This window comes from Pelobates fuscus, chromosome 12 (assembly GCF_036172605.1).
Source record: "Pelobates fuscus isolate aPelFus1 chromosome 12, aPelFus1.pri, whole genome shotgun sequence".
NCBI classification, from domain to species: domain Eukaryota; kingdom Metazoa; phylum Chordata; class Amphibia; order Anura; family Pelobatidae; genus Pelobates; species Pelobates fuscus.
In genome coordinates this window covers 13,180,392-13,324,570 of record NC_086328.1, presented here as the reverse complement: position 1 = coordinate 13,324,570, position 144,179 = coordinate 13,180,392, and the positions used below count along the sequence as shown (strand labels likewise).

At 42.0% G+C, this 144,179-nt stretch overlaps 1 protein-coding gene across 1 annotated transcript; it reads right to left on the bottom strand.

Annotated features, from left to right (window-relative positions):
* Nucleotides 1–32,113: 32,113 nt before the first annotated feature.
* Nucleotides 32,114–129,021, bottom strand: ZFPM1 (zinc finger protein, FOG family member 1). The gene is made up of 11 exons (XM_063438455.1): nucleotides 128,374–129,021; nucleotides 75,660–75,800; nucleotides 73,689–73,793; nucleotides 71,230–71,325; nucleotides 49,631–49,770; nucleotides 43,069–43,168; nucleotides 42,680–42,889; nucleotides 41,765–41,989; nucleotides 40,239–40,334; nucleotides 37,476–37,625; nucleotides 32,114–36,182 (listed from the first exon to the last, which is right to left on the bottom strand). The coding sequence occupies exons 1-11, from the start codon at nucleotides 128,411–128,413 to the stop codon at nucleotides 33,910–33,912; spliced, it is 3,576 nt and encodes a 1,191-aa protein (XP_063294525.1). The 5' UTR covers nucleotides 128,414–129,021; the 3' UTR covers nucleotides 32,114–33,909.
* Nucleotides 129,022–144,179: the final 15,158 nt, after the last annotated feature.

Below are 144,179 nucleotides of genomic sequence, written 5' to 3'. Positions count from 1 at the left end.
ATAAACTGGTTAGAATGCAGCCTTATCAATCAGAACACGTGTGAACGTAGCCATGGAAAGGCTAAGATGGTCCTTTGTTCTTATCTAAAGATACATTTATAAGTAGTTTGATGACGGATCCCTGTGGGCTCAGAAATGTGTTGCCATTTTATTAGAAAATGGAAAAACATCCTAAATCAAGGACAATGAATGAACTCCTTCACTTGGGGAGGAGATGGAATAGTGCACTGATTCTGATTTCCAGACTGTCATCCTCCGGTATTGTTATTTTCCTTGTAAACTTCGAAGATCTGCAAAAGTGTTAACAGAGGTAATGATGTGTGGAGCCCACCTAGAGGTCCAGGTGTCCAGATCTCTATCGTTTCCAGTTACCCTTGATAATGCTTGCTATGTCCTCAGTGATTCACAAAGCAGATTGCCTAATTACATATTAATCAATACATTAATCCAATGTTTGTGGTTTTTCAAAGCGGATATGGTCTATTAGGTACTCAGAACTATAGTCAATTCAGAGATACAGCGTTTAATAAAACAATGTTCCTGGCTATGGGAACCCTTACTGGCATGCTGCTCTCCCCCTCCTCCCAGAAGTTAACTTTTTTTTTTGCTTTGCAGTGTTTCAAATGTAAACATCTTCTCACATACAGACTGCAAACACGATGACTACTTCCAATCACTGGAGTGGTCATGGTGCTTGGAGTAACCATTTCAATTCCAATTTTATTCTTTCTCATGAAGCTACCATTAATGGTGGGTGGGCTGAATTGCTAACGACTAGTTTGTGCTGAGCGCCCCATTTGTCCGTACAGATATTCTGAAGTCATAGTGGGGTATGTGGAAGCCTTGGGTGCACAGGGAATCCTTACCACCCCTCCCTCATAACAAAAAACGGTGGCACTGCACCCATAGAGTCATTCCCCCATTACCCCTGCAGTAAGCTGGATCAGTTTATAAACTTTTTCTCTTTGGTGAATAATGATTCCCGTCCTCAATTTACATATCCCAGCGCTCCGTACGTTATCAGTAATATCAGTGACTTTTCTCCTTATCAAGGAACCCACATTGCAGATGGATATAGTATCCTGAGATACTTCATAGCTGGGATTTCTTTCTGACTGAGAGGAAAACACATTAAGAGGTTTATTCAAATAGAGGGCAAAGCTTAGTTTAGCTGGGTTTATCTTCATATTCTTGGAAGAGGAACTGCCATGTTTAAGATTAAGGTATGTTTGAATCCAGCCCAAAAGACTCTTGGTCATGCAAAGTGTAAAGTATGTGACAATACATATAATAAATGTATATGTTTGGAGAGGTAGATGGGTCCATAGGTGGATGGAGATGGTGGGGGTGGGGGGATGTACTTAAATGGAATGTGCAGGGCTCAACATTTTAAGTCTACTTGCAAGACCTAAAAGTTACACCCAACTGAGGGTCCATGGCACACTAACTTTCTCTACAACAGCCAAATCGTTCACTCACTAATGGCTGACAAAAGAGTGGAAGTGTTGGACCCTGTTAATGTGTGTAAGACTGATACAATAGGGAGTACAAAGAATTCCGAGTTAACAGCTGAAGGAGGTCATGAAGGGACATTATAGCAAATATTGATTTAATATTGAATACCAAGGAGTTGGATGTAGATAATAATTAAAGACAAGGGAGGCTAAGAATCATGTGACAACCTAAAACATTATACAGGTATATACAGGGCTGATACAAAAACCTCTATTGTAACCTGTTCATTCATTGGACTGTACAAAGGACAAAAGCTCCCCCATTCAGACTTGAGGTAAGGAGACTTCACAGATTTTGGCAGAGGATCTTCACAGTAAGAACAATAAAGATGTCAAATTCTCTGCCTAACGGGGTTGTCTTATCATATTCTCTACCGATTTATTTATTTATTTTCTTCAAAGCTTGTTTGGAACCTTTCTTGGAAAAACAGAATATTCACGGATTAAATAGTTAATATTGTTGTTCATATATTGTAGAGTCAAGAAGGATTCCCCCCCCTATTTTGTGGAAAATATTGGAATTAATTTCCTATTATTGTGTTTGTGTTTTTTGTTTGTTTGTTTGTTTGTTTTTCTTTCTGGATCAACAGTTTAAACATGAATGAAAGGCTGAGCCAGGTGGGTACCAGGCTATCTTATTACGTGACTACGTTCTATAATGTAAAACGGAAGGTGCAGTTTCTGTGCGAGGTAGCTGGAAGCACGGTTTAACATCTGGAAGAGAGAGCCGACGTAATAAAGACGTAGCCTTTCAGTGTGGTCCGTCGTGCAGCAGATGGGATGAGAAATGCTATCATATATTCAACATATTTGTCTGATTGCTCCCATCCTACCGTTAATTACTATTTAATGTAATAAGCTGAGTGTACGCGGCCGAGTAGCTCTGCCATTTCTTCCTTTACCTGCAATTCCTGATTTCCATCTAAATTTAAATTCTGCGCCAACTTCTCTGTAAAATGTGGCCAGTTTTAATTCTGTACTCTGTCCAATAAATGTGCCATTAGTAGCCCCTTACCCGCTAAACCCTTTCAGTTTATTGAAGAGACCAATACCTTGAGATAATTGTACTGTATTCCATTTACCTGGTGCCTATACAGGAGAAATACGATTTTTTTTTAGGGGGAAAACGAGTTAAATATAAAGTGTATTATTTTGCGATTGTGTATTTTCAGTTTGGATTGTAAAATCTGTACCATGAGAATCCGGCCAGCTGGAGTTCATATCCAGAGAGAGTTGGGATTTTTAGTAGTCCTGGTTCCAGACCCCTGGGCAAAGGGACCGTTTGTTTAATGGAAGAACAGCCTTTTTGTGTACGGCGGCATCTGAGGTTTTTTTTTTCCCCTTAATAAATTCCCATCCGCAGGTGTTTTCATTGAATTAATTCACTGCCAAGTTATTTGGTAAAAATTAAATGGTTTCATTATTGGTTCACAAAATGAATGTGTTGACATTTTCCAAATGCTTTTTGTCTGATCGCACGGTAAATCATGGCAAATCCTCACAGTCCCACGTGTATTGTTTGTGTCTGCAGTTTGATATAATCTTACAGAATACCGTAGAATGATAGAGGGGAAAAGATTGAATAAAACCGGCTCTCGTCACTCTGATAATAGACCCATTCCTGTGTAGATTTTTTTTTCTGCAATTTCACAGCTGAGATTGTTGGATATTTTATTCATTGCTTAACACCGAAGATTGTTTCCAGAATCCTGAGAACTTGCTTCTACAATCAAACATGATCTAGAACAAGGACAGGCGACCAGGCAACTGCATATTGCTCTTAATGCTTGCAACGCATTATTATTTTATTACTTAAATAGCGCCAGCAGATTCCGTAGTGCTGTACAATGGAAGATGTACTTCACAAGCTCTGTCTACCCCTGATCTAGAAAGTCTTAACGACTGCTTCCTGTAGACAGAAACAAACTAGAATTGTTTTATATTTTCTTCATGTATGATATCTATTCACATAATAGGAGGTAAATCTCTCTCTATGCAGAACCTCCAAGCAAGCTGGTTGTGCTTGCTTATAGCACATACCACGTGGTCAGGACACGTGCCCTACGACGGCCTTTATATCCCCCAAAAATAAACATGTCTGTCTCGGGATCTTATAGCTGTCTGTTAGAACTTATAGCTGTCTGGATCATCTGTCTGTTTTAGGATCTTATAGCTGTCTGGATCATCTGTCTGTCTCGGGATCTTATAGCTGTCTGGATCATCTGTCTGTCTCGGGATCTTATAGCTGTCTGGATCATCTGTCTGTCTCAGGATCTTATAGTTGTCTGTTGGAACTTATAGCTGTCTGGATCATCTGTCTAGATCATCTGTCTATCTCAGGATCTTATAGTTAGTAAGGGCTGAGTGGTAGAATTAGATGATATTTAAAGAAATGTGGATTGAGCAAACAAACTGGCACCGTTGGGTGATGTGATGCTGCAGCTTCAGTATCCAAAAAGCTTTATCCTTTTATTAGTAACAACAAGACTGAAACATCCATGGCAGTTAACATCTCTAATGTTTTACTAATCGTTTTTTTTAATGTGTCAACCTGCCCTTACATAAAACTTAGTTTACTTAAAGGACCACTATAGGCACCCAGACCACTTCAGCTTAATGAAGTGGTCTGGGTGCCTGGTCCATCTAGGATTAACCCTGCAGCTGAAAACATAGCAGTTTCAGAGAAACTGCTATGTGTACTTTAGGGTTAATCCAGCCTCTAGTGGCTGTCTCATTGACAGCCGCTACAGGCGCTTCCGCGCTTCTCACTGTGATTATGTATAAAAAGTGTCACGTTCTGAAAAGTGGTCTGAATTTCTAAATGTGGGGTAGTTGCCATTGAAACCAGAGGAAATGGCAGGCATGTTGCATTAGTGACTCGGCCCATTTTTCATATTTGCGCCACTTCTCAGAACAGACGCTGTTTGCACAGAACCCCCTAAGGTGTTAGATCTTCCAGTTTGTTTGTGACTGTCTGGTTTGTTTATCCATCTCATGTCAGTGTGGAAAATTCTGCGCAGCCAGAGTTAACCAACACTGGCCCAGGGGCACGCTACTCAGCATCTGGCTGCATTTATGCCTCAACCGCTCAGCTTAGTTATACTTCACAGCATTTACACTGAATCTAACAAGAATGCCTGCGATTACCCATAATGATAGAAACCGTTTCTAGCTGCTTCTAAAATTGCATTCATGTGAGTCACACGCGAACACAAAAGATGCTAAGTATGTCTGTTAAAATATGGCCGTCAGGTGTGTTAGGCTAAAACGTTTTATGTAAATATATTGGAATTTACCTTAATAGCTTCTTTTGACATTTTGCAATTTGTTGTTGCACTTGTTGCAGTTTACTGTTAAATATCTGTAAAATGAATCTCAACCAGAGCAAAATGCAGGCAACTTCGAACCAGCAAAACAGATAATCGATCAATTTCTGAGCAGATAAAACATAGATGACGTGTTGGTTGCTTTTATTGTACTATTATGATTTACTACTAACGCACTCTTCTGGCGTTTTCAGTGTATTTTAAAAAAATGTTTTACTAAAAGTAATGATGTGCAATTGCTATATTATTATTATTATTATTTTATTTTTTTCATTATAATTGTTTTGTTTCCCTTCTCCATGCAAAGCCTGCACTAATATTTTTACACAGCGGTGATAGAACCACAAATAAGCAGACAATGTTAGGGAGATTTATTTACCATTAGTAATTCTGGGCTGTATTCCAAAATGTGGAGCAGTAGGGATATTTCATTGGTTTCCATGGTAATTGCTCCATTTCTAGAATTCTAGCTCTGAATATTTCTTAATACAAAACATCTTTCGTGTTTCTATGTTGCTGTCACTGTGTTGCCTGCACTTCGGAAACATCAAATATCCAGCAGCCCGTGTGTGATTTTTTTATTTATTTTTTTCCAATGGGTTAATAACGTCTCCTATGTGCTGTGTTTGAAAACAGAGAGAGGCAGAACTAGCCACACTAATAGACTCCTTGGCAGAGGTGAAGAGTCCAGTCGCTGCCACCAGAGATATTTCCAGAGCCAATGACCCTCCACTAATTCTCAATTATCCACTCGCTGTGCTGCAGCTGAGCCACAGTGAACGGTGGAAGACAGGAGTCAGACTCTAATCGCTTACTGCTGGAGTCACGAGTCCGACTAAACTGGTGTCTCACTCCCCACTAGTAAAATAGCCGCCTTTAGTACTCCTGAGTAATACATTGTCAGGATTATATACTAAAGGGAGAATCATAGAGAAGTTCACATTTGAACCACTATAGGCACCCAGACCACTTCAGCTCAATGAAGTGGTCTGGGTGCCAGGTCCATCTGGGGTTAACCCTGCAGCTGTAAACATATCAGAGAAACTTCTATGATTACATATGGGTTAATCCAGCCTCTAGTGGCTGTCTCATTGACAGCCGCTAGAAGCGCTTCTGCGCTTCTCACTGTGAAAATCACAGTGAGAAGACGTTGACGTCCATAGGAAAGCATTGTCTTCTCTAATGCTTTCCTATGAACGGATTGGATGTGCGCGTGGCTCTTGCCACGCATGTGTATTCAGAAGAGGGAGGAGATTTCCCCAGCGCCGAGGGAGCCCGGTGCTGGAGAAAGGTAAGTGATTAACCCCTTCATCCCCCCCTCAGCCCGGCGGGAGTGGGACCTTGAGGGTGGGGGTGACCTAAAGACCCTATAGTGCCAGGAAAACGAGTTTGTTTTCCTGGCACTATAGTGGTCCTTTAAGGCCAGAGTAGCCAAAAGAAAACGTAGCTGACTTGGACAACATGTCCAGTTCAGCTATTTTAAACTTAAATTTGAAAATAACTCTGTCTAACTCAAATGTCTGTGTGATCATCTGTGGATCCTCATATGTTCTTTAAAGGGAAACAGCACGCAGGGTTGACTCACACTTTGAATAAATTTTATATATGCAAAATAAACTAGAAAATAAAATATCGGGGGCGGAGCCTGACCGGGGAGCTGAACAGACACGTTTACGGAGAGCTCCTGCGCCTGATCCCGGTTTTAGGCAAAAATCAGTGGGTAAACTGCAATTTCTGCAACCCAGTTCACCTTGCCTTGTCACACAGGAGCAGGGGTACCGGGGGACACCTTGAACGCCTACATGCCCGCTGTGATGCTGAACCGGAGGGCCGAGGCCTACATCTCGCAGAGCTGGAGAGAGGCGGCCGCTCTCCCAGCTCACCGATCCTCGCAGCACCCGCAGTATTGGACCTCCCTCCCCCCCCCAAGACCGGCGGGGGTTATCCCGGTCCCCATCAACATGTACCATCAGCCCACAAATGATGCAAAAACCGACGACACTCCACAACAGGTTCTGCACCAGCAGGCTGTAAACCGCAAAATGGCGACCACAACCCTTAACACGGAGCCTGCAGCCACTCAACCCCTCCATGAACGCCTGGAAGCTCTGTTTAACAGTTTTTGGGAGAAACTGGATCAGCGGCAACTGCAACGAACCCCCAACCAACCTGCAGTAGTGGGGAAGCGGGAGGCCGCGAGCCGGAGAGGGCAGATCCCGGACATGGCCGCCAATTCCTCAATGGCAGAGTGCCCTTCTAGGCAAAGGCCCAACAGGAGAATCTCTCCAAAACACCGACCACACCGCAGGGGGGTCGACCGCCGCCGGCGGCGGAGAACCATCAGACCCCTCCACAGCGCCCACAAAGGGAAAGACCCGGCCCAGAGAGGTACCCGAGTCTGTGGACACGAGGTGTGGGCCCAATGTAAAGCCTGGAGCTGGGGAGAAGCTTCTCACCGCACTCAATCCCTCTTCACGTTTACCCCACTGACTGACGTTTACCTCTCTACATTGCTGAACAACCGACCATCCCTCCGTCCAACACCAACCTTGATCCTGACCGGCATCGGCTGAATGACCCCAAGAACTCTGTGAGGATAGGCCAGACCACAAGCTGACGGACACTTTCAACATGGCGCAATATTACCCCAGCAACCTACTTAAGGGACATGATAGTCCTCAGGTTTTGCGTTCCCAAATGCTACACTTATGTTTTTACTAGTTATTTAAGTTGTGTAATTAAATCATGCAGCCACCAGGTGGCATTTTCTAGTGTCTTTCCACTGTAATAGTATGTGACGCACCCCTGACTTACTCAAATAGGCATATTGCTGGGGGTAAATACTTTGGACTGCTACTGCATCCTGACTAAAACTAAGTTAACTCAAAACTCAGCAGCCTAGGCCGCCTTATGACCATTTTTCTATGCTTGCGTCCATTCTATTAAACTCTGCGACCAGGATCGCACCTAGCCATAGTTCCGAGCATCCACCAGCCCAGCCCGCAGACTAGCATGCAATTAATTTGCTGACTAAACCTGGATGTTACTCAGGTTTCAAGATTAACCGTTTGGTTTTTGCAAAGCTACCCTCTTAACTGCTTCACTATACGTTATTTCAACCTGCCACTTAAATCGCCTACAGCATATCTATGGTGTTATATTGCTTACTTATTTTGATAACTCACCTAGACAGGCACTGTTTATGGTTACATTTGCTATGCTGTTATATACTTGTTTCTAAAAAAAAAAAAAAAATGAGGCTGTCGAATCTCGAAGATAATATGTTTTGTGATGTGACATTCCCGACTTGTACAACTTTTTATTGTCTTCCCCTCTTTATTCTGTACCCGAAACCTAACATGCCTCAATAAAACAAAGATTGACAAAAAAAAAAAAAGAAAAGAAAATATCTCCGAGTTCCCTCGGCGCTGGGTTGCGGTCAGCCTCCTCCGACCTCATCTAATGGGGGTGGCGATATAATGTGCATGCGTGGCGAATGCATGATTACTTCCCTTGAAGAGCAACAAGAGGCTGCCTTAGTGCTGAAATATAGTTATTGTAGTTTCTCTAAAACAATGTTTTACATTGCAGGACTAACTGGGACAGAGACATTTCAACTAATGCTCCGGGTGCCTAAAGTATCCTTTTCAGCATATTTTGCCGAATGAGTCTCTGAGTCAAGAGACCTTTTATAAACGAGCTATGCTTGCCAAATTAGCATGACCTATCTGATTATCTCTTTTATTTACCAACTGTACTATGCTGTGAAAAATAGAGGTGTTTTGTAATAAATGTAATCATGACGAGTTAAGATGTTCGCTTTGCTGAACATTGGATGCAGCTGCCCGACCTTTATATTGGCATTGCAACCGGACATTGGGGAGACCCAGCAATGTGGACACTGCGGGGTTATTTGCTGTATGGACAAAGGAGTTTGACATTTTCGGACAAAATACATAAACTGGGAGGGGGGGATAAAAATCTCCAACTTTTTTCTATTCTTTTTTTTCTTTGTATTTAAAATAAATTACAATTCTCCTGTTGGTTCTCCACAAATCCAAGTTTAGTGAAGTCTGTCTGTTTTTTAATCTGTAGCTCTGTAAGTTTTTTTGTGACGGTCTGGTTTGTGTGTCCATGTCAGTTTGGTAAATTCTGCGGAGCCCAGGGGCACACTCCTCAGCAACATATGGGTTACATGGAGTGCCAGGAGCCAGCTGCACCCGTTAGTACCCTGCAGGTCACATGACTTAGCTGTGGTTGCCATGGGACCTATCGATCTTAATGAGGAATCTATTTGCAGTACGTCACTACTCGTTCCGATTCAGATGACCGTTCTAAAGGAACAAAGATGGAGGAGGCAGTCACTCTCAATACAAGAGGAGGCTGGCTGGTCTTTATCAATATGGGTCACATTAACCCTTTCAGAACCAGGGTATCCCTAACCCTGAAAAATTGAATTATTTCAAAACACTCCCCTGTGCAGAGCCCAGCCAAACATTCCTTGTGCTACTGAAACTATGTATTTCTTGAGATCTCTTAGGGATTTATTCACTAAATTCCAAATTAAAAAATAAATAAATAAATAAGAAAACAGAGGCTCATATATCGTAGCTGTGACTGTAGCTGATTTGGATAAACTGCTGTTCTTTGAATCTGCTATTTTTGTCCCAATGTGTTGTGTGGTCCCTTTAATATATTATGGAAGTTTTTGGTACAAGCCAAAAGTGAGGGTTCAGATTAGGGATAGGCAACCTTCGGCACAACAGCTGTTGTTGACTACATCCCCCATAATGCTCTTACATCCATAATGCTGGCAAAGCATCATGGGAGGTGTAGTCCAAAACATCTGGAGTGCCGAAGGTTGCCTATGGCTGGAGATCCTTTACGAATTCTGCACAGCTCCCTTCCATAGCCTGTCCTTCTATCAGTTGGAGTTTAGCAGTGTTTGGAGGGACGGCTGTGCTATTGCAAACCTATCCCCAGGGCATGTAATGATCTGTGCACTTTAGAATCCTCATCACTATCCTACCAGGAGGAAGCATTGTCTCGTAAACACCCTCTCTGCTAAATTCAGCATGGGAGCACTGCCCTGGAGCAGGAGAAGGGGGGCAGACAGTGCAGGGGCGATGACAGTCAGTCAGGCTGAGCCTTGACATCACTTGTTAATACACACTGCCAGCTGTCACTACAGAGGTTGTTACTTTTAAACGATGGCACCGTGCTGGTGCAAGTAGCTGGCACAACGCTAAACTGGAATAATGGCTAATGTTAAAACTGGCAGACTGTCGCCGAACGGCAATGGTGTAGACTTAGAAGCAATTGACAGGCACAGTGTGATTGGAACATAATAGACTGGCACTGGCAATGCAGTAGGTGGGCATTACATTGTTTCACTAAGCTGGTACAGTGTTAAAAGGTAAACTTCCGGGGGGCGGAGCTAAGCAACGAAGCGGCCCAGACGTGTCCGGCGAGAACTCCCACGTCTGGGGACATAAAACGGGGACTACAACCTGTAAATCGTGGCTGACAGCCTGCAATGATGACTGCATCTAGGAGAGGCTGCTGAATCGATCGGTGCCTCTCCCAAGCCCCGGCACAGCCAAACGGACACACTGAGCCTTGCGGCCTACCAGGAACTGAGCCACGGGGAGACAGCCGCTCTCCGGGCACAGGCACGGCGACTGCATCCTGATACACACACCTCCCCCCCCCCCCCCCCCCTCGGTCCAGTGGGGGTTATCCTGGACCATACAGAACCGCAGTAGTGAACCTTTAATACCAGCATACAGCAAGGCACTAAACACGCTCGCCACGTGGCACGTCCAAGATGGCGGCTGTAGACTCATCACACACATGCAGCCGGCCTCAACACTGCTTGCCCAGCCAAAGTACTCCCACAGACATCCTGCAACGCCTCGAGGAAATCTTTCTCCGGTTCTGGGAGAGACTGGATCAGCGCATGCAGACAGCCCAGATCATCTCACAAACCAAGTCACACGCCGGTGAGTCGGGGCACACGTGTCAGGGAGCGAGGAGGGTGTCCTCGGGCACAGCGGTCACACAGCCAAACACCCCTACTCCACGTAGCCCACCTGGGCTGAAGGCCACCAGGGCTAAAGCCCAAACGCATCTTCCACAGCGGCGGAGGTCCCAGCGCCGTAAGCGGCAGCAAAACACCAGACCCCCCGGCCCTCCCACAAGAGGAGTAAACTCGGACTCTGGCAGTCACCGGGTTTGTGGCACAGTGATGCAGGCCTGCTCACCAGCCTGGGGCTGGAGGATCACCTCTTCCCGCACCCGCACAGCAGTGGCCCTATGCAGCCCGCCAGCGTACGCCAGCGTCCCCCCGGAGACGAAAGCCAACAGCAAGAGGCAAACTCCCGCACTGGGCATAGGCTGAGGCCGACTGCTGTACTAAGGACATGCCGTATCTGTACTCAGAGGGCACATTTACCGCTGCCGCGGCATAGACTCTTGATCCAACAACCACACGGAGAAACCTCTTTTGCGAGCAAGCAAAGGTCTTGGAGTGTTTATCTTCCTAAGCACACTCGGACTGGTATACAGCTAATGTTGAGTAATGTGCCTTACCAGTGTTAAATATGTTTTCCTCTCTGATAACTACAGTTTAAGTGTTGTACCTAGCATAGTTTGCAACCATGATATACCTAAGCCAGTGCATTACTAAGATTATGAAACCTGGGTAACTGCAGTTGAACGTTGCATAGTCAAGCTTGTTACATTTACAGTTTATTCTTGGAATTAGCGACGAGCCTCACGTCATTGTTTGTAGTGTACTCTTACCAATATCGGCCAGTGACAGCTGAACATGCGCATGTATGCTTAATGTCGAACAAACGTCGGACCCTAACACCCCTATAGACATATAGCACAATACACGGTGACAAGACGTCAGACTACTCTGTTAAGGATTAGCCATACCTTAACGATTATGACGGCACATACTATGGGAACAACAGACAGGGCAGTACTTAAGACGAACATCACGTGACGTAACAAGACAGCAAACCAATGGTCACACTAAATATGCCACACTAGACTCCCTGCAAATAACCCCAGTCTGACTGTCATATACTGCCGATGATAGACATACAACGACTTAACAACCTGAGGCACTACATTGTGTAGTGTAAAATGTACTGACCTACCTGTTACATACTAGAATTACCAAACTGTATAGCTTGCTATGCCCAGTGAGACCAACCAGAAGACTTATTTTGCATACCTGGCAACCACTACCAACATGATGCTTAATACTGACGGGCTAGTTTAAATCGACGCTATTTTAGTCTTCACAGAACAGCCTTAGCTCATATTGCTCAATCTGACGGTTCTTCATATACTGATTTTTACTGGAAAGTTTACACTTGTTATATGACATCTTAATTTAGCTTGTTTAAAACATGTTTCCATCAAGCGACTTACAAAATATAAAAACAAGGCATTATTATCCTGGAAATGTAACTAACAATGTATTCGATGTATTATCCCTAATCTGTGAATTACATATGCATTTCCCTTTCTCTATTCTGTATCCCTCATATGTGCCTTAATAAAAGAAAGATTTACAAAAAAAAAGGTAAACTTCCACTATACCAGCATTTTATTTTAACTTTTATATTTACTTATCCCCTATATTTAATAAATGAAAAATAAAATGAATAATGTAGAAATCCACACAACTGTATTTATCCCAATCCAGGGACTGAGCAGGTTTGTCTTGACTGCTTGTCTATTATTTTAAACTGTGCCTTTTTTTTCACTAAAAATATTGCTAATGTTGGTCCATTGCCAGACAGAATTTACAATATGTAGTTAAGTGCAGCCCACTTTCTCTTAATGGGTTCTAAAACACCATAGACGTTTATCAATTAAAGGGTTACTCCAAGTGCCATGACAACTGATTTGAAGTGGCCGTGGTGCCTGGAGTGAGCATCTGCAGCGTTTCGCTATGCAATGTATATAAGGAGATTAACACCTAATGTGAATTCTATGCAAATTTGGCATGGGTCGTCGGCGCACACACCATTCTGGCGACAGACAGCCAATGGTGACACGCCTCCACTCAGCCCTCCATCTCATCCATCTCCTCCCTCCGGCACGAAGGAGTGACATCAGCAGAATAGGACCAGGGTTCAGGGAGATCTTGGCCTCGGGGCTGGGTTGAGGTGAGCTTGATCTTTTTCACAGCAAGGGTTACTCTAACCAGCAACCAGTGTTTTAGTAAACTGATGTTTTTGGTTGGAATAAACTGTTTAATGGAACATTCCTAGTCTGATTCTTAGTGTTCAGGGTTGCCCTAGGCCAGGGATAGGCAACCTTCGGCACTGCAGATGTTTTGGACTACACCTCCCATGATGCTTTCCAACATTATGGCTGTAAGAGTATTGTGGGAGATGTAGTCCACAACATCTGGAGTGCCGAAGGTTGCCTATCCCTGCCCTAGGCCATATAATATGAATCTGTAGATAATAGGCTCACAGCTGCTGTCCATATTTATTTATTAAGAATTTGGTTTTGATTTTTTTATCAGAATACATTTGGGATTTTCTTGTTTCAAAGGCGAAGAGTATCTGTGAAGAGTATTCACTCAATAGCTTCACTAGTATATTGTGTTAATTGTATTTTGTAATAAACTTGTTTCTGGAAGTATAACACTAGATTAAGGTCATCTGATATGAAGGGGGTTAATTCACTCAGCAGCAAAATGAATCATGAATTACAAAATTTAGGGCAAAAAGTGCTGATTTAGAAAAATACTCCCACTTCACTATAGTGCTAGATTGACTGTTTTAGCCACAGTTGTGCAGTTCCGTTAGTGAATAACCCCAGCTGTGTATTAGAGGACATGGGACTGGTGAATTCCTTACTGCTTACACGCGGGGACACCGCCTTGAATCATGGATTTCATAACGCCCACCAATCACGTTCCCTGATCTTTAGTTATCATTCTATAGTCACTATATTAATGAAAATGTGACGGTTTGCGAAGGCTGTAATGTACGCGGCAAGTTACTAAACGTAGTGCAGTCACCATGGAAACTGGATCAATATAAGCATTAAAATATTGCGGGGTGCAGTGATGGATTCATAGTGGAAGATTAATGAGGTCACTATGGTCTACCCTTAGCTTAGTGTCTGCATGACCCTAAAAAAATGTCACGTACTATAGCAGTCCCCCCACCCCTCGGCCTGGCTATGTCCTGAGGACAGTGATTTCTAACTTTCATAATGTTTCAAGCTCTAAATTGCTGTAAATCACCCCGCTCTAAGCTTTTCAGCTCCGTGAAACGTGACACACACAATGTCCCTGTATCCCAGAACAATGATCCCTTTGTAAATTAAAATAATAAAAAAGTTAAGTTCTTGTAATGTTCTGCAATCAAAATGCCTCTTGTGTGCTGTGAGGTTTTTTTTATTTTTATATGAATTCTGGGTTTAAAGTGGAAGCCAGCTGGAGGGATATTCTTATAGAAAACCGCAAAGGGCCCCCACTTCTCTTAATACTTAATCCGACTGCTGTTCCACACTTTATACTCGTCAGATTGGCAGTACAGATTTCCAGTTGATTTTTGAAAAGACATTATTAAGAGGACGCTAACAATGCACTTGTTACATGTGATTCTCATATTAAATCACAGTCCCAAAGTCAGGAAAATCACTGGGGATGAGTGCCTCCTGGTGGCTTAGATGAGCGATGATCAGGTTTGTTTTCGAAAAGGCAACACAAGCATTTATTAAACGGGCTCAGCCATCAAATCATTCACCAGTTCTGTTTGGACTCTTACAAATCATCCTCAGGCAAATGTTAGTGTTTGAGCAATGCTGTGATGGTGCTGCATTATCATATCACATGGCATTGCTGGCTGGGCTCGGATTTTGGTAAGGATTAGGGGTTGCTTAGGGTTACGATTACACTTTAACTACATACAGTTCAGTTTAGGGGGCACCTGCATTCAATATGGCAACATCATTCCCATCTTTCGCCAGCCTGAGAGTACTTAGAATTACAGTCCACTAGATTTCCAGTGTCGTCTGCTGTACTCCCGCACCCTAAAGAGTCAATGTAACAGCACAGCATACACAACTGTACTCCAAGATGAACTGACACTTCTTATACGAGGGCTGCACTCACTTTAACAATACCATTACAGTCGTTTTATCTCTGGGTTTGTCTATTCATTTTTATAATTGTTGTAATTATTTTTGTCTTTGACTGCACTATACCTGCTGTTTACATCATTCGTTAATTCCACTGGGGGTTAACTCCCTGCAGGCCTCAGGTCTCCACTGTTAAATACACGAAAGCCTGTGACATTTGTGCAAGTCTAACATATTCCGGCTCGTATTAGCAATCCTTTGACGTACCATTTTTGACACTTTAGAAATGCAAGCATTTTCCTCGAAATAAAAAAATAAATAAATAAAATGATTCTAGTAAATCAGCAGAGTTCAGCCTCCGTTGACAATGATCCAATTTCTGACCCTAAGTCTCTAAGTTTACCCTTTCCAATATCTATTGAAAATGCCTCCCTCCTATAACTCTCTTCTCTCGTTTAATGTTTTCATTTTAATACAAAGGAGAACTCAAAGTGACTTTCTGCCGCTGAGTTCAGTGGTTATGACCCTATGAATGCTCCGATGCTGTACCCAGATTTAATTTTAATCCGTATAAGAACAGATTGACATTAACCGGGGTTTTTCCCTGTGCCCAAAGACTGCCCCCTTCCTCGGCCGCATTGATAGTGTCGGATTACCGTATAATCCATGTAAACTTTGTTCATCCTGGACAGAGGTCATTGGCTCTCTCTCCTGGTCCCATTCCCCCGCCCCCCACCCTGCTCCCCCATATTCCCTTTCCTTCTTCTGTCCCCTGGTCTCTTTCCGATACACAAACCAACTGCTCTCTGCCTGGCCGCCTATATTTTCTATTCACGCGTCCCTTGATCCCATCACATTTTCCGTCCTGTCTCCTTGCTGTTTTTCCTTTTCTTTCTGTTTCATATTTGTCCCGTCTCCTCTGTCCCACCGTCTTCTAAACATCCACTGCCCTCCCAGTGCTGTTTCCCCAGTCCTTCACTCTCTGCAGAATCGCACACAATGCTCTTCTCCTCTCCAGATCTTTTCCCACGTTCCTTCTTACTCTGAGCTTCTGCACCTGCTGGCCTCATACTCAGCCCCTTCTCCACTCTCTGCTCTATATCCCTTCATCTCATAGTTTTCGTCCTCTCTTTTTATTACAGATACGTTTTCAGACCCCCATTCTGGGCCTTAGTGAATCCTATTTCTGAATACTGATAGTATATGCCTGGGCTCAGATTCATCTTCCAGTAGGGCATCAAGGCCGCAGTTGGCGCTGGCAGACGAGGGATCGACCTCCTCACAGTAACTACAAAGCCTTGGTCAGCGGGAGGCTCTCCCCAAACTGCCTCTTTCATGTTACCTCGCCTTTTGCATTTTTCTGGGTTAAAAAAACAGGAAGAACAAGTTTCTACACAATAGAAATAACTAAAGATGTCACGGTATCCCCAGGGCCAGACCAAAATATCTATATACTCTCCTCGAAACATCTCAATACTATTGGTTAACACCCTGAATTTCTTGATGTGTAAGATTGTTTGGCTTGTTTTAATTCACGTCTTATTGTTCTGTTGCATACTTTCTAACATTTCATTCCTTTCTTTGTATCTGTATTTTATGGAGTCGTGATGAACCGGTTGTCTTTTGGCTTTATATAAAGAACTGCTCTCTATTTCTTCTCCATCAAAGTGATCTATTCACTAAACTGAGAATTGTGGACACTGGTCGGTGAAATTGTAAAACTCTATCCCCCCGCTTTCCCAGATATGTTGGGGTAAAATTTACAATCCCTTCATTGGGTATCTACAAATACTTGTTTAACCCCTTCAGGACACATGACATGTGTGACATGTCATGATTCCCTTTTATTCCACAAGTTTGGTCCTTAAGGGGTTAAAGAGACACTCCAGACCCGTACAGCAGTTTAGCTCGCTGTGTGAAGAGCGTATTCTCGTTCATCTTACAAAAAAATGGAGATTTCATCCCCTCGGAAAGCAATTATAAAAGAGTATCAGGACACGTCTCCTTCCCATTTGCAGAGGCTTTTACATCACACATCAGACAGGTGTTGCATGTGTTCACCTGCTAAGGGCAACTCGACATCTGGTCTTTCTGTCCCATAATTAAAAGTTTTGGCTGCATTTTAGCCTATATTACACATTTATAAATCTTTTTTACTCCCTAAGCAGAGTTATTATTTTTGCTTCCATTCTCCCTCTGTAAATTAAAATTCTCTTTAAATTCTCTTTAGTGAAACCTTTATTAATAGCTGCTAATTAATTAAGGGGACACGTTTGTCACCAAAACAACTTTATCTGTTTGATCAATGTTAGTGTATAGATCATGCACCTGCAGCCTCACTGCTCAATTCTCTGCCATTTAGGAGTTAAATCAATTTTGTTTCTGTTTATGCAGCCCTAGCCACACCTCCCCAGTCTGTGACTGACACAGCCTGCACAAAATTTTGTATTTTTAATCAGGTATTAACTGACTTTAAACGTTTTTATCTCTAGCTTTGTAAATTGAACTTTAGTTACATACAGGTGGCTCCTGCAGGGTCCAGCAGAGCTATTAACAGAGCAGGAGATACAAATTCTAAATTAAACATATTTTGCAATAAAGGAAGTGTAAACATTGGATGACTCTATACAGGAAGTGTTTGGGAAGGCGGTGTAAGTCACATGCAGGAAAGTTTTATTAGGACTGCATAAAGAAAAGTGATTTTCTATATACTAAAACTGCTTAATTAAGCTAAGTTAAGTTGTTTTTGCCACCATAGTGTCCCTTTAACACCTTTTTAGAAATGAGCTACTGCACCTTCTGTGAGGGGATGAATTAGTAGAGCTAGTGCACACTGATAGCCACTAGAGGCGCTTCTGCAGAACTAGCTGAGTGAAATTCTACTATTTCAATCAGATGGTCCCATAGAGACTGATTGATTGCAGCTCTGTTTTGCCGCGCATGCGCACTAGCCTCCTGATGCATTCCTTTGAGGAAGGATTGGATTGACTGAGATCATCAAGATTGATTATCTCTACCAAGGAGGTCTGATGACTGCAGAGAGAGCAATGTGGGAAAAAGGGAAAGTAAACTACTTTATCCCCCTCAGGGAGTGCGACCAAAGCATTAGGAATACACATTTCTATTCCTTTGAATGGAAACTCTCCTGCCCAAAAATCACTGTTTTAGTGGGTTATGTCTAAAAACAGCTTAAGCTGCAGATCTCCTATCTGCAGCTTTTGCAAGCCTCCCCCTTCTGATCCTGTGGCAAACGTGTTTGCATGGCAGGTGTTCTAAAGAATTAGAAATATAAAAGTTGTTGGAGTTATTTGCATATCGCAGATTGGAATGATTGCGGGGGCTATAATGGATTCGGAGTCCATAGCTAGGAATGCATAAACCTTCACCCTAAAAGTTTAAATGCCAATTTTATTGGGACCAGTGACAGAACTGGTGTAGCTCCATCGGGGTGCACGTGCTTAGGGGGCCATTGTGTGACCTATGCCCTTAGGGCCACCGGATGGCAATATGTCTTCAGGGGACCGGTTTAGCGTTGCGGCCCTTTAAGAGCGCAACTGGACAACATTCCAACCTGGGCAAGGTTAGAATGGAAGGTCTTGCAAAGGCTGCTGACCAGAGAACTGCAGCTTCTGCAAGCTGTTTTTAGATATAACTGCAATAAAAACATGTATAAATTTAACATTAAATGCACATGTGGGGGGGTTATATATATATATATATATATATATATATATATATATATATATATATATATATATAATCATAGTATATTTGGCCGTCGGGTGTCCCTTTCAGTGAGCAAACCCCAAAAGTGGCATGATGCAATGACGTATTTGCTTTTTAGTTGGTTTGGTGTGGGGCAGGGATAGGCAAACTTTGGCACTCCAGATGTTGTGGACTACATCCCCCATAATGCTCTTACACCCATAGTGCTGGCAAAGCATCACGGGAGGTGTAGTCCAAAACATCTGCAGTGCCGAAGGTTGCCTATGCCTGGTGTAGGGGTTTATTTGAGATGGTCTCGTGCCAATTGGTGGAAGCCATACCCAGGTTTGTGACTATCTTGCCAGCTGTTTGAAATCTGGGACCAGAAATGTTCTTAAGTTTAAAGAATAATAAAATGTATTTATTTATTTTGGGAAATATGGTATAAAATAATGTATGCTCAGTGTTGCCAAACCCTGCTCTTACAATCCCCAAAGGATAGTTTGTGATCTCTCCGCACTATGTTCTTGGTTTGCTGTTGGAGGAAGCTGTAGTGCACCATGCAGCAGATGACAAAGAATTGTGTTTTTTGCTTTAGAAGGAACGCAGACTATGATTTGTCCAGTGAAGTTTTTACCCCTTGGAATCCGAGCCTTTCATTTCTGTTTCTCACTCCACCCCCTCCGACACCCACACCTCTCAACGGAATTGTATCTCAGATGGATGGAAGAAAAGCTGAATAATTTGGAATCATTCTTCATAATGTTCTCCCCTGCTGTCCTTGGAACTTACAACAAGCGTAAATATATGCACTGAGAAAGGGTCTAATGGTGCTGATTGAGGATTTCACTGGCGTGTCTCTCATCTCCCCGCTGGTTCTCCCGCTCAGCCATCCTCTGATCTTTGTAACAAGTAGCTGATACGAGAAAAAAAACTCCACCGGGAAGCCGCAGTAGGAAAAGAAGAGAAAAAATATCTCTGGGGGCTATTTTAAAGAACAAATAGTCTATTTCTAAACATAATAAATATTGTGATATCTGCTTTGTGGCTGTCCTCGTGTTTGTTTATATCGTCTTATAAACTCAGTTGAGCTTTTTTTCTATTATTTTCCTATTATTTTTATATGTGTGTGTCCTTTTTTAAAAAATAATTCTATTCATAAAACACTGACATATTCCACAGCTCTGTACAAGAGGTAAGAAAAACAAAACAAAACATAAAACAATGGAAAAACAAAACAAAAAAACATACGAGTAACAGACAGAATATGTTAACATTTTCAGAATCAAAGGGACTTTATAGGCACCGAACCATTACAGTTTAATGTGTTGGTTCTGGTACAGACAGCCAGTTTCTAAAGCAGCAGTGTAAACAATGCCTTTCCTGAGAAACGATGGTGTTTACACAGCCAACAAATGCCACCTCTAGTTGCTGTCACTCAGAAGGACGTCCTGGGATTAGTCCTATAAAGATGCATGTCGGATGTTCTGTGTCTCCACACTCTACATGAAGATGTTGAATGCTCCCCATTATTAAAGGGACCCTATAGTGCCAGGAAAACAAAGCCATTTTCCTGGCACTATAGGTCCCTACAGTGTCCCTCTCCGGCGTGGCTGAAGGGGTTAAAAGCCTTTCAGCCTCTTACCTGAATCCAGCGCCGATGTCCCTCTGCGCTGGGTCAGGCTCCACCCAAGCTCCTCCCCCGCTGGCGCATTAGACCTCGCAATAGGAAAGCATTATGCTTTCCTCTGGGGAAAATCTAATGCTGGAGGTCCGTGAGGACGTTCAGCATCCGATAACGGACCAAAAGTCCATTTGGATTCCGGACGCCCTCTAGCAGCTGTCGACCTTAAACACAGGCGGAAGAGCTGAGGAGAACTATTGTAAACTTTTTTGTGGACAATATCTATACTGATGTAGATATACCCACAACCTGGCTTGCCCATAAGGCAGTTGTCTGGGGGCTACTGATTAAAATGGGGGCTAAACTTAAACGGAGAGTGTCTGCTAAAAGTGATATGCTCCTTAAGGAGTTGGGGAAGGCAGAAGAACAGCATAAGGTGTCCCCTACGGATACCAACCAAACGATCTTACGCAAACTTAGGACTGAGAGACTCACCAGCTACAGCAGGTAGAAAGGGCACTCAGTAAAACGAGATGTGAATATTAGAGGCAGGGTAATAGGGCAGGGAAACTCCTAGCTACGCAACTTAAAAGTAAGGCCACCCAAGCAAGAATACCGAGCCTGCTAACTGAGGCTGGAGTCAAACTACCCAATCCTAAAATGATTGTAGATGAATTTGCTGCTTTCTACTAGTGGCTTTACAATCTCTCCTCAGTTCCATTGCAATACCAACTGACACACTCAGATATCACTGTCTTCCTGGAAGGGCTGGATCTTACTCAGCTCTCCAGTGGCCAGGCTAGTGACTTAGGCCAATCACGACGGACAAAGTCTCTAGAGCTATACAAGTGATGCCTAAACAAAAAGCCACAGGTCCTGACGGACCTTAACAGTGGACGTATACCCCCTGAAATGTTAGAGGTGACGATTGTCATAATACCGAAACCATGGAAGACAACTAAATCTTGTGCGAACTATCGCCCGAAATCTCTGCTGAACGCGGACACAAAGCTGTTCGCCAAGGTGATCGCCCGTAGGTTGGGACCCCTACTTCCTGAGATTATTTCACCTGAACAGGTGGGGCTTGTCCCGGGTACCCGACGAGCACTGGACTTACTTGAACTTATGACGACTAACAAACTGTTAGGCCTTTCTGTGGCGCTGGACGCAGAGAAGGCCTTTGACCGCCTTCACTGGGGGTACATGTCGGAGGTACTACACAAATTTAACTTCCCAAGGAAATTTTCGAAGGGCATTCTCACCCTATACTCTGCACCCTCGGCTAAAGTGATGAGTTCGGTTTTCTTATCCCGACGTATAGCAATTACTAATGGCACTCGTCAGGGCTGTCCGCTATCTCCACTTATATTCATACTGGCGCTAGAACTCCTTATCCATAAGATTGAACAACACCAGGCTATCGAGGGAATTCCCACGCCAATAGGCACCCAAAAATTAGCTCTCTTTGCAGACAATGTCCTCATATTTCTCACAAAACCACAAGAGTCCCACCCCCTACTAAACCTTTTAGGCGCATACGGACGGGCATCTTATTATAAGAACAATGCAGCAAAGACACAGGCGCTCCCTGTAAATATCCAACAACCCCAATGGCAGTTTTGTAGTCACTATTTTCTTTTGAATGGAGGAGGGACTCCTTAGCTTATCTTGGGATGCTACTGTCCACCTCAAAACACAATATACTGACACATAACCACTGTAAGCTATTGGAGAGTGTGTCAGGGCTGCTGGAGAGCTGGGGGGATAAGAATTCCTCATGGTTGGGTCGCATAAATGCCACAAAAATGATGTTTTAGCCATTATCTCTGTTATAAATGCCTATTGGTAACGGGCAGACCATCTAAGCTAAGATATATCGAACAATGGGAAAAGGAACTTAACTGGAGTATGAAGCTGAGCAGTTGGCGTACCGCAATGGCTGGAGTGAAGAGAGCCACCCACTGTTTGGACCATATAGAGGCAGCTTACAAGTTATGTATGCAGTAGTACCTCACCCCCCAACACCTAGCACACATTTACTCAGGCGCCCAGCCAACCTTTTGGTGCTGCTGTCGGGATACAGGTACACTGACTCATATTTTCTGGCACTGTCCAGCTCCTACCAACTACTGGCAACAGATACAAAATCTAGTTGAGATCAGCACTGGCAGGTCTCTACCCCTCACACCGGAGTCTTACCTATTACACGTTACCCAACACGTTTCCCAAACATGCCGTGACTTTGGCTATACACATAACGCCGGCAGCAAAAACCTTGCTGGCTGGGCTGTAGAAATCCACAAAATGACCAGAATTGACGATGGTCATTGACAAAAGAAATCGCACTTGGTCATACGAAGAAATGTCACACAGGTTAGTGGGCACCATGAAGACTTACGATGTTATATGGTACAAATGGCACAGTTTGATATGAACTAATATCTCTCCCTTTCTCCTATTGAACCCCCCCTCTCCCAAAATAAATGGAAAAAATAAATATAATTAAAAAATAAATGTAAAAGAATGGTGATTGACCAAGATGGATGTCAGCTGCTCGGCGCCTTAGTTAAAGTCGGAGCTATATCTAGAGTTGGTCTGGTAAGCTCTGCATTCTGCATCACTTATCTAGGACGAGAGCATGTCCCATATTAGGTGATGATAAGCGTGACATCTTTTTCTGTTTAGTTTATTCCTTTTCTGTTTAGCTTACTCATTTATGTAATTTTGATCTCATTTAACTTATCTTTGTATGTGCAAATTAAACCAAGGTCGCTTAAAATCCAGAGGCTCTGCATTCGGGTGTTATCTAACTGACACTAGGAAATGCACTGACAACGGAAAGAGTCCTATCTCGAAACACGTGTAGCGAGGGCCCGATATTGTTGCAATTAACAATCAAGACATGTTTATGTTATTTGACTTTGTAACTTTTCTCTTTTGTATTAGTCTGATGTCATGTTTTTGAACTTCTGTACTTTTGTGACCTTGCAATAACAATACATATGAAATAAAAATAAAAAAGAGGGCTATATAAACAACCAATTTGGTTGATAATTGAAGCTTTCTGCAGTCTGCCATTGGCTCAGTGTATCCCCAAGTCTCCAAGAACGGGGAATCTTGTGTCTAGTTATGTGTTGTGTGGTCATCAGGTGCGCTCGGACCAGATGATATCACTATGGAGGTTCGTTTATTCCTCCCACCTATTTTTGAGATTGAGCAGTCTGAGCCGCCTTGAGGGTTGAGGAAGCCAACATGCTAATTGGGAAACTGTTACTTTTATAAAAGTGCCTTTTTAACGGGCATTCCTCACCCATAAAGCACTACAGCAAGGTGAAGTGTTTCATGAGTGTAGAGCGGTCCTTTACATGTGCATAGGGATTTGGGATAGTGCACAGGTTTTTGTGGGTTTAGAAAGGAATGTAAACTGCAACGGCCAAGACTCTCCATAAGGGGCGTCACCATTTCATCTGTCTTTCCAACACAAAATGATTTAGACCATTTAGACTGCACTATTGTATATTTTTGTCTTTTCCTGACTCGGGAATGTAATATCAGTTGGTGCTAGCTATGAATATATTGTTACAAACATTGTGCCAGTATTGGATCTGCCCTAGATGCACACACAGTCTTTGGGAGTAAATTCCATTAACAAAATATCATTCCATTTAAATCCCAGATGCCACAGCTGTGCTGGAGATTCCAGTGAAAGAACATTTGAGAGACTGGAACGAAGTAGGGCGTTCTCGATCACTGCTTGACACAATGGAAATGATCAGGGTATCCTCTTGTTGTTCAGGTAAGGCCTCTGAGGCAACAATTTTATTTTATTATTCTCTTGAAATTCTTTTTTAATTCTGTTTGAAGTTCTGTCAAATCATACTAGAGAATAACCCGGTTATACTGAAATTTGCTTAGATGAAAAATATGCTGACCCCACAATCCCAATGTCTTATGCACCCCATTGCATTATGGGACAGATCCACAAGCCTCTTGGGAATAAGTACAGGTTTGCACACACCCGTCATACAGCTTAAGGACATAGAGGAGCATTAGGGACCCGAGGCTCATGTGCGGTGAAAACTATAATGTTTTACATTGCAGGGCTGAACATACAGAACCACCGTATCCAGACTATTTCATTGAGAACGTACAGTCTAGAGGGGAATTGTACATTGAGACAAAAGGTTGTGAAGTAACGGAATTGTGTTGGCAATTGTGCACATTTTAACACTCCTGGATGCTGGGCAGTTTTCAGACAAACACTTCTTAATTAGAATGTTCTTAATTAGAATGTTGAGGCCAATATCTTGTTATCCCTGGCACAGTGATTCTGATTTGCTGACATTACGTCATTCCTCGTCTTTAATTCTCCCTTCAATACCCACAGTGATATCAATTTTTTTTGTCTGGATGTAATTTTTTTGTAATTGATGCTGAAAGATTAACTGTCGAAGACCAAGCCTGTCATAGGGTAATGTGACCTTTCCCCTGAGAGGTTTCTAAAAGCCTGTGGTAATGACGATTTCATGAGGTTTATTGAGGATGTTTTGGGAAAGGGAGGTATCGCTATGGGGTTATGCTGCAAAACATTGCTTTTGGGACATGGAGAAAATATGTCATGATTTAATCTACTTAAAGGATCCCTATAGTGTCAGGAAAACAAACCCGTTTTTCTGACACTTTAGTGCCCTGAGGGGGCCCCCCTCCCTTGGCGCTGAAGGGGTTAAAATACCTTTATCCAGCGCCGGGCTCCCTCGGCACTGGTGATCTCTCCTCCCCCACCGACGTCAGCTCCCGAGTGGAGCGGAATGTGCATGAAACTATTATGTTTACATCTGAAGGGTAAAAACCTGAGGGACCTGGCACCCAGACCACTTCATTGAGCTGAAGTAGTCTGGGTGAGTATAGTGTCCGTTTAAGGTATTATTTGTGCCTAGAGAGTTCCTTTATTTAATGCGGTCATAACAGGCAGCCCCCTCTGACTGTCCACATTTCAGGGTCCTGTCCTGATTTTGTTACAAGTTATCCCCAGTTGCAGGACGCAGCACAGACTTGTTTGGTCTGTGAAGGGCACTGGGACCCTGCAGAGAGCTCTTTAGCAGTGGCCTCTGCGTGGGCCAGTTGGATAGGCTGGCCACCTCAGGGCCGGTCCACCTGTCCCAATCTCATACATCCCAAGGTTGGGAACATACCTACATGGGAAAACATTGGCAATTGTAGACCGTGATGGCACCTTTAAATGACTAAAAATCCAATCTGAAAACTAGATATTAAAAAGGCTGATTTGTTATATCATCATTCAATGTTAAGGGGTGAATCTATCTCCAGCCCCTTAGCCTGTCATTGTATATTAATGACCTCTGGATTACCATCCCCATAGATGAACTGTTCCATTACCTTTTATATGTCTGTATCGGTTGCATTCTGACTGCAAATGTCATCAGTAAGTCCTTTCTAGACCCCTGTATTATGTGCAGAAACCTAGAAAGGTCTGTATCAGTTTTGGATTTTAGCATATTATCTCAGAGCTGCCATTTTATCTTTGTGTCGTATGCATTCAATAATGATGCCCTTTCTGAACAGATGCCAAAGTCTGTACCGTGTATTGCCTGTGAGGTCTTTGGCATCGTGCCTTATTCCACCGGATACGTGAGTTTAGAATATTCTGATACGGGGTCAGTTGAGGGTTCATTGTACTTTTTCTTTAACCCACCATGTATCCACCACCATCACCACTTCTCTCTTCTGTTGAATCTGTCTGCCAGGGGCCTCTCTGATGATGGCCCGAGCCACATGCTCACATTGTAACGTTGAGTAGACAGTGAAGTGCCCTGAGCACCGGTGGGATTAACAGCTTAACGAGAAGACTGATTAATTTTAGCCACTCTGTTACTGCTTGGCAAGTTTTTTTTAACCCCTTTTATGTGTTGAATATGTCAAGTTATCTTGCTCACACCAAAAATGCAATCGCTTCATATTCTATATTGTCAAGGAATAGCAGTAGCTACATTGTCTCCCGCCGCTTACAGAGTTATTTACTAAAGAGATAATTCCAAGTGGATTTCAAATTCAAGGCCAGAGTAGCAGAACTGAAAGCTTAGCTGGCTTAGAGCATGTTTCCAGTTCGGCTATTTTGACCTTAAAGTTGAAATTTACTTTGAATTCTCACTTTACTTTGAATAATCCTGTAAATTAAAATATGCCCCCCTCCCCCACAATTAGTATGAGAGTGGCTGGTTGCATGGATTGCAGCTTTTAATATTGAACATCAATAGAGATTAAATTTGTATAATAGCAGGGCTTGAAATTTCCACTAGCCATTGGCAAGTTAGCCCGGATGATCCATGCTTGGAGTGACAAGTAACCTTTAAAGTAACACTACTAACAAATTCCTAATGCCATGATTGTCCTCTTAGCAGGCTCCTCCCCCTCCCCGCCGATGTCGGCAATCCGGGGTTACTTAATGCGCGTGCAGAGTGCACATTAGGTCTTCCCCATGGGAAAACATTGATTCAGTGCTTTCCTATGGGGATTTCAACACACTGGACGTTCTCATGGAAAGCGACAGGAAGTCATGCTCTGTGACACTTCAGGAAGCGCCTTTAGTGGACAGGGACACTTCAATGAGAGGAAGTGGTGTGGCTAGCAGCATAAGAGTTTTCATTTTAAGCTTTAGCATTCTAAAAAAAATAACATGTAGAACTTTGCTGACACCTTCTGGACAAGCAGAGCAAAGCAGCTATGCCTAATTTTACAATTCATGTTTTCATTGCTGTAAAAATGGATCCAGCAAATTTCCCACTGATTAATATGGTACTTAGACACGGAGGAGAGTTCTAAAAGTGTCACTCACAGATAATGAAAATGCAGCAATTGCCACGCAAACTGATGGAATTAAGAGGAAATGTGTTTGGTTTCCATGGCCACTTTTAGAACCTGGCCCGATATTTCTGTTCGTGAAACTTTCCTAAATCTCATTGACAGACAAAGCACAACGTGCTGAACAAGATTACAAAATCAGTTGCACAAGGTGGATTTAAGGCCAAATAACTGATCGGAAAACATAGATGATGTGAAGAATTTTTAAAATGTGGTTTACTAAGGACTAAAACGTGAAAATCATTTTTAATTTCTGATAATTCACACCCTAGTTAGTGGTGATTGTAGGCTTTGCAAAAATAGTTGGCCATTAAAGGGACACTGTAGTCACCAGAACAAGTACAGCTCAATGTAGTGGTTCTGTTGGCTATAGCCTGTCCCTGCAGCCTTTTCTATGTAAACATTGCCTGTTTAGATAAAAGCAATGTTTACATTACTACCTAGTAACACCTCTCGTGACAGTTACTCAGTTGACCAGCAGAGGTGCTTCCTAGTCCAGTGCTGCGCAGTGTGCAGAACCTATATTCAGCCTCTCCATGCTGCCTATAGAGATGAGTAGATGCTAATTGAAGCAGGGTGGCATTTTACTGCGCATGCACAATAACCTCCCAATGCTTTCCTATCGGAAATCATTGGATTGGTTGAGGTCATCAAGATTGATGACTTCAGCCATGGAGGCAGAGCCAGCCGCCACGAGACAGAAAAGGTCAATTAAACAACCTTTAACTCCACAGAGGGAGGGGGGGGGGCTGAAACCTAAACAGCTAGTTTAGCAACTATAGAAATAAATGTTTGTGTTACTTTAATGGAGTGTTTGGGTTTATCTTTTTAAGAGCGAGAAGCTGACGCTCTCTGCCAATGAGCTATGCCCATTGGTGCACGGCTGAGCTAATTGGCTGAGAGGGATCAGCTAACTCTCTGTTGGACGCTGACAGAAGACAGAGAGTGGCACCAAAACAGTTTATTTACATGTGGGGGCCAGGGCACTCATAGTACCATAACCATTACAGCGCAATTTAGTGGTTATGGTGCTTGGCTTGTTGCTTTAAGTACAAGTCAGATTTGTTGCAATAATTGTTCTCTTCATGGAAGGTTGCTGACCGGCTGATCTTTAGCCACTCAAGTCTGAGTGTTTTTCATTGAAGAGAATTTCTAATTTTAGGCCATGATATCGGACATTGAGAATTTTTTTCAATACAGCCATTGTAGCCTAATATTTTAAATTTACTTAGAATAATCCTAACCGTGTTTTATCTGGAGGAATAGGTTTAAATGGACATAATAGGACCCCAGGCCCAGATTAGGAAAGTCCTTTTTCCAATGTATTTTATTTTTCAATTTTCATAGGTGAGGAATACATGAAAAACCACATTGGTGAAGGGGGTACCAAAAAAAAGAGAAAGGGAGGGGAGGACAGCGGTATATAGCACAATGATTTTATACAAAGGCGATTTCAAACAGTTTGCACATAGTGTAATTATTGGTACATTTGGCGGGTTGACAAGTTTAATTTTAATTTGAAGCATATGACATATTACATATTTATACAATTATTCCCTTATAGCGTTGTGTGCGTTAACCTTGATACGTCTAGTCCTAACTGGGAATTGAGGGGGAAGAGGGAAAGGGGGTAGCAGCGTACGTTATCCTGTAATCTCTAAGTCACCTGTGATGCGTTAGATAGCCTTTGACCCTATTATTAGTGTTAATTGTTGTTTGTCTGTTGTTTTTTTTTTTTTTTCATTTTCGTGTTTCTCCGTGCCTATATTCCACCCATCTATGCCAACGTGTCGTATGTTTGGCTTGATTATCGGTTAATCGACTTGCCATGCATTCATATGTGTAGGTTGAATCTAGTCTACTTAAGATCTCTGGCAGAGAGTAGGCGCCTGTGTGGACTTCCATCTATGGGCTATTGCAGTTTTGGTTGCCATCAAGCAATGAATCATTAAATAGAGTTAATCTTCACGGAGGATGATCGGGAAGATGTGTAGCATAAAGCATTCAGGACTCATTGGCACCCCGATCCCTAAGTTATTGCGTAGAAGTGACGCTATGTCGCGCCACATTGTAGTGATTTTGGGCACGTCCAGAATATATGGTAGAGGGTACCCTCCTGGTTCCGACATCTCCAACACACTTTATTTGTCCCTGGGTAGATGTGGGCTAGTTTGGTAGGAACCAAGTACCAGCGCATAGTTAATTTGCAAAATGATTCCCAATGGGTGAGGCTATGGGAGGCCTGTTTTTTTTTCTTTTGGGCACGGTTCCATATTTCTATCGAAAAAGATTTATCTATATCTATTTCCCATTTTGTCATATATGATGGTTTTACTTGCATATTTTGGAATAGCAGTGCATTATAACACATTGACAATGCTTTAACCTTCGGTAGTTTCCCCATGCATTTTTGGATAAACGGCGGCAGGAGCGCGGGCTCTTTAAGCCGGAGCCCACATTCCTGCGTTATATTTCTAATTCGTAGATAAGGGAACAGTTCTCGAGGTGGTAGTTGATATTCCCTAGCTATTTCCGGGAATGGTTTAATACCTTGGGAAGTCAATAGGGAGCGTACATATTGAACCCCCTGTCTCAGCCACGGGTCTACCAGGAGGTTCGTCGTTCGGGCCGACAGAGCCTGTAGCGGCGCTGCCAGGAGTAGGTCGTCTTTTTGTAGAAACAGTGGGGTAGTCGGCTTCCATGCGTGGAGCAGCGTTTTTGTGATCGGTAGCAAGGACTTTGATCTGGGGAGCCTAGCTCCCGCCCAAAGGGTAAGCGGGATCGTGCTCGTAGGCATACACTCTTTTTCCAGCGCTAGCCATACCGGAGGAGATGCTCGCTCAAGGAACGTGATACCCTGTGCCAATATAGATGCTTTGTAATATAATTTTATGTTGGGTATGCCCAATCCGCCTTTTGTGTATGAGCGCCACAGCGAGTTTTGTGCTATCCTTGGTGGTTTTCGTTTCAAAATGTGTGCGTTAATTGTGGCCTGAAATTTCTGTAAAATAGGATTAGGGATTGTGATAGGGAGGGTGCGAAAGAGATATAATATGTGTGGTAGTATCATAATTTTTATAGTGTGAATTTGCCCCAACCATGAGATCTCCTTGCAGATTAGGAAAGTCCTAACGTACTCACATCACATGTGCATTAGGTTTCCAGATCGCCGTGACATCAATGGACTCAGGTATGTGAGAACTAAGGGACACTATGTATTCCTAATACAATAGGAGAGCAAAAAACGGGGCGCAAGAGAATACTGAGAACGGGCAGCAGCTGAAATCGCCTGCCCTTTCGGTGGGACCCCGCTCAGTTCTCAAGCTGGTTTTAGCTCATCTTGTGCCATTACAGAGAGAATATCTCTGAAACATATCAGACTGGTCCCACCCATACGGGCAGTCCAGATCCAAAATGCCAGCAAGTTCCCTCTGCACGAGAGACACAGCAACCCCAGACGATCGTTTCAGCCTTGTTAGGCATCTTCAGTAAGGCATAGCTGATATCTCGCTAGGCACCGTGAGCAAGGGGTCCACGTCTGGATTACCCTTTAAATTTATGGAGAGCAAACAAATGGGGCGCAAGAGAATACTGAGAACACTGAGGTTTCTCACCTCTCTTGCTACCTTTTTTTTCTCTCCTTAAGTGTAAAGGGTAATCCAGAAGTGGACCCCTTGCTCATGGTGCCTAGAGAGATATTGGCTATAACTCACTGATGATACCTTACAAGGCAGTGGCCAGTCACTTCACTCCGTGCACCAAAAGTTTAACAAGTGCTGCTGCAGGAGGTGTAGCCTCTGATGGGAGGGAATCCCTTTACACTTGCTGGCCACGGTCACGCTCTTTCTTGTCTGCAAAGTGAAGACTGGTTGCTCCTATAACATAACCCACCAGGGGCAGAGCTAAACAGTCTGCCCGCTTAAGTGTCCTAAAAGAAAACTGGTCCTCATGTAAACGGGATGGCCACCTCATCAGAGCATACAGAAATAATACTGTGTCTTGGGTGCGAGGTGGTTGTAGTGTCCCTTTAATGAGCTTGCGTTTGCGCACCTGCATATGTTAATTGTCATGGCTGCAGCATGGTTGTGGTGTAAATAGAGTTAAGCTCAGATATTATAATTAGAGACAGATTATTATATCCTTGAATTTGCCGTTGTATTAAACAAAACAAAAAAAAAAACCCATCCAGATGATATTTGAACAGGTTTTAACACTAATGCAGAAATCTGAGAGGAACGTGCTTTGCATGCGTTTCTCGAAATTCCCCCGGTACAAAGCATTTCTTATTAGGAAAGAGAAAATTACAAATGAAACTCAATTACAAACAAAGTTTACAATGGATTTATTCACTGTAAAAATGTTGCTGTTCATGTTCCTGTGATAGTTCAAACACTTAATATAATTGTATATTTTAGGACTATCCAGAAGCCATCGTGTTCTTTCAAGTGAACTTGTCAATGAGATTTTTTTTCTCAACCAGCTAGCTCTAAAAGGTTAGCTATGGGTTGTGCTTTTATTTTACTACAAATCTCTGTAGCTGTATTTTTACGAAACACGCTTGGCAATGTAACACTGTAATTGTAGTCATTATATTACCTGGAGTGCTCTGGCACCGTCCCTTATTCGATATTGAAAAGTTTAGGACAGATTATGGCCTGCCCCCATCTGGGCAGTGTTGATATTGCAGAATTAACACATTATTCAAGTCAATTTTGTCCAATCTGTCGCTTAGACTCTAGTGTTTGCATGAACCCGTGCATCATGGCCATCAGTATCTCCCCCGGACACAAAATGCACCAGAGGCAAGTGGTTTTGACTCTGCAGCATTATTTGCTCTCGTAACAACTTCAATAGCACTTACTGGGGCGACTGATGATTCCGCTTGTAAATCAAATAAAAATATAAATATATACACAGAGATTGTTTAATATACACAGGCTTTATTTATGTACAGAATTATACACACAGTTATTTGCCAGAAATGTGTGTTTTAATTTGTGAATCAGTGCTCTTGGTATCTATATTAATATATAAATATACTTTATGGACTATTTTAACACAACCTTTTGCGCCCCCCCCCCCCAAGTTTCGGTTATATTTAATATCATGTAAAAATACAACCTTAAAAAAAAGAAAGTCCTTCAAGGGATCAGTAGGTAAAAATATGCTTGCGAATGGTTGATCTGAATAGTGCTTTAAGGACGCTCTCAGTCCCTCCCTATCTCCAATACCCAGTTCTTGCTTTCGAGGAGCCCAAGTGATCTGTTATGGCTGGGGAAGGGGCCTGCCAATATCTAAGGCCGATGGCCCCTTCTCAGCTAAATGGATGGAATGTTACAAAATCTCGAACTGCTATTGGTTGCGGAATACACCCCCATACTATACGCCCAATCCACTGACCGCACCTGACCAACCATGAATCACAGTCCATAGGGATGAGCTCAGGTATTCATTTTAGATAAACTGTTACTCTTCCTAATTAAATTAGGAATTTTTTTTTATTTTTTTTTGCTCTAGTGCAAATTAGCCTAAGTGTATGTCTCCTGCAAAGTCTCATATGCAAATTATGCATGGGTGTATTAGAAAACTGCCTCAATTGCAGTTTTGTAAAATGTAGTGGGTGAGAGCTGGCATTGCTAGAATCTGCTCACACCCCACAACATGGAACGGAAAAATGCTTGTACCCTTCAATGTAACTGGCAACCGACAACACTAAGAAAATAGCAAGCAAATGTATAAAAGGATCACTGCCTGCTGCAGTGAATAGGGGACCAGTCAATACAGCTGCTTCAGTTTGGAAAGGGTAACTGTTCATTATTATTGAGTCCCACTCCAGTAAAAGATTATTTTATATGAGAATCTGCCTTGTGTTTGCCAAGGGAACTTAACCCTTCATTTGTAAACTAGGTTATATGATCTTTTAGCCCTTGGATGTATGGATGTCAGTGATCGAAGGGCGTGCAGGTTAGCATGTCGGTCTAATTTTTTTTAGCACTGTATAAAGGAATCAAGAATGGGTAAATGGATTTGGAAGCAACTTTAGTCTCTCCGCTTCAGAAGGTGTGTGTTTTATTTAACTCTTCATATCTGTGAAGATCTTACCCTATAAAAACATTAGAATTTTTTTTCTTCAAATTTTGTTTTTAAATACATCTGAAAAATAACTTATTAGAAAAAATGTAATTCCCTTCCCACGCCCTGTAACACAGACAAAACGCCTTCATATGCCTTCCGTTGTAACAGTTTTTTTTTTTCTTGTGCTTAATTGGGAGGCAATGAGAAAATGACAAATTAAGAGTTTGTGTTAAATTTCCTGTGTTATTCTTCTTTTTTTTTTTGCAATAACCAGCGCAAAGTTTGAAACATCTGGAACGTAACATTTCCTTGTTGTAGATTAGAAAGGGAGTTCAGTGAGTTGGGATTTACTATCGCCCACCAGTTCATAGAACAGTTTTAACTCCATGCAGATCTGAGACTTGATGCACCACCAAATAGCAATTTAGTCCAGTTGCCTTTTGTCTAATGTGGTCGTGGGTCACGGTAGCACCACTAGTTCTCCAACCAAGCCATTCTGTTTGAAGAATTGGACAGTGAATGCATCTTGCATGGGGGGCTATTCTCACTTATAGAGGTTGCATTTGAAGGTATATAAGATACCTTTTTATGGAATTTATCCACCATGTCCTCAGTCAACTTGGTCTCCAACAGTTATGGTCGCTTACTTGGCAGTTGCTGTGTGTTATTTTACATGCTCAGCAGCATGAGACGAACAGTAATATTTTTTGTGGGCAATAAATGTCGACAGGCTGCTAAACTTTATATTGCAGAGGCGGCAGTACCTATGGTTCCCGTTAGGGAGTGTTGAGGTCAGACCTGCTTTCGGGGGCTGCATAGCTTTGTCCTCAGGAAGCAAGGCATGGGTGGTAACTTTGAGCCCATCTTCCCTCCTGGGTTCAGCCAAAGGCAAGGGATTCAGAGGAAGGGCTGGTGAGCTTGGCATGCGAGGTCTGGGTGTGCTAATTAACACTGGACTGCCATTGGCTGATGATGATGAAGATGATGAGGTCGGATCTTTACAGTTGAGACTGTCCCTTCTAAGGCCGGGTAGTTGCAATGGTGAGGCAGACACCGGGGGGCTTGGTAAGCTGCTCTCTGAAGCACTGCTGGGTTGCACCCGTGCTGGCATCAAAACCTCCATGTATGCGGCTTGAAGTCGATGACCTGGTGTAGGTTTGGCCAAGAGTAGACCATGGACACTCCTAAAATGCTCAAGCAGGTCTCCTCTGATAACAACATTGATAGGACAATAGGGACAAGAAGAGGTGGCAGAAGGGGGCACTTCTGCCACTGAGGTGTACTGTTGAATTGGCTTTGACTCTTGAGTAGCAGAAAATGGTAGAGCTTGAGGCTGGATGGTATCAGTCATCGACACTGGGCTTAGACTTGTTCTTCGCTCAACTTTTACTCTCACACTGTCTTCTCCAAGTTTCCCAACATTAGTTAAAGGAGACTTTATCTTCTGAAGTTGCTGCAGTGCTTTCTGCTGTAGGGGGGCAGCTGGACAGGAATATTGCTTATGAGCCAGATATGTTTCCAAGTTGTTGAAGCTAATTCGACAAGCAGTACATTCATGGTAGTCTGCCAAGGGCACAACTGCAGCTGCTTGAGGTGGTATTGTTGTTTCAACTGCTAGACGTGGTTTCTTACTTAGATCGATGGGACCATCAGCAGCATCAGGACTAGAGCTGGGTGATGGCACACCTGGGGCTGGTATCAAGCCTGGCATGAGAGGAAGAGCTTCAATCCTGGCCAAAGGGTGTAGAGCTGGTGGGGTTACCTCTGCCGGTGTTACGCCGTGAATCTCGTACAACTTTCGCCGTTTGCGAGTTCTTGGTGTTGGCTGAGGAGTGTATGGTGGGCCAGGTTTGCTGATTCCACTACGGCGTAAGGGAGGGTCATGCCTAGAAGCACAGTAGTATCGTTTGTGCACCACATAGGTATCATGGCGGCTAAAACGTATGTTACAAGCTTCACATACTGTGCGGGTTGGGTCTTCCTCTGGATCTTCCAAAGAACTTGGGCTTTGACTGCCCTCACTCACATGTCCACTGCCCACACCTTCACCTTCAACAGAAGCACCCTCTTCCATCTTGACTGCTATTGTGGGTGTACTACTCTCTGCTTCTGCATCATCTTGGGGTGGGGATATCTGCTGATCCTCAACTGGAGGTGGAACAGAAACTCCAGAGGTACTAGCTACTCTTGCTGGCACTAGTTTAAGTTTGCGTCCACTTGTTGGACTTTCTTCATTCACATGTCTCCCCGAGCAGTAGAGTCGTTTGTGTACATAATAGTTATTGATATTATTAAAGGTAATTTCACACTCAAAGCACGTAGCACCTTTTGGTGAAGGTGTTCCTGGAAATCCAGCCGGAGTAACAGCTTGACCCTGCTTTAGACGATTATGTACCAACTCAGACATCTTTGCAAGGATCTCAGAAGCCTGAGGGACTATTGCTGTAGTAGCCTCATGCCCAAAGGCATATGGTGGGATGACCACTGTTCCTCCACCTGGTGCTGCACCTGCTTCAGATGGGACAGGACTGGAACCTGGTGTAGGACTTGATGTTTCAGTTTTCACCTTAACTGTTGGAGATGGTACTAGTGCAGCTCCATCTCCTGCCTCGCAACTAGAAATTCTTGACTCACAGATACTTTGTTGCCGTTCTGGCTCCTCTTTAATTTTAAGTTTTAGAGGTGGCTCTTCGCTACCAGATAAAGGAGAAGATGATGATGATGATGATGGTATCTGAGTCTTGGCATCACCGTTTTCCAAACGCTCAGTCTTTTGTTCATTATGAGAGTCAGAGGGGGACTTTGCAGGTACAGGGGTCAATGCTGCTGAAGGTGATGCATGTAGAAGTGCATGCTGCTGAAGACTGGGAAGGCTCTCCGCCAAGAACCCACACAAGCCACACTTCAGAATGTTGGCAGCTGTAATCTGGCTCAGACCTAAAATTAAGGCGAGAGAGAGAGAAAAAGCTTATTAGTCATGATGTCAATGTATCCATTTATCACAATAAAGAACTTGGGCTAACCTGAATGCAAGGATGTTCTAACTCAAGGATGGCCACAAGGCAGAGCACTAGTAGGTATTAGATAAACAACTGAGGCATAGCATTTGGTCACCTGTTTTAAAACCTTAGATCTGAATCTACATTATTTGTCATTAAAACACTTCTTACAAATTTTTGATTCTACTTAGAAATAACACTTGCATTTTTTCGTTGACTCATTAAATTCAAAATGTCCCCGTTGGGTGTGAGTTGGAAATCTTTGTAATCACTGATCAACACTCCTTGCCATAACATCACAGAGCTTGGCTGAGACTTAATCAACCACAACGGTGGTGACTTTTTCTCAAGTTTAAAATCCATTCAAACCATCATCATGGCGGGGCCAATGGCGAGTGAAAATTCTCCCTTGCTGAGTGTGCTATATGGACCTTATGGGCTTGCAGTGGCAACTAACGTTTAAGGCCTGGCTAGTAGTGTAGAACTTGAAATTTTAAGCTGTGTAAATTCAGGAATGTGATTTATCAAATGCAATGTAAAAACTTTGATTAATTACTGCACAGGAATCTGTGAAAATCTTAAAGGCGGATCTTTTTATTAGTTTTGTATTACATCTGTATACAATATAAAGTGCAGGGAATGTCTACAATTAAATTCACATTTACCAGAGAGTTATCACCTAGCTCTGTGTTTGAAAAATGAAGTTTGAGAGAGATGCTTCCCACAACAGGATCGATATTCTCAACTCTCAGGTGTGTTTAGCCAGACAGGTTGCATTATACAAGTAGGAGAGAAGCAGAGAGGCCTACTTATATAAAAGAACCTGCTTGTCTGAACACACCTGATAGTTGAGAATATCTATCCTATTGTGGGAAGTATCTCTCTCAAACTTCATTTTTCAAACCCAGAGCCAGGGGTAGTTAGGCACTGGGATAAAACGCACATTTACCAGACACTCTCCGCACTTTATATTGTGTGTATATATAAGCTTACACATAGTGCAGACCATCTGGTTATTTATTTTATAATTTACAGAACAGCATTTGAAGATTCTATCTAAGTGCGCTATTTATTGGTATACTGTCTCTGTGTGTCATTTGTTTGTGGCTTTAGTGAGTGCTGCTGTAATTGTGTGGATTTAGGCACTATTTATAGTTTTGGTATTCTTATTACATCCATGTCAGCATAGGCTTAATAAGGACTATGTTGTTATGATATCATTAAATCACACCTGGATTTGCGGGTTTGGCTGCAGGGAGTGGCTTTATAGCAGGATACATGTCGACCTTGGATCCTGGTTGGCACACCATGTGATTGGTGACCAGATGGCTGTACAAGATGTCTCTGGTGGTAGAAATGAATCCACAGCCATGGCAAACACCTGCAGCAAAGATGATAAATATCCTTAATGTTTCTCATTCAATTACATAGTCAGGAGTGGAACTAAACAAAACCTTCTCTACCCCCTCCCCGCAATAAATGAAAAAATCTGGAGTGGATCTGTTTCTGCTCTTACAATTCACAATGCCACTGTGGATAGCTGTATCATGCTTTAAGACTTCATTAGAATGTGCTCATAGCTTTCTATGAAGGAGCCTGTGAATCCACTGGGGACACATTAGTAGCTGTGATATCCTTTTTCATGTTAAAATCATGAATGAAACCACATGCAAGACAAGTAACGCAGTACCCTGGCTTCTAGCACCCTGTATGGGTTTATAGGGTGGGCACAAAGCTGACAGAGACATATAGAATGTGACGGCAGACAAGAATAATTCGGCCCATCTAATCTGCCCAACTTTCTAAATACTTTCATTATTCCCTGGCCTTATCTTATAGTTTGGATTGCCTTATGCCTATCCCATGCATGCTTAAACTCCTTTACTGTGTTAACCTCTACCACTTCAGCTGGAAGGCTATTCCATGCATCCACTACCCTCTCAGTAAAGTAATACTTCCTGATATTATTTTCAAACCTTTGCCCCTCTAATTTAAGATTATGTCCTCTTGTTGTGGTAGTTTTTCTTCTTTTAAATATAGTCTCCTCATTTACTGTGTTGATTCCCTTTATGTATTTAAATGTTTCTATTATATCCCCCCTGTCTCGTCTTTCCTCCAAGCTATACATGTTAAGATCCTTTAACCTTTCCTGGTAAGTTTTATCCTGCAATCCATGAACCAGTTTAGTAGCCCTTCTCTAAACTCTCTCTAAAGTATCAATATCCTTCTGACGATACGGTCTCCAATACTGTGTACAATACTCCAAGTGAGGTCTCACCAGTGTTCTGTACAAAAGGTATGGGAGTACTAGCATTGGCTGACACAGGATGGTATGGGAGTACTAGGATTGGCTGACACAGGATGGTATGGGAGTACTAGGATTGGCTGACACAGGATGGTATGGGAGTACTAGGATTGGCTGACACAGGATGGTATGGGAGTACTAGGATTGGCTGACAGAATGGTATGGGAGTACTAGGATTGGCTGACAGGATGGTATGGGAGTACTAGGATTGGCTGACAGAATGATATTGGGAGTACTAGGATTGGCTGACACAGGATGGTATGGGAGTACTAGGATTGGCTGACACAGGATGGTATTGGGAGTACTAGGATTGGCTGACAGAATGGTATTGGGAGTACTAGGATTGGCTGACACAGGATGGTATGGGAGTACTAGGATTGGCTGACACAGGATGGTATTGGGAGTACTAGGATTGGCTGACAGAATGGTATTGGGAGTACTAGGATTGGCTGACACAGGATGGTATGGGAGTACTAGGATTGGCTGACACAGGATGGTATGGGAGTACTAGGATTGGCTGACACAGGATGGTATTGGGAGTACTAGGATTGGCTGACAGAATGGTATTGGGAGTACTAGGATTGGCTGACACAGGATGGTATGGGAGTACTAGGATTGGCTGACACAGGATGGTATTGGGAGTACTAGGATTGGCTGACAGAATGGTATTGGGAGTACTAGGATTGGCTGACACAGGATGGTATGGGAGTACTAGGATTGGCTGACACAGGATGGTATGGGAGTACTAGGATTGGCTGACAGAATGGTATGGGAGTACTAGGATTGGCTGACAGGATGGTATGGGAGTACTAGGATTGGCTGACAGAATGGTATGGGAGTACTAGGATTGGCTGACACAGGATGGTATGGGAGTACTAGGATTGGCTGACACAGGATGGTATGGGAGTACTAGGATTGGCTGACACAGGATGGTATGGGAGTACTAGGATTGGCTGACATAAGTACAAATCCTGTTTACTTGTGTGAAATTAAAATGAATATACAGTAGTTTTATTTTCCATTAAATTTGAATTCAATTATTTTAAATGTATTAAGAGAAGGAGGGCCAAACAGCCTGGCACAAGAAGGCATTACTTTAAGCAGAATATGTAATTGTGTTTTTTAGAGTTAGTAGAAAAATAAACGACTTTGTGCATGCGTGGGTATTGGGTGCTGTCATCACGTGTGATTAGTAATTTGTTTAAATTGCAGGTTGCATTATAATAACAGGTGTTTCACCCCACTAAAACCGATTAGAAAGTGCTAGTAAGGTGGCTGCTCTTATTTAAGATGGTGTCTAACAGGGTAGCTTTTAGAAGGACTCCATTATACATGATATGACAGTGCAGTTTAACTTATTCAATTGATTACCAAGTGTATCAGAGAACAGGTGGATATATTATCTGAGTCTAATGTCCCACTTGGTATCCTCTGCAATCTGCCCCAGGAATAATTCTTTTTAAAGTAATTATTTATATCTATTGTCAATTTATTAATACTTTCCCAGCTGCTGGTTCTTATTAGATGTCTGTATAAAGAAAATTACATACCCAGAATTTGAAGAAAAAAAATAAATCCTATGACATAGTAGAGCCCAAGACACATTATTCACATAGAACAGAGAAGGGTCTTGCAATAACCACACTAGAGAGGGAGGGGGCACTCTACAAATAGGAATAATAGTCTCACCATTCAGAGTATCTGTGTGGACTTTAAGATGACGTTCACAGTTGGCTTTAGTTGTAAAGGCAGACAGACAGATCAGGCACACAAACGGTCTCTCGCCTGGAAAAGAAAAAGGCTCTATGTTATTTTGTTCCTCCCAGACGATCTCAGCAGTAACACCCAGGGCACCCCTCTTATCACCAAAGCAATACTAGCCACATCTTACTAATGGAGAGGAGTGTAGCACATTGTGATTAAGATTGGAAGATAATGCTATGTAATGCTATTAATTTGAAGGGGACACTTTGAAGGAATGGATTGCAGTATTCAGTAAAAAAAAAGACTTTTAGATTAAAAACCCATCTTATAAACGGCACACACTGAGTGTTCTGAAGAGTTTGATAAAATAATTCCATTTAACACACTTGGCGCTGAGTATTAGTGCAGCCTCTGTAGTTTCACTAGATTAACCACACGTCACAGGCAGTGACTGGACTGACTGACCACAGGTCACGTTATTGTACCTACAAAAGGGATAACTTAGGCACAGCAGCTGAGATCACAAAGCAGGTGTAACCTGGATCTTGGATGTTTGGGTTAGAGGTTATGGATTAGGAAAGGTTAGCTTAGTTTACAATTCACATTTTGGCTGGTGATATTAACATGCACGTGGATAGTGTAAACGGCCATCAAGTGGACGTTTAAAAGCCATTACAGTAAAGGACGTGCATAAGGCTATCCTAAAAATATGTCTGTAACTTAACTTGGTAATTATGGAAGCCCAGAGAGACCGACCATTTATTTTTAATATTTAATGATTTAACTTGTTTTCTCAAGAAAGCAAGATGTTTACTTGAGATAACAAGTCAGATTTAATATTAAAAATACGTGGCCTCTCTTGGTTTATGTAGGTTATGCATTAAACTCTGAATTGTCAGGAATTCACCAGGGAATTGCCAATTGTAGGCCACTGTTTAGCAAATAACCCTGTGTTTGAGGATTCATGAAGGGTAGACTAGGTGAGGCGACTGGTTCTTATGCTACAGATTATTTAATAATGACCAGTTTTCATGGTTTAGGTTCAGTAAAATCTGAAAAGCTATATGTAGGTCAGTCCAGCTGATGGAAAGCATATTTTCACAAAGTGGATAACTACATTTCATTCCAAGACCTGCTCCTAAAAATACCGTCTATACTTTATTGAAAAAACATTAATTTAATTATTACACATTGTTTTGGATGATGAGTAAATTGTATTCCCCAGTTATTTGTTTTTCTCCCCCTGTTGTACATAAAAAGTTTTAAAAAAATATATTTACATATATATTCATATAATACCATTATTCTCACTGTTATGGAAACAAATGTATCTATAATAAACAACATTTGAAAAGAATCTGACTTTGCATTTTCCTGGCTAATATCTCACAAAGCACGGATATAAATGTTACATACATAGTTACATAGTTAGATAGCTGAAAAGAGACTTGCGTCCATCAAGTTCAGCCTTCCTCACACCTGTTGTGAGGACATAATGTTCCCGCACTCACCGCTATGACTCCTCATGTGGATCTCTAGGGAGCTGGCGCTGGGGCAACTCTTCTTGCATTGTGGAAAAGGGCAAATTCGCTCATTGGGGTAGGTATCCTTGGGTTTCTCCTCCATGGAAGGGGAGGTGGAGCTTTGTCGACTGGCGCAGTAATACATAAGATGGGCCTGAAGGTTGCGTTCACTTCGATACCAGATACCACAGTCCTTGCATGGAAAAACATCTTCTGTATTGAGAGAACAAATGATTCATTAGGAAACACTACAGACCCCAAAAGTAGTTTAGCTTGCTGGAAAACTTTGTGTGATGAGTGTGTCCTCTTTTTTATTTTGCAACTAATGCAGATTTTCAAAAGAAATGTACACTTTTATAAATTATACTGGTTACACCCCCTGGCCTTTCAATCAGAAAACAGGTCCTGTTACTTCCTGGTTTGGTTAGCTTATTTGCAATTAACTCAAGAGGCAACAATTGCTTAGAGCACCTGCCTTGCAAAGAATTCTCATCAGGCTGCATTGGGAAGTCTGTGATTGGACAGCCACAGAAAGTCTGGGCGGGGTTAGAAGGGGAGGGCTTGGAAAGGCAGCAGACGAGATCTGAATGTTTTACAAGCTGTTTTTAGAAATAACTCCAAAAGAAAAAATGCATAGTTAAATGCATGCAACTTTTCATTTGGGAGTGTCCCTTTAATACAGAGATCAGAAAAGAGAAGTCAGCCCATTATGGCTAAAAATGATTCCTTGATAATTCCTCCTCATTTCCTTGGTTATTGACTGAACCCTTGCGCCTTTATTATGTGTTTGCAGTTAATATATTGCTTGGGGCTATAGTTAGAGGTGTAACATCCAATAAACGAATGCAGTGAGTAATCCCTTCGGTCCCTCTAACTTTGCTATATGGTGGAATTTCTACTTACTGTTGACAACTGCTGTGGCTAATATGGCTGCCATGCCGGCCTGCTGGGGGAGCAGCTGGAACTCTGGAAGGCTGGATGAGCTCTGAGAGGTTTCTCCTGGTTCTTCTTTCACTGGGTAATTGGGGATGGCTTGTGGTTCAGCCATTAGGAAGGCCAGGATCACCTCACCTGGCTCTATATCCTGTGATGTACGGCACCAAATCTGGTCACCTGAGGGGAAAGAATGGACTTTCCTTTAAACAAACAACAACTCTCCAAAAAAAGTAATTTCGTTCTGATCAGCAGTTAGGGATTTATCCCAGACCATAAAGGAAGAGAGGAAAGGTTTAAAAATTGGCAAGACACTTAAAGAGTTAATGTTAACTTACTTCACAGGGTCAGTGACTCACCTTTCCTGTATAAAACAGAGTTGGCTTCCGCTTCACATGAAACCAGCTTTACGTGCTTTAGCCAGCAATCATCTTCCACATCCAACGATGGAGAGATGCTCTGCAGAAACAGAAGATTGCGTGTTTTACATTATGTAGAGAAAGAAACCAGTGTATGTTAATTAGGAGCTGTAACGGTCACCTGCACATTATGTAAATATGTAAAATATTAATTATGTTAAAGCACAACATTCAGCTGTAACAGGTAAAAGAGACAAGTATGCGGTGGGGACAGAGGTGAAGGACATTATAGGGTAACAGCTTTATCTCTCAATACAATCTGCATTTTATTATACTCCGTATTTAACATTAAAGGAACAATACAAATGTGTATTGCTAACCATGCCACTGCCTCTCTCTATATAGATGGGTGCCGCACTTATAGATCTACAAATTTGTCCTTCCACTTGGTTGATGATGGATGGTCAATCTCCATGTAAACAATTCAGCTATTCACCAGCAGCAACTGATTTGCCATCATTAACTTGCTACAATTCCACTGATACAAACCTGGTGAACTGCACCCAACACTCTACCTCTATCAAACCCTAAATTCCTGCAACCTACAGTTACAATTTGGATGAACTATTTTGAAATGAATCCCACGGCAACAGTGAGATCGGTTTGAAAATAGAAGGCATCCAATTTTGCTCAATCCGGTTTGCATTTTATTTGAATGTGAACAACTGAACGCAGGAGAAATGAGCTGAATGAAATCTACTGAAATGGCATTTAGTGACTAGACCCTGGTGTATTTTGTGAGACTGTAATGGGGGAAATTTATCCAACTGGCCACAGGGTGGCAGGATTGGTCCACCAGCTCCGTACTGCATGGCTTGGGAAGTGTCATTCCACACTGTAACTTATCGCAGAGATCGGGTGTTATTCTGTAAAATGTCACTGCTTGCTACTTTTGTTTCTAAACACTGCCCTAGCAATCTGGGAGAAGATTTCAAGGCAACAGAGAGATGACGCTATGCATGTGCTGGGTATAGTACTTTGTGCTGTACATTAGCTCCTATTCTGACAATTCACTGTAGAGGAGACCCTAGGAAGTATCGCACCTAACAGAATAAAGGGATATCATCATTCTGGGAAACACAATATAGGGTACATATAAACCGTGACAGTGCCTGGTTCTAAGGGTTGTAGGTTGCTCTGGATGTCGATTAGAGCCCACCCTGAGCAGCCAGACTGGATCATTAACCAATGTCTGGCTGTTCTGGTGCCGTCTATAGAGAAACACAGAGCGGCCCCGGAGCTCTCACCCGGTGTAATTACACAATGTGTAAACTATCTACACCAAGAGTCTGGTTGTTAAAATGTGTCATTCTATGGGACAACTTCCTTTGTGTCTTCGTGGATTTACCATGAATGAGACACACATACCGGTACTTTGTGAGCTTGAGATGGATGGGCCAATGGCCTCCTAATAAACTCTAGAAATCACAGGCATCGAGATCCATGATATAATAACAACCGCTAATCATGGAGAGTATATAATTGGTGTCCATAGCTAGCCTCAGAATCACTACAAACTACAAACGTTACTCCTTATACAAAGCAGGACATGATTGGTACCCAACGGTTCACTGGGTGAAGACTAAATTTATGGCTATAACCATTCCGTGTGCCTCAGTCATGTGATATGTAACCCAACCAACAGCCCTCAAAATGTAGCAGGCACCACTGTACCCATAACTACATGTAGCAATCACTGCCCCTTTCAGTAAAGGAAGATACTATATTCTAGCATAGTCTCTCCGTGAGCCCCTATTCCATGTTTAATAACATACTAAAAAATGCACATGTGTAGAAATTGGAAAATGCAAGGCACTGCAGATAGTAATTCCCTCTCAGCCGAGATTCCACATGTGTCTGTGAATTGCAAGTTCCTGCAATATAAAGGCAGCCCTGGAACCAGGACGCTTTCTGTCTCTCCCTGTCTCTAATGAATATTAATGAGTGCAGAGAAAAGAGAAATTAATCTGCTTGATCCTCTGATGGCTGCATTGGTGACGATATGAAATCTAATTATTCCTTCCAATATTTCTAAGACCCTCGAAGTGAGGGTGATGGCGCTAGTCAGCTCTGGCTTATCACTGCGATAGGCCGTATGTTCGCTGTACGATAAAGAGACAGTATTTGCTGATGATGCAGAAACGCTTCTCATTGTCAGACAAGCTGGCAAGCTTTCTCACTCTCCACCTCCGTATGAGAGAGACCACCATTTATTTACAACAGCAGGGGCACTGTCTGACCACGCCAGGAATCACAGAAAAACAAACCGGGTTATTGACCAATTTTAATCGGCTTTAATTTGGGGTTCACTGAATGCACCCCAAACAAGTTATGTATGAAATAGTGGTTTTCAGGAATTTCATTCTCTGTGATGCAGATTGTTTGACGCTCAATTGGATTTTACGTCTGTAGTGAAAGACAAAGTGAGCACAGTGCCCATTAACAATTGAGTATCCTAAGCCAGGCCCTTTTTACCGTGTCACTATTGTGAATTTTTTAGACTGCGTTATAAAAGCAGAGTAGTAAAAATGAATGCAATAAAACATGGTGTTAATTTCTAAACAGAAGAAAATAGCAAATTTTAGGCCACAAAGTCTGAGATGGAGAATGTTCTTTGTTGGTCCTTGGTTCAGTGAATAATGTTATTAGTACTTTTACTGCTAGAGGCAGCACTTTCAGTTCACCTATAACTGATTGCAGACAGGCAACATTTTGAGTCCCACCACCAGCGGCGGCATGAAGAAGTGTTATAGTGAACCAGGTTGTGTTTGAGCATGATGGAGTGGACATCTGAATGTGCCACAGCAGAGCTTCCACAACTTAAGACTCTTGCGCAGCAATACATAGTTTGAATGAAGATTTATTCACTAACCTGGGGGCTGTGCTGGTGGATAAACGGCATTAAAATATTAGGGCAAAAAATATTTTGGAATTAATCAGATTCAAGCTGAGATGACTATTATTATTTTTTCCATATAAATTTGATACAGCGGTAGCCACACCTGGGATGCGCAGTAACATAGATCGCACATCCCAGCGGCAATGCAGGAGTTACACAGTCCTCTTTGTGTCTATGAGAAGATTTGTTGTTTTCTCCTTCAACAAAGGGGTCAGTGTCTCTGTTCTGAACCTTGCCTGATAACCATCAGAAACTCTATCTAGGCTGCATCCGCTGCTGCCTTATCCTGGGAGGGATTTCTCCAAACGCTGGCTGATCAGCAGAGGGCAAAATGGAAAACTGCACTCAAACACTTGGCTACTGTATAAAAAATGTGATTTTTAGAATCAAAAAAACACGCAGCCAATTCTCTAACCTCATACTATTGCCCATGTACACAATGCTATAATGTACAGAGAGAAGAGATTTTGCCTCTGCTGCTCTGTGATGTTAGAATCCTGCCGCACAGAATGAGCAGACAATGGCAGGCCAGAGATATGATGGATTAGCAAAGTTTAAAGATTACAGTATGTGCCTTGTCATTTATGAGTCCTGAGGCTCTATGGCAAATATTAAAACCGAGAGAGGCCAATGCCCTGAAAGGTGTAGGTCTATCCTGACTTAAACTCTTCCCTGCTCCCAATAGCCATAAATAATTTATAAACGCAGTTAGTTATTATGAGTGTTTTAGATGAAGTATAGCACTAACATATAATGTGGCATTGTACAACGGGGCTTAAAATTATTATAATAGTAGTCTGTCGGACAAAATGATTGTTTTAGAGAGATGACAACAATGTGTTAAAGGTGGATTATTGAGAGCAGAAGGAAAGGCTTCAGCTGCCAGTGTGTACACGGGGACCCAAACAAATATACATTATATGGCTTTACATATGGCTTTAGAATTTACATATAATGAATATTTATATATCAGGGGTAGGCAACCTTCAGCACTCAGGATGTTGTGGACTGCATCCCCCATAATACTCTTACACCCATAATGCTGGCAAAGCATCATGGGAGGTGTAGTCCAAAACATCTGGATTGCCGAAGGTTGCCAATGCCTTTTATATACGGTTGCCCCAAGACCCCGCTATTTCATAAACTCCCCTGCATTGGTGTATTGCAATAAATATGCATCTGATAAAATCAGAGGTTAATTGAGAATGCATCATCCTTTAAAAAACTGTTGACTTTCTTTTACTAAACTAAACTATTTGAAGGGGGAGGATGTGCGACACTTAGGGAAAGGGGGGCAAAGGGAGGGCGGAAAAGGAGCAGGAGATATTTCGGCTAAGAGCCAGATAGAGGGGAGAGGAATTAAAAGGATGTTTAAAGTGTTAAAGGATGAGCCCGCTGCATCCTGCCCCTCCTAGGGCTTCACTGATAGCAAGGGGGAGAGGGAGGCAGAGCTGAGGCGGCTGCAAAGCATCAAGACACCCGATAAGGACCAGGGCGAGAGAGCTGTAATGTAGCGAAAATATTTAGACAATAAATGAAGTATTGGGAAGGCAGGCTGCTATCTTGTGTGGAATCAATCATTGAGCTGTCCTACGTCTGGCCTATTGGCGCCACAATATCATAACACCCCAAACGGGGAAGATAAGGGGTTAATCAAGGATTTCATTCTACAGAGATAACAGGCTCTATCAGTATCACAAACCCAGCTTGCTCTCTTCTAATATTTTGAGCTTTAACCTTAAAGCAGACAAGATAACGACCCCAGCTCCCCCCCCCCCCCCTCCTGTGTGCAAGATTCAGAAGCTCAGATTTTGTGCCATAATTCCCCCCCCCAACCTGAGAATTAACCATTTATTTTCTCCAGGGAACACTGCTGAAATGTTTGTTTACTAGCTGATATCATTCTGGAATAAACTAACACTAATGGCCGGCTTTTAATATTGGTAATCCGATCTAGACGCTGTCCTGCCACTTTCAAGGTCTGTGCTAGATGCAGGTATGAGAACGTTTACACCACGTTTTGCATCGTGGGTTGCCTGGGCTCTGGATTTCCATCTATACGTTTGGGAATATGACCAGAAACCCATTTGTTGAACTACACAACTCCATCATCTAGCCTGTAACTTGAAGGTATGGGGTAGTTCAGACATATTCTGTGCGGCATGCTGAGCGCACTGTCTGGTTCTGCTACCCATATCATTCAGACTGAATAGACTAACCTGAATGGGCTTATTATGCCTGGACGCTTGTGCACTGTTAAATACCAATGGCTGCAAATAAAGTGTTACTCCAAGCATCATGTAGTGGGGTACCCTCGCCCCATTTCCTGGTTTTGGGCAAATTACATAGCAAGGGTTTGTCCTCTCACATGTGTCCCCATTGGGCATTGATTTCCACTGTGACATCTGGCTTCTGCAGAGCATGACCGCTCTCAGCCAATGAATACCATTCTGTGTACAGAAACATGCACAGAACTGACATTAGCCAGTCTGGAATATAAGTTCTGGGCTAGCTAATGTTGGCCCAATGACTCTGTCGTAGGTTAAACTGCATAGCTGCAGTGTCATAGCAAAACACTGGACATACAGGGACCATGACCACGTCCAATCAATGAAGTGGTCATGGTGCTTGAAAGACCCCCTTAATAAGAGGTTTTCCCTGAGTACAGCCTCAGTGCATTGCCAGTTCCTGGCACTTAAAGCCATGAAATAACTGAAATCGAGATCAGCTTGGCACGGCTCAACCAAATCCTTGTCGAGTTCTGCCTTGAGTTAAGCCATGTGATTCATCCTACCGTGGGGACAAGATGCGGCAGAAGCATACCGTATTATTTGCCTGCTGCCAACCTACTAATCAGTTCTGTAGCTGCTAGACGGGCCGCCACCACACGCAGTTGCCCAATTGAAGTGGAAGACGATGCCACAATCCCCAGACGCAGGGCTTCTTAGCGGGTCTTTTACTACCCATGATCGTTATCACGGGCTAAGACCTGGAGGGGACGAACCACAATGCACAACTCACACCTCTAGAGGAGGAATACACTCATTATGTGGGACTTTGATCACGGTACCGAAAGTGTCCGGGTCAGTGGGCACTGCACATGGGCTCTCACTGGGGGCTGGGGCCAAGAATCGGCATACTTCTGGGCCTCTCATAGTTAACCCCGGGAATTTGGTGAATTATTTATTTGTCTTGAGGGCGGTGGGAACTAGGCTGTGTAATTAGCCGATCAGTGTAGTGAGGTTTCGTTCACAGCACTCCAGCCAACAATATGCCTTTTCAGAACACCATGGTTTGTTACTCAATACATTATTACCTGCTGTCATATATTTACTTTAGATCATTTACTATAATGGATTAGCACTGTTATTTCCCTCGAACAGGGCATAGGTGGGCACTCTCACCAAGCCGACCAGTTTACTTTTAGGACTGTTTTTGTTTTTTTTAATTTAAAATGAGGCTTTATTTTTACACATGTGACTAAAAATCATTGCCACCGATATCACACTAATGTTTTAAAAAAATATACCTCAATAAAAACAGATTGTCAAAAACCCTGAAATCCATACCACCCCATGCATTAGGATTCTGTAAGCCACTTACTGGTTCTGTATGGTTAGGAGATGATGACGTGCCATTGAAGCTTCCTTTATAAGGACCCCAAGAAAAGCCTTCAGGCAGGTGACTCTGTGCACGGACCTGTACAATACCATCTGGGGAGGGTATCTCCAAAACCAGTTCATCTACAAGAGAAGAGAATATATTAAAAGTAGTGCAATCCACTATATGCTCCTGGAAACATCACTGCTGGCACACATGGGGATAATAGGCCACGCATTCAGCAAGTACGGAGAGCCATGTATTATTATTATTATTACACCCCAAAATAATGAAATTGCAGGATAAAGAGGTGAGGATGTAAATGATTGTTCTTCTAATTTAATTCCCATTGCTATTCAAAAGGCTATAGCCAAACTAGAAATGAACACACTCCTTGTAAAGTGCAGGTGCCCTGGCTATTAAAAATAAAAAGGTTACTCTGTCATTTAACTTTTAAATTACCCTGCTATCAGTTAGATTCATGTGGATGACATTGTGATGAGGGCACCAACTGGTTACTCATGACCCACTTGAACAGAAAATCTTTAAGAACGTAAAATGTCTCTTTCTGTGATAGGAATAGGCTGCTAATTAAACTCAGCTGTCCCTCCGTGATTAAGGGTGACACCACTGTTTAGTACATTGTAAGCCTTTCAAAGAATAACTCAAGTGTCTTTCTGGAGAAAGGGCTGACATCCAAGGTCAGGGCACCAATGCCTAACTGATAAAGGCTCTTTGGGGCTGACACGTTTCATGTCAAAACATCCATCTATCTTCACTGTATCAAACCCCACCAGTGAGAATACACAGAGCCACTGATAAACAACCGTAGCAGGCTGGAAGGAAATGCTAACAAACAGAGCACAGTAGCAATAACTCCAGCAGTTATATTTCCCAGGACAGCCTGTTTCAAAGAGCAGGCCATGTGGATCCCGGGTGCAAAGATGACAACGGAAATGTCTTTAGTTATCTGCAGATCAATGACTCAAGGGTGATCAGTTTCTGCGCAAACGAGTCTGCCGTGCCAGATCTACTACTGATGATATTAACGTACGGACAAGATCCAAAACCGTAACTAGTGATGTAATAATTCCCGGCCAGGACATCTACAATGAGAAGAAAATAAATCTTCCAATACTACTCTGTATTGGTCCCAGGATCTGGCATAGTACCGACTACACTCATTAATTTCTGTAAACCCCAGTAATTCCTCATGGTGGGGAAACATTTGTAAAATAAACAGGGAGGCTCACACTCACTCCTTCCCCATCACTAGCGTGCTGAGATGGTGTTCTCGGCCGCTCCCTGCACCCCCATGCCAGCCTGTTATTCTCACACCTGATCATGAGCAAACAATGATAAGGGCTGACCTTGCCATCATTAATATTAAGCGCACTCAGTGAGCTAATAGTTAAAACTAATCTTTTCCCCCCTGATTTATCACAGGAGGCAAAGTCCACTCTGAGTCCTATCTCTGTATCAATAGTGTTTGGTTCTCCGTGTCACCACACTGAAGCTAATAGAGTTTCCCCGTTATCTAATCTCCCATCGCAGGCCAGCATCTGATTGGCTGACGCCAGCCAGCTGGTCTGCGAATTATCAGAATAATTCCTATCACTGGAATCATTAGGTAAACGTTGCAGGTAACTGGGGCTGTTTGCTCCTGATAAAAAGCACTCAGAAATAGAATAATAAATAACAGCTTTAAACTATTAGAGGGATCTGACGGGAGGGGCGGAGGTACATGATTTCTAAACCACGAGGGCACAGGTAGCCTTATGAGAAGACACTGACTGCATATTATTAATAGTCGAAGCTCGCCTGCATGTCCTGCCATTAGGGAAGGTACTGTTGTGTAAATGAATGGGGTATTTAATCCCTTCTCACCTATGCCTGGTTACAATTAATGGGCTCAACCTGCATGACTGACAGTGGACATTAGCCAATAGCCAATCTGCACGTAGTGAGTGTAGAAAGTAAAAAGGAGGAGGGGCTTAAACACTGAAACTGATTAACATTGACAATGAGCCTGATGATGTCCCTGCATTTACACAGCAATACATTTAAAACTTAGAAAATCAAATAGAATTTTTTTTAATTTTTATTTAAATGAAAGAAATCTGCCAAAATGCTGAAACACTGTATTGAATATAATAGAGGCAGTAGAAAAGCATAAAGCATGTTCCAGTATGGGGCAGCCAGTAAAGAGCGGTCATGTCATTGATCGGGTCAGTTCTGTGTTCACAATGCTTGTACTGAATCTAGGCATTCAAACCTGGCTGCATAATCTATATTACTCCAGAATACAACGTATTCAGTAAGCTGCGACTTATAGGAACTTGGATACAATCGGCAAACATTTCAGAACGAAGGGGAAAAAAATCCCAGTTCTAGTGTATGAGCCAAGATGGCTGTTAGCATGTCACAGTACACGGTTTAGAGAATAATTCCACTTATATAACCGCCATGCGAGGTGTGTTGGCTAACGTTTGCTTGGAACTCCTCATCTGACTCACTTGCACTATAGTCTCAATATTTCAGCTTATTTTCTGGGCATTATTATATTGTTAGAAACAAGGACATGGATCCTCTCCTCATGCATGCAACAGGGAGGGAGGGTTTAACACGCAAAAGATTCCCAGGCGTCTTGTTTTCGGAAGCTGCCTGTCTGCTGCTGGCATTCTGGGAGCAGTTGTGTGCTCTTCTTTTTAAAAGGACCAGGTATTCCCTATCATATAATTAACCAGTGAAAGGAAGGGGAACAATGGAGGCTGCCAGAGGCCTCATAGACCAATTACACATCGTCAGCAACAGATGGAGTATGAATAAAGTCAATGTCGCACTGGCACCCAGCTAGGAATAGGCCACGGTGATAAGGCAGCCACAGCCGCCAGAGGCGCCCAAACACACTTTGCAATGCTCTCCTGGCCTCTGTGGGTTAACATGTTATAATACATACAAAGGATAATAATAGGTAACCAGGAATGTTACCTCAGCCCAACATCCAGGGGTTGTTACTATTAGATAAAATGAGGACCATTAAATTGGGTACCTCGGAAAGATGAAGGGCTGAGTCAAACCTGCAATGTATTTAAATATATTTCATATTTGGCTTAAATGAAAAGTTTTTTTTGTTTTAAAGAAACTGTGAGGCTAATGATTCATGCATCTACTACTCCTGTGGATAATTTCCGGGAACTGAATGCCAGCTTTGGAATGCTCTGCCCCTCTATAAAAGGCCAGTATTAATGTGCTATCTACAGCCTTGTTTGATAGCACTATGTATATCAACACATTATGGGATCCTCTGGCACACAAGGAGTTAATCCTCGAAGCCAGAGGGCGGCATTTTTTTATTCTTAAAAAGGAGACGTGACTGAGGTGGTGTGCACCGATAAGAGACGGCCTAATGGGGCCTGCGGGTTGGATGAGTATACCCCGACTGATCATAATGCGGCACAATCTCGCTTCACATTTATTGATTTTTTTTGACACAGCACAAACTCAAACCTTTATCAACAATGAACTGTGACCCACACTAATAGCTTGCTGATCATACCTCCCAAGGAATCAAACGCACAGATATTAACACTGGATTATGCAGGAGACGCAGCGAGGAGAGGAGAGACGGGCTGCCTGGGATACAAGGGTTAATCAGACGTACAGGGATATACCCCATTCATCCCATTGTTTAACCAAAAAACAACACAAATGCCTGGAGCTCTGATCATTCTTTTGGTGTCTGAGAATTGGGTCGATTCTTAAGAAGGGTTATCTAATAAAATACATTTTTAGGCCACAACAGTCACACTGAAAAATATTCTCCAAGTCTGCTATGATTTCAACGAATGTGGCTTAAAATTCACATTGAATTCCCCCAAAACCCCACTTTAGTGAATAAGTCTGTCACAAAGTGACTCTCTATTTTACATCGGTAGTTGATCCTCGAGCCTAGTTGTCGGTACTTTCAATCCAGGAACAGCCAGACTGCTTCATAAATTTTACAAATTGCAAACAATAAGTAAATAAAGGAGACATAACATAGTGTGTATAACGCTGCATTAAGCCGATCCACAGAATGCTCACATACAACAAATAAAAAAAATAGTAAATGAAAATCCAACCCAGGGAATATATGGTTCATTTCTTATAACAAGATCATGTGTCCGCTCTGTATTCTAAAGGATGTGAGGGAGAAGCCCGTGGACTCATAATATGTAATCATATAACTTCCAGGATCTCTCTGCTTGAACACTGGTGTAAATAAAGCTAGAAGAGGTGCAAGTTTTAACCTGGGTTAGAGCATGGGCAATTTGTATTATTTATTGTGCATGTTTTCAGCCAGACAGTGTAAACATAACAAATATCCACATGTTTATACCCCGGTGATGGATGCTTCCTTTTAACCTGTTCATTGCCAGTGGCAAGGAAACAGACCTTTCTCTTCAAAGCTGTGGCTGTGCTAAGGGTCAGAGGGGAGGAAACACGCAGAGACCATGGCCAGGTGCTGGCCTGATCCATCATTCTGTGGCTCTCTGCAGCCCTACAAAGCATTAGTAAGGAGGAGAAAGCGTTTGGTCTGCTCAGGAAGCAGAGGACTCGGCCGTGGGTTGGCCGTCCAAGGATAGCAAAGCTTCTATTCCCAGGAAGCCAGGGGCAGGAGAAGGAAGCAGAGTGCAGGGCGATTAGCTCCCTGCAAGATACGATGAGCTGTCCTGATATCCTGTGCCGGAAAAAGGGGGAACCACATCTCTGATGTCACCCCAGTTACTGATAGCCAGAGGACGGCTGTGAAAAATGGAGCCTCAGATTGTCAGCAGCTACCCGGAGGAGATGGGAGGCGGTGGGGGGAGGAGAGAGTGTAGGATCTCTGCCTCTGAAACATGGCAATGAGAAGCAAAAGGTGCCCAATTTAAATAACCTTGATCAAGTTACTCTTAGGAAAATAGCAGGCTGGTTTGTGATGTCTACATATTTCATTGGACTCGAGTAAATCAATCCTAAATCTGTCATTTTCAAAGCATGCATACACTTTATCACAATAAGGGGAACATATTAACTATCAGTGTGTAGTGATGAGCTGGCTGCTCAGAGATGCTGTAAAAGAACGTGGCAGGTGCTTGGGTGTATTCTATGACAAACTTTACTACACTTTTGTGATTTTTCTTAAGTGGAGAAACGAGATACAATTTGTGAACAGATTGCACGTTCAGCATGGTGTGATCATTCACTATGGATGAAATAATCCACTCAGTAGAACAAGTTAGATCTTGTCCTCCAAACTTTTTTTTAAAGATACTAAAATTCTCCCTCTTATTTTGGAGATGGGAGTGTTAATCTAAAACAAATAGTTCTATCAGCCGTCAAGTTCTGTTTGATAAAAGGAAAAATAGCTTAAATTATTTTACCCACCCACACATACCAAAAAAAGGGCTCTTTATCAAGGCAATCTCTCCCTCCCCTGTCCATCGGAACATGCTGTGCTGTGGTACACACTACTGCTCCCCTGATAATGAAGCCTTGAGGTTTTCACCAAAACTCCAGGCATTTGGAGATTAAGGAGGCAGGAGTCGAGAGGGAGATAAAAATAACTGAAGCGGGTTTTCATCATGTTTAATGAGATCTGTTTAAATTAAACTAAAAACGGGACAGTTCAACTGCAAAAGGACCTTGTCGGACCAGACACTAGACAAATTGGAGACAGATCTAAGTGGGTTCGGCTAATAGTGATGCCAGGTATCTAAGAGAATGGGGGAGATTTCTCAAAGGGACAGACTGTTTTGCTCTTTTTTTCTGTGTGCAATATATTATAGTTTTTTTAATTATGTCCTTATTATTCTGAATTTACACAATTGTTTCGGTGACGCAATGGAATGCTATCTTTCCATCACTTTTTATGCCAGAAAACAGTTCTGTTTTACATCTCTCTTTTCCGCTACTCAGAATTAGGCAGTCTTATCTAAAATATACATTTCTTCAATAAATTGGTGGAATTTAAGCAGAGAGACATTTTTTGGACCATTTTTTATAAATAAATTTGAAACCAAAAATAAAACCCTTTTCACAACATTTTGACGAATCTTCCCCATTGTCTCCAAAAAGAGTCTGCTTTGAGAGATGGAAGCATGTACACAGGGGGACAAGTTAGCCTAATACATTTTGAACACCTGTTCTTGTGTGCAAGGTCCAAGATGCTGTCAAGGACATAGCACAATGCTCAACTGGGACACAGTCCGTGCATGCCATTGTCTGATCCTAGCCGGCACATGTTCACCTGCCCACACATGATGGGTGTGACATTCCATAACTTTAGCATCAATGCTATACCATCTTATCTTTAAAGGGACACTGTAGGCATAACAATTTCATCTCATTGAATTGGTTATAGTACCTGGAGTCCCCTGACACTGTTCCTACATTCAGTGTTAAACTAAATGTAAGCATTGTAACACTGAATGAGTGCACCTGGCTTCCCATAGCTCCACCCCCACTGGAGGTTTAGCTAAGGCAGAGATTACACACCTCCTTCTAGCTATACCGATTTGTACCTGAATGGACACTATGATAGGCTAAAAGAAGTCAGCTGCTTCTCTCAGCCAATCACAGCCCCCCATCGTTCCTCAGGCTAATACATCCTCATTAGCCAGAGCAGCAGATGATGAGTGGGAGTGGTGGTGGGGTTGAGCTGCTGGGGATTTTCGTATGACATTAAAAACAGTCTAAGACTTATTGGATGGATGGCTCTAGAGGACTCCAGACACTATAACCACTTCAATGAGTTGGATCAATTACAGTGCTTACAGTGTTCTTTTATGTGACCTTCAGATAAGAATAATGCCTAATGTTTAAACCTGCTGGCGATATTGCATGCAGCAAGAATATATTAAAACGTTTGCCTACCCAGAGCCATGTTTGGTGGAATAGACCGCAGTATTTTAAAACATGAAATGCATGTTATTAACCAACTGTCCCTTGTCTTAAGTACTGCGCAATAGCTGGAAGGCCATGGGAGGAAAATGTGCATGTCTTGCTAAAAACAAATCTTCAGTATTTACTACATGCACCGCGCTGTGAATACACGTAAAGGAGGCTTGCTGCATCTCTGCATTTTCAATTACCTTGCAGAATTCACTATTACACTAATTAATACTATATTTTTTATGTCGTACAATTTTTTTTTTTTTTATAGCATTATATTTTATCCAAAATTAGCGGTTCAGATCTGCCCAAGTGTTTCATTCTGGCTCCCGGGAGTGCGATGTCGTTGCCAAATGGAGAGGGTAGATCTGCATTGCAACCTCTCTGCACAGCAAGCTTTTATCGAACACATTCCATCTAACAAACTTCCAGTGTGTTAAGTATAGAGATACTTTATACACATCCTGTGAATTGCATACAATTTGCAGCAGGACCCCAGCCAATGGACTGCCGTTATCTTCATAACATCAGCATCAGATTTCAGATTAAAACCAGGCAATATAGTAGGTATTACAGGTCACGTTAGGCGAACGGGCTGTAAAAGCCAAATTAGTATCAACATGCAGGACGGCTTCCAACACAGAAAGCGCTCTCTACATTGCGAACTGCTCCGCAAGCTGCCAGGGAAGGGGTTAAAAACCCAATACGGTAGCACTGGCGGTTTGAAAGCTGCTCTAGCAGAGCGGAAGCCTTGACACACGGAATGCATTATGTATAAAGGCTGTGAATAATGGGCATGCTGTCCAATAAATTTCACGGAAATGTCGGTAAACCTGTAAACCTGGCAGTGTAACGTACATAGAGAGGGCAGAGGGCGGCTAGCTTATCTGTAGCCATTCATCCCCTGGCTGCCGATGGAAGCCCATTCAGACAGCATCTCTGCCCCGCTCGCAAATAATGACCGTCTCAATTTTTATTCTCCCAAAATAACAAAACGGACAAGGCACAGCATTAAAGCCATGTAACAGGCGGGGAAGGGGTTTGTTTACTAAATTGGGAATCCTACAATAACCATATTGGGAAAAATTCCACGAGATCATTTTCCCGATTGGTTATTTTAGGGTAAACTTTGCAATTGCCCACAACTGCCAGCTAAGTTAATATACCCCTGTGACTTTTCCCAGGCATTCAAACATCCTGAGCTGACACCCTGCACTTCGTGGAACTCATGTCTCTGGACTGTAAAGCCTTAAATCAAACTTAGAACGACGCTCCGAGAGTCACCTGCTACATATGGTCATGTAGTACAAGGAGCCCCTCGTGGCCTGCACCCAGTTGCCGATAACAGCAATGAGAGATGCAGAATGGTTGTGGGGAAGATTTAACAAATTTGTCCTGAATGTTGATCAATCACCATAGAAACCAGCTTGCACATTCAACCGGTGACACCACCCTTTTTATTCGCCCCAGCACTTTTCAGAAGAGAGAACTTTAATTAATCTTCCCCAATGCTTCTCTCTGTTAGTAGAAGATCTTGCATGGCATATATCCACATGTCCTACAAGTCTCCCTCATGTTTTTACAAGGGAACTGGTACATGCTCACGACCAGGCCTAGTTCCACTCATGAAAGAATGAAGCCACAAATCTCATATTATAGGATACGCTCAGCACTTCAACTGCTGGGACAGAATTATCTGGGAACTTTCTACCTACATGTCTGAGGAGGTTTACTATGGAAGCTGCAAGTCACAGGGATTCTGGTGGATCTTTGCATTTTTAATTCTGAATTTATATAAAGACTGGTATAGCAGTAGTTTACATATCTCCGGCACCAATAACGAGATATAGTTTTATTTAAATATTACTTTACAGTTAAGCTAGAACAGGGCGTCAAACTTTGTCCCAATTTGGAAATCTGACCATTCTCCCAGAATTATATGTAGTCTAACATTCTATAATGCCACAACCTGGATACAAATGTAATTTTACTGTCTAGAAAGTGCCGTACAACGATATCCATTTTATTTTACAGGCTGCGACTATATTGGATTTGTGTTTTTTTTGCTACGAGGATTTCCTGTCAGTCCATTTAAAGGCTGGAAAGTGAATACAAGCAGTTGATATTTCATGCAGGACTGAGTGGAGCAATGTAGACAGATGGGTATGGTCAGGGGGAGATTTGGGGAACAGTTTGATAATCAATTCATAGAGCAAATTAAAAGTGCTCCATCTGTACGCGCTCCCAAGTTGGGGATTATAGATTACAGTTATCAGTTATTTGCATATCAGAATATTAAGCAGTCAACCCCCTCCCTCCTCCCTCCCTCCCCCTTGAGCGAACAAGGTCATTTGAAAAGATAAAAATTTATAGTTTCATTCTTGCTTTCACTCGCAGACTCAACTTGTCTCTCTGAATATAACATTAACAAAGACATGATAGAATGTGACCTCATATGCCATCCCTCCCCCACACTTATGTTAAATGGGGGCTCTCAGGTCAGTTTATAACCCGGTAACCCTGGTATCTTGCATTATGGAGACCTGGTGGGATCTAATAGGTAAGACTACCCATCATCAATGCTCCATTCAGTTATTGGGGTGACGGACTACCCCGAGATATAAAATTGCATACATGCCAACTACTGAGATTTGTGCGCGGAGAAAAGGTAGAAATGTGTAGAAAAATGTAGTGGAAATTTTCATCTGAATCAAGTAGACTCTGCAATACGATCACTTAACCCCTTAGAGATTAATAGTATCTGATGCTGCCCTTCATCATAACCTAGGTCAGGGTGGGGAACCTTCGGCTCTCCAGATGTTTTGGACTACACCTCCCATGATGCTTTGCCAGCATTATGTGTGTAAGAGCATTATGGGGGATGTAGTCCACAACATCTGGAGAGCCGAAGGTTGCCTATCCATAACCTAGGTCTATGCAATGCAGTTCCATACAGCCACACAGTCATGCATGTCAACGGGTTTTTCGTGGAATAGACTCTTTGAAGACCACTATTGTTAAGACCGTAGAGGCAGTCATTGGTCCTTTGCAGGTTAAGTGAATGTTAAGGAGCAAAGAAAGCAAAGATTATAAATTGTTCTATGCACTTTAAGGCCCCATTAATGGAAAGCCATCCAACTGGATGAAAGGTCCCTCAACTTGTTGGAAGATTTACATAGCCACTTATGGGACAAGTTTGTGCAGTAAAGGATTATTGGAGTTGGGAGGTTCTTGGCTTTCTAAGGAGATCACTAAATACTCATGCGTACATCATGACAGACACAGCCAGTCCTGATATGACCTATACGCCATGAATGCCATTGAGACTTTTATTGTGCCGTTTACACTTATTATCTTTCAAAAAGCAACTAACCAAAAGACCCTGATCATCCCGCGGCCAGTTCTGCCAGTGAAACGAACACTATGCACAAACTTGTATGAGTAACGCTGGGCTGTCTCTTATTCTGCTGCTTGTAACTGGAGAAAGTCTAGCCCCATTGACCCTGGTGGTTTGTACTGGCAGAGCCTTCTCATCCCCTCCTATTCCCCTCGAGAGGTTTTTAAGAACACACATTGGAGAACAACAGACTCCATTCTTCACAGCATGGAGCTGGGCGAGACATTGGCACTGCCAGCCTGTTCTCATGCAGAATTACTCATGTAGGCAGGATCTCTGATAAAAACAGAGTGAAGGGGTCTAGCTGCAGGAAAAATTGCTGTCTGTGCCGAGTAGACACTCTCTCATGGGGCTAAGCAGGTGTTATGTATACACTAAAAGTCACTCGATGAACCTGGGCCACACTACAATGTGCAGTACTTTCACTGTGCTTGGAGCTGGTGTTTAACAACATACTGCTGCAGGCTTGGACTAATGGAGAAGACATAGGCCCTCACTATTTCTGGATTTTATTTATTAGTTGTTTTGGGGGGGGGAGTGTGTGGGGGATGCAACAATTGTTTGTTTTAAGAGGAAAAATACAAACAAAACTTTTATTAATGATTGTGTTTCTTGTTTATAACCGCAATATATATCTAGAACAATTTTACTATATTATTCATCTCTGTTAGTTGGTCATTCCATGTACCTACAAGTCATGTCACAAAGGGTCCCTCACTCTAAAAAGTATAAAACGTTATATACACACACTGTTTTGGTACAAGTATTAAAAGTTATTTTTACACTTTAAAGTTGTGTTTGCTATTTAAATATTCTGTAGCAAAGCTTATAATATAAACAAACAATGGGTCAAATATGTACTAACTTGCAGCTCCCACAATGCTTTGCCACACTTAATGCAGCGCACCCAGTATCTCCGAAGAAGTGACAATGAATATATATTTAGATTAGACACACAGTGTACAGGTAAGTAAGCCATCATTACTTTAGGGCTCACTAAGATTTAGGAAATCATTCTACACAAACTCAGTAACTTACTCGCATCTGCATATATCTGTTAGTTTTTGTAACAGTGCACCGGCAAAGGTCTTTTTACTTCATCAATCGATAGCGTAGCCTAACCAATAGCATCCAAGAATACTTTGTCACTTTTTGACTACAATACTGAGAAATGCTGGAGGGGCAAGAATAATCCTTAAACACAATGGTTGCATCATGCATGAGCTGTGAGCAAAACAGTCCACTGGTTTCCATAGTGACTGCTCCACTTTTAATACATTGCCCCAGTTGCTCGTTAAACAGAACCTCTATAATACCCTATGTAACGCTGGCCCTTGAGAAGCGGAGTACATCATGTTACAGATTAAGTCTGTGTATATTTAGAGAGATCTGCAATTACCTAACAATGGCGCCGGGTTAGCGCGTCTAGAGGTATCAAGGGAGCACTTGACATTTTATATACAAAATCAACTGATGCAGTTACCTTTAATGGAATGTTAAGCAAATTGGAGTATGTGGACACATTTTGTTTTGGAAGTTGAGGCCAGCAATGTGTCTGCCTAGAGATAAAATATAATATCTGAAAATCTGTATTATCTGTTTAGGTGAAGTTTAGGATGAATGTGACAACTACAAAGGGCGAAGAATGACAGAAAGGGTTAAAACACCTCTCTGGTAGTGGAAGCTGCTACATAATACCCCATTACCCACAAATGTCACCCAAGTGGCTGTTCTGCCAGTCCCCAGGCTTGTTTTACAAGCTGTGCAGTGCAAACAGAGGGGATCCAGTGCCTTTGCCAGAGAACACTATGGGACCCTGATAGCAATCAGAGCCTAAATTATTCAGCACAGACTTGATGCAAGGCAGGAGTGCAGGGAATACAAAGGAAGGGGCAACTTGTTAACATTTGTGTACAGGGGCTTGGGAAACGCAATCCACCATGTGGTAACAATACTCCCAGCACCGAACGGCAGAGGAAAACAGCAATTTCTCCCCCTTGGATTTAATAAAGGAATAGGCACCACATCTATTCCTATCCTTAACCTACTGAATAGAAATGAACAAACTTAAGAAAAAACTACAAAACTAAATATATGCATCACTTTGTATGAGCTTTTAGCAAGCTGGGAGCTATATTGTTGTGTTGGCAGAATCCTATACACTGCTTTATAGCACCGGCTGACAACTGGACTAATGCAGAGAGATCCGGCCAACAACATTCACTAGAACTCCTGAATGACCCGTCAACGCAAGGTGCTACTAGGAACAGCACCAGGGGACCAAAAGGAAATTTAAACTCGATAGTCCATTTCATGTCCTTGGATAGATTCTAGATAAAACATTTTTAAACTGTACTGTAAATCTCTGCCTACAGCAGTCTGACTAATCTGGGAACCCCAGCCGTTATTAACACCTGTTAGTGTGATATAAATACATTCATATTAACACAATGCAACATACTGTGCTACGGCAATAATGAAACGTTTTAGCCCATTGCACATGGGATACAGGTATCACAATATGCCATTAATAACAGAGCTGCATGTTTTACTATGACCCTAACTGGAATCATTTATATGTTTTTCTCTCTCCCCAGAATAATTAAAATCTACTAGTGACGCAAAAACCCATCCATCAACGCAAGGCACAACTACACTGACTGTGGCGATATAGTCTGTTTTTACATTGAAACATTGTATTCACATGTAAGTTTAACGGTACAGGAACTATTATAGAGTTATTATACACACGTTCTAGTTAGGAACGCCCAATTTAGACTTTGAGTTAATATTTGGGAAAAGCTTTTCAAATAATAAATAAATAATACATTTAAAAACTTATTTTTTTTTTTAAATAATTATTCTAAAATTATTACATTTCTCTGAAAAGTGTATCCACAAATATCAAAGCGAGGCCCTGACATGCTTTTCAGGACATATCACATTCAAATGCTAGGGGGCAGTGTGTCAAAGATCCCTCCTACAGCATGTGATTTCTTCATACGGCAGGTCAGCACTTTTCATGATTAAAGATGGACATATGTTATAAATGGACATTATTTTTATAGCATTAAAAAAAAAAACTTTAAACAAAGCAAACTCTCCCCAAAATGTAAGGTGTAACGTCTTGCCCAGTACTGTTTTGGTAAGTGCTCAGGACGATTCCCATAACCCCCTGCACCGTTTATCTCCTATGTTAGAAGTGGGAACTGCTTTATAAACTTATAACAGATATACCATAGGTCACTGTTTAGGGAACCAGGTTGTGTTAAAGGGTCACACAAAGCACCATAACCACTTTATCTTACTAAAGTGCTTACGACAAAAATAGGCTGCAGGAGTACTTTTTTTTTTTTTTTTGCATGTATGGACTCCTCCTTTCCCTGGACAGTCAATCAGCTAGATGGACTTATTGTGACATTGCCAGCAGAAAGGGAGGGGTTACGGTGTCAGGAATCCCCTAGTTCTTTTCATTCAAACCACTTGAAAAGACTGACAAAAACTGGGGAGAGAAAGTAGACAATAATCCCTACAATAAGCCATAAAAAAATGCTGTGGTTATGGTGCTTGCAGTATCTTTAATGATACCAGTGCTGGAACTTCCAAACCTAAAAGCAGAGGATTATACTGACTGCAAAGTTTAACACTTGGTCACTAAAGGGTTAAGGAAGTGGGCCAGAAAAGCCATGTGTAAGATGGTTATATTTTTGTTGGAATAGATTTGCATAACAAAGAAAAACAGGATGATTCCCTTTACTAATGGCCGACCAATTTAACCGCAGTGATAATGTCAAGCTATCGTGAGCAGGAGTAAACTGTCGAGAAACTCATCCAATTAACGCAAACCCCCGTTTAACACACTGCAGTATGGTGGAGACACCTCTATTAATAAAAATACTGAATAAGACTTTGTTTCCTTACTTGCTCTCCATTTTTTTTTTTTTTTTTAAACTCTCCCCTTTTCACCAGGGCTGTCCCTGATAAGTGTGAAGTCTGCAGAGGAGCTGATAGAAGGCCTATCAGGAGGTTACGTGTGAGCCGAGCATCCTATCGGCGCTCTATCACAAGCGCTGCCATCTATTCCCAGCCACATAGAAATTAATATCACTCCAATTACCAGAATAGAGCCAGGCTGGATACAGGCGATAGGGAAATATCTCTTACAGAGAGGATGTGGAAGCAGCAGGGGGAGAGAGAAAACCAACCAAAAAAACAAACACAAGAAAATTATATTCTAGAGGCAGAGATAGGACTTTCTGGAACAGACTATAAGAGAGGGCAATAAAATACATTAATAGAGAGGGCTGGACAGCTAGAATCAGATTCAATAACTAACCAATAAATGCCACTTTTTAGAATAAGACCACTATGCTCTATGACAGGGCTCGACATGGCGTCTGGGATTTGTCAGCTTTGTATCTAAAACAGCCGGCTGGGCAAGTAATGGAGCTGGCTGTCCACCCGCGGGAGCATGTAGGCGGCCGGCTTCGTGAGCGCTGTAGCCGGCCGGCCGGCTGGGTCAGCGTGTGAAGGAGCAGTGCTCTTCCAGCGGCTCCTCTCTGCTCCCTCGCGCTGTTTAATGATGCCAGGAGCCGGAATATGAAGTAATTTCGGCCCCGGCACCACAGGGAGCAGAAAGTAGCTGCATGGTAGATTACTGCTCCCTCTCACACAGGAAGAGAGAGCAGCCTCACTGGACCCCAGGAAAAGTCCACTCAGCTCTCCCAAAGGTAGGGAGGCTGGGTGGATTCAAATAAACAAATGTAAATTTGTGAGTGTTAGCGAAAGTGTATGTATGAATATGCCTCAGTCAGTGTGTGTGTGTTTAGGTACCTGCCCCCCTCCGATCACATCATTGGTGTTGTTACTCACCTTTTTTCCCCACACCGTGCAGGTTTTGCCATGGCTTGTCCATGACTCCGTTACGGAGTTCATTACCTTTATGATCTCAGCTAAGCCAATGCTTTCCCATAGGAAAGCATTGGAAGGATATTGCGCATGTTCTCTATGGGTAACGTTCAGCACGTCCATGCAGAGCACTGACACAGGACTCTCTAGTAGCCGATCGAGTGACAGCCACTAGAAGTCTTAGTACGCAGCAATGTAAACACTGCCTTTTCTCTGACAATGCTACGGGGACAGGCTATAGGCACCAAAACCAATACATTAAGCTGTAGTGGTTCTGGTGACTATAGTGTCCCTTAAAAAAAACTGGATTTTTTAAAAAATTTTATCTGGCTCCTAGATTCCAAACAAATTTGTCAAGCCCTGCTCTATGAGTTTGCAGATATAGACACACAAACCCACTATCCGATGCCACGTGCTAAGACGCTGGGGGTTATGCCAGAGCAGATTCATGGTTGTTTGTAATAGATCCCCAGCAAACAACGAACATGAAAAGAGAGGGCCAAAGCCTGGGAAAAGCTGATAGAAAGTACTTAAAGTTTAGCACTTTATTTCCCCAATGTTAATCCATTATCTGCAAAGCAATCAGCATTTTCCAGCAGGGCTGTACGTGTATCCTGTGCGCGGTACTGAGAACGTTACTTCCTGCTGGCAATTCACATTAATTCAAATAAAGAATTTATTCATTTTTTTTTTTGCACTAGCAATACCTAAATTTTGATTGTGCCAGAATCAGGAAAGTGACCGTTGCTATTTAAAGTCATACGAAATGGTTGGCGTCCAGCATCTGTCCTCCATCCTTTGAGGTACTACATTTCCCAGAATACCATGCCAGTCAGCACCCTTGATAGTAAAGGTAGGAACGCAAAACTGAAAGTGCTAATTAACCAATAACAGTTATCGGACCCAAAACTAAACTCTGTTCTCAAACACGAGACAACATAGCCATTCATCCTGCTTATTGCTGAGATTTTAATTTAATCATTCATCAAGAAATTTATCAAATATTCCCTTCCTATTGGCCACAGATTTATTTACCACTTTGTCTGAAAGCATAATACGATCCACTGGTATGTGAATGTATATATAAACCATAGACCTCCCCTATTTATCTCTACACGCTGCACTTTATGGTGTGCCCTCGAAAAAAAAGTCTTACAAATAATTGGCCGATGTGTGGAAAAATTGCCCTAAGCCTAAGCATTCCTGGTTTTCAAACCGGTAGCCACAAACTTACCAACATTAAGAGCAGGATAGCTTCATAGCACATAAACCTTATACTAAACAACCTGTTACATTGTTACAGGTATTGGGAGGGGGGGAGGAAGGGGGGTCACGGCACATTTTACAAAAGCCTCAAATGTAAAAATCAATGTAAAATATAACCTCACACTCAGCCCTGAATGTAGATAAAAGCAGCATTGACGCTCAGGGTGCCTGTGCGGGACAAACCTGTTTTAAGGCAAACTGAATTCATGCTGTTAGGGTTCACTTCTAATCACGTACAAATAATAGTTACTTGCCAGTGGAGGTCCTGAAGGTCTACAACACACTACACAGGGGTACATTTCTAATTGTCAATTGCCAATTGCAATGCTGGGTCCAGCTTGTAGTAAACAGGATTGATTACTGGTAGGAGTAACGTGATCCAAAGATTGGGTGGCAGAGGACCAGAAAGGACCCCTGTGTTTATGGCATGCAGCTGACAGAGCTCCCAGTCAGAATAAGAGTTAGAGTGGAATATATGCATCCACACATGTACTGATTCTGCCAGCAAAGCACATGTTCAGAATCATATACCAATCAATATACAGGACATTGGTTAGTTGGGATGAAGGTTCTTTCTGCTACAATAACACACCCCTTGAGTTAACCCTTTATATGCAGAGGGAAAGCAGTCAAGCTGCATATCCCATCAGCAGAGATTAGATAATCTCATCGAGGCAGTGTCAGTGTCATCAGCAGAGTTCACGGGGGCGCAAAGATGAGATCTATTAAGGCAAGGGTCACATCCCCATATACAAAGAAGCACATCCTTCTATTAAAAAAACAAACAAAAAAAAAAAAACATTGCACAGAAAAAAACCCTAAAAGAAAACATGACGGCGGAGCCTGACCAGCTTCCTGACTACACGCATGGCTGCAGAGCTCCTGCAACTTAAACTGAAAAACCACTAAATAATCGGGGGGAAAAGCGCTCACCCACATGAGACTATCCTACCTGGACTCAGTGTGCCCCACCGAACACCCGGATACCTCACTCGAGAAAAACGGTGCACGGAGTCCAAAGATGCATGAACGCGGCCTGTGGGCGCGGGAACAGGGGAGAGACGGCCGCCTTCCCCGTCCTCTCGCAAGCAGTCTGGGATACATGGCGCTTCCCCCCCCCCCCCCCCCCCGGATCGGTGGGGGTTATCCTGATCCAACCCTGGGAGAAAGCCCGGCTACCCAGGAGACAAGCGACGAACCCACACAGCAAGCCTGCAGCACCAGAGCAGGGCATAATGGCGGAAGCCAAACGCACAAAGCCCAAGACAACATGGGACCGTCCAGGCCCAAACAAAATGGCGACACGGACACAGCCTACCACAACACGCACACTAATCAAGCCTCCCAAGAAACCACAAGAGTTCTATGAGCGGATCTGCACCAGCCTTTGAAAAAAGCTTCATGCCCAGAGACGGATCTTTCAGATGGCGATAAGAGCGGTAGCTGCATGGATCCGCCCGGCAATCCGGCGCCGTCTAGGCGGGTGTCCATTTCGTACCTCCAGGGCGCCTCCCCGCCGGAGCCGAGGACTAGCACAGAGGGAAACAGCACCAGGTATCATGGGCACCAGCACACCCACCCTAACGCCTCAGGGATGGTCCCGCCGACAGGCTCGACCCGCCCGCACCTCAGCGGTCCCAACTACCCTCACCCAGCAAGGCGCAACCTCACACTCGACAACTCACAGTGCCGGTCGCGGCGCTGACCAGGGGCCAGAGCAGCTGGAAACTGGCGACATACACAGGCGGAGAGCCCCTCCGTGGCCCACAAGAGGGAGAACCTCGACTACTGAACACTATCTAGGGGCACCGGGACTTTACCTGACTGGCGTGGGCTGAATAAAGAATAACTCACAAACTGTCAGTCCCGAGGACTAGAGCCATCTGGGCATATCAACCCACTATCACCCAGCGGTATTTCCCTCATTTTACATGACTCTTATTTGTTTGCTCTCTCTGGGGCATATCCCCAGCAGACCACCCATTATCGAACTCTAAGCGTGTTCACTTTTACGTTGTTGTTTTTTTTTTTTTTTAATCTCTCTCTCTCTCTCTCTTTTTTTTTTTTAAGTTGTATTATGTTTTGAGAAGCCTCTTATTTTACAGTATTTCAATTGCTTCGAGCATTCAGGAAAAACGTAGCAGGCAGTGTGCTTTAATAAGCTCAGTTTTACTCCTTTACTATTTGCAATGTGCTACTCGCTCATGCAATTCTCTTGATTCAGCAATGTAATTCGCAGAAAATCGTTTATTTAGATATGACATGTTCAACCTGCATTTCATCAATGTTAAAACATATCCAAACCTGTACATAAAGCATCGTCAAGTTACATTTGATCAGCATGTCCTCTACAAGTAACATTTAAAAATTGCTATCAAAGGATGCTAGAAAAGCTAGGATCTTATACTATGACCTGTTCACAGCCCAGGGCTGAGGTGCTTCTCCAGGGAATACTCACCTTAATTACAATTGTTATGTTAGTGGCATTTCAGCTGAGTGATAGCTTACAACATGAAAACCAGACGGCCCTTTGAAGCACTAAGATACACTGAGAGTCAACCAGTTACTACCAGTTATTACTTAACACAATAGTCATTATGACACAGCATCGCAGAAGGGCACAAATGTTGATACCATCTCATTGTTTTCATTCTTAAGTGCAACTCTGAGGTCCAACGAAGTCAGGATGCTGCAAGCTTGTTCGTTCTCTAATAGTTTATCGTTTAGACATACCTGCCTAGCTTACTATGCCTTTAAAACAAAAATGTGCAAGTTTTCCATGCCACTGTTTAACCTATCTATGTTTATATGTAAACGTACGCTGTTGTGGCGCATGACTATACTCTGTACTTACCTGCACAACAAAAATAAAGAATTTAAAAAAAAAACTGCTCTATACGCTGCACTCCCCAAACTAAAACAACTGATTGTCAAATTGTATCATAGACTAAATAAAGACCCTTTAAGGGTCAACGTGCAACTTTCTTATTTTTAATAACTTTTCTTGCTAAAAATATAATTTCTTAATTGAAATACCGCCTGCTTTTGCTACAATTATGCAAGAATGGCAAGGAGTTGGAGCTCCTGATTGTAAATAATAAAATAAGAGGCTGGTAGTATTAGCACGACGCTCAGTGTCAATGTTGATGTTTACTACAGAGAAGAATACTCTGTATAAGGAGAATTAAAGTTGTAGACATAAAAGTGTGGCACACAGATTACGGCTCCTGCCACGTACTTGCAGTAAATGGGCAATATCATTACTAATAAAACCAAAAACAGCATTGGCGTTATCACCGTTTCCATATCAGGGTACTATATCCCCTATCCTGATGCCTGTAACTGTGACTATCATTTACATCGTTTGTGAAGAACTAAAGTAGAAGGGACTTCAGCACAGAAACATTGACCCAACTTTACAAAGTAACTACTTCTATTGTCCGCATTTTGAATCCTCTGGATTACCTTTGAATCACACAGAAGCTTTCTATGGATTTCTGTGCAACTCTTAACATTCATTTTTGGATTTCTTTATATCATTTTAACTACTTCCCTTCCGAGTAATTAAAACATAGCATCGTTAAGATCGGTGTGCACCTACAATCAGTGCAGCAATTCATCTGGTTGAATACGTGCCACCTATTTCCTATCTGACAGTTTACTTCCTGTTTACGTTATCTTGCTGAATTCCCGAACATTCCAGTGCGATTTAGTAACGCTATCCCCTCTACATTCACTGCCAGCAGACAAAAATCACTACGGGGTCATTTCCTAGCGTCAGGGAGCACAATTTTAATACACAACTTTTTTTTTTTTTTTTTTAAAGAAAATACAGACCCATACACACAATTACATATGGAGGCCTGTGTTAGAATAAACGTTTATTTTTGAAGCATTAGGAAATATGGATGGTCAGTCTAAAAAAAAAATTGAAAAATCCCCCCCAAACCCTACTACTCAATTCAATATCCAGTAAAATATGTTTCTTGATGTTACAATCTAGGTTAACTCTCTAGGTGCCATTTAAACCTGAAACAACATGGATTGCTACTTGAATGATTAACCATTTAAATTCCAGAGTGTGGGGGGTGGAGGTAGTGAGTGTCAATCTAGCATTGAAGCAGACAGCATGAATAAAGGTCTATAGAAGGGCTAGAATTTAAATAATAAATACAACTTGCACAGCCTGTGGAGGGGAACCAAGCATGATATAATGTAGTGACAGGTAGCTGAGCAATCTGGGAAACGTATGTCATGAACCTATTATAGGCAAAGGTTTAGCTAACTCCGCACAAACACTTGTTTTGTAGCACATGACCCAGATATAACCAAATATATGACCTGCTACCACCATTTTTTTATTACATGTTCTGTAGGCACAATACATATAAGCAGTTTTTTTTTCTAATTGCTTTGTTCAGTAAACATCTTACTTAAAGGGACTATCCAGTGCCCCAAAACTAATATATTAATAAATCCCTAATTAAATCATGCACTCATGTATTTAACTACGCATTTTATTTGGAGATGTGTGTATATATATATATATATATATATATATATATTTATTTATTGGGAAGTCTGTGATTGGACAGCTACACATAGTCTGGGGGCAGGATTACAAAAAAGACACACACGCACGCACACGCAGAGACCCCCTCCTCTAAATCCGCCCCCAGACTTCCTGTGCCTGTCCAATCACAGACATCGCAATACAGCTCTTGCATTTAGCTCTACTGAGATAAGGAAGTAACAGGTTGTCTGATTGGCAGTCAGTGGGCGGGTGTAACATGGTCAACCTTTACATTTATAAAAGTTCCAATTTCTTTAAAACCTGCACTTTAGAGGTGTGGAATCATTGTACATTACAGGACCCACTTTATCAAGATTTCCCAGAATTCAGCCTCTTCATGGGGAGAGGACCAAGCGTGATTCATACAACATAACCCCACAAGATGTATATTATTTATTATAAATTCTCTGTCACATGTTTAACCCAGTAAGTCTTCTTTTGGGCAGTTCCATATTGTCAGAGCATGCTGTAGCTCCCATAGAGTTTGAAGGTGCACAGCCAGACTTTCCAATGCATTCAAGGTAAATAAACTGAACGTACCTGGCCCATTCCAACTCTGTGTCTCCTCGGGGTCCTGGCTACTGAACGGACTCCCAGCCATCTTAATATCCTCTCTGGCTTCTTGAGATTCAACCTCTGAACATGGAGAGAGAGATAAAGGGACAGGTTTTATACACAATGCTTATTAATAGAATTGCTTCATCTGTCATACAAAACCAGATCTGTCCCGAAGACTGAAAAACACAAGCTATTACAGCACAATTCCCATCTAAGGCAATATGTCATCCAATTTTATGTGAGAGGTCGACACACTGCAGGACCATTGGAAATGGTCCATTTACTGCCTACAGAGACCTAAAACAGTGTGTGTATTCATTACAGAACCTAACACATGCATATAGCAGGGCTGGCTTTAACATTACTCTATTTCATGTCATTATAAATGGTAGTGATACCAAGAAACAAGCCATACAAAATGCAATGATGCTGGAATAATTCTTCCACTTGCCTGCTTTGGCCTCAATTTGATGAAAAGGTCTTATCAGATCAATGTTTAATGAGTGAAGCCCTGTGTTTTGCAGAAAATGGAATATCTTAGGAATAGAACTATCCTGTTAATATCAATCTGTGAAGACAGGACCAGCCAAAAAGGTAGCAGGCAAAGCATCATGGGAGTCGGTGTTTCCCAATAGCTTGCGACTGACCATTGTTCGCTAATTCAAGGATTCTACAAGCTGTATTGCACTGGTCCACAGCAGAATATAAAGCATTTGCACATAAGGCTGGACTGTCCAACATGACCTTCCAGACGGAAATTCAGCTCCCACAGTTCTTTGCCAGCCAGCAGAAGAAATACTAAGCTTTACTATACAGCGACTCCATCCTGCAGCCACATCAATCTGCTCTATCAAAGGGTTTAAAGTGATAGAGTTAGACATTTATTAAATCAAGTCAATGCATTTGCACCCTTTATGCAAGTCCCCTGCCTGAAGCCCATCCTTTAAACAAAGTAACATTTTGCTTGATGGTGCTGCGTTTGCCAGTGTGATCACCCAGACTGCGAGGCTTTTTGAATCCCTGTGTTACATGCCGTCCCTGACACTCTCCGTATGAGCAGACATATACAGACTGAGAAACGGTAAATCAAATGATCCATGGTGTTTAACACTTCAGATGCTGGTGTACCCTAAAAGCACGTCACGGGCTATGAATCAAGTGGGCCCTGTGTGCTCTTGGTGTCCCAGGCCCTTCCGACAGCAGCACAGAGGTTAACAAGGTGTCAGGACACAGTTGTCTACTCTGCCTATTCCTAGCAACCGGCTGATAATAATTTTCCCCATTAACTGCGGTTAAAGATGGAGCGATTAAGTTATCTGCATATGACAGAGCTGCTGATTAGTGCACAAAGGGCATGTTTGCATACCATCCTGCAACGATAACCAAAACAGCCCCGATCGATAGAACCCATAAAGGTCTACGTCAGAATTATTAATAGCAGCCAGCAGAGAGCGATTAACATCGGATCGATGAGAGTTTAACTCCTCACCGCAAATGCTTTGTTTTGTGGCCAACATAAACTAAGAGGCCAGTCATTTCTGGTATTCGGAGAGTTAAACCCCCACAAGTGCAAAAATAAGTTTTATATAGGTACTCGAACAAGGTAACATTGTGTCTTTGTACGTCAATCTACTAGTGATTCTATTTAAATCTGTAAAAGATTTTCAAGGAGTCGGCACGTCCCGCTAGCAAGCTATATTTGATAAATTAGCAATTACTTTTATTTATTCGCTGTCCCCCACCCCAAAAGAATAAAATCACCCTCCCTCTGTTAACCCTTTGGCTGCTGGGGAGGCCATTAGTTAACCTGTTGAACATTTAACATTGTAAAACAATATAGTCTAAAACTGTGCTTTAATTTCAGAAACAGCTGCTACTCTAAGTAGAACTCATCATTTAGCAGCCATGTAAGCCCCCTTTCAATATATCTGATTGGAAATTGGGTGGGATTGCTGTGGCACTCAGAGTAATTGAAAATAGTTGAAGACCGATTTAAAGGATATGTTGGCAAATAGGTTAGAGTTTTGAGCCGCCCTATTTCAGCTCATTAATCAGACACCTGCCAAGTCATTGCCTCGTTATTAGAACTCGGACAAAGGGTTTGGAGAACTCAAGGGCAGTTTCCTTATCGTTTAGATCAGGCGATCAGCTCTCCCCTCCCATAATCTCTCCGTCAGCAATGGGAGCAAAGAGAAATTGGCATGGGATGGGCCAGATGGAGAGCCCGCAGGTAATCAGTGAATAAGGTCAGGGGCCTCCTATGGAAAAGTAATCGGTCTTAAAACTACGTAGATCTTTTGGTGACAGGTTTATTCTAAAGACAGTTTTTTTAAATCGATACTTAGAAAAATTACAGCAACAAAAAACATTGTTCAACTGCTTAGCAATAACGGCAATCATTTCAATTCTCCCCCAAAAAGCATGCAATCTAATCCTGGTACCTGAAACACAGGGTGATGACGGAGCTTGCGAGAGTTCAGCTGGCTTTGAACCTGCGTCTAGCGATTCTTCCTCTAATGGTTGAGTCACTGGACTGCTTCTCTCTCCTTCAAATAATCAGAACAGAAAACAAACATAAGTGTGACTATCAGAATGTTTCCCAGTTGGAGTTAGTTATAGGATTCAGATCAGCTGTAACATACAGTAGGAGAGATGGATAGCCTGTTAACACAGCTACAAAAATCAGGAATTCATCCCATTAAGAGAGCGTTCAGAGCAAAGTACACAGTTATATTAGGACACATCAACCACGCATGATTTGTGGCTAAAAAAAAAATGACTTTTGTCAATTTAAGTGATTTGCTGCCAGCAATACATTGCTAGCCTCATAAAGACATTCAAGCAACATGCAGCAACAAAACTTTTACAACTTTTACGAGCTAGAACTGTTTAGAGATGTGGATACCAAGATCTCATTTATATAATCAGAAGAAAATGCTATACATTTGGTAGTGAAGTGATGGTAGCTGTGAAGGGAGTGCCATTGAACGCATGGGTCAGTTAAGGCAGCATGGCACACTGCTAGAGTATCACACCATTTTTAGGTAGAATTGCCTAATTTTCAGACAAAAACAAAAAAACAGACACTTGCAGTTTTCATTGTATTTTTCTGCCCAGTCTACCCAGGTAATAAATGTATGTCTCCGAGTGAATCTGTAAATGTACGTCTGAGTGCAGTGTCTGTATGAGCGAATCTGTAAATGTACATCTGAGTGCAGTGTCTATGTGAGTGAATCTGTAAACGTACATCTCTGAGTGCAGCGTCTGTGAGTGGATCTGTAAATGTACGTCTGAGTGCAGTGTCTGTGTGAGTGGATCTGTAAACGTACATCTGAGTGCAGTGTCTGTACGAGTGAATCTGTAAATGTACATCTCTGAGTGCAGCGTCTGTGTGAGTGGATCTGTAAATGTACATCTCTGAGTGCAGTGTCTGTGTGAGTGAATCTGTAAACGTACATCTCTGAGTGCAGCGTCTGTGTGAGTGGATCTGTAAACGTAGTCTCTGAATGCAGTGTCTGTGTGAGTGTGAGTGCACTCGGACATACATTTACAGATTCAGTGTCAGTATGTGTGTAGCAACGATGGGGGGGACATTGACAGGGATGTAAATTATGGCTGTGTATGCAGATGAGATTGTTATTAGGTCAGGATGTGAGGATGTAATGTGGGGAATTAAGGTTTAACTGGCAGATTAATGTGACAATGAGAATATTAAGGATAGTCAGCAAGGGTTGTGGGAATTGGAATGGGATGGGATAGTTGACAGAGGTATAAAAGAAGACCACAAAGTAAATGGGTAATTTGGGAATGTCAGCAAAGTAACGTGCAGTACAGACGAGTGTACTACAGAGCTCCGCAGTAATGTGCTGTACATAAGAGTGTACTACAGAGCTCCGCAGTAACGTGCAGTACATACGAGAGTACTACAGAGCTCCACAGTAATGTGCCATACAGACGAGTGTACTACAGAGCTCCACAGTAATGTGCCATACAGATGAGTGTACTACAGAGCTCCGCAGTAACGTGCAGTACATAAGAGTGTACTACATAGCTCCACAGTAACGTGCAGTACATACGAGTGTACTACAGAACAGTTATGTGCAGTACATATTAGAGTGGTCTAGAGCTCTGCCGTAACATGTTTGAGTATTAAAAACCTTTTCAAGATTGAGCTCTGGATGCTCCCCTGGGTTAGTTTTGTACATTTTCCAAACATATATATCTGACATACAAATCTATGGGAGGGTTAGGACTGGCTAACATTTCTGCCATTTCCTGGTTCAGAAGGATCAGAGCACAGGCATATGTTAGAAAAGAGGGACATTCAGGGGAGTATGATAAATGAACATTGGTGGGAGATCCATTTCAGAATGCTCCTTTAACACAGGCATCAAGAACGGCTATAGGCTTACCCTCATGGCCTTCGCTGTAGGATGGGCTAGATGAGACACAATCGGCAGAGTCTTCCTGATCAGAATCAACCCCATCATTTTCTGAATGGTTGGTCATCTCTACTAACTTGTCGTCTGGGTCCTCCACGTCACCGAGGGAACCTGAAAACCACAATGACAGACACATTAATCCAAAAAAGTCCTTACCTCCCAGTCTGGGTTACATTATAAAGGGGTCATAAACGGTCCATCACTAGACAGGCCATTCCCAGTGTGAGATACAGCACAGAGCTTTACAATGTGATTACTGAACACTTGCTCCAAACAAAACCACAGCTCCCAGCACCATGTAAAGAGGCGTAGGATTTATAGCAATATATTTTATTTAATTCACCATTGAGCACATTTCTGCTTTTGACATGAAGAAAAAGACCACTGGTGCAGGGAACCAGTGCAGTATCGAGGCTCCTTAAAGGACCACTACAGCCTCCAGAGATATGACCTAAAGTCTCTGGGCACTGACCAACTGTTTTATGTCAAAATGTTTATTTTATTATTTAATACTGGCATTTTAGAGGTGGTTTGACAACAACTAGGGCCACTGTTGTACCAACAGAGCACCATTTTCTCAGCCAAACTCATAACAAAGAGACCACGTTTGCATTATCAAAACCGTCAGTGGCTGCCTTAGAGCGCTAGGAGAAATTGATATTGTAGAAGTGTTAATTCTGTAGTTATGTGGCACAGAGTGACACTTTGAAATGATAGAAAATGTAACGAATGCTGGATCAGGGGATTGTCGAGGAACACCCAGTTCCGTATCTGCCTTCTAATTTCTATATTTCCCAATGTTAAGAAGTGGTCGGTGTCTTCTATGAATGAGACATCTTCCACCGGAAGTAACTGCTACTATATACACTTAGTGATGACATCATGACTCTACAGCATTTGTATCTAGTGCATGACATAACCATACGGTCACTGTAACTCTGAACCATCCCTACATCTTTTGTGGCAAAAATATTTTAATTAAACACATATTAAATAAAATAGATAAAGGCTCAATACTCCCACTTTAGTGCATCATGAAGGAGTAACAGCACCATAAGGCATTAGGGAATTGTCAACAAATAATAGGTTGTGGTAAAGTGAAAAAATAAAAAAATCGGAGATATTTGAATTTTCTAGCTCACCATAAATCACAGTTTAGTGAAAGAACTAAACGTCAGTGTCAGAAACTATATCAAATCTCATATCTGAAAACACTGGTTGGTATGACCACGAGGGTCAGTCTATTGTACAAACATGGGGGCATTAAGTGCGACTACAGACAAACACACCCCCATACCAAACGGTGGTAAATTGAATCAAAATGGAAAAACAAAATTGAAAAAATAATGAAGTTGTTACTATGGTAAGGTTGAATAAATTTTACAAAAAACTATTTTGACCCGAATTTGGTTCTCAATTCAATATATTTTGGTGTTAAAATGAATAAACCCATCAAAATCTGGGCTAAAAATACTTAATAAATTTACACACATACACAACATGCAGGTCACAGATATCAAGACATGAAAATCAGACATATAGTTTGAGGACAAATAAACTGTAAAATCCTCTAAGACCCGCCACTCGGCAGCCAATAAGCCACTTTTGGACTTGTGTTATACGAATTTTAAATATGCGTTCATTTTTTTTTTTTTTAAAGGATCAATAAATTTGCTATGTTTGATAACTTGAGCAAAGGTGGTGGCAATACTTGATAAGACTGACAAAATAACTCCCAATACTGGCAATCAGCTGCTGTTCTGGTTTCCGAGCAGACAATGTGACCAGTTTATCCGTCCCCGATTTAAAAAGGAATAAAACGAGCAATATGGAATTGTAAGCTAATAAAATACAGACCTTCGTCGACCGATATCTGCACTACTTGCAGATTAACTACAAGGTCACCAACACCTAGAAATATGGGCTAGCAAAGCATCATGGGAGATGTAGTGCACAAACAGTTGGAGGGATATTTTCCTGTGTGAAACAGTTACACACTAGTAATGAAGACATTTAGGGCAGTGATTGCGCATTTATTAATATTTAATAATTAATCATCAATGACGATGGCTGACTACATTTTGGTAATGTCCGTATTTGCTGTTTGAATCAAGAGTCCATCTGTACAGGCCAAGTTTAACTCCCTTTCCATGGCTTTAAGGAAAATTTTAAAAAATTAAACAGGACCCAGGGAAATACACAGAGCACAGCTTTTCTACCGGAAAGAGTCCTGATGACCTACCGCGTCACCAGACGAGAAGAATAAAGTTTTGCAGGAAAGTGTTTGGAACTAGTTGGGGGAGAAACAATCACTGTGGCAGGCTGGTAGACCGCAGAGGTTCTGTGACTGCAGGCATGTATATTTACTCAGATAGAACAAAGGCAGCTTAATCTATACATAGCACACAACAATAAGCGTGGAGAAAGGCACTGCCAGACCCGGCGCAGGCAATTTTTCTAATGCTGCTAATTTCAGTTCCAGCACAATTAAAGTCCGCGCTGATAATGTTCAGAAACAATCACCAGCTAACAAATCACTTTTCTCCTCTTGTAAATGCAATGTCGTTAAGCTAATTTCTTCGTTCACGGCTGCACGGCTCCTGGGTGTCTGATAATATTAACCCTTGGCTTCCTGATCACGTGATCCACTAGCTTGATCTAAGGAGAGCCTAGAAGCAGAGACTTAGATGACAGTCCCCCAATGGATTCATTGTTCCTTCCATGTGTTCAATCCACGCGCCTCCATGACCCAAGGTCACCTCGGGGCAACCTCTGTCAATGGCCACTGCCACACCGGAACAGGAGAGTCCCTCATTACAGTGCAGAGGAAACATTCGTGGGAACGTGTACAAATCTAAAAACTTCATATTGTAAAAATAAAATACGTTTAATAATTTATAAACTGTGCCACTAAAATTGTAGTGATTTGTATAGACAGACAAGGAAATAATCATCTGCCGGGAGGCTTTGCATTCTCTTTGACAAAATTACCCTGGGCTTAATTTAAGAATTTCTCTATTTTTACCCTGGGACTTCCAGTTAATTTGGCCGTCTGTACACTCCCAACTTCAGTTTGCACCCTTAAGGGAAGATGCTGTCACATTTAGTGTGGGCACAGCAAGGAGTCAGGACCATCATTTAGACAGCACCTTTCTCAATCCTGACCCATACAGGCAGCAAAGCGAAGATCTCGACATAAACCATGAGTCTCCATATGCAAATCACAAGGCACCTAATGCACATTATCAACTTAAAGAAGTCATGGCACAACGGCTGACTTAACTGACAACTGGCTGATAGCGGAAACTTAAACAGTGCATTAGAATAAAGAGAGAGCGAGAGTGTATTTATATATATATATATATATATATAGAAAGTATATGTTCGTTGTGTGGATTCTCAGAGGCCTGGCTTTGGCTGAGGATGCCTGGAGGTTGAACAGATATACATCATCGGTCTCTCCATGGCACCCTGAAACTGTGCTTGTCATTTGCACACTCTATGTAATTGTGGAGTACTTAAAGTGGGTGCACACACCGTGACCTAAATCATTTTCTAGCTTTTCTCCAGTGGGACACTGGTTTGGTAAGAGATGGTTTTGGTCAGTCCCATATCAAGACATTGCCATATTCACATCATAATGCAGAGGTCTTGATCACAGTAATTTATGTTGTTGCTCTGGTTTGCCCTGTAGCTGTATACGAGTTTAAATAAATAGACATAATATATGTATCGAAATAAAAGTTTGAATGCTGTAATTAGGACATTAGACTCTTCATAGCTTGTGGTTGAAACCTGGTGTTGTAGGGGGTTAAGTAGCAATTTATGAGGCAATATTTTCTCACCCATTTCAAATTCCTGACCAGCAAACAGCATGAAAAAAAACCCGCCCTAGGAGGTTAATGTAGGAGCCCCGACTTGGGAACAAAGGACCTTTTGAGAGAACTTTAAATTCAGTCTTGATAACAATCTGAGATCAAACGGCTAGCGTTTGGGCCCCGGATCAATGCAATGAATTTAGTCTTCTGGCAGAGGCAAAAAAAAAATGAATAAAAGAAAAATGGTGATATGTGACCCAAATTTTATCCCATCTCCCGTCCACCGCTTTGTGGGTTGTTGTCGTTAATGTCTCAAGCTATTGGGCCTTTATAGTACTGTGATCAAACTTACAGTGAGTACTGTGCAATCTGAGCTATAATATGGGTAGCCACAATGTCATTATTAGAATGATCATATTTACTACTGTGTGTGTGCAAAGGTACAAAGGGCTCTATACTAGGTAACAGTAGGTTCCAATAAAACCAGTCTTTAAAATATTTATCATCCAGATTCATTCGATATCGGTTCAAAATCCCCAGTGTGAGCAGTTCAGTTTTGTTGCAGGACAATATGGCATTTATCTTTTCTGTCATCTCTAAAATAAAAATAATAATACAATACTGGATTGGGATTATACGATGTGCTTTGGATATGGTAAGTGAGTAAATGGATGGACTAGGCCAGATTTCCACAAATTCAGGCTCCAAGCATGTGCAAACAGACCAATGAGTAATGTGTACAAAAAGGACAGGTGTCGGGAGGCTACCCTTTATTCTGGTCTTTCTATGACGGATCTGCAGACTGCATTGTGCAAACTATACTACAGGCTTGGCATTCAAAATTGTCTAGAAATATCTGGGGTGTAACAGCCTTCAGAACTCAATGGATTGAGCCAACTCATAGCTCTTACAGACCATCAGGTCAGCTCCTAAAGCCTACAAATATTTGCCAAACATTTAGGTAAAAGCTATGTTTTCATAAAGGGTGTATGAAGAGACTGGAGATAAATGTGGACAAATATTATCTTATGGACAAGACCTCTTTATTCGCTAAACAAGAGGGTCTTTGGTTCATTCTTGGCACAAGCAGCAGTTCTAAACCAAGATATGATGTTGGCAACAATCCTTGGATCCTACAGGCAACAAAAAAGACAAATCACAGGTTTAAGGAAAAAATAAAATAAAACAAATACGATTGATACACAGTACTCATTTACTCTACAGGATGCTGATTAGTGCTAAACATTCCGCACCCACGGACGGCTGCAATGCTCACAACAAGCGCCGCTGCAGCTGTTTGGGGTGAATTGAGAAGCCAAGGCCAGGAGGTATGGGGAGGGGGGGCTAGCAAGAGGGGGGGTGTCTGAGAGTCACTTTGTGGGATAGCAGGGAGACAGCACACGTATCACCTCTCCCAGGCATCCACAGACAGACTGATCTGTCTTTTCTTCATTAAGCAAATATGCTGAAATGGAAATGAAAACATAATAGCGATTTGATTTGCAGGGAGATATTTTGCATATTGGTTTGTCGCTGATAGTGGAATTTCATCAGCTCTGTTTTTTTCATGCTTTTAAAAAAAAATAAAAAAATAAAAATCTGAATTACTTGGCTGGTCACTGTAATGTGTGTGAGGAGGGGGGTGTTAAAATCTCCTTGCAGCACAGCTCAAATCATTAAACTGGATATACTCAAACCATTATTATATTATAATAGACACCCCCCTCCTGGTATGCAGAGCTTGACGGCATAATGAGGAAGGATAAAAAAAATATAGCAACCAAAAACAATTAACCCCTTGAACTGCTTCAGTTTTTAGTTATTTTTACATTGAAAGGGGATTCAAAAATTATAGTTTCCACACTTAGAAATGTAAGCTCTTTAAGACAGAAATCAGCTCCTCATCCTTGGTATGCCTTGAGATTCAAATTATGGTATACTGGTGATACAAGAATAGGAGTCTTTGATGCAGGGAAACGTCTTGACCGAGGCAAGTAGAAACGCCGGGATGCCCGAATAATAGAATTCTTATTGAAGTAAAGGTGCAAATTCATGTGGCAGGACAGTAGTCAAAGTGCACATTTAGCTTGGTCAAGCATTCCTTTCTAGCCATCACAGGATGGACAAAAGGTGTGTTGTCCAACAAGGTTAGTTTTGCAAAATGGCACAGGATTGGAACTAATGTTATACTTAATAATTTAATAATCTAATGAACAGATTATTAAGTACACTAATAGGAACAATTACACCACTATCCAATGACAAGGTATATCAGTGTATACGAAGTCTATTAATGGACTCTGGTGGCTAGGTCCAACTTAGCTTCAAAGAGATGTTTACCACCACTGCCGAATGACTTATATTAAATGTCTGGGTTCGCTCTTTTTGGGAGTGAGGTTGTTGACGGTTAGGGCTGTGTTAAATACACACTGTGTAGGAAATATCTGGGTCACTACTGACCAGATATGACCAGCCCAAAACCCCTTTAAAAATAAAGTTTAATGGCATAGGAGCTTTAATCTGTAACTGATCTGATGCCTTTGTGTGGTCCCTGGAAGTAAATCTGTAGATCTCTGTGAGACTGCTAATTATGTAGGACATAACTTTTGTGCTGTACAATCAGATAAATTTGAACTTTAGCTCTGAACAGATTTATTAGCATCAGCAGCAGATAGCCATTTTGTACAAACATTTAAAGGAATCACATACGTTCTGCAGAAGTGGATCTCAAACGAGTACAATAGCCGAAGTCCAGTTCTGTTCTAAAGGGGATATTTACCAACGCCAGGATCATCTCCAGGCTTGGTTTTATCAGAATCCCCACTGGAACAGAGATTAATCAATACATATGTGACCTGTGGAAGCATGAAACACAAAGAGGAAAACATTAAAAAAATATATATTTAATTTGTTAACGGATACCTAAACCAGCATTTGTGTCTAAGTGCTGCAAGGTATTTGAACTGAATCAGTCTTTCGGGCTCCTTAAAAGATCTAAAAGACATTCATTAACTCTCACAGCATCCCAGGACCAAGCGCTACTAGACAGGTGATGGTAATCCTTAAGTATGTGGAACTGAAATAGGTTCGAGGAATAATACACATCAGTGGTGTTTCAATCAAAGGAACAATTGAAGCACCATAACCATTGCAGCTCATTGTAATTATTATGGCGCCGCGTCATTGGGTAATGCAAAACATCTCTCTGAGTAACTCAAGGGCTGGCTCCTCCAATGCCACTTGGATAATGTGGACGTAAGTGGACGCAATGTAAACACTGCCTTTTCTCTGCAAGGATAGTCTATAGATACCAGGACAATTACATTAAGCTGATGTGGTTCTGATGACTACAGTGTCCCTTTAAACATAAACATGTGACTATGTACTGAGCTATCTCATTAGGCTAAATATGCTGCTTCCTTAATGTACTTCAACAGGTTTTTAAATAAGGCTAACGAAACTCAATAGCTGGTGATACAGAACACAATAAGGGAGGAACAAAACGCATAAAAGATTAACAGGTATCAATATGGTGGAGTATGGTGGCCTTTTAACTTATAGCCAATTACAGCTCCGACACAGAGGCAGAGCTTGGCTTATTAGAATGGCAGGTTTGATGGCTCCTGTAGCAGGGGGCCTGACTCTCTCCCAGTCTACACAGAGTTCGTTTTGGGAAGGGGAAAGAAGAGATACTGGTAAAAGGGGCAGCCACGGTTCAAAGGACAAAAGGATTCCAAGCCGCGATTGTCTCAGCGCTTCACCCAAATTAAAAGTCACATTAACTTCTTTCAACACTGAAATAATAAACCGTTTCTGAAAATGCTTCTCATTTACTCAGAAAATTGAAAAAAAAAGTTGGTGTTTTTTAAAAAAAAAAAAAAAAAAAAAAGAGAAAGAATTCCATGCTGCCAAGAGAAAGACCCTGGAGTATCAGAGCCCAGGCATGCAGACAAGAGCAGGGCGATAAGAAAGAACGATAACAGATAGAAAATAGTAACACATTCGGACTTTCCCACCGGCCTGGAGATCATGGGAGGATGGAACAGAGGGACTGATAGCAATAACCTCCACCATCCCCCTCCCACCACCTTGTGCTTACATCTATCTTCTCAAACCCATCTAGGCAGCTCCCCTACACCTTTCCCTCCAGTCTATTAACCCCCGAGGACGGCATGTGGTTTTTACTGAACCACTCATAGAATGTATGCGTATCCTAGACGAGCATGCCACTGCATTCATTGTATCGGCACAGGAAGCTGTAGCCCACCATGTAGCAAGCCCTATGTCTTACAGTTAGCCCCCTGTTCAAGCAGTTCTTACCTAGGGGCTCCATCAGAGGAGGTGTGTTTATGTAGGTACAACCTATTCCACAGTGCTATAACGGCAGCTCTCCGCTCATTTTTATGGATGGAGAGGAGAATGGGCTATTGGGAAGTAAGCTACAGCATAGTGTTGGCAATCCCAATGCTTCCCCCACGGCCCTTTGTAAATCTAAAGATCAAAAAAAAAAATTATGTGTATATATATCGTGGGCAGATTTTCCATCACTGCTACAGAATCTTGTGGAGAAGTGGGAACGGCAAAACGATATGGGTGCCGGCAGGACAGTCCATTCAGATCACTAAAATGCCCATAATCAGTTCATCCAGAAGGCCGCAAACATAGAAAGGAAATCTTTTATGTTTCTGCTTTTATCTCTAAAGAGCTGACATTCTGTAGCAAAGTGCAACACGATGTCTACATTAAAATAACCGAACAGACAGGATCATTAAAGACGCAAGTCTATTTGATGTGTTTTTGCTCATTAACAATTCTGGAGATAATAAGTGACAGCATAAATATTATAATAAAATACAGTTTTTTTCTTTTACATTACAGCTGTATATGATATAACTGAGTTAAATAGTAGTTATCTTGCATAAATATGTAATTAATTACAAAGTTTAACATATTCCAAGGCAATGCTCAATGAAAAAAGTAGACACATAAACTTTTTTTTTTAACAAAATTTAAAGGGACACTATAGTCACCAAAACAACTTTAGCTTTATGAAGCAGTTTTGGTGTACAGATCATGCCCCTGCAATCTCACTGCTCAATTCTCTACCATTTCGGTGTTAAATCGCTTTGTTTATTCAACCTTAGCCACACCTGCCTGCATGTGACATACACAGCGTTTTAAACACTTCCTGTAAAGAGTAATCTAATATTAAAAATACAGTTTAATTTAGAATTTCTGATCTCCTGCTCTGGTATTAGCCTCCTAGACCCTGCAGAAGCCTCCTGTGTGTGAGTCAAGTTCAATTTACAGAGCAGGAGATAAGACATTTTAAAATAAGTTGCTTTTGATTGACATTAAACCATTTTGTTTTCATGCAGGCTGTGTCAGCCACAGCCAGGGGAGATGTGGTTAGGGCTGTATAGACAGAAACAAAAGTGATTTAACTTCTAAAAGGCAGCTAATCGAGCAGTAAGTTTGCAGGGGCATGATCTATACCCCAACACTGCTTCATTAAACTAAAGTTTTTTGGTGACTATAGTGTCCCTTTAACAAGACCTATAAATACAGATCCTCTGACTTTTTTTTGTATATTTAGGTCTGTATATAACAAGGTTTAATGAGCTCAATAAAGATAAAGAGATCCTTTTTAAACAAACATGTAATGATGACTTCCAATTATTGTATGCTACTAAAAGAAGAGACTGTGTTTACAGTATTCACTCCTGCAATGACAGTACAGCCTGCAGTCAGTTTCTGCCTATGGCTTTACAGGACACACTGCTCTGCCTGGTTCAATCACTTCTACCACAAGCCAAGATGTGAGACGTTGAGAGATCTGGCACTCCAGCTTAAATAGGCACTTTTATTAGAACTACAGTGTCCAGCAGCAACGTTTCGATCCTTTTTTGAGCTTGAAAAAGACCTTAGGGTCTAAACGTTGCCGCCATGCTGAATGGTCGCATGAGAGAACAGCTCCAGCAATATTTAGACTTTTCATCCTACTAAAGCTAATCTTGTACCCACCTAGTGACTTGAAACTGTGGTCCTATACACAAGGGAGTACTGGCTCAGAGGCGAGGCTTACACAATGTTTTAAAGTCCCTTGGAGGGGCATTCTTCTTTTACCCAGATGAGGCCAACTCGGGTGGTGAGTGGAGTGGCCGTTACCTCGCTATCCTGCCTGAATGTACAAAGCTGGACTCTGAGTCTCCTACAAAATATCGGGGGCCGTGAACCGGGCAGGCTACTCCAGGGAGGATGTGGATTTTCCATCCCCACAAGATACAAGCATACCAGAGCTGCGGCAAGGGAGGATGAAGCAGACCTAGCGTAAATTAGGACTAGCCGGGGTCTGGTACACAGAAAACAGCAAGCCGGCAAACAGAACAGATAAGGATGAAGAGATAACGTAGTCAGAAAACAAAGCCAAGGTCAAGTACGAAAGAACACAAATGTACCAACAAGCGCTAAAGGGAACTGAAACAGAAACCACGATAGGGCAAGGAGCCAAGGGAAAAAGGTGAGTTTAAATAGCTAAACAACTATTTTGATTGGTCCCTGTCATCTCCACGCCCCCAATAGGTAAGTGTATGGGGAGTGTGGCATGACAGGGACCAATGGGAGGCCTTTTCCAATTTAGGCTCCCACTGTCCCTTTAAGAGCGCGCCCGAGACCCGCGGCGTGCTCTTAGAGTCAGGCGGGCCCGCCTTCCTGTTCCTGCCTTCGGATGAGCCAGAGGAACAGAGGACCCCGGCCGGCCCCTGGAAAGGGTAAGTACCGCTACAGTACCCTCCCCCCCCCCCCGAGGACACGCCCTCCGGGCGGGGAGGGCCAGGCCTGGCAGGAAAACGAGAATGGAAAGAACGCACAAGTCGAGGTGCGTGAACAGCGTCAGCGGAAATCCAACTGCGTTCCTCGGGCCCATAGCCCTTCCAATGCACCAGGTACTGAAGTCGACCTCTAAGGAAACGAGAGTCAAGAACAGCAGAAACTTCAAACTCCTCATGACCCTCCACAGAGACAGGAGGGGGAGGAGGAGTATGCCGGATATAGCGGTTGCGTACCAAAGGCTTCAACAACGAGGTATGAAAGACATTAGGAATACGCAGATTCTTAGGAAGACCTAAAGCATACGAAACAGGATTAACCTTATGCTAAATACGATAAGGACCAATAAAGCGGGAGCCAATTTCATAGAAGGCACCCGGAGGCGAATATTCCGCGTGGAAAGCAAAACCCTGTCCCCCACGCCATAAGAAGGAGCCGCCCTGCGACGCTTGACAGCCTGCACCTTCTGGCGAGCAGCGGAATCCACCAAAGAACGCTGAACCTGCTCCCAAGTATTACGTAAACCAGCCAAATGCTCATCCAGAACTGGCATGCCCTGTGAGGAGAAAGCAGCCGGAAGAACAACGGGATGCTGGCCATAGACAACGTAAAAAGGACTCTTGCCGGAAGAATCATGAATAGCGTTATTCCGAGCAAATTCAGCCCAAGGAAGAAGGTCAGACCAATTGTTCTGATGGTGGGATACGAAACAACGAAGCAACTCCATTAGACTGGGGGTGGTAGGCGGAAGAAAATGTGAGAGTAATACCCATTTCCGAACAAAAGGCTTTCCAGAACCTGGAAATAAATTGGCTACCCCTATCGGACACAATAGATACGGGAATGCCATGCAACCTAAACACCTCTCTAGCAAATATAAGTGCCAGTTCCCTAGACGTGGGCAGCTTGCGAAGAGACACAAAATGGGCCATCTTGGAAAACCGATCTACTATCATTAGGATAACAGTGTTACCATTCGAAGGGGGTAGTTCAACAATAAAATCCATGGACAGGTTAGACCAAGGTCTCTCGGGAACGGGTAACAGATGCAACAGCCCACAAGGAACTCTACGAGAAGATTTCATGTCGGTGACATCCTTGCGCAAGGAATCCCACCAAAAATACAGAGAAAAAGCTGACACTATTTTGGAAATACCAGGATGTCCAGCAGTCTTAGTGTCATGATACAACGACAGTATATCCCGTCTCTCGGGAACATCAACAAATACTTTATCCGTAGGCCTCTCGCTAGGTGCCATGCTTTGTTTGCTTGTATGGTCTGCAAGAGGGACGAGGAAATAGACAAAATAGTAGTAGCTATTATCCTGTCTGGGGGAATGACAGGAGTAACATCAATCTCCTGTTTGTCAGCAGTTTCGAACTGTCTGGACAGAGCGTCTGCTTTAGTGTTGCGATCACCTGGCCTATAGGTGATAATATAATTGAAATGGGACAAAAACAGTGACCACCTAGCCTGACTAGAAGACAATCTTTTAGCCTCACTAAGGTAGGATAAGTTCTTGTGATCCGTAAATATGAGGATGGGATCCTTAGTTCCTTCTAACAAATGTCTCCATTCTTTAAGTGCTAAAATAATAGCAAGGAGTTCACGATTACCCACATCATAATTCTTTTCTGCTTTGGACATTTGTTTGGAAAAGAAGCCACAAGGATGCAATGGCTTTTCAGGCGACTCTCTTTGGGATAAGACAGAACCTACCCCGATATCGGAAGCATCAACTTCAAGAATATAGGGCAGTGAGGGGACAGGATGCTGTAAAATAGGTGCAGAGGCGAACATAGTTTTAAGAAATTCAAAAGCCTGAAGTGCCTCGGGAGACCAGACACGAGTATTGCCATCCTTTTTTGTCATACGGGTGATAGGCGCTACAATAGAGGAAAAACCTTTAATAAAGCGTCTATAGGGAACTGAAACAGAAACCACGATAGGGCAAGGAACCAAGGGAAAAAGGTGAGTTTAAAAAGCTAAACAACTATTTTGATTGGTCCCTGTCATCTCCACGCCCCCCAATAGGTAAGTGTATGGGGAGTGTGGCATGACAGGGACCAATGGGAGGCCTTTTCCAATTTAGGCTCCCACTGTCCCTTTAAGAGCGCACCCGAGACCCGCGGCGTGCTCTTAGAGTCAGGCGGGACACGTGACCGCTTCTCGCGGTCACTGCCCCCCTTCCTTTTCCTGCCTTCGAATGAGCCGCGCGCGGCTCGTGCAGCAGCAGGACCGCGCGCGGCTCGAACAGAGGACCCTCTGGCCGGCCCCTGGAAAGGGTAAGTACCGCTACAATAGCAAAGTACCATCTGTTTCTTTTTAACCCATTAGACATCCATGTCTACTATGAATATAAATAGGAACATAGTAATATTCTACATCGGGCCTGCCCACACACAGCCCGGAATCTGCAAGCTGCCATATCGCAGCAACAAGACGCCTAGGCTTTCATATGGGATACTCTGCCTGATGACCTCTCCATCACAGCAGAGCCCCGATCTACCCCAGATTGCATAGGCTGAAAAGGGAACCGAGACTCATGCACATACACACCTCTGCCCAGATGCATACATTCTGCTTGCTGATATTTGAGTTTCTTTAAGTTTATGTTCCAGTTTTAAGCCAACTCATATGTTGTACTACTTCTGATAGTAAGGGACCATTATCTCCCCACTAGGGGTCATGCTCTCCAACTAGGTAGTGCGGGGGCTTGGGGGTGTACTAATACTCTATGGAGGCTTATCAATTCAGCTCCCTAAGAATAATATGCTTGAACCTACATGTACCTTAAGCTGGCACATTTACGTTACTGTGATTGTTTGTGTTTTCTCAATCTCATTCGAGCTATAAATCTCCAAGGGCAGTTATAATACACCAGTCTAAAGACAGTGTTCGAGATCTAGCCCTGGAGAACTATTTCATGCTACGTTATTCTATAAAAATGTGCAGGTTTAATATGGTCTATTCCTCCATTATAAAAAAATATGCAGTGTAGTTGATGCCACACTAATGTTTAAAGGATCACTGTAGTGTCAGGAAAACAAAGTGGTTTTCCTGACACTATAGTGCCCTGAGGGTGCCTCCACCCTCAGGGTCTCCCTCCCGTGGCGCTGAAGGGGTTAAAATCCCTTCAGCTACCTACCTTTATCCAGCGCCGTTGACCTCTCCTCCCTCGCCGACGTCAGCTCCCTAGAGGAGCAGAATGCGCATGCACGGCAAGTGCCGCGCGCACATTCAAAGAGTCCATAGGAAAGCATTTCTCAATGCTTTCCTATGGACGCTCTGCGCGATGGATGCGAAATTCGCATCCAGCGTCGCAGATGCGCCTCTAGTGGCTGTCCGGAAGACAGCCACTAGAGGCTGGCTTAACCCCAAATGTAAACATAGCAGTTTCTCTGCATCTGAAGGGTTGAAACCTGAGGGACCTGGCACCCAGACCACTTCATTGAGCTGAAGTGCCTGGGTGACTATAGTGTCCCTTTAACATTGCCTATATATATATATATATATATATATATGTTTGCACCAGCTGTTGTGGCAGTGTAAACCTGCTTGTTAACCTATGCACAGCCAAAATAAAGAATAATAAAAAAGTGCCTATCTAAGCCTTGGAGTGCTGGTGTAGGGTTGGCAGATTGCTGTATTTTTGGGACACTTCTGAATTCTGCATTTTGTTGGTCAGGATTGAAAATCCTGTTCAGCAGAATATGTCATTAATCCCCTTCTGGAAGATCATTTAGCTGATCATGGTGATGATCCCATGACTATTTTACACAGTGAACAATTCCAAAACATGCCGGTCACTGCTTTCACAACTTCCTTAAAAAAATACAGAATTCATACATATCCTGCAAAAAAATAATTTGAAAAATAGTGACTGGGAAGCCTTACACCAAGCTCGATCGCAAATTACTACACAAAGCAAAATGTAACATTTTCACAGATCAGTTAGAAAGAAGAGGAGGGAGAAAAAAAAAAATCCTTAAATTCCTACATTGACGCTTACAGTCTGACCCTGAATAAACGGGAGGAGTGAACTCTTCAGAAAAGGAAGGAAAAAAAAAGAAAAGAAGACAACTTTCTGCCTCCCCGGCACTTGATAGAAAACAGATAAAGGCCCTTTCTCTAAAGAGACCTACAGTTCTTTTGTGGGCCAAGACCCTGAATTCATCTTCGAATTAAGCAGGGAGAGTGCAGATTCAGCAGACAGATGCTTTCCATCAAACCCATGGGAGCTTAAATAGGACTTTGCCGCTTGTAAAACAAGGGTCTGATGCTTATCAATCACTTTGCAATTAAGAATCTGGGGGAGAGGGTATTATCTCCCTTCTTAAACCTCTTTTCCCAATCGAAGAACTGAGAAAGGCTTTAAAAATGCTAGGATTCTGCTTAAAAGATGATTGAATGCAATCTCCTCCAACCAGCACTTCTATTTGTACTTGAATTTGACGAATACTCTCCCAGCAGCGATTAAAGCTAATCTATCATGAACTATTTGCCTTTTGTGTTCCCACCTCTTTAAAATGCATGGCATGGTCATGTATTTCAGCTGGATATTATTTATAAAAGTGTCCACATATTCTGCAGTGCAGTACAATAGATATTAAGGATTGTTCTATTTAAACAGTTCATTGATCTGGAATCGCTGTTAAGGTCCGATTCCTGCACAATTAACTACTGCTGAGCGATTTTTGGCTGGCTGTGTCCCATGGTTAATACACCGTATGAACACTAGTCAGATGATTTGCGCTGTCTCAACTCTTCCTTTCTGGCAAGAAAACTTATTTTTGTGGGAAATCATTTCTTTGTCGTTAAACTTTAAAAAGTGTACCCATTTAGCATTTGAATAAATGCAGGTGTCATTTCGTAAAAATAGAGAATATAAAACGGATGCTTTGCAGGTGTGTATCAATGAACATATATGCCGCAGGTTGGCAACCATGTTTTGTAATATAAGCCATAAAGTAATATAAGCAAAGTTGGAATATATATTTGTGGTTGACCACGCATGGAAATCCCAATTACGTGAACAAATCTCGGAGTATCAAACATTTAGAGAGCTATACATACACAGACAGGACTTCCCATCCTTTAGGTGGAACCTTACAACCATAGCAGGTCCACAGCAGTGGATAGTATTAGAGTTCCCTCTATGTATATATCACACACAGATTTATTAAACATAGGGTGAAATGTATGCACCATTTGCCATTATTACAGCAATCTTCACCAAAATCAGGTGAGGAATAGGCAGGAATGGCGGCCACAGACATGAGAAATTGTGGCATAAAGAATGATGATATTGTTATGGTTTATTAAAACCCTTCCTAATCCATTTATTGGATGCTAAAATGCATACAAAACAGGGCGGCTGCCTGTCTCGCCTCTCTCTCCATGCTGCAGTTCTCCTGGCAGCAGAAGGGTTAACTCCCTTCCCATTTGCACATGGGGGACAGACGATTTATGTAGCTATTCTATGATCCTGCAACTGCCAGGACAGCTAACTCGGTTAAAAACCTGTGTCCCTTCTGCTGCCTCAGTTATCAGCCAGGAGATCTGGTTACGGCCTCATAAAGTAGAGAGCCAGTTTAGTTATCTAAGAGACCACAACCGGGATGTAATCTGTCTGAGACACAGAGCCCGCTTGGCACAAGGGTGAGGGTTACAAGGCTTTCTACACCAGTAGCATAAAAACTAAATTACTGAAGCTATAAAAAGATCCCTTCCACCTAAAAACTGCAGCTTTAAACAAACAGGACTTTTTACCTTCCTAACTTTCCTTTATGTTCTCTGAACCAGCCTCGCGGAGGAGAATTAATAGCCTTACAAGCAAAATGGCTGCACTAATCCTGTTTTTACCCGGCAGCCATGTCTCCCAATCCATAACAATTAGCTGTACATGTGTCAGGGAACACGGTAACAGAATTTGTAGCAGGGTGAGCCAGGGCTAACAGAATCCACAGCTCCGAATATGATGCACAACAGGGCTGAGTAAAAGGCAAAGCCACATCTTTTACAGAATTGCAGAATAAAAAAAAACTTCCATGATGTTTTGTCAGCCTTACAGCCCTCCCATCATACTGTAACAGGGGTAACCACAGGGTTCTATGGTGTCTAAATTGGTAGGAATTAAGCAAAGCATTGAACATTAAATTGGAATTATTCTTCAGGTTACAGCTCTAAAATATGTAGCTTTTGAGGAACACTGTTGCACTTTTTAGTTAGAAAGTAAATAGAAACAGCCGGATAAATGGGCTTGGCAGCATAGCTAGCTATCCAGCTGTTAGTACAAATTGGGTGTCATTTTGTTTAGTAAGGACATTCATTATACAGCAGTGTATAAACCTGCCTCATATCAAGTCTTGCACATACAACAAATATAGGGTTTCAGCTGAGAACACAACAAATAACCATAGTGTAGCAATGTAACAAAGTAATATCCTTATTTGACATGAAATGTCCTCACAAGATAGTTGGATATATGCATTTGACAGGTGTGTCTCCCCTCGATATAACCAGGGTCTATCAGTACTCCGTTTCCTTCCCAACGGTTACACCAAGGACTTGTAAGCCGGTTCAGGTGCAAAATAAGTTCATAAAACTATAGGTCCTACGCATTTCGCCTCTACGAGACTTCCTCAGAAGCACCTGTCAGGCGCATTTATCCAACTATCTTATGAGTACATTTCAATTCAAAACAAGATATTACTTTGTTGCATTGCTACACTATGGTTGTATTTTTATGTGTTCTCTAAGGATCCAGCTGAAACCCCATATTTGTTGTACATACATATTACTAAAGAGGGTTTACAAAGGAAGAACCCAGGGGGGTAGATAGATACCATGGGCTTATACAGCCAAGCTGGAAGTTAAGGATTCCTGGTGGCAATATTGTTTGTGTGTCTCATATCAAGTTGTAGACAAATAACAATATTGATTCCCCTGATAAGGTTGTCCTGGAAACATTGCTAATATTATTAATATTCAAGATAAATAATGAAAAAATAATGTATATAACTACTGTGTACAAAAAAAGGTCTCTAATAAGTCTCTCTATTACTCCTAACACTCCTTTCACTAGCCGTGCTCTCTGGCAAAGAACAACTACAGAATTAAATGTCTGATTTGCTTGGCCAAAATTATAGTCTTGAAGAAACTGAACTCACACTTATCTTAAAACACTGTTTGCTTTAATAAAAAAAAAAGAAAAAAAGAACTGCTGGAACATAAATAGCCTTTTGAAACCCCAATGATGGATCCTCACTACAACTCACATCAATCTCGGGAAACTTCTCGTGACTAGACCACAAATTTTTCCAAAACCAGGAGTTGGATTGCCAGAGTTTAATTTACCAGTGAGGTGATACGGATGATAAGGTGGAGCATGATGGGATTGATGGCTTTCAGAGTCTTTGTGAATGGCTAGCTGGCCCTCACTTTGATAACAGACTGTGACGCCATAGTGACAGGGCCTCGTAAAACAGGATTCTGACAATAAGTAGATAGTCTAGTGTTGCATCATTCCAGCGATATTAAATATTCCAGCTCTACGGCCTGTCTGCAAACGGTCACCCAAGCAGAACGTACATAAGCCCTAATGTAAGCTCCCAAAACATCCAACCCGTCCCTTCAGCAGAATTACGTTTCCTTTTAAACAAGTTACAAAGTGACGATATGAAGAGGGTGGCTGAAGTCAGCATTGCCGCCACATTGTACAAAACACAAACCCGGCAAACTCGGGAACCCCAGGCACATTCAACATGGACTAAATAATCAAATAAATGACTAAATGATTTAAACTGCAACCCTATGTTGCATTATTGCCAACGTGACTGGATAAACAAAACATATTACAAGAGCATGCGCTAGAAGTGTTAGTATTTTATTGTTACGTTTCACTGTGTCCTGTATCTTTAGGGAATCTCTGGGTTCCATCAGTATTTGTGACCCCTTGGAGGAGCTCCCCCCCCTATCATCCCCCCCGTGATGGCTGGGAGCTGTCCGAGATATATTACATTATGCATCTGCTGCGGAGGGCTGATAAACTAGGATTGGGCCTAGCTGCCTAACTCTGCACACCTATCTCTAATTAGTAACCCTTTTCTATCCAGATAAGATAAACTCCAACTGACCTTTCACTGCGGTTGCCATGGGGACACCATTGCCCTCTTGTCATTAATAATTTTAAGAGATTCAAATAGTAAATGGCAGAGAAGGGAAAAAGGGAGGGATGAGCGTCACGTGGAGGAGGAGGGGGGCACGGGCAATAGGCAGGTGCTGTCATTCACATGTGGGAAACAGACGCCACGAAACGTGGGTGTAAGCCACTGATGGCTCACCTGGCCAGTGAGATGCTTGTAGCCAATATTTCACACGAGTCTAAATCTGCAGGGCTTAAAATACCAGGGTGCCAAAGGGTGTAAGTTAGTATTAAAGAATATTTTACTTTCCAATACAGTGGCATGCACAGTTCAAACTCTGAAAAATGTTAAATTCTGTGTGTATGATTAGCCAATGGTGTTGTGTCCTCCAAATCACCTTATCATTAAATTATTCTGTATGTATTCCATCCACTTTTCTCCCTCAACGCCTACAGAAAGCACTTTAATCTAATCTATAGCGGAACATAAAAAATTGAGGAGGAAAAAAAAAAAAATTAAATAATTATTCGCATATTCTCAGAATTGACATTCTGTTTAGAATGTTCTATAGCTACAAAAGTATCAACGTCCACTTTCAATGAGGTTTCTAAAGTGGAGGAGATAGCGTCCAAAGAGACAGCGAGCAAAGACTAGAGAGACAGTACGAAACAATGAGTAGAGAGACGCGCTGACGGAGAGGGAAGATACGGCAAGGTAGAGATAACGAAAGTTAGAAGGAAAAAAAACTGCTAATAAATGGGAGTGAGACACAGAAAGGGGAGATAGAGAGACAGAGGTAGGACGACAGTGAGGAAGCCTGAGAAAAAGCAGCTCCAATGATATCTGGGAGATTGGTTTCAGACGAAAATGCTCTCTCTGCCAAGTCTATCTCCATGTAACTGGTGTGTAGTCACTTAACATTCATCACTGGCTGAACTCTGTAACTTTATCAGCTTTGGAGCATGGCGCCATCTCTAGGCCCGACCATTCTCAGCTCTCTGATAAAGCAGATAAACCTCTGATAGATTACAGCAGATTGCTACACTTCACAAGACACAATTACTAATACTAATAGCGAGCCCACGTTCGAGAGAGCAAGAGAAGGTGGGGGCGGAAGGAAGAGATAGGAGGACGGGACACAGAATGAGTGAGTGTGTACTAGGAGTGAAAGAAAAAAATGTGGAGTAAAAATAAAAACCTAATTAAAAACTAAACTATAAAAGAAGACTCAACAGGATAACTTTATTGAAAGAGGTGTTTGATTTACGGTGGCCAATGCAAGTGTGACGTGTTCTGTTAAACCTCTAAACTTCATTAATCCAAAATCTTTGATTTACAAAGTATTACTATGATTGAGAAGGATCAATCAGTGCATTGCTTTTGGCGTCACCCAGCTATAGATTTATTTGTGACATTTTACAACTCTGACATTTGTGGATTTGAATTAGTCCTAACTTCAAGGTGCAGGAAGTATTGAGAAATCTGTATAGAGCAGGAAGTTTTCGAGAAATCAGGTGGGAAAAACAATCTGGGCAAGCTGATAGTCCATCCATTAGATTGTAAGCTTGTTTGGGCAGGGCCCTCTTCACTTACTTTTCCAGTATGTCATACGTATTTTGTTAGAAAGGGTTGTCTTGTTAACCTATTGTACAGCGCTGCAGAATATGTTGGCTCTATATAAATAATTGTAATCAAGGCACACGCTTGAAAATTGAAGGGTTTTCTTTACATTTGCTTTGGATATCCTTGCCGCCCGGACACATTACAAGAGCTTTTCATATTAACGGACTAATCCATACCACTGGAGGGTGCGTAGTAACAAGAAGGTGTACAGATTAATCTGTTAGGAGTTGAACTAAATAGTGACTTCCACTTGTGACTTGTTACCCAGGTGACAACATGTAGGGTGCACGATAGCGCATGCATGAGAGCAAACCTGGGGTCAATGGAACCTCAATAGGTTATCTTTTGCAGGCATTAAAGTACATCAGTGATGTGGCTCCTGGCAGAACTGGAAGATGGTGCCAGGGCAGGGGACACTGCTGCTTTAAAAACAACTAGTCTCTGCCGTAACTGGAGTGTTTGATTCAGCGGCAGACTAAGTAGGCTATCACTATGATAAGGGACAAAATACCCAGTAGATCACTTAGAGCTATAGTCTGGAATATTAACAGGATGTGTGCTGATCCACCTATTTGCATGTGTTGTGTCTCGATTAACCACCACACTAACAAACATTTATTGTGAGGTCAATACACTAAATACTGGAGATTTAACCAAACTGCAAAATGGTGGCCAAAGTTGCAGCTAAGGAAACAATAGTTGATGCCACTATTTTGGTGTGAACTCAATCACCTTGTCATTTTCCCCACGCAGTGTAATAAATCACTCTATAAACTTTATAAATGTAACACAAGTGTGTGCGTATATAAACATCTCAGGCTGAAAGGACAAAATGCAAACACAAAGCACAAACACATTTATATCTAAAATATATTTCTATTTAGTCTGTTTATATATCACAATTAATATTAACCTGAATAACTTTAAAATAGACAAAGGGATAAAAAACACCATATTCCAAATCTGAATTTGTTTGTGGAAAAAAAAGCAGCAGTTTTCTTAATTTATTGTTAACATTTTATCACTAGGTCCATGAATTATCAAAGTGTGTTATTCTGTGTTCCTGGCATTTTGGTGGAGCAAGATAAGAGCTAAAAACAACAGCCTGTGCTGGGAGAGCTGAGCAGGAGATAGATAACATTGATACAAGTCGTATTCCAAAACAGGCCTAACCCTTATCATGGCTTTTTATCACTCCATTCGTTTCCCTCCTCTCATCCCCCCCCCCCCCCCCCCAGCAGCCCCCGTCAGGAATGGACCAGTGCTTCAAAACTGAACTTTACTCTGTGTGGAGAACGAGGTGCAAATAACAAGCAATGATTGCCCTGTGATAAGCTGGAGATTAATTGGAATAGGGTTAGATAACTGCAAACATGCTGCTCACTTTCTACTCGTTACTAGAATAGAACATATATACTACAGCCCACTGAATCAGACACTGTAAAGGGTCAATAATCTCACACACAGACATAATATCCAGCACACTCACCCTTATTGTTATTTATTATTTAATTTATTGTTGTGTTGGTATCATGACTGTTTATATTCCTGGGCTTCACTTCCTGGAAGTAATGTCACAATATTAGCTGACTATGGAGTAAAAAAAACACAAATATTATTGAAACCATTAACCCAATGGAATCATGAATTAAAATACATGCGCCATCTGTGTCTATGAACTGAAACAGTTACAGCAAGCTACATAACAGATAAGCTCTCTGCTGCTGCAGGACTGCAGTCCTAAAAAACAGCTGAGAATTCTGGGAATCATAGTCCAACCACTGGAAAGCCAAGGCAATGCATTCTGGGAACTGTAGTACCACAAGAGCCAAGGATGGACAAATACTGACAAACTCAAAAAAGGAAATAAGATTTATCAAAAGGGGAAAAAAAGGAGTTACAAATGAAATCTTGCTCTATGGAGCTTGCAATCCATTATTATTGGGGATAACGTATTCTGCAGGTGTACAATTGCTGTATCTTCCTGTATTCCCCTTAACCAAGAGAAAACATGTACAGGCACTAAATGTCAGGCGATCCATGTCCAATGGAATCTCTCTCATAATATGCAAAAAAAAAAAACAAAAAAAAAAAAAACTTTGTGGAATAAATCGATATTAGCTTACGCAGGAGAACTCGCCATCAGGCAGCTTTTTTCATACAGTCGATTCATCAAACAACGAGATAATTCAGGCACTGATGGATAAGCCCCATGGAATAACAGCATGAAATAATATTCTTATCGCACAGCAGAGATCATGCAGATGATGAATATACCTCTGTCTCTTAGGGAGGGTCCGTGTAAGCATTTGTCTAGATATAATGATGCCCTGTGCATGTCAGGGTGATCCAAAGCAGGCAGGGAGCATTGGACAGCTCTTTAAGTTGGATCTTTAAAAACAAATACTTAAGAACTATTAAATAAGCGTTTACTGCATGGAGATTTTATATTCTCAGATTTAAAAAAAGTTTCCCACCACAAATCTGATCTGATCTGACCAACCCACCAACTAACCCTAATTAAATTAACTGAAATACAAGACTGTAACAAATCTAAAAAGTATGCAATACAAATGGTAAAATAGACAGCAATTGCTTCTAGGGTCCATTGCGTTAACTTGGCAAGGACATTGTCCCCCAGCAACATGAATGCTTCACTGTAGTGGTCATGGTGCCTGGCGTCTCTGAAACACTGCGCACATTGAGTTTAAAGGGCACCTCTCAGGCACCAAACAACGTATGCTCATTAGATTAATCATAAGATTTTATCTACACATTGTGATGGCAGTTTTGCTATCAAATGTATTGATTAGGAGAAAAAAAACGATTTAAAATAAGTTTTTTTATCCCAGTTGTCTGTCAATGCCTTAGAGAGCAGTAAAGATCTCCCACGGCCTGCGCTGTGGTTGCTATGGAACCTTCCTAGCCGGTGCTTTTCATGCCGGATAGGGAGTATAGGAACGGAGTGTGCATGCTGTCGTCACTAACAAGATGCGCCCCAAGCAGGAAAAATTAAAGAAGACTTGAGGAGGAGCTTAGGACAGCCAGGAGGCGAGTGTTACACGAAGAGTACGCGTCACTGTAAAGGATGTAAGATGAGTAAATCTTTATATTTTACATTGAATATACCAAGTATCTTTGGGACATATGGTGAATTCAATGTAAACGGGAGAAATTTCAGGGTTCTGAGCTGAGCTACGGGGATAGGGACTGTAGTGGGCAGGTTAGGGGCTGTAGTGGGCGGGATAAGGGCTGTAGCGGGCAGGATAGGGGCTGTAGCGGGCAGGATAGGGGCTGTAATGGAAAATAGGAGCTGTAGTGGGGAATAGGTGATATAGTGCAGAGGCAGGGGGTGTAGTGGGGGAACAGGGACTGCAGTAGGGGAATATGGGCTGTAGTGGAGGAATAGGTGCTGAAGGAAAATTAAATGTTTTTTTTAATATATATAGATCTTTATTTTCATTTTTAAAAAAAAATCATTCAAGTACAGATACAGCTTTCAGCTATAAATTTTAAATACACAGTACACAAAATTACTTTAAAATAAAATAATAATTATTAATAACAGTAGGACCGTGTTTCTAATAGACATCTATCGATGTTCTGCTGTATCTACAATCATACAAACATACCATACATTACAACTTATCCATACATCCCATATTCTCTACTACCTACGGGAAGCCATCTAAATGGGGGGGGGCGGGGTTTGAGTTTTTTGAATTAAATGTTTTTCCACTCTCTCTGTGGTATACTTCGGGAAGGGAGGGGCGAGCCCTTGGTGGTTCGGTGATCCCTGTTGGTCCAGTGTATCTGCTCTGATCAGCTCCGATGTTTGTCGTGTTGCGGGAGCAATGTTGGCTCACGTCTGAGTGCTAATTACTCATGCCAGATTTGAAGATGGCCGCCAAGAATGCACGGTGGCCATCTGTCAAAATAAAGTGCCGCGGCTGGCCCGAATGGCATTGTCGGAGTGCCTGAATGGTCAGTCTACCCCTTGCAGGTGTGTACATCCAGGTAGTGTATAAATTACACAGACATTTAATATTAATGTAACGTGATAAGGAAAACTCCCACCACAGGGCACTCTAGTGGTTATGGTGCCCCTAATTGTAAGTAGTACCGATCCATGCATGTGGTAGTGGGAGATGGAACCTTCTGCTAGCTGTATGGCTGAGATTGTAACCTGACCACTCTTGGCCAATAAGCTATGTCTTGCACGGTCAGGCTTAACTCAGAGTGAATCTGGATACAGAGATGGCTGTAGTAGAGGCAGGGAGCAGTGTCTGGTACACCCCAAATAAGAATTCAAGTCATCGTAAAATAGTTTATTGGTTTGACCACTTACAATGGAGGAGGTGGTGGCAGATGCAGTAATAGTTATGGTGCATGGAGTGTTCTTTTAACACCAAATAAGTAAAAAAGGAGAACGAGAGAAAAAGAGAAAAAAAAAAACCCAACAACCACAAAAACAGAGCTAATTGAAATATCTCACACACAACACTCTGCTTACACTGTTACTTTAACACCCCTTAACAGGCTATCGTGCTTGGGTAGGCAACCTTTGGCATTCCAGATGTTATGGACTACATCTCCCTGATGGATTTGCCAGCACATAGTGCACAACATCTGGAGTGTCGGAGGTCGCCTACCCCTGCTATAGTGTGAATAAACAAAGGAACAAGTTATGGCCATAAAACATGACAAATGAAATGTCAGGACAGTGTCGTCCACAAAAATGAGGCTCAAAGTTTGTCTGGTCCTGATGAAGAATGGGCAAAGAGATGAAGAAGACAGATTTAGTGATGATGCAGTAAGAAAGGGTAGTTGTCAGCTGGTTACTCTGTCCGCTCTGGGAAGGGTTTGAAATCACTGCTCGGAGATGTTGCAACCTCCAGTGATTCAGTGTGAAAGTATGACCACAGGCGTCCCAGTAATGCCAGATACAGACCTTTATCAGGAGATGTATTGTGATACAGCACAGGGGTTACCATGACCCTCACTGATCACAAACAAAATTGCTCCTTAAAGTGACACTCCAGGCTTCCACTGGTTAGGTGCACTGTGTAGGTTAGGTTACAGCTAGTTACGCTGGGTGGGTTTTTATTATTAAAGGGACACTCCAGGCTCCAAAACACATTAGATGCACTGTGTAGGTTAGGTGACAGTTAGTTATAACTAGTTATTGTGGGAGCCTGGAGTGTCCCTTTAATAATATAAACCCACCCAGTATAACTAACTGTAACCTAACCTACACAGTGCATCTAACGTGTGTGGGAGCCTGGATTGTGCCTTTAATAATATAAACCCACCCAGTATAACTAACTGTAACCTAACCTACACAGTGCACCTAACGTGTGTGGGAGCCTAGAGTGTCCCTTTAATAATATAAACCCACTCAGTATAACTAACTGTAACCTAACCTACACAGTGCATCTAACGTGTGTGGGAGCCTAGAGTGTCCCTTTAATAATATAAACCCACTCAGTATAACTAACTGTAACCTAACCTACACAGTGCAGCTAACGTGTGTGGGAGCCTGGAGTGTCCCTTTAATAATATAAACCCACCCAGTATAACTAACTGTAACCTAACCTACACAGTGCACCTAATGTGTGTGGGAGCCTGGAGTGGCCCTTTAATAATATAAACCCACCCAGTATAACTAACTGTAACCTAACCTACACAGTGCACCTAATGTGTGTGGGAGCCTGGAGTGTCCCTTTAATAATATAAACCCACCCACTATAACTAACTGTAAGCTAACCTACACAGTGCACCTAGCCTGGAGTGGCCCATAGGATAAAATGTTTAGTAATTTAGACACGGGTGGACTAAGGGCAGAATTCCCAAAATGACCTTACACTCACTTCCTCAGATGCTGGTTCAACAAATTAAATCAGTGCATATACTTCCTGTTAAACGGCCGGATCCCAAAACAGAACTGCTCACACATACACTCATGTCAGAATATTGCATTCTTTTAAGTTATTATTACGGTATTTTACCAGGAAGGACATGTTGAGATTTCTCATTATTAAGTATATTCTGGAGAGTTTATAATACTACAAATAAAACCAGAGGCATATACATTACAGGTATAGATATATTGTTTAATTACATAAACAAGTAGAAAATAGCATTATGTACCTTTAAATATCTAGTTTTCAGTAATGGAAAGTTATGCTATATAGTCTATATATCAATATCTAAGTCACAGTGCTTTGTTATCGGCGACATTACCAATTACCACCACCAGGCACTAGTGGCACTGCTGACATCATGATGCTGGTAATGACATCACTCAGTAATGGTTCTCTGCAGTCTTGACTCGTGACTCAAGACTAAACTAGCCCTTCATTCTCCGAAAACATTTTTCCACCAACCCAAAAAAACAAAAAACAATTTTTTTCTGAGCTCAAGTAGCAGTCTCTGCGTGCCTCCCTTTTTTTTACGCCACAATGTTTCACAATAGAAGACGCATTCACTGTGTTAAAAACTCCCCTCTCCCTTGTATAACAAGCCCGTTTGGCATATGCCACTTCACCATAAGTAACTTACCAAGTAACTTCTACCATAAACGTTAATTAACATCAGAAATTTTACTTCTCACAATAAACCATTCAACCTTTCATCCTACCCCCACCCCCAAAACAATTACAAATAATAATCGTAAAAATAATAATAAAAAAATAAAAAAAAAACAGAAAAAAGGATTTTGTTTTTATTATAGAACGGCCTGTTTTGTCTTATGTTCCGCACGGAAATAATTCCACAGCCAAATGCTGATTTGATATGATGTGATTGTTTCAGCGTCAATTACTCAAGCTGGTTTCTAAGAAGGATCTATGTGGAAATGATGCAAAACGAAAAAGGAGGGGGAAAAAAAATCCCTTTATTTTATTTAACTCCCGTTTCCCTACCTCTCTTTGAAAAACATAATTTATCTGTGTATTATCAAGAAAGCCAGACACTTTAATCAGTGAGCTATGAAGTCACCCGTTCCATTGTTATCTGGTGGAGGAGTGGAAATGGAGAATAGATAGGCAGCTCCCAGGCCATCACTGGTGGGGAATGTTAATGGGTGAAATAGCAAAGAGATTGGCTACAAGAGGATGCCTATCTTCCCTATTATCAATGCCTTATCAATGCAACCATCACAGCACAGTAATGGGGCCAGTTCAACTTTCTGCTTTATCAGAGAGTCTGATTCAGCCAGAGGGACAGGGGCTGTAAAGCAAGAGGGGGAGGGAGAATAAGCATCTGGGTTTGCAGCGTATTTAGAAAGCAATATTTTATTCCATATGCTTCCACCTCACTCTTTAACCCTGCTCGCTGCCAGTTCGGTTACAAGCGTATAACAGTCTATGTGTAAGAAAGCTTATGTGCCCATTGTACTGCTTATAAAGGGTTACTCCAAACACCATGACCACTTCATTGACCTGAAGTGGTCATGGTGCCTGGAGTCTATATGTGATTGTGCAGTGTTTTGCTTTGTAACGTTGGACATTTAGAGATTAATCCCTCAGCCGCTGGATGTGTAAGCCCACCTCTGCTAGTGTTCTGTGCAAAATAGCTTTTTGACAACCAACCCACCAATTAACCCCTTAACACGTTACCCTTAAAGGAGCTGACTAGACATCCTAACCACTGTATGATATGCACATTAGTAATAGGTGAGATGGATGCACTTTTGATTACAGACAGGCAATGGCAGCATGCCCTCCATCTGACCTCTCGCCCACTCCAACGAGAGCGAGTGACATCAGCTAAGAGTGTCAAAGACTTTGACTTTTAATTGTGGGGTTATGCCATGGAACTTTTGGCAACATAACCACTACATGGCTTTATAGTGGTTATGATGCCTAGAAAAAAAAGGTGTTTTTTTTACGGGGAGGTGATTGTTTTTGTTGGTAAACTCTACCTTTTAATTATTTGTTTATTTATGCCATTGGAAGGTGAGACACACAATTTGCTCTCCACACTTATAGATAGTTTAAAAAAAAAAAAAAAAAAAAAACCTTCACACTTTTATCGATGTGAAAAAGGCAGTTGGCATTGGTGGCCATGCCTGATATTTAGTTACTAATGCAACAAAGCACTAGATTAGAACAAAGGTCACTTCTATCATTTGGCTATATCACAGCAGAGTTGTTGTGCTTTAGCGGCAAACTATGAAACTTTATGGGACATCGATGCTAAATTCTGTTCAGAGGTTTACTAGATTCGACAAGGAACGCTGTGCAGAGTTTTACGAGAACCAAGGAAGAACGCCGTGCAGAGTTTTCCGAGAACCGAAGAATGCCGTGCAGAGTTTTCCAAGAACCGAGGAAGAACGCTGTGCAGAGTTTTAAGAGATCCGACAAAGAACCCTGTGCAGAGTTTTACGATATCTGAAGAAGAACACAGTGCAAAGTTTTAAGAGATCCGACAAAGAACGCTTTGCAGAGTTTGGCGAGATCTGAGGAAGAACACTGTGCAGAGTTTTACGAGATCCGACAGAGAACGTTGTGCAGAGTTTTACGAGATCCGACAGAGAATGCTGTGCAGAGTTTTACGAGATCCGACAGAGAACGCTGTGCAGAGTTTTACGAGATCCGAGGAAGAACGCAGTGCAGAGTTAACGAGGCTAACAAGGCATGGGCGGCAAAAAAACGCCCCAGCCCCCAAACGCACCTGCAGATGCCTTGTCACCGGCTGCTGACCTTGGGACCCCTTGAGGCTGGCATTTGCTCATATTGTAGGTGGGCGGCAAAGGAACGCTTTCACCTGAGCTCTTTCTGCTTTGCTCCCACGCGCCTGAGCTCTTTCTGCTTTGCTCCCACAGAGCCAGAATATGCCATTGCTCCGGCACAGGCATCACTGAGTGGCGTGCGAGGGAGTTGAGCAGGAAGAGCAGAGCTCCCTCACTGCCTGCATTGAGCCCCAACACCACAGGAGCGAGCCCAGCAGCCCTGTTTCTGTCAGTGAGTGTGTTTGTGTGTCTGTCAATGTGTGTGTTTGTCATTGAGAGTGTATGTGTGTCTGTCAATGAGAATGTCTGCCAGTGAGTATCTGCCAGTGAGAGTGTATGTGTGTCAGTGTGTGTATTTGTCAGTGGGTGTGTGTATTTGTCAGTGGGTGTGTGTGTGTCTGTCAATGAGCGTGTCTGTCAATGAGAGTGTCTGTCTGTCAGTGTGTGTATTTGTCAGTTAGAGTGTCTGTCAGTGCGTGTGTATTTGTTTCTGTCATTGAGAGTGTCTGCCAGTTAATGTGTATGTCTGGACGGGCAGGTGGACGAAGAGAAAATGAAGAGATTCAGCATCAGCATTGCTTGGTTCTGGGTATGTGAAGTGAGGCCTAGGGAACAAGGATGGAGATGAAACAGTTACATGAAGGTATTTATGGGTAGAAGGGGCAGGGGATGGAGAGAGGAGGTGGATAGAGTAAAAATGTGTTGTGTACCATTGAAAACATGAAAAGTTTGGAACAGAACAATTTCAGCAAGTTAAGAGAAACTCCTACTTGGCTTACATTGTGCAAGTAGTTTTATTCTTTATTTTCCCAGCAGTAAAACCCCAGAGCTGTATGCACTGAAGACCTATGCTGCATGTGTGGCACTTGCCACAATCCACCCATCCAGTGCTCTTCTATGTGAAGCATTAGAATCAGAGTGCTGTGCATGACGACAGTGGATGTGAACACTTTGGAAATCGAAGGTCTTGAAGGAGGAAGTGCCTCCAGTGGATAGCAGCCTGACAGCCACTAGAGGCAGGTTTTCAGCAAAATGTAAACACTGCCTTCAAATTTTTTTATTTTTTTTAACGGCAATGTTTTTACATTGCCCGAGAAATGGGAGAATATCTATGCACAAAAATCACTATGTTAAGATGTGGTGTTTTGAGTATCGCTTTAAATCATTGAGAACCAGAACAGTACAAAAAGTTCTTTAACCACTCTAAAATAAAAAGTAAAAATAAAATTCAGTTCAATCAAGAGAAGAGTAACTGTTTGTTAGAGTAAACAGTAATAACTGCAAACACAAGATACATAGTCCAACAAAAACAAAAATGTCTTTTGAGTGGCCTCAAAATGCAGTGCTGAATCAGTTTGGTTTGGTACAAGGTCATGTATTTTTATTTTCCAAGTAGTCCGGGTAAAATACTTCCGAGTTTCTGTTGTTTCAAAATGCTCTTTATGGCACGACTACTTTATTTATGGCTTCAATCATATTGTTATCATACAAAAGAAATGGCCAGTCTAATATAGTGAGTGTAGGAAACCAATGGAGCTGGCTAAACAGGAAACCCACTTGTGTCAAAGAATATGCTAAAGGACAAATGCTTTGCCGTTATTTATTTTTTTAGGGAAAAATTAAAAACCATATGCGAACTCAAATTATTTTTTTTTTTTTCACAATTTACTAGTGCTCCATTGCACTGGGCAAATTACTGTAAGACTGTAAGCGTCCCACCTTCTGAGTACTGATTTATTTGGTCTTCATCAGGTTTTGACTCTGTGGTTTCATTATCAAATCACTGTCTCCTCATTTTTCCATTATTTATGTCTTTCTTTTGTAGATTTTCTTCACCTTGCCACAAGAATGGTCACTAAACTACAAAACCATTCCACGCCGTTGAAGACAGATCTTTGGGTGAAGCTGAGCCCTCACTTCAAGTTGTGTGTGTAGTTTACAGTATCCATACAGATTTTTGGGTCTTCCACTGCACTTACAATCGTTAGCCCCAATCTTTGTTAGCGCAGTTATTTTATTATTACACTGTGCAGTGTTTTGTTTTTTTCTTTTCTTCTCTAATAAACACAAAACAAATAAAAAAAAAAACCAAACCTTTAAACAGGAGGCCTTTTGCACAGTACCTCTATATCTATGCAAATAAACGCACACAGCCCCCCCTCCCCCTTTCCGATTATTCATCATTAATCATGGTCAGGTAGTGACCTGCAGATCACTTGGAGTCCTTACGTTTTTTTGCCTTATTTTACTGTTTGTTATTGTAGTTCAATCCTTCTCCAGTCTGCTTGCTGGAGATAAGGGCTCTTTATCTGACTTTGAGATCTTTATCAGAGCACAGATCGGCCATACAACTTATCTGAAATTTACATCAAGTCAAGAGCCAAACAGAGAGGAAAAACAGGCCAGCCAAGTGCTACACACACAGAACCGATGTTTCCTTTTTCTTCATTTGTTTAGATCAGCAATGGAGAAAAACATGTGTTTTACCTAAATGAGGGGTATAAAACTACCACGCTGTTCTGCCAGTCTACCCCTGTGCCATGTGACTTAAACTGTGCACTCTGACAATTCTCTACAAAGGTTTACAGGAGTTGCAGCTGAATGGAAGCCAGAGATTGGGGGCTTTAAATAATCAGCCTAGTGACACTTTAGGCTTAGAACACAATAAATAGAATTTGCACTCTGTTCTAGAGCTGTTTCAGAAGAAGTAATGATTTCTTTAGCACAGCACAAAAACGTCTGCCTGCCCTCAGAGGCTCAATCCAAAAAGCGAGGTGTGAGGGCGCTCAGAGATTTCCTAGTAGCTCACATACCCCACACGCTTTATCACACGCCGAGGCATGTGGGTAGCAGAGTTCGATGCAGGTAAATCACACTGATTATCAGGTGGCGATCTCCGCGCGTCTCTTATCAGTAACTGACATCTTGAAACAAACTTGCACAAAAGAACAGCAGAGGAAGCAGGAAGATGTATACATTGTAGATGTAGAGATATCAACTCACAGTAGATTTAAAGAAATTAAGAAAGTGATTAGATCTACATGCGTATTATATATATACACACACACTGTTCTATGCTTGCACGGCTGTTAAGGATTTCAAGTTATATATAGATATACACTAATATAAGACATATGAATCTGCATTGCAATCAAGTTTCCTGAGAACACTTGACTTGTGTATTTTATATGTTTGTCCGACTGCAAGTTGCTGACCTGAACAATTGCCAAACCCCTGCTGTGTGGATGGTGAGTTGTTCTATCCACAGACTGCCATTATATGTCCGGTTAATGGTCACCCTATAAAGCCCATCATATTATATACGCAGTCATATTATAAATAAGGCTTAGGATTATGGTGGGGCTGGCATGTTATTGCTGGGGGGCAAGTCCCAGACCAGGAATGTATATACAGAAAGGGTTTTATAATAGACAATTGGTCTCCCTGCAATATAATCCTCGCTAAAAGAAAATGTCCACAAGCTAGAACCCATGCCGCCTAACTCAACAAGGCAGATAAAGTCATAAGTCTACTGTGGGGCCATTTCCAAACCCTATCCAAGAACACAGAAGATATACTGAGGACTAGCTGTGAGTGTGGAACGGCTGAACCCATGTTCCCCAGGCAGGGAGGTACATTCATCAAATGGCACAGGTAGATAGATGTGTAGCAATGTCCCTCTTATAGGTAAGAGAAAGAACACATGTAAGGATGTTGACATGTGACAAACTTAGATCTGCCAGGGAGCAAGTACCTCGAATACTATAATCTGTATCTAGCAAGTACCTAAACCTTTTTTTTTTTTATATATATATTTGTCTTATTTTATTTTATTGATTATGATTATATATTTTTTATTTTTATTTATTTATTTATATATAAAAAAAAAATTGTAGAAAGCTTTTTTTCTTTAAAAATAGGATGTTAATGGATATATTCCTACATACACATAATGTGTTTTGATTTGTATTGTGCGACCCAGAGTCTTTTTAATTGTTCTTCTCCCTCATTATGCTTCTGTCCACTTGTATATCTTCGGAAAAATTGAAAACTAATGATCGTCATTCACTTCCGGGTATGTGGAACGCACATTTGGAACGCAAGGGGCGTGCGTGATGACGACATCCCGTCCAAGTAGGAAGTGCCGCCCGAACAGAGAAGAAACACCGGCCGAGAATCATTCAATAACGAACTTCTGGAGGGGATATATAAGAACTTTTGGGGGGGAATGTTTTTATGTTTTTGCTGTTACTGATGCACCAAGTCCCTGAGGAAGTCCCATCTTAGGACGAAACGCGTAGGATGCCCAGTGGTGATATGCTAATTGTTTTTTACTTATATGTAAGTTATTAAATTTCTTTTTTTTTTTTTTTTTTTTTTTTTTTTTTATTTTTTTTTTTAAATTCTTTATTTTTGTCAGTGCATGAAAATGATACAGGCAGGCCCGTGGTGCCCCAAAGGCAGTCCTCAGGCTTTTCTTCCGCTTTACATGCGGGACACATGCATATCAGGCACCATTTTTTAAGTATAAACAGGCTTAATTAATCAACAAAAAAGACAGGCTATGGGACTTTCACCGTTTGTTGCAGACATTCAAGTCTAAATAAAGGCTATTTCCTGAGAGATATCCTATCAGGACTAACTAACAATATTCAAGTCTGGGTGTCCTCATGACAGTCTCTACTACGCTTAAGCTTAAAACATGGTATGTGTTGGACATATTACAAAGCAATACATGAATGTTAAAGATGAGTGTAACCTGTAAGTAGACCTGTTCTGTACCCTAGCTAGTTTGGTAATGTAACAAATTATGCAGGTTTACAATGCTAACTATATAAACAGCTTAGTGCAGTTTGACTACATCGTAGTGTGCAAGCTGGGTCTGAATATGTCGCCCTAATACATATAGGTCACGTTAATAAAGCGATCACCCAGGTTGCCCAGACAGTCTCAGTGAAGGGGATCGTCAGCAAGGAATTCTCGGGTTCTCATTTGCCGGAGTAGTCTCATCGTTAACCGCCATCCGTTTTGTTCCTTGTGCATAACAGGAGGTGAGTATCCGTTAGGCAGACATCTGTGTGTAGGCCATCTCTGCTGAGTTGTTCGGTGCGCCCGGAGAGTGGTGTGTCACGGGTCGTGATCTTGTTGGCGCAGGCGGGTTTGCTCTGCCTCTGTCTCCGTTGCCAGCTGCGGACCGATCTCTCCGCCCGCCTCCTCGGCTGTGTCTCAAGAGGAGGGTGGTTTGCTGAGGTTCAAAGGGGCATGCGGGTGAGTGGCCGCTGCAGATATTCTTCTTATCGGCGCCCGCGATCTGCCCTGTTTGCCGATGCTGAGTGAGCAGCTTATGGTGTCTCCTGTCTGGGCGCCATCTTACATGGCCTCCGCCATCTTGGCTGCATCGCCCAGGTTGGTGGTTACTGCGGCCTCTCTGCTGTGCCTTAGATGCTGGAGGTGGTAGGGGCTGCAAGGTGTGGACCGGGATCACCCCCCCGGCCCAAAGGGGGGGGAACGGGGCCAGTTCCCTGTAGATCCGGCTCCTGGCTGAGCTCTGATGGGCAGGATAGTGGGGCAGCGGCCGTCTGCCCCACTCACTGCCGGAATATGCCTCGGATGTGCCAGTGAGGAATCTTCCTCCAGGGGACTGAAACCCGCTGGGCCAGCCTCACCCTGGATCCAGTGCTCTCTGCCCGATGAGGGCCACCGCTGCTGGCCGGTTTTTGTGTCATAAATCGGGGTTTTATGGCTGATTTGATGGTAGATTGCAGGAGCTGGTCTCTCCTGCGACCGTCCAGCTTGGCGGTCCGGCCCCGCCCCTAAATTTCTTTTTTACTTTACTCTGGAACTGCACTTTATTCCTTCATGTATTTTCTTTTTTAAATTAATATTCCAATCCACTGATGGGAGTATGAAGATGAACATATTGAAGAAAAGGATTTCATTCAAAGCTGTTTTACATCTTACAATTTGTGAGTGGCCAATTGTATATTATACATCTTCATTTACTCTCACACAGTTAAACGCTATGTTTTTCTATGTGATCTGTATTTAGCAGATTATCCCCTATTCTATTTGTATTTATGCTGAAGACAAGAGGAAGTCTTTGGGAACCTTTTCTGGATACTTCACCTAACACAGGGAAGTTCCGTTTTGTTTTTAATTGTCACTATTTTCACTGGGGTTGTGTTCACACATTTTGTTTGTATATATTTAAGTACCTAAACCTGTCTGCAGTACTCTCATACTACAAGAAGCAACTAGCACAGGGATAGTCAACCTGTGGCACTCCAGATGTTGTGGACTACCCTCACAGCCATAATGCTAGCAAAGCATCAGGGGAGATGTAGTCCACAGCATCTGGAGTGCCGAACGCTGTCCTACCCTGGTCTAGGAAGTACCTCAACTTGCCTAATACTACAAGAAGCATCTAGCAAGTACCTCCACCTGTCTACAGTAGTCTACAAGGAATGTCTAGCAAGCACCGTAACCTGTCTGCAGTACTCCAATATTGCAAGGAATGTCTAGCAAGCACCGTAACCTGTCTGCAGTACTCCAATATTGCAAGGAATGTCTAGCAAGCACCATAGCCTGTCTGCAGTTCTCCAATATTGCAAGGAATGTCTTGCAAGCACCGTAACCTGTCTGCAGTACTCCAATATTGCAAGGAATGTCTTGCAAGCACCGTAGCCTGTCTGCAGTTCTCCAATATTGCAAGGAATGTCTTGCAAGTACCGTAACCAGTCTGCAGTACTCCAATATTGCAAGGAATGTCTTGCAAGCACCGTAGCCTGTCTGCAGTACTCCAATATTGCAAGGAATGTCTAGCAAGCACCGTAACCTGTCTGCAGTACTCCAATATTGCAAGGAATGTCGTGCAAGTACCGTAACCTATCTGCAGTTCTCCAATATTGCAAGGAATGTCTATCAAGCACCGCAGCCTGTCTGCAGTACTCCAATATTGCAAGGAATGTCTTGCAAGCACCGTAGCCTGTCTGCAGTACTCCAATATTGCAAGGAATGTCTAGCAAGCACCGTAACCTGTCTGCAGTACTCCAATATTGCAAGGAATGTCTAGCAAGCACCATAGCCTGTCTGCAGTTCTCCAATATTGCAAGGAATGTCTTGCAAGCACCGTAACCTGTCTGCAGTACTCCAATATTGCAAGGAATGTCTTGCAAGCACCGTAGCCTGTCTGCAGTTCTCCAATATTGCAAGGAATGTCTTGCAAGTACCGCAGCCTGTCTGCAGTACTCCAATATTGCAAGGAATGTCTTGCAAGCACCGTAGCCTGTCTGCAGTACTCCAATATTGCAAGGAATGTCTAGCAAGCACCGTAACCTGTCTGCAGTACTCCAATATTGCAAGGAATGTCGTGCAAGTACCGTAACCTATCTGCAGTTCTCCAATATTGCAAGGAATGTCTATCAAGCACCGCAGCCTGTCTGCAGTACTCCAATATTGCAAGGAATGTCTTGCAAGCACCGTAGCCTGTCTGCAGTACTCCAATATTGCAAGGAATGTCTAGCAAGCACCGTAACCTGTCTGCAGTACTCCAATATTGCAAGGAATGTCGTGCAAGTACCGTAACCTATCTGCAGTACTCCAATATTGCAAGGAATGTCTAGCAATTCCCGTAACCTGTCTGCAGTACTCCAATATTGCAAGGAATGTCTAGCAATTCCCGTAACCTGTCTGCAGTACTCCAATATTGCAAGGAATGTCTAGCAATTCCCGTAACCTGTCTGCAGTACTCCAATATTGCAAGGAATGTCTTGCAAGCACCGTAACCTGTCTGCAGTACTCCAATATTGCAAGGAATGTCTTGCAAGCACCGTAACCTGTCTGCAGTACTCCAATATTGCAAGGAATGTCTAGCAAGCACCGTAACCTATCTGCAGTACTCCAATATTGCAAGGAATGTCTAGCAATTCCTGTAACCTGCCTGGCGGTATTCTAATTCTACGGCTAACAGTTACCTAAACATGTCTTACAGTATTCTAATAATGTAAGACATGCCTAGCAAGTACCCCAACCTGTCTGTCTGCAGTAAGTAAATACAAACACAGAATTCTGACATAATAAATGTCACAGAGTATATGTTACATAACATTTTTAGCCACAAAACATCTTCCCATCACTGAGTCATAGGTCCCATTACTTTGGAATGGGTTAATAAGATTACAGGTTTCATAAATATATATATATATATATATAAGGTTATGTGCTGCCCCCCTCCCACCCTTAGTTCCCTGTTGTAATCAGGGTGTTTAGTGAATGAGTGCGCTGGATTTTGTATGTTGTATATATTGGCCCCAGCAGCACCCTATAATGTATGCATGTTCAGGTGATTGAAGCCCTCTTGGTTTCATTTATATATTTGGGAGTCCAGGCCAACTGCTTGGTTTTGCACCGCTCCATGTCACAGGTGCCTCAATCCAGGACCCTATTTAGCCTTGACTTGCAGAGAGTTCTAAGAGGAAGTATTTTCCAAGTACCGGTAAGTGGATAAATTTCATAAGGGCAGGCATTGGGCTTTTAGTGTAAGACCGGACCTGCCAAGAATGGGGTACATTGACGTTGTGGAAGGCTTATGCAATGTATGATTATATGCTGTAACTAAACCCCTATTAGGTTTTGCCTAGGTGAGGTGTTTTTTAAAAATAAAACGATTACATTCTGTGAGACTTAAAATCGCTGTTTAATGAATGAGCGAGTGCGCTGGATTCTGTATGTCGTAATCTAACAAACATCTAACTGAAACCAGAAGAAAGCCATGAAATCAGGCCCCGGCCATGCTCTCACACAGCCAATCAGCAAACAGAGAAAGGCCTTCCACAAATAACCTTATTCATATCACAGGATAAAAATATCCACAAATACAATACCCATGGCCATTACGCACAATGCCTGCTAAAAGACAAGCATTCTAAACGATCACAGATATATAGTTTTATTTGGTCCCAAGTTACAAAACCTAACAGAGTATGTTACACAGCAAAATTAGCAATGCTGACAAAAAGTGGAAAAAGTCACAGAAAAAAAGCTAAAATCATAATGGGCAACTGTGATGAAATGTGTAAAAAAAAGCACAGTAATAAAATTAAACATTTTTCCTATTTTATATTTATTTATTTTTTTGTGCACAAGGTCTATAAAAGCTTCACAAGCACAGGATGTATATTTTATATAACACTGGTGCTACCAGTTATCCCATTGTACATCGCTGTGGAATACGCTAGCACTCCGTGAATAATGTTTGTATTCAGAAAGTCCATTCAGGAACCTGAAATCACAAAGCAAAGACCCACCATCTGGCTAAGAGGCTGGCATTTAGCACTAAATAAATACATAGTGTAGTTAGTATTGGTCTCCCCACGTGTTACACAGTCGTCCAAGATGCAATCGTTCCAACCATGGCAAACATTTAGCTCTCTCTACACACTTTCCTAATGTACAACATTGACTGCACTGACTCTATGCCATCCCTGTGTGACAGCATTAACAAACCTTTTTACAGCAAGATTACTGCCTTTTCTTTAAATGTATTTTTGTAAATATTTATTTAGAAGAAGTTACCATCACTACATTAGCTTAGAATACAAAGGTTTCATATTCAGTACAACACATTGCAAAGGGCTGCATCATATTACATGACTGATACGTGTGGATGTACGGATTTTGTAAGTTAGAAGATCTAAGAATGGGGGGGGGGGGGGGGGGGGTGTCCTGACACTCACAGAGATCAGCCACATGTAGCTTCAGCTCTGCTGAAAATAGGCCCCAAAACACAGGATTGTGACCCAAAACAAACAGGACCAGCACCATGTCCCAGGCCAAGAGCAAGTGAGCTGCAGAGAGGCTCGGTAAAGCCAATTTCTTTGCCTCAAAAGCGCACCAGAGGAAAAGTATGCCGCTCCCTGAACACGGCCAAGATGGCGCCGAAGAGGAATACGAGCAGGCCCACGGATCGCCGTGTCCTGAGCCCCAGCTCAACAGAGACCTGTTCCAGGGTATGCTGGACACCATGTCCCATAAAATACTTACCACCCTGCAGTCTTCCATCGGAGACCTCAGAAAGGACCTACAAGAGCTGGGAACAAGAACCTCTGCAATGGAGGATAAAATGGCGGATCACACCGAAGCTCACAACACCCTGGCCCACACAGTGGATGATCTGATTGACCGCATGGATGTGTATGACACCAAACTCACAGACATGGAAGACAGGTCAAAAACCTGAGAATCCGGGGAGTGGCAGAGACAGTTGGTGCAGCTGCCTTACTCCGAACCCTAGCCCTGGACTTGCCACAAGACATCCTATTACTGGACCAGGCGCACAGGACAGCAAACCCAAGATTCCTCCCCCCTGATATATTGGTGCGAACGCACTATTTTCATGCCAAGTAGATTATCCTGAGAAGCAGCAGGGCAAAGAAAGAACTGCTGGAAACATTTCGCAGCATACTGCTATTTGCGGACATATCACCACGCAACCTTTAAATGCCGGAGGGACTTCCACGCCATCACCGAACAACTCCGAAACCATCATGTTGCCTAGCGTTGGGGATACCAAGTCAAGTTACTGCTACAATGTGGAGGCAAGAACTACACAATATCCACACCGGAAGAAGGACTCCTTCTGCTGCGAGATTGGGGTATAGAAGTTCTGTCCCCAAAGACAAGGCGACTATCCCCGGAGTGGAAGAGAGCTAGGAATTAACCGGAAACAGGCTCAGTTCCAGCAAGTAACCAATATATATATGCACACACACACACACACACACACACAAGGGTACACTTTCATTAACCTTATAGGCTCTTGTACCAGGGCTTACAGTTTATTTCTTTGTCTCCTTTTCTTTTTGTTTTTAAATTAATGGAACACACAAAAAAAAAAGGGGGGGGGGGGGAGCAAGAGATAAAAAAGAAAAAAAAAGGGAAAGGCAAAAAAAAATAGGAAATGTGGGAAGCCCTCCTCTGATTGATTGTCACACCAAAGATGACTATAAATATCACAATACCACTCACTCACTTGTTACACGTCAGAATTCAAGTGCTACCTACAATACACATGTCGCACACATATTTACCAAAACAATTTTACTATAACACTGCATGAGATTTTGCTCTCTCAATGTTAAAGGACTGAATGTCCCACATAAAAGGCACATACTCACAAGGGAGCTTAGATCTCAGGGAGCTGATTTAGCGTGTCTGCAGGAGACACATTTTAGAACTGGTGACCACCCAGCCATACTACAACCTATTTATCCGCATCAATTCCATGCTACTTCCCCAACCTAATCCAAAGGTACTTCCATATTGATTAGTCCTACTGTATCCTTCTCCCTGGTTACACAAGACAGTGATACCAATGGACGGTACGTTATCATTGTGGGAACTATCAATGACATCCTATACACCATTGTCAATCTGTCTGCCCCCAACACAAACCAACGTAATTTCATACACAAGATATTGCAAAAAGTGTCTGTGATACAGCAGGGAATAACTGTCAATACAAAAACTCTTGGCAATGCATCATTACTATGATTACTATGATGCATGGAGGCTGACACACGTTACCGAAAAATCCTACTCCACCTCACCGGTACATAATTCCTATTCCAGAATAGATGGGTTCCTTTAGCAAGGGAATTCTCTTAACCAGATTGTTAAGTGTGACATAGGCGAAATCACATTGTCCGATCACACGCCCGTCACCTTAGATCTAAAGGACTTATACGACTTAACCCCTTAAGGACCAAACTTCTGGAATAAAAGGGAATCATGACATGTCACATGTCCTTAATGGGTTAAACACCGCAGCCCATGGCGACTAAACACCTCTTTACTCCAGAACACACAATTCAGGAATGCATTGAGTACAGCCCTCCAACACTATTTTGAAGACAACATTACATCAGACATTCCCCACAGTACCCTTTGGGTCGCACACAAACTGGTAATTACAGGTTTGCTCATTAGGCGGGCGTCCTACTTAAAAAACAAACAAAAAAAACATAAACCCAATTACTACAATGGCAGCAAGAACTGTGTCACCTAAACACACAAAACCAATTAACTACCACTAGTAAGTTGAGAGATAAAATTATGTTCCTCACCAGGCAAATCCACCAGTATGCTCTAGAGCCCACGAACTTCTATCTTAAAAAACTGAAGGCCACAAACTACACGCAAGGCAATAAGACAAGCAGACATTTAGCCACTAGATTAAGGGAATAACAGGTCAAACAAAAAATAGCATACCTCCTTAACCCCTTAAGGACCAAACATCTGGAATAAAAGGGAATCATGACATGTCACACATACCTTGAGAAATCAGTAAGGAGTTTGCCATGTATTATGCTGACCTTTATAAGCTTAATAAAGATGTAACCATCCACCAACCTTTGGAAGATAATACTAACGGGTATCTAGACACGAGATCAAGTACTTCTGACATTTGTTGTTCTCCTGCATTCTCAATCTGCTACCATACCCGAAGCATGATTTTTATGATTTTTCGTTTACTTACATTTTGCAAGTTCTGAGGAATATTGATATCACACGAGCTATGGTCCATAGACTACACATGTACCGCAGACGTAGGCACCTGGAACGCAGGGTTAACAAACCTGAGTAGATCTGAGACCACAAATTATACAGTCGACCCGGATCAGGGCAAGCAATGACAGCACTGCCTAGGGAACAAGCTAACAAGGTAGGACACCAGCAGTAGTCAGACCACAGGTAGACACTGGCCTATGGGCTATGGCCATTCATGCCAAGATAGACTGCTCATACGCTAGACAGGGAAGCAGCGACACAATCCCATCAAGGGTGATAAACTACACAATCAGGCACACCTGGAAACCTTGTAGGTACTTGGGTAGCATCAACTATAGCCGTCATACCAGATTCTGGCCTCCTAAAGATTGGTACTACATCCCTTGGGATAGAAACGATGTTGCCCTCAGAGGGGATCACCCCTTCCTTACTGATATGACATCACCACCTGCACAGGGTGGACTTACTGTGAGCGAGTATTAATAGCCTATAGCAGTCGTATAATTTGTGGTATCTGACAACCTACTTTTCTTTTTTCTGAAATTAACCGCTGGTTGGCAGTCCAGCAAGCAGAAATTCATATTCGACCATTTTGGCATAAAATCAATAGGTAAAGGTCATTAAATCATCTATACAGATTGAGATTGATAAAGCACAATTTCGCCTGCTGGACAATTTCAAATGACGGATCGCAAGCAAGACTGATTTAATGCTGAAATTAATTACCCACCCGCCCTCTAGGTAGATCCTTCACCCCAGCAATCACTAACAATGTATTTAGTGGGCGGTGAGGACTGCAGCGGAGTAGATGGTATTTTATGTCAGAAGCCATGATATTCTATTTATTTTTAGAGCATAAAAAGTTTAGTGTCTCTTGCCAATCACCTCCTCATTCCCTTCACATGTTATCAGCTGCTGCAGTTATCCCATTAACTCTCTCTGTCATCACATACAAATTCATCTGCTACCTCTCATTTCCCAATTTTAACCTTTAGATTGTAAGATCATGGGCTTTTCTTATTGTGTTTTGTCTTTTTCCCAATTGTACAGCGCTGCAGAATATGTTGGTGCTTTATAAATGCCAGTAATAAATAAATAGCATCAAAAGTTTAGTGTCTCTCGAACAGTATTTCTTGCGTACTGCTATTGGGCTAAGACACTGAAATATACTAAACACAATCACAGATATAAGATAGAGATGACTAATAAATTCTCGGCTTTAAACCCTTGCTAATCCTTAAAGGGGTATTACAAAATGATACAGATATCAAATGCTGCACGACTGTCAGGGTCATTTACTAAGGTGAGAATTCAAAGTGAGTTTCAAATTTAAAGGATCACTATAGGGTCAGGAACACAAACATGTATTCCTGACGCTATAGTGTTAAAACCACTATCTAGCCCCCCTGGGCCCCTCATGCCTCCATAAATATAGTAAAAATCTTACTGTATTCAAGCTTGAAGCTGTAACTCTGCATGTTGTTAGACTCAGAAAAACAAGCAGTCTGCTGACATCATCAGAAGTGGTAGCCTGATCCAATCACAGTGCTTCCCCATAGGATTGGCTGAGACTGACAAGGAGGCAGATCAGGGGCAGAGAAAGCATGATTCAAACACAGCCCTGGCCAATCAGCATCTCCTCATAGAGATGAATTGAATCAACGAATCTCTATGAGGAAAGTTCAATGTCTGCATGCAGCCATGACCCAGGAAGGATCTCTAACAGCCATCTGAGGAGTGGCCATTGAAGTTATCACTAGGCTGTAATGTAAACACTGCATTTTCTCTGAAAAGACAGTGTTTACAGCAAAAAGCCTGAAGGGAATGATTCTACTCACAGAACAAATTCAATAAGCTGTTGTTCTGGTGACTATAGTGACTTTAAGGTCAAAATAGTTCACCGTGCTTTCAGCTCAGCTTCTCTAACCTAAAAGTTGAAATTCTTAATTCACTTTGAATTCTCGCTTTAGTAATTAACTGTGTGTGTTAATAACTATCCCCTAATGATATGCATCAAAACTGGATCCGACAAGCCCTGCGATTGGTAGAAATGGGAAATATGTGGGTACGAGCCATCAGGAGAACACCCAGCAAATATCACTGTCAAGGTTATCCACTAAAAAATGATTAGATATTCACCAGGAAATTGCAAACAATTGGCCATAACAGCCTATATAAACGGGAAACAGGGGTTTTCAATTCTCAACACTTTGCAGTTTAGCAAATATTTCGGCATCCATTTATGATTCCTACTAATTGTGGAACGCCAGCGTCTGTCTGTACACTGGGGGTCTTATCGTCTGATTCATACTGAAAACACAAAGGTTTAAAATGAATCTACATATTGCTTATCTAACAACCTATCTATAAATCAATCAGACAAGCAAGGGTCTGAAAACAGATATTGTGGGTTATGGGGATAACTGAATGCTGTATGAAGACACCAGTATGGAATCATGAATGTTACAAACAGTTCCATAACCATGGGGGTTGTACATGAAATGCATTGTTGGTTACGGTATGAAATTCTCCCTTTCTGTTGCTCATTTAAATAATCAGGTATTGTCATAAAAATGCAAAACACTTTATGCCCGACTTAACACACTATTTAGACAGTTGATGAACCCATCCCACTAACTCTCAGAATCTCATATTTTTTCTGTGGGGACACCCTCATAAGAAGCGATTTAATGACACTAAGAATACAGCGTTCCCAAAAATGTAGCACCTCCCGAGGGCCACAGCCGGCATTCAATACCCCAAGATGAACAGTCCAGCTAATACAGGTGAAGGCTATACACAATGGGGCACTAAATCTACATTGACACAGACTCTTATACTTAAAGATAAACTGTCGGTTTGCTGATAGTAACAGTTCCTCATTTCTTCACCCCAATAAATGCTAACAAGCGAAGGAGATATGTATATAAAGCACTTCCATCTGTAGCACATCCAACCCCAGTAGCAACTGTTTTCCCATGATGCCCCAGGCATGCTTGGGCATCAAATTAGAATGAACTATATGAACGTGCCCTCCGTCGAACCTCACAAGTGCATGATGATGGGCAAACAAGGCTTTCAGGAGAAGTTGGATCAGAGAACATCTTCCCCCGGCTGCTTAATGTCAAAATCTACATTGCAATTAATTTTCAAGTTTCTGTATAGATTTCGGGGAATATCAGTAGTGTGAGTTTAAAAAAAAAAAAAAAAAAAAAGATGTAGCAGAAGGCGCAATGGATCTGCTTAAAAATGATCTGCGTAACAGCATAATAAACCACTCAAGAGGATGGGGCTTAAAAGCAAAATTCAACATGAGGCTGAATGGAGAGGTTAGAGCCCATGGACTGGCACAGGGAAGATGTGTCCAGGAGTCCAATAATTGACATTGTAACAGCTTAGAGTCTCCAAATAAGGAGGTGTTATATATGCAGATTGGTTATTTTATGGAACCTGAGAAATGGAAGTCTAAATTCCCACTCCTTCAGCACGCTGCTGAGAAGGCAGCACTCACTCTCCCCCGATTTACAAATGACAAGTTATGCAATAAAGGTGTAATGTTTCTTTAAAAACCAGACCTTCCAGTGTTAATTAAGATATGTGTGTGTGTTCAGGTCGGGATGTTTGGTCGCACTGTGCACTTATCACTTGCAATCAGTCAGTATAATACGGTTTGATGGGGTAAAAACTAGTGGGGAGAGAATGGAGGAGTAAAGTTGCATGGATGGAAATATGATATTAAAGCGACACTATAGTCACCAGAACAACTACAGCTTAATGTAAGTTGTTCTAGTAAGTATAATAGCGCCCTTCAGGTTTTTTCAAGCAAACACTGCCTTTTCAGAGAAAAAGCAGTGTTTACATTGACTCTAGGGACACCTCCAAGTGGCCATTCCTTAGATGGCCACTGGAGGGGCTTCCTGGGTCAGTGCTGCCGAAAAAGCAGCCCTGACGTTCAGCGTCTCCACGCTCTGCATGGAGACGCTGAATTTTCCTCATAGAGATGCATTGATTCAATTTTGATGATTTCACAAAGGGGACAGAGCCAGCACCGGAGGACCCTCGCGGCGCTGTAAAAAAGGGGAGATTTTAACTTTTATAAGGGGGGGCCAAGCCACCCAAATTTTGGGTTAAACACTATAGGATTAGGAATACATGTTTGTGTTCCTGGCCCTATAGTGATCCTTTAAGAGAGAAGCAGGAGTGACATCAGGTTTGGGAGATGGTTTGTGAATGAAGGTTAATGTTTGGTGATACCCTAAGTATCCAACGTAGTAAAGAAATCATCCACCAGGAGATTATCTCATACAACTGGCCGACACTGGATATCACGATCGCGTGAATTTACGATACCCCTTATGGAAGTTGGTTAAACTTACAGCTGAAATGCTTGCTGCAGTTACACTTTGATTAAAATTATAATATATTCATTGAAATGTATTCAATTATAACATCAAACATAAAACTGGGTCTCATTTTAAATTCAAAACGGAGCTGGGTAATGCAGGACGACGGACATGCCAACTCTACCATCAAGATGATGCAACCCAACTGCCAAAGACATTACCCAAAATTAATGTTCACGAAGCTTCCCTTGCAAAATATAATATTAGCTGTATCACGCACTGAGATCCATATAAAATACTGCTATAATCACACACTATAAAAGAGAAAGAGATTTAGGAGTAAATCTGAATAGTGCCCAGGGCTGGTTCTATGGCTCTTATCCTTGGCAATCACATTATACAGAGGATCTGCCCTCCGAGCCTGCATGCACATTACATGTCAACGAAGAACAGAGGAGCGGAGAAAAAAAACATAGGAAATAATTAGAAAGACTTTAATAATCCTCTCAAACAGCAGAAATCTAACAGAAAACTAACAACTTCTAGGGGAAAATCGGTATTAAAAGGTACCCTCTTCACTTGGGGACCAGCGTGTCACTATAAACCAAAATAAATCATGCCATAAAACATACATTTACACATGTGCCTCCATCATTGTTATGTATTTTTACAAAACAGACTAATTAACAACATTGACATTAATATAAAAGAAAATGGTCTACCACGACAGACGTACAGGGTCTTTATCAACATGATTGATATCAATGCTAAGGCGCACTGCAAAACAGAAGCAGGCAGTGCCTGGTGGGAGTTGCAGTCTAACAGGCCAGAGAAATACTATCTGCTAAAGCCTTTGCCTGCAATTGGTACCATTAAAACCTGTCTGGGTTACTACATGGGTGCTTTGCTTCCTGTACTTTGTAGGATACTCGTCTTATCTCTCTACAGATCAGTATTGTGTTTCAGGAGTGGAGTCTTCCAAAACACAGCAACAGCAGACACACTGGCTCTCTGGTAACTACACCTCAACGTACACACTATATAGTGAGTGTTCTGGAGCTGCCACGTTTTACAGAAGATGTTTCGAGCTGGCCAGCAATTAATGAGTCTAAGCATAGATCCACGAGCACAGAGGGGAATCTGGTCACCTGCTTAGACTATCTGAGCAATGAATTTGTTAATTGATTGGTCAATTACAAAAGGTGTGGCTTGTCGGAGGACTCCGGTTATTCATCAGAAATCTAAAGGCACCCAGGGAGTTAAAGGAGAATAAATAGGTCAGAAAATATGTGGAGATCGCAGTATGGACAGAAGATGAGAGGGTAGTGAGAAAGGGGGAGGTGGGGGCGAGGGAAGAGCCAGATTCAGATTTATCAGTTTAATAATCGCTCCTGGAAAAACCCAGACAGGTAGATAGAACTTCAGCACTGCAATTACTTCCCCCGTCAGATAAACCCGCTTTATCAGGCAGTTATTTCTGACATCCCTAAATCGCTTTGTTATCTGCAACCTAGATCTAAGCAAGGAACACGAGGCAAGAGGTGCACATCCAATGATGGCAGAAAGTTCTGGGGATGGGGGAGAACAGGTTAGACCTCCCCCACAACCCGTCCGAAAGTCGCACATCTCAGATTCGCTCTCGTCAGCTGTGATAAGCCTTTCCGTTACATTACCCCAAAGACAAATTAACATAATAAAATTTTAAAAATAAATAAAACCAGATTTCTCACAATCTAATTCCGTGTCGCCATCTGTTTTTATAAAAAAAAAAAAAAAAAGGTGTCTTATTTCACCGGAGATTTCTCTGTTTATATATATTTCAGGATCGCTATCAGGACAAAATATAGGCACACATCTTTTATAGATCTAGCCATGCATTTATATATGCGTCTATACCCTGCTGCAAAGTAATATCTAGTGAGGGACAGATAAGATCAGAGCAGCTGGGAGATCTCAGAAGAAATACTTTGCAAAAGCACGTGATCCATTCAATACAATGAATGTGAGAGTCATAGCAGATAAGATCTGCTTGCATTCAGGCCTGTCCCGACTCACTGATTCTATCAGGATGTGACTGCATAATGGAATATTTTAAGCTTATCTGGCTGCTGATCAGAGCTTGCTGTTATCCTGTGCAGAATCTGGGTGGGAACGGGGCCTCAGAAGATGCTCATCCAGCTTCCAGCCACCTTTAACATCCGCCACCCCCACCCAATAAAAAAAAAAAAAAAATCATCTGCATAATAGCAAGCTGCGTAATGAGCTCCTGGGCATCAGGCAGCCTCCATCACTACCACGTATCTGGGCTGTGGAGATAAGATTACATGTGACCGTATGTGTATGCAATATTCCAGGGGGTTGTGAGCAACTGGCTCAATTTTCCAGCGTCTAAAAAAAAAAAAAAATTGCTGAAAGTCGGGAATACTACCCTCCGCCCTTTCTTCATGGGTGCCACGGTTTGAGTAGTGTCAGACTCCTGTTGGTATATGCACAGCACATTAGATGCCAAATTGCACCTCTTGTTCTTAACCCTTGCAGTGCTGAAGAACTGACAAATGCATTACCTGTGGTTGCTATGGTGTTCTCCAAACATGAAAACTCACCCAAAGATTTAAAGCAACAAGAATTTCTTAACAATGTGGAGGGAAAACACAATATATGGCCAGTTATGGCTTCAGCATGGACAGTGTCTTGTTTGTATTTTTTTTTTTAAATACATTTTAAACTTTTCACTACCAAACTTAAAATTAATTCTCTGACTATTTAAAAGAATCCTGACATCTCTAAAACATATCCTGCTCTGGTAGGTGGTAAATTACTAATTTAATCTATAGCCTGTCCTGGCAAAACTATAAACCAATGTATAGTTTAAAAAAATATACTTAAGAGAAAAATCACACATGCCTCCTCCAAGATGGCCGCCACATTGGATGTATTTGGCATGGGAGCATTCAGCCAGAGCAGCCATATTGATAGGGAATTTGTGGTGGAGTTAGGTAGTTTTTTTTTTTTTTTTAAATAGATAATCAAAAACAGTTCAATAATACATAATAATGATAATACATCGATATTGGGCTAGGCCAGTGTATAGATAAAACATGGAACATGACATGTTTAAAGATCAATGCAGATCCACTAAAAAATATAGTTATTAAAAAAAAAAAAAAAACACACACGTGTATCTATACCTATATATATAGTAGCAGGACACCCAGAAAAAAAAAAAAAAGGTATAGATACACGTGCGTGTTTTTTTTTTTTTTTTAATAACTATATATATATATATATATATTAAACATAAAACTTCATAAAATGTACTAATTTATTTTCTAGATTCATATATTCAACAACTATTCTACACAATTGCCAGAATATTGAATACATACCAGGCTTAATTGTCAGATGTTGTGCATGTGTGAGGTCATGCTGCACAGTCGTGACACCATAAGTAAACTGAACTCAGCATACCTTTGTCAATCAAGTAGTGAAATGATTACTGCTGGTCGTCAGCCTTATAAAGTTCCAAGCAGACTACAGCTAAAGTGCTATGAATCCAATTACAGGAAGAGGGATATAAAACTAGACCGGTTTGTAAAACATTCACAATTCACAAAATATTTTTGTAGAAGTAACAATCCGCCCCTCCAAATTATACACCATAACTCTTTATTTTAGCCAACAGTACCTTGACATACGATGCTTAGGGTCAGATCACCAAGGCTGCCCTGTATCAGCATTTATAGAATTGTACTTTATAAATGTAGAAAATATAGAATAATATGATGCAGTCATTGAATACCAACAGGATTATTTACTAAACACTAAACTGCAAACTTTAGTTTGGAAACTTTTGACAACTAATCTATGGTCACAGCACGGTTACTTTTTTTCCTTCATTTTGCCAATTGGTTTTAAATTCACAACTAAAATGTTTTGTTAAAAAAAACAAAAAAAAACCCAAAGGGTTATTCAATAAACTGAGAATCAACCAGGAAGTGGTAAATTTAAGGCCAGAATAGCCAAGCTGCAAAAATAACGAGTACAAGTAATTTTTCTATTCAGATATTTTGTTCTAAAAAGTTGCATTCCCCCCAATAATTTTCATGCTAAAACCCTGACAGCCTCAACATAAATACATAAAATGAACTGCATATTTATACCCCATTCAGTAAAGCAATAAACAAATAAAAATGCTAAATACTATTCTTTTAGATATGTGTTAGCATTATGAATAAGGGTCCATGTATTTCTGCATCATTTGTAAATCGTCCTGTACAATGCAGGTTATGATTGGTTCCCCCTATACTACAATGGCCGACTTGGCATCTACAATGTTGGGATCCAAATTGGAACACAAAATAACCAATGGGAGGGGAGCAGAGATTCTTTATTCCATTACCTACACACAGTTTGTCAACCTCCATACCTGTACTATATTATGTACAGTAACTTATTTACCCCCCCCCCCTCCCCCTCCCCCCTCCAGTAGTATCATTGGGTAGCATCTACAGGAGATGATATTTGGGTAAATTATACAGGTTTGAGCTGGCTGGAGAGATTTTCTCTCCTAAAATGAGCACTTCTGTGTTACTATCTTCCCTCTTGGCGTATGCAGTGTGCACACAGGAATAAAATGGAGGTCATATGGATCCATTCTCTGCTGACTGAACTCACAGGGTGATGATAGGACACAGACAAGAGCCAACAGCACATGACTACAAACTGCTGACAGTCTACACAATTTAACACAGGAGACTCTCAAAGGTTCACAGGCAGCCCTATGGGTGCAGAGAAAGTGAAAGGGTGACAGTCCCTTAGGCAAAGGCTTATAGTAACCCTTACAGTGCTACTCACTCTTCCAGACAATTATTTTATTATTTATATAGCACCATCAGATTCCGTAGCGCTGTACAATGGACAATGGTAGTAAGGTGCCCAGGTGTCACCCAAGTCTGTTAAAAAAACAAAGCAATAAAACAGACATATCAGTAAGGGGGAGGGGGTTGTTTTCCCTGTACTAAAAGATACGGAGTATCACTAATAGGTCTTATTATTGTGATTTAAGCTGAAGCACAGTATAGTGTGAAAATTGCATTTGTTCTACGGAGCATTCTGGCGCCTAGGAGACAGTGACTAATAGACCAGGGAAATAAAATGAAATGCCTTTATTGGGAATGAAGTTCTGATGGTACTAGGTGCACCGTTTCCCAGACTATCAGCAAACACCTCGTAATCCTGGTAATAATGCCTCCAGTGACTAAATAGTTAACTAGACATTATATACTTTAAAGGAATTGGCAAGATGAGTACTGAGTTAAAAAGACAACTTTTAATTAAATATCCCTAGATTGTGTGTAAACTGAACAATATAGGATTTATGCACTTCAGTCCGGTTTTCCAATAAAGAGGGATGGAGAGGGGGAGGAACAGAATGCTGATCCAAAGATACTTTTCAATAATGCTCGTGTACACTAAATATACTATGATCATCCATTTAAAACAATGTTAACTAAACATTACATTTGCTGAGTTCAGAGGAGCAACTCCCACTCTACCATCATGCTCCCCATTGATGCCCTGCAGAGTAAGAAGGGACTGTAGCCCACAGACAGCACGGTTATTTATTTATAAAATATTTGACCAGGATGGATACATTGAGATTTCTCTTGTTTCCAAGTATGTTCTAGGTGACAAGGCTGGCTGAAAGGCTGTAAAACAAGGGGTTCTTTAAAACATTATGTTTATTTTGTAGAAGTCAAGTGCCAGATTAGCACAAACCATCCACTTTCTGACTTATTTCAAAAGTTGTAAAGTACAAACAATATGGGTAGATCTGAATAGAGAATGTTCAGAAATGTGCTTTATTGCTGCTGGAGCCAAGAAATTCATAACTACTACAGTCAGTGAGCCCCTGTGTAAATATTCTAATTATTAACATAACAAGCATGGCACAACTAAGGGTTAACCCAGGTGAGCTGCATGCTTTCTAGACTAGTTCTGTGTAGCTAGTAATGACACCTTGTGCTTGTTGTTAAACACCTGCACTGTGAACTCAATGAAGCAGAGAGCCCAGTTGGTGTATCTGAGGGTTGAAAGCCACTGTGCTAAGTCTAAACAGCTTGCAAGCATTGTATCCATATCAGCCCGAAGAAATGTTTAGCACCAGCACAATGACATGTCACAGATGACCCTCTGCAAAGCTGGAGTCAGCCCAACACACTGGCACTGGAGCTACTCAGTCACTCTGATGGTGTGTGAGGTGCCCAGTCACCTGCCATTATTATTCCAATACCTGTCTGGAACATGAGCAATCCCTTTCAGGTTTTGAAAGATTACCCCAAAAATAATACATCATTCAGATCCATGGATAGAGTAAGGGGAATTGCCAAGGGACAGCTGGACAGCGTTTCAATGCTCTATTTGCCAGCATATGCCACATTCACACAGGATTATACAAATCATTTACAACTCGTTATTACTGTAATTGGCGAGTTCTGCCTTTTATCTTTACCACATGCAGGTTCTGGAGCTCTGAAAGATAGCCTGCATGATGGCACAGTTGGCAAGCCCTTGGCCGGAGAGCTAGTCTGGGGATTGACCAGAATGGCACAATTGGCACTTACGTTTGATTTGTCTGGGATTGCTTTGTTTTCTCCTGGACATCTCTTTTCGGTGGGCAGTCAGGGTGGCCAGGCAGGGGGAGGGCAGGAGGTGGAAGGCAGGATCAGGCTGTCCTCATGCCCACACCAGCCCTCACAACCCTTGGCACAGACAGAAGCTTACACCACGATCACACAGCAGAGAGGATCCACATGGGCAAAACAAACAGTTGGTGTTTTTTTTTCTCCCAAGCCTTGCCAGCTGCGCTGTGCCCTCCTAGGAGTGGCTGGAGTCCGGTGCCAGTTTAATAAATCTCAGGGCAATCCTGCAGTCCAGACTAGTAAGTATTCCGAGTCTCCGGGCACAGCCGTGCGCCCTCCTCCAGCAGCCTCACAGGGATTTAAGGTGGTTATGGTAGGTAGCCCTTGGCTGGCACCATAAGGCAGTGCCCGGTATCCAGCTGAGTGTAATGTTTGTCCAGGCGGCTAGTGAGGGCTGCTCTCCTGATTGATTGGACACACAGGTGGGTTTGGCAGCACTGGGTGAAGCGCAGGGTGCCAGGGATGTGTGCCAAGCGTTGCCCGCTGCCCATGTGACCATGTGATCTGCCTGAGGCTCCGAACCCCCGATTGTTACTTTGTATCTAACCCGCCGGAGTGAAACATTCCAAGCGGGGCGTGGCAAGGGAGGGGCGTGCCAATACAGCCCTCCCACCGATACCGCCCAGTCAAACATGTCGTCACGCAGACACCTAATGGAAGAAGATAGAGCGGTTTCACATTCACCGCCATGTTTCAGCCTCCTGTACGGAAGCCCACGTAATACAATCTTCATAAACTCTCATACATGGCTTGGGTGCTCCAGTGAAGTGTGAAATGGAAGGAATTATTCACAATTCATGACAATTTAATAGTGGATGGCCTAGGCTGAAAAGAAAGCAGTCTGGTAGATGGGAGATTAAAAGGCTTTCTTTATATCAGGTGCACATTGTAATTAGAACACATGGGACACAAGTCAAGCAATAGCAATCCATTTCTGTTACATACACAAAGGTGAATTGACCATTTGAGGGCAAGCGGTCTGAGAGAAGCACTGCATTGTACTTGAAAGAGTTATTGATATAGCTCCAACAAATTCCACAGCGCAGTACAATGAGAATATAAAAAAAAAAAAAAAAAAACTGTAAATAATATTTATTGTGAAGTAGCAGAAACCTAGAATAGCCTTCCAGCATATATAGTAAAGGCTACCTGGGAAACAGGATGGGTAAGCGTTACCTGGAATAGCCTTCCGGTAAGAGCTAATAACTATACAGAAAAGGTAGTAGATACCTGGAATAGCCTTCCGGTAAGAGCTAATAACTATACAGAAAAGGTAGTAGATACCTGGAATAGCCTTCCGGTAAGAGCTAATAACTATACAGAAAAGGCAGTAGATACCTGGAATAGCCTTCCAGTAAGAGCTAATAACTATACAGAAAAGGCAGTAGATACCTGGAATAGCCTTCCGGTAAGAGCTAATAACTATACAGAAAAGGTAGTAGATACCTGGAATAGCCTTCCGGTAAGAGCTAATAACTATACAGAAAAGGCAGTAGATACCTGGAATAGCCTTCCGGTAAGAGCTAATAACTATACAGAAAAGGTAGTAGATACCTGGAATAACCTTCCGGTAAGAGCTAATAACTATACAGAAAAGGTAGTAGATACCTGGAATAGCCTTCCGGTAAGAGCTAATAACTATACAGAAAAGGCAGTAGATACCTGGAATAGCCTTCCGGTAAGAGCTAATAACTATACAGAAAAGGCAGTAGATACCTGGAATAGCCTTCCGGTAAGAGCTAATAACTATACAGAAAAGGCAGTAGATACCTGGAATAGCCTTCCAGTAAGAGCTAATAACTATACAGAAAAGGCAGTAGATACCTGGAATAGCCTTCCGGTAAGAGCTAATAACTATACAGAAAAGGTAGTAGATACCTGGAATAGCCTTCCGGTAAGAGCTAATAACTATACAGAAAAGGCAGTAGATACCTGGAATAGCCTTCCGGTAAGAGCTAATAACTATACAGAAAAGGCAGTAGATACCTGGAATAGCCTTCCAGTAAGAGCTAATAACTATACAGAAAAGGCAGTAGATACCTGGAATAGCCTTCCGGTAAGAGCTAATAACTATAAAGAAAAGGTAGTAGATACCTGGAATAGCCTTCCAGTAAGAGCTAATAACTATACAGAAAAGGTAGTAGATACCTGGAATAGCCTTCCAGTAAGAGCTAATAACTATACAGAAAAGGCAGTAGATACCTGGAATAGCCTTCCGGTAAGAGCTAATAACTATACAGAAAAGGTAGTAGATACCTGGAATAGCCTTCCGGTAAGAGCTAATAACTATACAGAAAAGGTAGTAGATACCTGGAATAGCCTTCCGGTAAGAGCTAATAACTATACAGAAAAGGCAGTAGATACCTGGAATAGCCTTCCAGTAAGAGCTAATAACTATACAGAAAAGGCAGTAGATACCTGGAATAGCCTTCCGGTAAGAGCTAATAACTATACAGAAAAGGTAGTAGATACCTGGAATAGCCTTCCGGTAAGAGCTAATAACTATACAGAAAAGGCAGTAGATACCTGGAATAGCCTTCCGGTAAGAGCTAATAACTATACAGAAAAGGTAGTAGATACCTGGAATAGCCTTCCAGTAAGAGCTAATAACTATACAGAAAAGGTAGTAGATACCTGGAATAGCCTTCCGGTAAGAGCTAATAACTATAAAGAAAAGGTAGTAGATACCTGGAATAGCCTTCCAGTAAGAGCTAATAACTATACAGAAAAGGTAGTAGATACCTGGAATAGCCTTCCAGTAAGAGCTAATAACTATACAGAAAAGGCAGTAGATACCTGGAATAGCCTTCCGGTAAGAGCTAATAACTATACAGAAAAGGTAGTAGATACCTGGAATAGCCTTCCGGTAAGAGCTAATAACTATACAGAAAAGGTAGTAGATACCTGGAATAGCCTTCCGGTAAGAGCTAATAACTATACAGAAAAGGCAGTAGATACCTGGAATAGCCTTCCAGTAAGAGCTAATAACTATACAGAAAAGGCAGTAGATACCTGGAATAGCCTTCCGGTAAGAGCTAATAACTATACAGAAAAGGTAGTAGATACCTGGAATAGCCTTCCGGTTAGAGCTAATAACTATACAGAAAAGGCAGTAGATACCTGGAATAGCCTTCCGGTAAGAGCTAATAACTATACAGAAAAGGTAGTAGATACCTGGAATAACCTTCCAGTAAGAGCTAATAACTATACAGAAAAGGTAGTAGATACCTGGAATAGCCTTCCGGTAAGAGCTAATAACTATAAAGAAAAGGTAGTAGATACCTGGAATAGCCTTCCAGTAAGAGCTAATAACTATACAGAAAAGGTAGTAGATACCTGGAATAGCCTTCCAGTAAGAGCTAATAACTATACAGAAAAGGCAGTAGATACCTGGAATAGCCTTCCGGTAAGAGCTAATAACTATACAGAAAAGGTAGTAGATACCTGGAATAGCCTTCCGGTAAGAGCTAATAACTATACAGAAAAGGTAGTAGATACCTGGAATAGCCTTCCGGTAAGAGCTAATAACTATACAGAAAAGGCAGTAGATACCTGGAATAGCCTTCCAGTAAGAGCTAATAACTATACAGAAAAGGCAGTAGATACCTGGAATAGCCTTCCGGTAAGAGCTAATAACTATACAGAAAAGGTAGTAGATACCTGGAATAGCCTTCCGGTAAGAGCTAATAACTATACAGAAAAGGCAGTAGATACCTGGAATAGCCTTCCGGTAAGAGCTAATAACTATACAGAAAAGGTAGTAGATACCTGGAATAGCCTTCCAGTAAGAGCTAATAACTATACAGAAAAGGCAGTAGATACCTGGAATAGCCTTCCGGTAAGAGCTAATAACTATACAGAAAAGGTAGTAGATACCTGGAATAGCCTTCCGGTAAGAGCTAATAACTATACAGAAAAGGCAGTAGATACCTGGAGAAGAAGTAAAGGCTAACACAGAAACCAAGTGAAGATTTTCTCTAACGCTAAGTGTAAGAAGGCAGTCTGAAACTTTATAATGGGTAAATGTGCTTTGCTTTGATTTTCTATGGGTGCTATGATTCCAGTGAGAAGCCCATGGAGTGCTATGGAGTGTTGTGTGTGTCCCACCCAAGGCTTAAAAGTATGGTTCAGTTCAAGCAGCCATTTCTATTATTTTTCTTCTTTAATTTAGTTTAACCCCTTAAGGACCAAACTTCTGGAATAAAAGGGAATCATGACATGTCACACATGTCGTGTCCTTAAGGGGTTAAACTATTAAAGTCTAATGATCAAGCACATATTGGTGGACAAGGCTCTATTCCCAAGCTGGCTAATCTGTTACACCTGCAAGGAAGGGATAGTAATTGTGTCTGAATAGCAGATAGGAAATGTGGTCACTTGGGGTATGCAATGATGGGCCCATATTTAGATTGTTTTCATGTAGCCTCTTTCCTGAAATCAGGTCTAGGAAAAGTATGAACACCTGGTGGTTCCCAGTACAGTGCACCCCCTAGTGGTCAATGTACATGGAGCATGAATAGCTTTTACTGAAAGTCCTGTATGGTGTGTGGAAGGCTACCTGCAACATCAGGTTGTGTCACTTTGAAAGCATAGCGAATGGCTGTGACTGGCGCAAGAAACATTTAAATCACTATAAAATATTTAAAACATTTTTTAAATGTCAGAGTTTGGTTCCTACTGTGCATATTAAAAAATCCTATTCGATGTAAACTAGAGATCTAGCGATATAAATTTTCCAGATCCGATGGCGATACAGTTTATCGCGGCCTTTTGGCTGATTGCCGATAACCTGTTCTGAAGTTGAGTTGAGTAAGTCATCGGTAATATCAATAAATTACAAGATTGATACAGATTATAGGAAATATGCCGAATAACGGCTCTAATCAGTAGAACCGATAATCGGCCTATCCCTAGTGTAAACATACTGTTTCTTCAAGAAATCTTTGTCTCATTAGGCACAGATCGCCACCAGATAAGCACTGCACTCAGAAGTGGGGATGAATAGCTGGATGTGTTTTACTCCTTTCCCTCTCTCAACAGCATTCAAAAGTGCAGGAAATGTCACCAGATAAACCATCACCCACTCCTCCCTAGTCAAAGTAATAGGTGTTATTAATATTGAAAAAGAATGTCAAGACTTGTGCAGGCTTTGAGTACAGCAACTGTGGGTTAGCGGCCTAAGCTTGATGGGAAGGTGATATCAAAGCAATATATACAAGCTGAGCGTTCTGCATGTCTAGATGGAAGACATAACCACGGACCATCATGATAAAACGCTAATTATCATTTTGGGCCATATGCTGCACTGTAAACTGCTGAGGTTTGTTCGCTAAACTCTGCATCGTCGAAAATTGTAAACGAAAATGGGAAAAATCTTCAACGCAGAGACAGTCAAAGCTAGACTATTTTAGCGCACATTTCATTCACTACGATTCAAAGTTTAGTGAATAAACCTCACAGTGGTTATTGTATACACCTGTGTGCATTTTTGCACAAACTGCTTACACTAAGCAGGTGACAAGCACTTTAAGTGGCCTTTTCCCCCCCCCTGCTGCTGTGGTAACAAAATAATTAAGTCACACACTCTCCTTGGGTCACATGATTAAAGTCTAGAATTAAACAACATAAAAAGTGTAATAGAAAATTCTGACAAAGGGTGCGTGAACTATTCTCTCTATAGTTAGATATGCTATTTTCACTAGTGTAGGTGTATCTTTAAAATTGCGTAGCAGCTGCTATGGAAACATGGCACTTTAAATTATCTGCAAGGAGAAAAATAAATATTTTTTTATATCTACAAAACTGATGTTCACACACAGGACTATGTTCATCAGACGAGCGATATCATCTTCTGTTAGATAACATCTCTTTTTGCTGCTGGGCTGATTCAAAAAGCACAGAGATATTTTAGATAAGTCCACCTGATAGGGTAACATAGCATTAAAAGATACTATCTTGCAGTAGATATTATCATTCATGTGATCTGCAAACTCAGCCGAATTACCAGTACATTATTAACCCTCTGAATTCCACGTGTACCCACGCCATAAAGAAAGGTCACCTTTGGGAATAGACCTCACCACATTTTAGAAAAAAAAACCTCTCTCGAAAGAAAGGAAAAAACAAAACCTTTTGTGGAAAGAAAAAAAAAAACTAAATTAGACAGACGACTTTTACAGCCGTTTTAGTATCAGTTTAATAGCTTCATCCTATTCTGTGACTAAAAGTAAAGATATTATCTATCTATCAATCTAACTATAATGGTAATGTCCTATATAAAGCATGATCGTCTAGGGAGCTGTAGCTAGATAGAGATTCATTTACTAATATCTAAGTTTTATGTCACTTATCACAAATCAAAACAACTCATTTTATTATCTATTTATAATTTATATCTTTATTTATAAACTCAGTTTTTAACTTCTTAGTGGCATGACCAGCGTATCACAGCACAACAGTCTCCATGTACGAAATGTAATTCTTGCGGGAAATCTGCAGCAGTTGTCTGAAATGGGGCGAGACATTTAGGGTACTGCTCTAAAAACCCTAACCCCTGGTACAATGGCATGGGGCAGAAATTAAAGCAGTTCATGTTTATTCCTGTAAAGTTATCATCCTGTGGATCAGCGAAAGAGTACAATGGCCAAAAGTCACTGCGTTGTATGTGAACCAAGAACTGAAAGATTTAAAAGTAGAGATGCAATTACTGGTTACCCAAACTGAGTTAAGTCATAGATGGACACTTTTTGTATCAGGGGTATTCCAGAACATTTAAGGTGAATTCATAACCTACTGATAACCATCTACATAATTATTGTATTATGTAAAGTGCCAACACTTCCTGCAGCTTTGTATAATGAGTAAACGAAAAGTGCAAATAATCATGACAAAATAAAACTGGCACAGCTCAAATGAGTCTTGAAACAAGACTAAAGCTCTTTAGTTTACATTTGTTTTATATCTGCGAGGTTCTGGTAGATATTAATTCACATCAAAAATAGTTTGAGCTCCTAGACAGACAAACGGATTTGGTCCTAAAGAGCTGCTGTGTTTCTTTAGGACCTGAAACGTTGTCGTTTTAGGACCGCAACTGGAAGATACGGTCGGAGTACCCCGGTTTTTTAACATTTAGCCTAAAGCATGGATTGCAGAAACTGCGTTAGTTGTACCCACTTTTCTCATTCTTCCAGATGAAATTAAGATAATTTTTTTTAAAGAAAGCTGATAATTGATGGAAACATAAGACATTTTTTGGATATAGAGGATATCGCTGAAGAAGCAAATATTTTGTGGACTGCTGTGTAAGAAGAGCATTATAAGATGTGTTTTTCTAATTATTTTTCATTTACTAGAGCTATATATACACATTTCTCTGTTACTAATTGTAACGGACCGCCTGGCACCCCGACCAGATACCCCAGTCAATCGCTACTTCATAGTACTTGTGAGCACCATAATACTTAGCAGTCAGAATAGGCACTGCTTGAATGGGTGACATGTGTGACGGACCGCCTGGCACTCCGGCCGGGTACCTCCGTCAATTGCTGCTTCTCAGTACTTGGGAGCACCATATGCACTGCACTGGAACATCATAACCACCGTAAACTCCACAAACTGCCGTATCTTGGTTGAGGTCTAGCTGTCCTCCACCCACCCTGGACCCAAGGCCAGGATCCAGCTTCCGGTGGGTAGACCTCTCCTTGTCCAGAAAGCGAAGCAGGCTGCTATTACAAGAGCAAGTGTCGTGATCCAAGTATAGTGATATAGTGATTATAACAATCCCCAGAGTGTGAATATAGCTCCCCAATCCCCAAACATGAATCTAGACTTCATGAAGGGTAAAACGAGTCTCAGTTTAATAGCAGCCACAGCTGGCCTTTTATGACAGTTCCCATGCAAGGGGCACTCCGCCCTGGACCTGAGAGTAAGCCACAGTAGAAATACATACACAATCACATTGGCTCTCAGGTCCAGTACACTCCCATACAAAATCAGATAATCCCTCCTCTGTGCCTGGGAGATAATTGAATCAGGAACTGTACTAATCTAATCCAATTATCTCCAAGCACATAAAAAAAAACATACATTTTTACAAACCCCCATAAAATACCTTAAAAACACACAAACCCTCCAGTTACATCCCCTGATACCCTGATCTGGGTGACCAACATATCCAAAAATGTGCAATTTCAGTACAGGTCTTGGCTGTCAGTTATCACATCGCAGCATGGAGTAATACATCGCAGAGCATTGCACAGGTAATGGCTGTCAGTTTGCACATCGCAGCATGGAGTACATCGCAGAGCATTGCACAGGTGATGGCTGTCAGTTTGCACATCGCAGAGCATTGCACAGGTGATGGCTGTCAGTTTGCACATCGCAGAGCATTGCACAGGTGATGGCTGTCAGTTTGCACATCGCAGAGCATTGCACAGGTGATGGCTGTCAGTTTGCACATCGCAGAGCATTGCACAGGTGATGGCTGTCAGTGTGCACATCGCAGAGCATTGCACAGGTGATGGCTGTCAGTTTGCACATCGCAGAGCATTGCACATCGTAGCATGGAGTGAATGCAGCCTAGGTCGAGGACTTCTAATCCGCTCAATTCTCTTGTGCCCTCAACACTGTATGTGCTGAAATACCTATCTTTATAGGACATACTCTCATAAGGTTCCAGTTAATCTGCCTACATATTTTATATAGCATTACACAGTATTAATGTTTATGTAACGCTACGATACATATAGATAGAGCTTTGAGAAGGATAACACAATGCCTACCTAGTATATTCCCCATGTTTGAATATATCTTTCCCCTTTTCCAACTCTGCTGTTCCCAATGTCTGGAGTTTAGACTCCAGTGTGAAAAAGCCAATCACATTCTTTGCAGTAATCCAATGCACAGTGATGTTCTTACAGGAACACTCCAGTCACCATAACCACTATAGCTAACTGGTGTCAGGAGTGCCCTGGTATCCCCCTACTGTAAGAAGTCAAACCGTTTTTTAAAGCTTTGACTTCTTACATGAGGTCTACTGGGCACCGCTCCCCGCCTCCACTACAACATCCAGAGCCAGAAGGTCCTGAAAAGGAGATAACCTCTGCAATACAGGGCTTGCCTCATTGGCTGACAGCGTCAGCTGATCCGCACTATGTCCATGATGTAAGTTTGGTGACCCATTCTATCATGGGCGTGTTAGCTCAGCGACTCACTCTTCAGGTGTTATAATATTTATATTAACAAATTATAAATTAAAGGGAAACTATAGTCACCAGAACAACTACAGCTTATTGAATTTGTTCTGGTGAGTAGAATCATTCCCTTCAGGCTTTTTGCTGTAAACACTGTCTTTTCAGAGAAAATGCAGTGTTTACATTACAGCCTAGTGATAACTTCACTGGCCACTCCTCAGATGGCTGTTAGAGACCCTTCCTGGGTCATGGCTGCCTAAAATGCATCTGAACATTCAGTGTTTCCACCCTCTGCATGCAGACACTGAACTTTCCTCATAGAGATTCATTGATTCAATTAATCTCTATGAGGAGATGCTGATTGGCCAGGGCTGTGTTTGAATCATGCTGGCTCTGCCCCTGATCTGCCTCCTTGTCACTCTCAGCCAATCCTATGGGGAAGCATTGTGATTGGATCAGGCTACCATTTCTGATGATGTCAGCAGACTGCTTGTTTTCTGAGTCTAACAGCATGCAGAATTACAGCTTCAGGCTTGAATACAGTAAGATTATTACTATATTTATGGAGGCATGATGGGCCTAGATGGTGGTTTTAACACTATAGGGTCAGGAATACATGTTTGTGTTCCTGACCCTATAGTGATCCTTTAAACTAAGAATCCTCCTTTTCATATAACCTGGATTTCTGCTACATTGGGAAAAGCAATATAGCTACAGTTTAGAACTTTCACTGGGCATTAGGCTCCGTCCTGATGAACATGATGGAACTGCTGTTTCTAGAGGGTACCCACTGACAAGACATGGGAACACCTTTGTTTGGCCTTGACCCACACTTTGAGAGCCGCTGATTTATATAAACTGAAATACATTTGAGTCTAAACTATGGGTTTTTAGCAAATCAAATGCTTTGTCTGTGCTGTAAATGACTCAGTTATACAAACAGCAAAACCGAAGGAACTTGGAAACGGTGAGTAAGTTCCACACCAGACACACCTTGAAATACAAACCAACCTGTGTCCTGCTTTGATCATTTGCAGTGCTGGGAGCTACAGCAAGAGGGCATTAAAACATTATTTACATAACAGGGGCTTTTAACTGACGCTGTAAACATCAAAACTAATACATCTTAGTGAAGTGGTTTTGGTACATAGATGCTATTCCTTTTCTCGGACAATGTAAAACAAGGCCTTTTCTTACAAATAGCAATGTTTACAGCTGGCTGAAAACACATTTCAAATGACTGTCAAACAGTCACGTCCTCCTTAAAACTTCAATTTTCTAAGATGAAGTATTGGATTAGCAGATCACTGACTGCTGCACACAAGTGCTAAGACCACAATTTATCTCTATGAGAAGCTTTGGATTGGACCAGAGAATATCGCAATGATATGGGTGAAAAAGAAGACTATCCCGATGCTAAATTGCAGTTAGGTTTAAAGGAACATTCAAAAACCTATAATCCCCCCATTGTAAGTAGTCAAACAGTTTTAGGACTTTTTGACTTCTCACCTAGGGTCTGCCAGCTACCACTCCCTGTCTCCACTACTACTGACAGAGAACCGGAATCTCCTGCTAAGCTGATCCATCTCAGCCAAAGAGCTAATCCCTGCACCTCTGAATTTAACTCAAACAAAGATATTCTGGTTCTCTGTGGGCTCTGTGAAACTCGAAGGACCCAGTCCTTCTGAAACAGTTTGACTGTAGTGAGGCTGTAGTAGTTATGGTACTTAAAGTGTTTCCGGTTGCCTCCACTGCACACGTAACTAGGTACATGATTTGGCTGCACTTACCGGAACTCGTGCGTAATAAAACAGGTCGGTTAAAAACAAACTGTTACCAATACCAGGGATCAGGGCAGTGACTGGCTAAGATCTCTACATTCCTTATTCTCTGCTACTGCGTGAGCAATAACATTGCCTACACAAGGTGGAACAGTGACAAGAGAGGAACATCTTGGCAAATGATGTCCAGCAATTACGGGTCAGAACACAAGAGCTAAGGCATATCTTGTCAATTCACTGACAAGCACTGACATTACAACTGTCTTGACAAATTTACATTATAAAAGACAAATGAAATAGTAATATTTTTTTTTCTTCCTAAAAGTGATATAAATCAGATTTAATTTTATTTATTTATTACTGAACGCTAAAGTCATTTTCTAACTGAGTTTGGCACAATAAAGCTAATCTTAGTGCCTATAGTCATATCTAAAGCTTTTCTACACACTACAGTTTTGAGTGGCAGGCACTTTCTTTTGATGTTGCATTATAATATTCTAAAGGATGACTCCACCATGACCCTGTGCAATTCATAAGGCAAAAAAAAATTCCCGTGCTTTTTTCCCCATTAGTCGTAAACTTAGTAATAGCATTTATGTGTCTAAAGGTTGTCAGGAGAGGTCTGGATTCTGCTCTATTAAGATGCATACTCCTTGTCTTTTAGCGACTGGTACAGAAAAATAGAAGCATTTAGTATTGATTGTAACTTATTATCCTCAAATTCTCTTTAAATTATTTCAAGAGCTTAGATAAAACTCTTGTAGCCAATCAAAAAGAGACAATTCCCATATTAAGTGAGTTTATTCACTAAAAACAGTTTCATGATTTGAGCTGATACCTGAATTGCAGGCTACAATAGTTATTAGAACAGTATTTTCCTAACTATTCATTTATGGCAGCAATCCTAAATCTATAAGTCATAGTATACTTAAAGGGACACTATAGTCACCTGAACAACTATAGATCTCAGGTGAGATCTATAGCTCCCTGCAGGCAATCTAATGTAAACACTGTATTTTCAGAGAAAATACAGTGTTTACATTGATTGATAGGAATACCTCCAGTGGGCGTCACTCAGACGGCCACCAGAGGGACTTCCTATCATGCAGGGCCCTAAAAAGGCCCTGTACACGTCAGACGTTTGAAAATACGTCTGACGTGTGCAGGAGAGAGAAGGCACTGTGTGCGCGCCTTCTCTCTCCAGCCTGTCAGAGAGGAGGGGGGCGGGCAAAGACCGCGAGCTGAGCTGTCAGTCAGCTCTGCTCGCGGCCGTGCACACCGCGCGCATGCGCGGTAGTGCGCTGAGGACTTCAGAGGGCGGCATGAATGCCGTCCTCTGAAGTCTGTGCGCATGTGCGGCGAAGCTGCGCATGCGCACAAGGGAGCAATGACGCTTCCAAATGGAAGCGTCTGATTGCTCCCTGCTCGCGCCCACCTATTTAGTCATTTTGATGAAATAGGGGGCGCGGCTTCACGAGGCTCCCGGCGCTGGAACCAGGTGAGTAAACAGGGGCTGCCTGGAGAGTCCCTTTAAAGTGACACTAAAGGCACCAAAACAACTTTAGCTTAATAAAGCAGTTTTGGTATACAGGGTATAGATCATGCCCCTGAAGTCTCACTGCTTAATTCTCTGCTATTTAGGAGTTAAATAACGTTTGTTTATAAAGCCCTAGGCATACCTAGGGCTTACACAGCCTTCCTAAACACTTCATGTAAAGAGTTATCTAATGTTTATACTTCCTTTATTGCACAGTTTGTTTAATTCAGAATATTCTATTACTGTTAATAGCATGCTAAACCTTGCAGGCGCCTCCAGTGTGTAATTAACGTGTAATTTACAGAGCATGCCATAAAAACGTCTAAAGCAAGTTAACATCTGATTGAATATGAACCCATTTTGTTATCATGCAGGCTGTGTCAGTCACAGTCAGAGAAGGCGTGGTTAGGGATGCATGAACAGAAAGAAAAGTTATTTAACTCCCAAATAGCAGAGAATTGAGCATTGAGACTGCAGAGGCATGATCTATACACCAAAACTGCTTCAATAAGCTAAAGTTGTTTTGATGCCTTTGGAATCCCTTGAAAGGACACCATAGGTACCATAACCACTTCAACCTATTATGTTGAAATGGTGGAGGTGTTGATTTTCTCGGAAAAGGCAGCGTTTACAGTACTCAGCCTGAAGGGACAGACATTAAGTTGTAGTGGTTCTGCTCACCACAGTGCCCCTTGATAAACGGGTAGCTTTATTTAATTACTTATTTAATCATTTAATCAGGTGAAGGATATAATGTGTAATTTAATGATATTATGACAAGAGAAAGGCGGTCTATGTGGCCCAAAACGTTGTCATTTGTGCTTATTTCAATTGAAAGCCCGCAGTTAAAATGGTTATATGTCTTAAATATTCTTTAAAGAGAAATGGTCTCTAGTTTGTTGGTATCAGAGCTCCAGTCCTAGCAAGTACAACTCATGAACCAAGGGAGGTGCGCAGTGGAGGCAACCCGAACCACATGTTAAAGAAAAACTCCAACTACCATAACCACTACATTCCACTGTGGTGGTTATGGTGCAAGAAGTGTGCTGGTTCCTCTCCCACTAAGTAGTTAAACTAATGTAGCTTAAAGCGGGTCTGACACTTTTAATTATTTCAACCATATAATCTTTATGACATATTGATCAAGACCACATTGGAATTGCCCTGAAAGAGGACAGCAGGACGAAGATGCAAAGTTGCAAAGGAAAACTTGAGGTAAGTAAAACATACTTTCGGCCTGCACCCCATGGCCACTGGACCCCCACCACATCTGTAACTTTTAGGGATCTTTGTGAAATAAGCACAGATACCTGAAAGTAACTCAGCTAAAGGAAGCTCTTCCCATGAGCTCCCAGGTAGACGGTAAAATGTCAAACTCTAGTGGTTATGGTACTCTGAGTGTTCCTTTAACTGCACATTATGGTGATCGGTGCTATCATGTTCCCCAAATGTTGGACATCTTTTTCCCATAATGCAATGGACAGATATGTATTGCACACAGAGAGTCAGTAGACAGTTCATCAGCATTGAAAGTCAGCCTTAACCAGAACAATCTAACATGACATTAAAATGCAGAAAAAAAAAAAAGATTAAAAAACAAAAACAAACAACCTATAACTATCTATACACATTTTCTGACCTAGAAAGTCACAGTTCCTCTTTATGAACATTTAGACTTTAGAGTTGAACTTCTGGGGCCACAGTTATGGTGTCTACAATTATGCTGAAAATGTCAACACAAACCTATTGATACAGAGAGATTTACAGCACAGACAAAGACAACAAAAAAACTAAAACAACATTTTGCAAAACTTCGCCTTCACATCAAGCAATCATAAATCTGTAATGAACTAAGATGGAGCAGAACAGCAGAAAATGTCTAACTTAGGGAACAAAGACTTTTTTCCCTTCACGATTTCACCATAAGTACTTTTCTAACATCGCCCATAATTCTGAAAACCCTTGATACATGGATGGAATCGGCTCACGTTTTGTATTTCTCAACCTTTGGGTGCCAGTGCAGTGCGCTAATGGTACAGAGATTGCTGGGGAAGCAACCCTACGAGGAAATTCTTCCTAATTATACAAACATTGAGTTCTATTCAATTAGTTTCTAGAACGCTGATTGAGCGGTTGTGCAAATGACTTGCAAGACAATAGGCAAAGGCAGGGACGGTATATTAAGATATACAGCATATTCGCTGAGATGTTTAATCCGGCCTGCCTTGCTTCCCCCAGCTTGGTCCTATCTCCTCGGTTATTGTTACAGCGAATAAATGCAGTGTTTTGCAGAGAAAAGAGCTTCAGCTCTGCACAGGGGAGATAATGAGAGAAGCTTCAATCTCATTGTACTTGGCTTGACACCTCTTACAAATTTTACACACTTGTAGGAGAGCCAATTAGCCGGCTCTGATATTCGTCGAGAACTAAGTGGAGCAGGTAAGAAAACGCCATGGTCGGATGGTGTGAGGACAAAGTGAAAGCCTGATTAATTTGCCGTGTATCGAGGGCCAGAGGCAGGGATATGCGGCAGATTTATTATCTCTGATATAGTCCGAACAATCAAGGTATTTCCCAGGAAAATGAAGGATACGCTAAGATTTCTCTCAAGTATGTATTTAAAGGACCACTCTAGGCACCCAGACCACTTCAGCTTAATGAAGTGGTCTGGGTGCCAGGTCCAGCTAGGGCTAACTAATTGTTTTATAAACATAGCAGTTTCAGAGAAACTGCTATGTTTATCAATTAGTTAAGCCTTCCCCCAAAGCCTCTAGCGGCTGTCTCACTGACAGCCGCTAGAGGCGCTTGCGTGATTCTCACTGTGAAAATCACAGTGAGAGCACGCAAGCGTCCATAGGAAAGCATTATGAATGCTTTCCTATGTGACCGGCTGAATGCGCGCGCAGCTCTTGCCGCGCGTGCGCATTCAGCCGACGGGGAGGAACGGAGGCGGAGAGGAGGAGGAGAGCTCCCCGCCCAGCGCTGGAAAAAGGTAAGTTTTACCCCTTTTCCCCTTTCCAGAGCCGGGCGGGAGGGGGTCCCTGAGGGTGGGGGCACCCTCAGGGCACTCTAGTGCCAGGAAAACGAGTATGCTTTCCTGGCACTAGAGTGGTCCTTTAAGGATAGAGATTATTACCCAGTTCAATGGTACTCATATCTACCTTAAAATGCTGAAGTGGTGAACTGTTCCTGCTGGGAATGAGATCTACAAAACTGACA

Bases quoted from the DNA above. Each gene is read 5' to 3' on its own strand.
- ZFPM1 (XM_063438455.1), bottom strand. From the start codon at position 128,413: ATGTCCAGGAGAAAACAAAGCAATCCCAGACAAATCAAAC. The intron at 73,794-75,659 runs GTAAGCCTATAG...GATTATTTGAAG, and splicing joins CTACAGCGAAGGCCATGAGG to GAGAGAGAAGCAGTCCAGTG. The intron at 41,990-42,679 runs GTAAGTAGAAAT...CTCTCAATACAG, and splicing joins AGCCACAGCAGTTGTCAACA to AAGATGTTTTTCCATGCAAG.